A 106,465-nucleotide genomic window follows, 5' to 3' on the forward strand; every position below is an offset into this window, starting at 1 on the left:
ACAGGCTGCCCAGGGAGGTTGTGGAGTCTCCTTCCCTGGAGATATTCCCTGGATGCCTACCTGGGCAACCCACTCTAGGGAACGTGCTTTGGCCGGGGGGTTGGACCTGATGATCTCTTGAGGTCCATTCCAACCCCAACAATTCAGTGATTCTGTGATTCAGAATCACAGTCCCAGGCAATGCTGACTTTACCTGCAGCTCTCCTGGCCAAAGAGTGTTCACCTGCCCCAAAAAGCTCCACGGAGGCAGAGGAAGAGAAGGGTGTCCATGCCACTGTGAAGCCATCTGGTCCAGAGCTCCTTCATCCCCACCGTCAGGGTCTTTCTCCTGTGTTACAGCAAGGAAAAACTGAGCCAAATGCTCACTGCACCCAGCATGAAGGCACCAGAGGCCAAAGCGGCTCAGCTGCTGTATCACACTCAGGAGGGTTGAATGTGGATGTGGACTGAAGATAGTCACCCTCTAAAGACGGTTGCAATACTTCACCCACCCCTCATATTTTTCAGATGCTCTACCAGCACCTGGCTGTTTAGGGTCAGCAGCGGTGCTCAGATCCATGTACCAAGCCCTGCTCATTGCTTTGTACTTTTTGCAAGAGTCCTTCCAAAGTCCTCTCAAGCACCAACTTCCCTGTGGAGAGTTGTGCTCCAGTGTGAGCTGGGAGTGGGTATAACAAGATTAGTGTTGTCCTGAGCAGTTTGAGCTAATGGTTTACCAGCCTGGCCCCTGGTTCCCATCACTTTTGTTGTTTAATGCATGGATGTCCTGCACATCTCATTTCTTTTTAGCCTCAGTCTACAGAAATTTGCACCCATCTCCAGTGAGAGCCTTCACACCAATGCAGCACTGCATCCCCGGGTGTAGGTACAGCTATGGGGTGCTGCTATCAGGGCATCTTCACCCTGGGAAGAGCCCAAGCAGGAGGACCAGCTATCACAGATCCATGCTTCGGTCACTTTATCTTCATAGAATCATAGAAAAATTGATGTCGGAAAAGACCTCCAAGATTATCTGGTCCAACCTTCACCCTACCACCAATGTCATCCACTAACTCATGTCCTTATGCACCAGATCCAAACTTTCTTGGACACCCCCAGGAACAGTGACACCACCCACTTCCCTGGGCAACCTGTTCCAATGTCTGGCCACTCTTTCTGAGAAGAGACATCTCCTGATTGTTTTAATTGTTGAAGAGCAGTGTTCTTTGTTCAATTCCCTGTTTTAATTGTTGAAGAGTAGGGGTATGATATTTCCATTTTTCCACTCACCAGGGACATTGCCCAAATGACAGGACTTTTCAACTATGATGGAGAGAGGCTTGGCAACTACATCAGCCAGTTCCCTCAGGACCCCAGGACTCAAGTCATCAGGTCCTGTGGACTTGTACCTGTTTAGATTCATCAGGTGGTGTTGAACCTGTTCCTCACTTACAGTGGGTTGGACTTTGATGCCCCAGCCTCCATCTACGGGTTCAGAGAAATGAAAGACCTGGGAAGCCCATCTACCAGTGCAGACAGAGGCAAAAGTGGTGTTGAGTACCTCAGCCTTCTCCATGGCTGTCGTTACCAATTACTCAGATATAGAAACTCACTCCAAATAAAAGAAATTAGCCACCTATAATCGCTTACACACTACAATTTGCACTATTCAGACTATTTTTACAAACGTTAAAGGTGCATGGTGGCCCTCAGGGACTCCTCCTGTCACTCCAGTGCAGCAGCACGAAGGAAGCTGAGTCCTCTCTTGTGCTCTTCCTTGAGCCTCCGTGCAGAAGGGATGCCACCTCTCGCACAAGGGCTGTGGGATAGGAAAGAAGCACTCACACAGCCCCTGAGAATTGGCAACAGATTTCTTTATTGCCAGGACATCTTGCAGGTAAGCCTGTGAGATGTCCATGGTGTTTGGTTGCTCCAAGCTAATGCTTGGGATGGAGCCTGAGCAATGAGTAGGGAGCTGGCCAGGCACTCCTGTGATGCTGCTGGTGCTCTCGGATGGAAGAGAGCAACGACATGCTGCGGTAGTCCCAGGTCTGTTCTGGTGGAGATGGATCCACTTCCATTTGTTCCTCCACATCTTCTGGTGGATTCACCTCCATGGGCTCCACAATCCTTGGCAGAAGGATAAGCCAGTCTTTGCCTGGGACTGCCCAAACAGGATGCTTTCCATCCGGAATGTTTTCAGGCCAGGGTGCCGAACCAGGGGGTCGTCCAGTTCCACCCCGATGTCCCATGCCACTGTCAGCTTGATTTTCACGCATGGGTTCAATGCTGCCGTCTGTTTTATGGCCATGGCTGGGTCCCACGCTCCGTTCTGGACTATGCCTGTGCTCCCCACGGCTGTCTGCCTGATGCTCCTGATTTTGCCCCATGCCACCGTTGTGCCTATGGGAAGGCCCAGGCCCCCTGTCGCTGGATGTTAGAGGGGGCGGCCTGTTCCCCATGTCGTTGTGGTACCAGTGGTACCGCTGAAATGTGTCTGTGGGCTGCGCGCCAGAGGTCTCTCGAGCACTGGTGTGTCTTGTGCTGCCGGCGCTCTCCCTCCGCCCATGACACTTCTCCTTCTTGTTAGCTGCATTCCTTCTTGGTGCTTCTTTGGACGGCATTGCTGTCCTCGCACACCAGCAGGGCTGCTTCTCGCCTTGCTGCTTCTCGTCTCCTTCCTGCCACGTACGCTGGCTGCCAGAGGCCCTAGTCGCTGAGCGAGTGGTGGGCCAGCTGCAGGGGGGCTGTTTTATAGGGCCCGCAGCAAAGGCGGGGCAGTGGTGGCCACTGTGACCTTAGCAAGCCTCTGCGCTGCAGTGGCCCATGCGTGGCCAAAGGCGGCTGTGTTGGGAACGGCCTGGAAGATGCCCTCCCGTGGAAGAAGGAGGAGGGTTGGGGGGCTGAGGGCCCCTTTTCTGGGGCTGGCTCCCCCAGGCCATTTGGCTTGCCAGAGAGAAAGGCTGCCCCTTGACCACAGGGACTGCCCTGCACCTCCCATCCTGTGTCCTGGGTTTATTTTAACACTGTTTTTTAGGTAATTTTGTTCAATTCTTTACAGAGAAGAACAGAAGCAAGGTGCATCTTCAGCCCCAATTCCCATGTGTGCTTTGTGCTCTGAGTGAAGAATTTCTTCCTCACGTCACATCCAAGCTAAATGTCCCCTCCATTTGTTCAAAGCCATTATTCCTTGTCCCATGGCTACACTCCCTGATAGAGTCCCTCTCCAGCTTTCTTCTAGGCCACTTTTATGGGTTAGGTTAGGTGGCAAAACTGCAGGATGTTGCAAACTGCAGCCTGGTAAGACCTTGTTCCACATGTTCCACATGACGTTTTCCAGCTCAGGCTCTAGCCTCTGGTCTGTGTAACATAGGATCACAGAAACATTAAGGTTGGAAAAGAGCATATATGATACAGTGCCTCCTGGGAAATTATTATTTAATCTGGAAGTGATGGGTATTAGTGCAAGAATTGTGAGGAGCTAAAAATTTAGCTGAAAAAAAAACACAGACCATACTTAAGGGGAGCTATCGGGAGGGGAGTGGTGAGGTTTCACAACTCAACCTTGGAGCAGATCAAACTGGTCTTTTACTTAGTGACCTTTGCTGAGAAGGTAGGAATGAGGTCAAGAAATTACTGCTGATGCAGAAGTGGAAGGCAAGGGCAGCCCAGTGAAGGATCTGAAGAATTCAGTGACTTTGAGAACTAGAACACTGGAAATGTGATGAAATTCCCAAGTAAGGCTTCAGCTCAGGCATTTTTGAGCTCAGTATTAGAGTTTTTGCTATACTATAAAGATTGCGGCTGGAAGCAAGAAGAGGAAGAGAAATACTTGAATAGAGTTGTTGTATTGCAACTACTGTGATGTAACTGTGAAAACTCTGAGAGATATGAGGCAATAACAGATAAAGTGTTTCCAAAGGAGATATCTCATGTTAATATTGCTGCACAAGCTGGTGATCAAACCTCATCTGAAACACCGTGTACAGCTGCAGTTCAAAAAGGTGAGCAGAAATTGGAGCAAGTACAACAAAGGGGCATGAAGTCTGTTCTCCAGGAGGAGATGAAAAGCTTGACTCAGGAAGCCAGGCTGGTAAAGGAGTGATTGATCTTTATAAATTAAACAGCAGAGTAAACTTTAGGGAAGGAAAAGCTCTATAAAGAGCAATGCTTAGCACAAGAACAGAGCTGCACAGACAGCTGTGAGCAGCTTTGGTGGGGAGTTAGAAGAAGGTCCAGAACAGCAGGAGTCAAGTCATTATGATAGGACACACTGTTGCTTTCAAACACAACATCTATTAAAGGGATTATCCGAGGTGATTGCCAGAGAGAGAACATGAAGGACAACGCAAGCAGGAACCTCTTATTCTATAAATCACTGTGAAAAGTATATGCATTCACTCAAAAAAAGGCAAACTGAAGTTTTACCCTAACTCCAATCTCCAACTTTTCCACGAGGAATGACCAATTTTAAATGGATTTTTTGTTGTTGTTGATTAGCAAGAAAAACATTTGTTCTCCTTCTTGTGGATCCAATTCCAATGGTTGATGTATGTTGGGACCTAGAGATCAGCTTTAGAGGACTCCAAATGAAAGAGGCTTCCATTGGCTCTTGCAGGTTTTTAGCTGATTGCCTGCTTCAGTTGTTACATTAACGTTGCTGGCATATCACAAGAGATGCAAAACGGCCCGCAAAGGTGAGGCAGTGTGGCCCTGAGGTGCAGCGTGGTGCCTGGCCCCTGGAGCCCAGCAATTCTTCCTGGGTCACAGCCGTGTTCACATGGCTCTACCTCCAGCACAGCTGGTCCAGGGCTTATCTCTTCAGGCTTCTTGTTGCTCTCCAGAGAACATACCCTGGTCCGTAAAGACACACTGCATCAGCTGCTTCTCTTCCTTTCCCAAGCAAATCAGATGCCCTTCATGAAGGAACTTGCTATTTCTGTACCCAGATCCATGTCTCTCAGGAGAATGAGACATTAACTGCTATCGCTTAACCTGAAAATGTTCCTTCCTCTAATTAAGCAATAATTAATAGCCCCAAAGTACTGTGTGGATTCCCAAATTCTCAACTCTATACAATAAGTATCTAGTCTGTTTTCTGCTTTTCAGTTTCAATTAAAAAAGCTAATATTTCCTTCTAGTGTCCTTGTGCCCATGGTCACAGTACTCATCACAGTACTGTCACAGTACTCTTACTTGTTCCTCACATGAAACTATACCAAAAACAAAACAAAAAAAAAGCTCTTCCTCATTTATTTTCTTCTTTTTATCCTTTGTAAACAGCTCCATGCCTTGACTCAGGTAAGAACACTATTTTCAGAGGCATTGCAACCACAGTTGACATCCCCACCTGCAGCCCACTGCAAGCACCTTGCTCGATCATGCCTTTTTCCTGATCAGTCCCAGGGGTCTTCTGCTCAGGCCTCACAACACAGACAGAATTAAGGTGGCTTCTGTGTTGCATAGAAAATACTGTATTTAATCTATTTTTGTTTGTTTGTTTGTTTTGTTTTCTAATGATTCCTAACAATACAAGGCTTCTTACTGAGGGAACCTCACTCATTATTTCTGGGTGCCTGTGATGCATGGGCTGTATTTTGTTGCAATTCTAACAATTAGCTTCTGGCAGGCACAATTTGCGATGCCCTTAAGTGAGCATTCCTTCCTGGGTGGATATTTTACACCTTCAGGCAAGACAGAAGGAGGGGGAAGGCCAAGCACCTGATTTCACCTTTACCGCTGCCCTGACAAGTCTTCTACAGGAGCAAAAGGCCAGAGCCTCCTTCTCTCCTGATGTGTGTGAAACATCTCCTGTTGTCTCTCTGACTCTCTTCTCCATCCAGCCCAGGATCTCCAGTGCTACAAACACTCATGGAGCAACATCAGCTGCCAGCAGCAAAGCCTATTCCCCCCAGAGCAAGCATTTGTGAAGGTTTTTTTCCTGAACACCGCCACAGAGCTTAGGGCAGCTCCAGATCTGCTGAGAAAGACCCATTGGGAATAAACCAGAGGCATGAGCTACCACTCAGCCAGACAGCCCTGGGTGGAAACCAGAGATCCCTGGAGAGATACATTCTCTATACTTTTTTTTTTGTTGGTCCCTTTGAATGGCCATTACAAACCACAAACCACCCAGGGACAATGTGGCTGCACTTCAGCAGAGCCTCCCCATGACATTCTGCTCCTTGGAGAGCCAGCACTGAAACTGTTACTGCTTTACCGCTCTACAGGACTTGTCATGGGTGTTTCCAGCTGGTGACTTGGCTCCATGGGTTGCCAGAGCACTTGGTTTTCTCTGTAACCCCATTATTCTTTGTCTTGAGTGTGTCTACCTCAAGGCGATTTGAGGCAGGTCTATTCCTGGACACTCTTGCCCAAATGGGGAGGAAAATCTCCATTCATGGGGCTGGTGAGAACCCTGCGATGGGTTGATACAATCCACATGCTTCTGCTGAGCTGGTAAGCACAAATATGTTATTTTAGAAAATAGTGGTTATTAGCTTTTACCATGGAAAACTTACATTTGTGGGACTCTATTTTTACCGCTCCATGCCACCACTATTTCTACCACTAATTTATTGACTAGGCTAAGAAAAATGTTGTTCCATGAATTGTAACTGTTTTTATGCCAGCACCAAGTTCATCATGGCTCCAGCAGTCTCTTAATATGGAGCAACTGTGTCCTGTTTTAACTGGATATTGTCTATAAAACAGCACAGGCAGCTGAGCTGAGTAAACAGTTAAGGTGACTGGCTGGTCAATGGTTTTTAACGGAAACAAAAGGGCTCAGTTTGCTTGTGGTTTGTATGTGGGAAATTCTGAGAGTTCATCATATTTGCTAAAACCATTTCAGCGATGGCTGAAAACATCCCAGCAATGAGTGAGCTGTCATGGAAATGACACAAAATTCCAAAAGTTACCCAAAATTTTGGCTTGAATGATTATCCAGACTGAAAAGTTCATTATCTATTATTTTCTAATCTGTCATTTGAAAGCATTTCATTTATTATTCCCAGTCATGGAGCAGAAGCAGCCCCTGTGCAGTAGGTCTCCTACCCTCCCCAGCTCAGACCCTGCTCACAGGCATTCCCCAGCCTGGAAGCAAACTGGTAACTGCTATCAGAGATCAGGCAGTGTGAAGGCCTACTTGAAATATGCCCAACAGAAAACTGGAAATAAATCTTAATTGAAACTAAAGCTTGGCCTACTTTTTTTTTTTTTTTTTTTTTTTTTTTTTTTTCCCGAAGAAGTTGTTGATGCCATTCATGATGGGTTAGGATTTCAGTTATCCAGCTTCTCTCTTCTCAGACTTTGGTCTCTGGTTGTCTCCTTAGGTTCCTTGTGCAGGAAAGAGAAGACAGATGTACCCTCAGAGAGCTGTTGGTCCATCCTGACACAGGAACAAGTGGTCTGAATGACCAGCAGAAGGAGCTGCTCTCCCACAGTTGATTGTAAGGGCCTCTGGGCAGCCACTACACAAGACATCAGGCTGTCAGGCAGGGACATGCAGATGATGCTAATCCTTAACATTAGGACTATCTGGTACTCTTACTTTCTGCTTTGTAAAGGAAAGGACTTACGTATGATGTGGACACAGTCCATGCCTGCTGGGCCTAAGTCTGCATGTCCAGGAGGTGACTTATAGCCCACCACAACGTGACCCTACACATCTGTATTACCCCCCCCATGAGATGCCCATGGCTCAGGGTGTGTGTGCCCACCCTATAAGAACCCAAGCTGCAGACTGCAGCAACCACAAGGTCGCATTGCTCATGCTGTGGGACACATGGAGATGGCTGTGCCAGACACAGCGTGTTCAGCCCACACACGCTGCAGGGGGTGAGCTTAGCACCAGCAGCCAACATGGGACCTCAATGATTTTGGGTGAGTTTGGACTCCTGCAGGGGCTGGGCACTGCAGTGCATGTGCAGATTACATTCCCATGGCAGCCTGGCCGACCAACCTGCCTCCTTCCCCTCCCAAGGTTTCAAGTGGAGGTCAACACAGGTCTGATACACAGGGTGGGAAACAAGTTGTTGCTTCTTCATACCGATGTCCTCCAAGGAGATATGAGTTCTTTGCACAGGTTGGAAAGGACAATGTTGGGAGAAGGTGGTCAAGCATGTCACTGCTTTCCTACCCTACTGTTTTCAAGGCTTTGTACTACGTTCCCAAATGAAGTGACATTTCTCACGTACAGCATGAAGCTGCTGGCTTCTGTGCTGGATACAGCCTGTGGCCTCCTTCTGCCAGCTTCATAGACACTGTGGTGCAGTGAGAGCCTAAATGGGGAGCAAGCACCAACAGCCATGCTCAGCACAGCACTGTGCCAAGCTTTTTATCTTCAGGTTGCTCTTTTGTAGAGCATTAGATCAAATTCTCATGGACAATTAGAACTGGAAGAATATTAACAAAGGAGAAAATTATGCATTGAACATTTTGCTTGCAAAATTCACTGAATAAATTATTCAGATGTAATGTGGAAGAATAATGGAGGAAATAATTGAATAATGAAATATCATAAAATTAATGAACTATTCTATTAATAATTTTACATCTTGGCCCAATACAATAGAGTGGAAAACAACAAAACAAAACAAAAATAATAATCTGGGCATGTTTTCATGAAAGCAGAACAATGAGTCTGTTTATAAAACCATGTGCAGCATTGTCAGCAGTCATGAATTTATCATGACTCCTGTGATGTACAGTACTACTCTTAAAGCCCCTGCACTGAACATTGAGAGTCACAGACTTTCACCTCTGTGCTGACACTAAAAAATGACTATCTGTATTTGGGCCTGAAAATGCCCATATCCTTACATGAGACCTGGTGATTTTTAAGGCAATCTTCTGATCTTCAAAGTCAACCTGCCATATGATTTTGGATCACAGTGGTAAAACCTCAGGAAGGTATGAAACTGCCAGAGAAGCTGCTGACTGCCCCTGGGTGGCAAGTGTAGGGAAAATGCCCATGAACATTGTCAGAAGACAGTGAGCCCCATGGACATAATGGATTATTTCCAATTATATCAGAACGAGATCTTCTGGTCTATATTCAGCTCAGGAATCTATATTCTGTGTGGTCTTGTATACAATTAAATTTTGTAAGGAAAAAAAAATAAGGAAAAAAACTGAGGGAATATAGACAACAGCTCTTAGGAAGATGTTTCAGTTTACAGAATCACAGAATTATCTAGGTTGGAAGAGACCTCAAGATCATCTTTTCCAACCTCTGTCCTAACACTAACCAGTCCTCCGTTAAACCATATCCCTAAGCTCTACATCTAAACGTCTTTTAAAGACCTTCAGGGATGGTGACTCAACCACTTCCCTGGGCAGCCCCTTCCAATGCCTCACAACCCTCTCGGTAAATAAGTTTTTCCCTAATATCCGACCTAAACCTCCCCTGGTGCAGCCCATTCCCCCCCGTCCTGTCTCCAGGCACATGGGAGAACAGACCAATCCCCACCTCGCTACAGCCTCCTTTAATGTACCTATAGAGAGCAATAAGGTCGCCCCTGAGCCTCCTCTTCTCCAGGCTGAACAATCCCAGCTCCCTCAGCCGCTCCTCGTAGGACTTGTTCTCCAGGCCCCTCACCAGCTTCGTCGTCCTTCTCTGGACCCGCTCAAGCACCTCGATGTCCTTCTTGTAGCGAGGGGCCCAAAACTGAACACAGTACTCGAGGTGCGGCCTCACCAGAGCCGAGTACAGGGGGACGATCACTTCCCTAGCCCTGCTGGTCACACTGCTTCTTATACAAGCCAGGATGCTGTTGGCCTTCTTGGCCACCTGAGCACACTTCTGGTTCATAATCAACCAACTATCAACCAATACTCCCAGGTCCTTCTCCACCTGGCAGCTTTCCAACCACTCATCTCTCAGTCTGTAGCTCTGCTTGGGGTTGTTGTGCAGGACCCGGCACTTGGCCTTGTTGAACTTCATGCAGTTGACCTCAGCCCATCGGTGCAGCCTTTTCAGATCCTCCTGCAGAGCCTTCCTACCCTCGAGCAGATCAACACAAGCACCTACCTTGGTGCCATCTGCGAACTTACTGAGGGTGCACTCAATGCCATCATCCAGATCATCAATAAAGATATTAAAGAGGACTGGCCCCAGTACTGAGCCCTGGGGAACACCACCAGTGACTGGCCTTCAGCTGGATTTGACTCCATTCACCACAACTCTTTAGGCCCGGCTATCCAGCCAGTTTTTAACCCAATGAAACATACACCAGTCCAAGCCATGAGCAGCCAGTTTCTTGAGGAGAATGTTGTGGGGAATGGTGTCAAGGCCTTGCTGAAGTCAAGGTAGACCACATCCACAGCCTTTCCCTCATCCACCCAGCATGTCACTTTATCATAGAAGGAGATCAGGTTCATCAAGCAGGACCTGCCTTTCATAAACCAATGCAGACTGGGCCTGATTGCCTGCTTGCCCTGCAAGTGCTGCATGATGACTCTCAAGATAATCTGCTCCATGAGCTTCCCTGGTACTGAGGTCAAACTGACAGGCCTATAGTTCCCCGGGTCTACCCTCCGGCCCTTCTTGCAGATGGGCATCATGTTTGCTAGCCGCCAGTCAACTGGGACCTCCCCCAATAGCCAGGACTGCTGATAAATGATGGAAAGCAGCTTAGCCAGCTCCTCTGCCAGTTCTCTCAGTACCCTCGGGCCCCATCCAGCCCCATCGACTTGCGTACATCCAAGTGCTGTAGCAAGTCACCAACCATTTCCTGGTGGAATATGAAGGTCACATTCTGATCCCAATCTAGACTTAGCTGAGATGAAACTTCAGTAAGGCTCAGCGTCTTAGCACGGTGCTTCAGGACAGCTGGGGCAAATCTGATCGCTGAACTACCCATCCTCAGTGGGTCCTGGGCATCCACAGCTTTTTGTTTTGCCCCAAAATATATTGCAAAAGCTTCATTTCACATTGTTTACCACAGAGCATATAGGGTTCAGATAAATTTCCCTCTTCATGCAGCTCAAGGGTAGTCTTGCTGTAGGCCCACGTAGCAAGGCTTACGTTTCATTTCATTAGTTACCATAACTGATGAACCCGCAGAGGGTCAGTATGTTCTTTAGCAATTAACTGAGCTCCAGAGACTGTAATTTGTCTTGTTCGTGTTACAGCACCAAATGAATTTTGCTGTGTTTAATAATCATTCTAAAAGCAGATCACAGAGCCGGGAGGGAGGAGAGATCGTATCAATCATTTGTTTTCTAACTCTTTCAAGGAATTTCCTACTGTGTTTAATTTCTTGCTGGTAAGTCCTACACGAGCCTCAGGAAGGCAGGCACCGCTATTATTATTCATTTTTTAATCACCAGAGGAAACTATTTAGCTGTTCTAGAAAATTAACATGCTCCCAAATTCAGGAGGAGCCAACAATTGGGAAAATGCAATTTTCACGGACGCTGTCACATTAGTCTAAATGGTATAATTTAGGGCAGCTTCATTTAGGGATTTCTGAAGGAAATTTAGCTAAAGCCCTTGGAACATTGTTGCAGAGAATCACTTTTGGACTATGAGACTGGGCTATTAGCCCACTATGCAAATGAGGCGAAGAGAGAGAATTGGCTCACCCAGGCTTTCACATCCCTAATATCTCTAATCCCAGGCTGGGACCTGAGGTGGTGGCTACCTGGGTGAGAGCACAGGTTTTGCTTCTATGATTACTGCATCTGTCCTGTCTTGACTGGATGTGGAGAAGTATGGGAAGTAGCCAGAGAGAAAAAACAGCTCACAAAATAAAGAGCAGAGCAGAAGGGGGGGGAGGGACAGAGGAGAGGAGAGAAGAGGAGAGGAGAGGAGAGAAGAGGAGAGGACAGGACAGGACAGGACAGGACAGGACAGGACAGGACAGGAGAGACATTGTGTTTGCCCTGAAATCCAGCTCAGTTTGAAGGAATTGTCAAAAAACAGTGTAGACAAATCATCCATATTCTGTGGGAAAAAGATGCTTTTACCTCTTTCCACCTGAACTCATTCACTGGCACCATTCTGAGGTCAGCCTCCAAGGCTCAGAGGAAAATAGCTTCAGACAGATCCTCTCCAGGCAAAGCAGTTCCCTTCAGCCTGCCTGCCTTGGTCATACTTTTTAAAGCTTTCCCTTTCCATTAACTAGCAGCACTGCAGCACCTCAACTAGATGTTTTCTAAGAACAGCTTTCCAGGATGCTCGAGATTTAGCTCAGGGAGGAAATAATGCCCAGCCTATAAAAGCCTGGAAGCTGCAACTGCAAAGCACCTTGGAATTATCATGGAAAACAAACAAACAAACAACAACAACAACAACAACAACAAAACAGTAAGCTCCCAGAGCCCCTTGATGATGCCCATTAGTATTTGTCCTCTCCCATCAGGGAAGCCTTCCAATAAAAGCTGGGCTCTCCTTGGTAGGAGTTTGTCTTTCAGGAGAAACCTGGAGAAACCCTTCATCTGGTTTTCTGCTGTGACATCCTGCAGGTGGGACATTTCAGTTTCACTTAGTTCTCAATGACACCCCAGGGGAGACATTTCTCACCTGGTTTTCCTCTCAGGTGTCAAGTGTGCAAAATTTGAAATGAAGTGTCAGAAAGGAAGTTTCCATAACAATATTAAAATTTTACAGTTATTTGAAATGAATTAATCTGAACTATTTTTTAAGCATTGGAAAACGTTTATCAGCGATTATCTTTCCATCTTCTTTCTTGCCATTCCCATGGCAAAGACATCACCAGCTCGGCCTGTGTACATTGACCAAGAGGAAAACTTTACTGGAAGGCGTGGGAACCGGGTCTGGGGGCTTTTCTTGGGGGATGTGCACCAAGGTTAGGGCGATGGAGAGCGAGCTCCAGGTCTGCACTAGAGGGCACTCTTGCCATGCAAACGTTGTGTCGATGCTTTCCAGAAAGATTTAAGGTATTTCTAAGCCTGCAGTCGAACCGGAGTACAGAGGGAAGACAGACAGCTACTGCATGAGGAGGGGCTGCAATGGAGAAGCCTCTGTACACCCTCCTGCCTTCCACCCCCTGCTAAAATCTCTTTCTGGCACCACCACTGTTCTCATCGTCCTTGGAAAGGCAGCCCTGTCTTCAGGAGAGGTTTCAAACAGAGCTAGGAGTTTGCTATCTCCTGGTTTGCTACAAGCTCTTGGATCTGCTAGAGGGGGGGGGTACAGGGGCCAAGCAGGGATGATTGACCCCATGGTGTGCTTGTTCACTTATACCAGCAGGTTATCACTATGGGGTTGCCAGCAGTGTGCTGGGAGGAGATCACAGACATCCTATGATGCTGGTGTTGAGTGTGTGCTTCAAGCACAGCTGGGTCATGGTCCCCTCTCTCTTGCACTGAAGTAGAAGTTCCTCACAGTCTCCAGCAGGAACAGGCACCCCAACACTCTCTCCATGCCAGCAACCACCATTTCAACCCCATGACACTCAGTGCTTGCCACACACGTGGAGCCTAGTGTTGCCTCTGCTGCCAAAACCCAGTCCCACAGGGATCAGATTCCTCTGTGTAATGTTTACTTGCTGTCAGGGTTTAGTTCAGATGATATGAAATATGCATTGCAAATACACTCCCCATATCACATCTACTGTAAGGCACTACTGAGCTTTAGACAACAACTTTCCTGTCTGCAGTCAGTTTATTTATTAAGGTGACCGATCTGTCTGGGAGCCTGGTGCTGCTGCCTGAAAATTCTGCTTTAATCACCTCTGCCCTGCCCTTGCTTTAGGGATTGAATAATAAATCCTTGTGGTGCCTTAATAATGAAGAAAAAGAAGGATCACATTTTCGTTTCCCAAGGAGCTGAAAGCTGTGTTGACTGAATGGCTTCATTATTAAGTTTTCTCGCATTAACTTTTCTTGCATTAACTGGGCAAATGATCTTCAGCAAAGGAGCTGTGCTTATGCTGAGGATAGGTATGGGATTTGGTTCCTGTTTGGACAAGCAGCAGGGCGTTGGGTATGCATCAGGCAGACAGGTCTTTTCGGCAGACCAATATTTGCAGGTTCATATACTTACAGTCAAAACAGAGCCTGGATGGTGTGGGAAGGACTGGGTAAACATTGAGTTCATGTGCTCAGGTGCTTCTCCCTGCAGGGATTTTAGGACTGTTGTTGGTCTGTTATTCCCCTGTCTCTAAGCCCAAGCCTGACTGGATCCAAGGATCAACTGGAAGGTCCTTCCAGTCCTTAACATTGTGTGATTTTGTGATCAGCAACCCCTGCTGGAGCTGCAAACCACCCTTTCTGGGCTTTTGGAATAACTCCTTTCATTAAGACTGCTGCCAGTCTCATTTCCCATGGCTGATTTCTACACTTGGATGATAAGAAACCCATCTCTTCTGAGGACCTCTGCCCCATGCAGGCTGTGGAGATACGCATAGTGCCAAGCTGGCACAAACTGATCAGTGAGAGATTTAATATCAAAACCTGCTCAAAGAGGACAGAAAAAAAAGATTGTCTTAGCTGATAGTCCCAAGAATGTGAACATGTAGCTTTGCACGTGCATTGTTTCTCTCTGGTATAACAGTTCTTCTCTTCTGATAGTTATTTTTCCTTGCTAAAAGCTTAACCTTAAAACCTAGAGGTGTCTTCTGTCCATCCCTCAAACCCTGAATTCTCTATTTGCTGTCCTTTCAGGCCATGGGGGAAGAGCTCCAGGGGACCTTCCTCCATCCAGATAGGTGCCTGCTTCTGGTGTCTCAGTTACGGGACACAGATGTACAGGCTGAATGCTTACAGCACAAGCCAGCCTCCTGCCTGAACCACCTGACATTTCCTGGGATGTTTTGGAGTCTCCTTCAAGAAAGCAGAAGTTGGGATGGTAAAGATGAGATCAGAGTTGCAGAGATAATGCCACAAACATGAAGACTTCCTTTCCTACCCAGCCAGCTTGCAGACTGCTCACCCATGTTGGCCTCAGTTCTTGCTTGTGACCTCTGTATTCCCCACCATGTCCAAGGGGGATGAGTGGAGAAGAGGGGTTAGTCCCATCACACCCAAAGGATGCAGGCACCCTTCAGCAGACTGATGGTACAACACAGCCAACCCAACCTTTAGCCCCACGGCCAAAGGTTAAATCGTGCCGGGGGCAGTGTCTCTGACACCCAGCCTTGCCTGGTACTAAGAGAGCCTTGGGCACTTTTGACCAGGTGGGAAGGGGGAAATACTAAGGATTTTAGCTCTGTAGCAGAGTATCCAAGGGCTGCTCAGGATTCTGCTCCATGGAGCGTGCTCTCAGGCCAGGAGCAACATACAGAAGTGAAGGATTGCCCATTACAGAGGGCATGCAAGAGTGTCCTAAGAAAAGCAGAAGGGCCCCTGAACTTGGAGATTGTACAGTTTGTCAGAACATGGCCTAGACACACAGGTCCCCTTGGCTTGGCCAGCCCTTCACTGCTCCTAGCTGGCTGGCTCTGTCTTTTGCTACCAGATCTTCTTTCACAAGGAACTGTATGACATGGCTCCCACACAAGAAGCATCAGTGGTGCCCAGTGACAGGACAAGGGGCAGTGTGCACAAACACAAGAAGTTCTGTCTGAACACCAGGCAGCCCTTCTGTGCTGTGCAGGTGACAGGGCACTAGCACAGGTGAGGCCCAGAGAGATTGTGGAGTCCCCTCCTTGGAGATCTTCCCCAGCCATCTGAACATGGTGCTGGGCACCCTGCTCTGGGTGGCCCTGCTGGAGTCGGCCTTGGACCAGAGGTGTTTTCCAGCCTCAATCGGTCTGTGATTCTGTGATTAGTTTCCTGTTTAGTCACCTGGATAGGAGAAAGGAAGTTCTTGCAAAGCAGAAAAGCCCAGGACTCAGCCAAGGCAGGGCAGCAGGCCTTCCAGTCCCTGGCGCCAGGCCACCAAAGGCCTGCTGATGGCACCACTGCTATCTCAGTCAGCATGGAGAGCTCTGACATCTTCTGAATGGGGGCAGACAAGTGCAAGACAGTATTTCCTTCACAAAGGGTATCAGCACAAAGTGACAGGTCTGAGATCCAGCTGTATTTTAATGAGCTTGCCATGCCAATGACTGCTGTGTCTGGAGGGGACTGGCTCTGTCTCAGCAGCACAAGGGGCTCGTAGCTAGCTGGATCCTGCCCATCCAACAAGAAAAGGGGGAGCTTCCATCTCATCTGCATTTAATGAGCAAAGCACGCATATAGCTGCCATCCATGTCAGCCAGACCCCAGCTCTTGGAGCCTGGAGGGCTGGAAGAGCACAGCACCATTGGCTTTTCTAGACCCATTAAAGGGCAAACTGGATTCAGAATGTCTGTCTTTCTTCCTTTGAAGACTTATTTCATAAATGAGGGACAAAATAATAAAGGTCTGGAATGAAAATAAAGTACTGGACCACATGTAATTAAAATGGAATTATTTTAATTACTGCTCAAATAAGTAATTCTAATAGAGCAACACTGCTCTGTATGCAGTTAGAAAGTGACTGCCCTCCTCTGCCTCATTACATACAGCTCAGGGGCCAAAAGGTTTTAGGGTCTGCAGATCTGCCCCGAGACCACATTTCTTTGAGCACTGAAACCAATGCACTGCGATGACGCTGTGGGAGCCAGGTAGGGCTGCCCAAGAAGGCAAAGCACCCCAACAGCAACATGCCATCGGAGAGATGGGAGCCTGCACAGAGCCCTATTCCCAGTTGCAATCAGACAAGCTTCATCCCCAGTTGTGTGATGACAGCCTAGCTTACTTGTCTGGAGCTGCCTTCACCTGCTTTTCTGGGACCTGGCAGCAGCTTGCCACTCAGCACATACTGCTGTGATGTCCACAAGCTCCTTCTCAGAGCAAGGTTGGAGACAGAATTTGGAAGAAAATGGTGCACACTCTCACACACACTGTAACATTTGGGACCTGTACAAAGCCCCTGCCTCTAACTCAGATTTTGCATTCATGCTACTGCAGTTCCTAAGTCATCCCATAATAACATGCTGCAGAAAGGAAACATTTCTGTCCCATAACACAGTTAATAGACCCACTCTAGCAGGCAACTCAGCAGAAAAGCTTCTCTGTGGAAGCTGATATGGAAACCCAATGATATATTCCCTAAAGCTCCATCACCTTCCAGCTACACAACATTTAAGTGCACCCTATGAGCCCTTACAAGCCATGAGGAAGCAAAATGAAAAGCCTGACATACCAAGTCCACACACTGACTGTAAAGCATGTGACACTCTCTCCACCCTCCTCTGTCTCTGCAGAGAAGCCTTTATCTCATGCAGTCATCTGGAAGACCTTCTGGAAGGGCTCAACTGCAAGTGTAGGCCACATCTGACCTAAGCTCATCTTGCACAAGGCAACATATTGAATCTCAGCTGTTAGAATGATCAGCATTTCAGAGGTCATCTAAATAGAGATATTAAGACCCCTGCAATCCCATCACCTTGTCCTTTGAACAATAGGCAAACAACCCTAAGTACCTTGTAATTGGTTTAGACACCATCTGCTTCTTTACATGTGTGAAGAGTTATTGATTTCAGGTTAGTCCCAAGAGTGTTTATTTTGTAGCTGGCTCATTGTAAGCTTGGTCATTTGTGCTAAAATTACCCTGTCTATTCACTGGTGGCTGCACCCACAAAAAGAGAGATCACAGATCACCAGGCTCTTTCTGCTTTAGAGAACAACCTTTGCTCTTAGCTTGCCCTGGGTAACCCTACTCAGGTCAGAAGGACTGCAAGGGCACATCCCAGAGAGCAATATCTGATACTTGACTTTTCTCATGAAAAGTGCCTTGTCTCTTCCCCACAATTTAAGCCTGATGACTTTGAGCAAGATGCATTTCATTTGCTGCCATGCTTTGCTCATTAAATCCCCTAAAATACTTTATTTATTAACATATTTCTAAATGACTTTATTACTTAACTAAATTTATTTATTTACAAAGGATTGCAGAAGAGAAAGACAGATGCAGTGGTTCCTTACTAACAGTCACCCAAACCACAATGTGATATTGACAAAGAAAAAGCACTGGATTTTGGGCACTTTCAGCATGTTGCATAAACTTTGGACAAAGCAGCTAATGTATCTCTCAGAAAGACATTTCCCCAAACTCAAGGGCAGATATTCAGATGACTTAATTGTCCCCAGATGTTGCTTGTCCACATGAATACAAGCCAGACCCCCTCAAGCACAGATTTAATGGTGTGAACAGCACACATTAAGCCATGGAAAGTCTGGGGTGCTTCTTGCAACATGTTATCTTCTAATTGACAGGATTAACAATGGATTCAGTTGCAAACCACTGAACTCTGAGCAACCAATTAAACAAATAGAGTCAAAACAAACGCTCCCTTAGCTTCTTCATTCCTACCAGTCATTCAGGTGTGCTGAAATTTTTTGCTTATTTTGTTTTTAATAGGCTCATTAGAATGGTCCAAATATGAATAAAAGGAAACGTGCTGGTGGTTCTTTTTAATGTCCTGAAAGATAGTGAATGACAGACTTTCCAAGACACCCAGAGAGAGTTTTGCTCAGTATAGGACCAGAAATGAAGCTGTATACTGCCAGAAGGGTTGATAGGAAAGAGATTTCAGGGACTGTTTCCTGAGGGCACCCAGAAGACATCCTCTACATGACTCTGGTCATTCTGGATGAACATCAGTTTCCTGAACCCTACTTGTTCGCCTGTGAGTAGCTAGGACAGGTGGTATCTTCAGGAACTTCAATAATCCAGAGTGCAGATATTTGTTCAGGAATCAATTGTTCTACATCTGGTTGATATGGAGTAATAAGAGCATTACCCAAGGGCCCAGTGAATTATAACTTCAGCCACAGCAGCATGTGAGTCATGGACCCACTCTTTTCCATGAGTATTGAGTCAAGCTCACCAAGCACTACTTGCATATCCTTTCTGTTGCAGCTCTCTCCTACCTTGCAACAATATCAGCATTGCCCAGGCAGCAATCAACACATAACAATGAATGAATCCTGACCAATGCACAACAAAGGGTGCCTTGTCTGGTGGTCAGTATCATATTAACCACTTCCAGCCCCCCAGAAGGACATGGTGCAGTTTGTATCAAACAAATTCCTGTTGTCACATCCCACCCCCTTGGTCACTAAACTGTTCTCAGCTGCCCTCTCTGAACCAGACCTGAGCCAATGTGCTCAGGGCAACACCACTCTATTCCAACGAGATTCTTACAACACACAGTTTTAAGTACCCTCTTGAAATTACTTTAATTTTGCCAAATTGCCATGTGGTGTTGTTACAGTAACAGTCTAGAGAGTCTCCTGGAAATGAAACAGTATGAGAGATCCCCACTGTCAGGCAGCTGGAGGTGTGTGGGATCGCCCCTAACACAGTGTAAATCTCACAGCACATTACAGTGAGTAGCTTTGAATTAGACCATCTGTGCTGGTTTCCTGCTTTACATTGTGTTTTGTAGAGCAGCAATGTGAAGGTCACCAGTTCAAGTGGGAGACTTTGCCGTTGCCTTCAGCTTCACCTCTGCAGTTTTACAGGGAGAGTTATCCAGCCACAGGGCCAAGAGTTTCCTGCAGGACCCAGGGGCTGCACAGCTCCCCATCCCCTTGTTCTTATTTCTTACTGGCTTATATTTGCAAGAAAGCAGACAGTTTGCTGGATCCAGACAAAAGAGGTTTTATCATAAAACACTCCTTACTGACATTTAGTCTTTGCATTTGTTTTATTTTTTTTTCCCTACAGAGATGTGATGAGTATTTGAATTATCAGTGGTACGGTGCTTTCCAGTCTGAGCCTCAGCAAGCAGAGTTGTTGAAGAAGAGATGAATGGGGATGGAACACAGATGCTGCCAGGGACCAGCATGGAAGTCTCACCATGTTCCCAGTTTGTATGATTTACACTGATGGGTCTGATTTGTGACACAGTGGCAATATTTGCTTATTTTCTCACTGAAATACTGCGCTTTGCAGCCGTGAAGCAGTACAGCTTGTACATCTGCATCTGCTAAAGTAGTTACATCAGAACAGAAGTGTAAATCTGTATTTTTATGCACTTCCATTATTAACCTATCCTAGCAATTACTGCATGAAAGGCTGTGATATACTGCATCCCTTATCCCGAGGACAGGAAAATGCTATTATTTCTTCTGTTACGATTAACATGTAGATGAGCACCGAGATTTACTCAATAAACTAAAGTCATTTTTCTTCGGCAGCTAACAGGAGCGCTGGGGGATTTGTCATGGCTCAGAAATGGTTAAGTGCCTGTAGCTTAGCAACTCATCTGTAATTAAGGGCATCTGTCTATAAAACATCCTCCTCTATTATGGGCTGTTGTGCTGACAGGTGCTAATGGCTGCCATTAGCTGAGGTTTTGTTCCCAGACAATGACAGAGCTCGTTAGAGGCGGTGGCTCTGCCAAACTACCCCCCCACCTCCCCCGGGACCAGGGAGCCATCAGGCCCTTTGTGTGTTGGGCACCATCTGCCCAGAGTGGTGGCCCTGGGCTCACTGCAGGCCCTTAGCATGACAGGGTTTGGGGTGCCCTTGGACAGAGCTGCGGGTGCCCATGGAGAGAGCAGGGGGTGCCCACGGAGTGGGATGGAGCTGAGGGACCTGTTAAATGCAGATGGCTTGCAGAAGGTGCCAGCTAGAGCACAAACCCCTGTCCTTTTGGGGGGCTGGAAGTGGTTAATATGATACTAAGAAATATATATTTTTTTAAGTTTCGAAAGTGTTCTTGGCAATTCTTGGAAAGGCAGCGTTTGACCGGTGCTTGCTAATCTCTCTAGGCCTAACCGGCACTAACAGCTACATTAAGTTCTCCGAAAAAGTCAGATTTTTCTCTTTGCTAATCTGAAGTGGGTCAAGGGTAAAATTTCGGCCAGCTTTGTATTCCAAGGGGGACTCCAGAGAGAAGTTACAGCAGCCTGAGAGGGGCAGCTGCATTCCAGAAATGACTCTTGTTCTCTCAGCACGGGGAACAGAATGGGCACCCTTGCAGCAAGATGTTTATTCCAAACATCAGACAATTTTTGCAGAGCTTGAACTCTTACTCAATCCAGAAAACAAAAACAAAACAAAACAAAACAAAACAAAAAAAACCCTTTTGCAAGGGTACATTAAAGGAAACCAGCAACTTAAGGAAATGGTTGCATCTGGGCTCCTCACACACAGCACAAGTGAAGGAGAGCAAACCCATACGTCAAGGTTCATTTTAAGGCTAGGAGCAGCTCCGTGCCCATGTAATGTTGCATTAACTTTTTCAGCTTTCACTTAGCTAGCTTCATCTTCCCATTGTCAGAATAATTTAAAACAAAACAAAACAACAACAAAAACTCTTCCAGCTATGGCTCCAAGTGTAAGAGCAAAACGTGTTTTTTCTTCTCCATGCATCAGATCAAATATGCTGCTGAAAATTGATGGGTTTCTTATAATTGATTGTATATACAACTTACCAGCTTTTGATAGAATGATTACTGAGGTCTGTACATGCCATTTACAGAGTCCATTACATTTTCAAGCCTTTGTTTGCATGATGAGGTGGTCTCTCATCAACAGTATCACAAGATTGGAGCTGAAAGCTGGGCTCCAGTAGGCTCTTATTGTTGGTTTGCCAGAAAAATCAACGTGATGTAACAATTTCTTTTGCTGTAGACAAATAGCCCTGTAAATAATGTTACCAAAGCATGCTGTTACTTCAGGATGAATCTTTCCAGCTGTGGAAAACAAACATATGAGCATTGTTTTGTTGCTTTATTGCAAGAGATGCTGCCCATTACTGAGTTTTTGCCTTTACATAGCAGCAGGAGGTCACTGTCCTGTGATTCCCTTTATATGACTTTTTTAAAGAATATATTTTTGAAGATTGCTAAAATTATCCATGATCCATGCCAATAAGGTCTAATTTGTCATACACAAACATTTCCACTTTGTAGCAATTTCCCTGATCTCTGGGTAAAAGTAAAGAACACAGCGGAAGCTTTTATTTTCCATGAAAAGCAGAAGCATTCTAACTGCCGTGTTTTGCTTTTCATACTCTGCATCTCGTAGGTAAAACTAGGACAACTCCACAGCAATATCAGACAGTCTGGATCATAAAAAACCAGGCATGCAGACAGGAACCATCTAATAGGAGAAATAACCTGAAAGATTTTTTTTCCGGTGCTTGGAATCTGCAACAAGCATTGGGGATCTATCCTTAGACTGCTATTGCCAAAACAGTCAGGTAATATTTAATTTTGTTGCAGCTAAAAATATAAAGTTTAATTTAAAACAGTCAATATGGGTAACTGTGATGCACAATGCTCCCAGAGCAAATAGTAGCCAGTATGACAGGGTTGACCAGGGCAAAAATCAGTCATGAGAACTGGAGGAGCCAAGTGTATTAGATAAACATCTCTGCCAGAAGGGGGTTGCTGGCATAGAGAGAGAGTAAGAAATAAACATTTTAGCCCCAAATTGTGCAATTGTGTTAAGTTTCCAAACCCCACCCTGCTGAATTCCTCAACCATCACAGTTGCCACCATGTTACCATCTCCCACTAAATTATTTTTACCCTAATTTAATAGCTAACAATAGCTTGACAAGGTGGGCTGCATGTCAGAGCCCAAGCAACCAGTTGCACCAAGAGTGCTCCTAAGTATGTGTCAAATCCTGCCTGACAGCAGGAAGGCTTCTACATCTTGCTGCATGAAGGAGACAAAGGATCTATGCTAGAAGAGAAGTAGAGCTGAGCATTTGTGCTCACACATAGAATCACTGTATCGTGAGAATCCTGGAACGGTTTGGGTTGGAAGAGGCCTTAAAGCCTAAAGTTACAACCCCTGCCATGGGCAGGGACCCCTCCCACCAGCCCAGGCTGCCCCCAGCCCCATCCAGCCTGGCCTCGGGCACTGCCAGGGATGGGGCACCCACAGCTCCTCTGGGCAGCCTGGGACAGGGCCTCACCTCCCAGAGTAAATAAATTCCTCCTTATATCTAATCTAAATCTACTCTCTTTTAGTTTAAAGCCATTACTCCTTGTCCTATCACTACACTTCCCTCCCCAGCTTTCTGCAGTCCCCTTTAGGCACTGTCAGGCTGCTGTAAGGTCAGCCCGGAGCCTTCTCGTCTCCAGGCTGAACAACCCCAACTCCCTCAGCCTGTCCCCATAGCAGAGGTGCTCCAGCCCCTTGATCATCCTCGTGGCCTCCTCTGGACTCGCTCTAATAATTCCATGTCCCAGAGGTGAACACAGGGCTCCAGGCGGGGTCTCACAAGAGCAGAGCAGAGGAGGAAAATCACCTACCTCGCCCTGCTGGTCATGCTACTTTTAGTGCAGCCCAGCATACAGTTGTTTCTCTGGGCTGCAGGCACACGTTTCTGGCTCTAGTGGATCTTCTCATCAACCAACACCCCCAGGTCCTTCTCATTAGGGCTGCTTTCAATCCGTTCTCTGCCCAGCCTGTATTTGTGCTTGGCACAAATATAATCTATTAGTGCTGATTTTGAACTGAAGAAACATCTCCTGCAGAAACACTGGGGAAGAACTTTATATTTTTTGATAATCGAGTGCTTCTTGGAGTTGAAGCCAAACCGTAAGTGCAGCTTAGATTCAGGCAGTCCATCACACAGACAACAAAACACAAATCCAGAGACAGTTTCTCATTAACATAGCTCACACTGAACAAGAAAATCCAGCACTGATGCCTCCATTAATAGTCTTTTCATAATCACCCTGGACAATCCTTTCAGTAGGACTTGGCCAACGCACTGTGTGGAAGGGCTTAGGGGCCAGATATTTCAGATCCTTCGGACTCCACCAGCAGAAAATTCCTTTATCACCAAGCCTGCTGGCAGCAGTGGCTGTCTGCACAGCAGGAACTTACCAGACAGATTAACATTTATGTCTCTTTTAGCAATTACTGTTCCTTCTAGTATTCTTTACTTTCCACAGCAGCATTCCCATCAGAGGCCCTCAGAAGAACCCTTCCAGTAGTGCAGGAGACACAGAAATAAATAAGCCTTGCTTCAGTTCACACAGCCTGCGCAGTAAGGTAGGTGCTCACGTGTGCTTTGCTAATGATCCTAGCTGCACCACCACAGTACATCTCTTACCAAATGGTAGAGGATTATCACAGTTTTCCAACAAGCAGAAAGCTGGGATGGATTAACATTACTTGTCCAACAGGAGCAGAATCCGCTGAATGTATGAAAGAGGCAGATTTTCCCATAGGCCATGGAAAATAAGCTATTTGCAGGAGTGTTTGTGGTAAAAAAAAAAAAAAAAAGAAGCAGTTGCAAGTCTTGCATCCTCCAGACACTTCATCTGAGGATGTGGGTGTAATCCTGTGGGGAGCACTGCCCCAAGGTGAGCTGAAAACACCCTGCGTGGGCAGGCCTCAGCAGCCCCCCATCACCTGCTGGAGCTGGTGTAGAGCAGGAGCTGCACCATAGGAGGCTCCCAGACTGGTGGCAGAGATCACACAGGCACTGAATTAGGAAACAGCCCCAGCTGCTCGGGCACAGCACCAGCATGTCTGGTGCCTGTTGCTGATGGGGGCTGAAGCACAGGGGTGGCAGCAGCAGCACCTGCTGTGCCAGCAACCTACATGTAAGTCAGACAGCAGTGGTGACTGCTTTCCAGAACTGCTCGTGGCCCTGCAAAGGCCTAGCATCGAGGTGAAAATATCAAACTATCTCAGGGAACACTGATTTTGAGAAATGCAGTTGCAGTGGGAAAGCAATGAAGCAGCCTTTCCAACAGTACTACTCCAGCAAGCCTTTCTTGTTCACACCACTCCAGCACTTTTTATTACCAGAAGCATTTATTTCTCATCAAAGTGCTCGCAGCATCTGTACACATTTAAACCATATTATTGTTCAAAGCAGTGTCTGAAACAGCCTGTACCAAACTGTTTCCCCTATTTCCTTCTTCCAGCCAGTGCCTCTCATGGCTCAGCCATGTGTTCCCATGCTACGAGCCCAGCTGTTCTAGTAAACCGTGCTCCAAGCACATGTTCCTCCATGGGATGTTCAGAATTATTTTATTGGTGTTATGTCCTCACTGTATCCCTCAAAGGGTTGCTTTCGGCAGGGTTTGTACAAAGTTGTTTGATTGGCTTCAAGCTTCTTTGTGTGCTTACCCAATGCCAAGCTCAGGCACTGAACCCATGCCAGGTAATTCGTCATTTCTCCCTAGATGCTATAGACAGAGTCACGCTCTTAGCTTGTCGGATAAAGGCCTGAGAATTGCTTTTCAGCCCACCTAATGAGTGTCTGTGTTTTTCTATGCTTGGGAGGATGGACAGTCTTAATTTCCGATTTCTTTCAAAGAGAGCAATTTTCTTCCACAAAAAGACCAGGAATAATAGATACAATGTGGCTTTTTCTGAGTCACCCTTTAACCCTTTGTGCTGATGTTTTTCTGTATGCATCTTCCAACTAAAACCCTGGAACTCAGCATCCTCTTTCATTGCTGCTGTACATTTTCCCCTGTCATGAGACCTTTTGGTGCCTAAGGGCTTCATAGACCACCAGCATCTTCTTCTTGATTTCCCCCGGGGTTAACAGTCTCCATAACCACTGCCCTTAAATTTCAGGTACCCCAGACAGGGCTTTTCTACCCAGTTCTGCAGGACTTGCCTCTTTGACATGAAGGCACCAAGGCATGGTGCACAAGCAGCTCTGTGAGGAAGGAACTTGCTTTCTCCTCTGCCTGGGAATCATCCAAGTGACAGCCGAGTGTACAGCACTGTGGTGGAGGCTGGATGTGAGGTCTCCCAGCCAGCCTGGGACAGCTTATATTTACCACTTTTGCACTAGTATATGTGGGGATGATAGGGCTTCTTATTATCCAGTGTTTGATTGAATGCTACACACTAAGCTCTGTTTCACTCCCTTTGCTTCTTGTTATCTCCACATGTACTCCATTTTTGCCAGTATTTCATCCCCAGCTTGAAGCTTAGACTTTGAAAAGTGGCCAGTCACACACAGGCCATTCAAACCAGTCTGTTTCTTTGAACTGGCATCCTGAGGACTTACCAAGAGATGATCTTTTGCTTCATAAAGCAGCTGGGAAACAAGCAAACAACAATTGATCCATCTGCTGGATCCTCCCCTCCTGTGGCCTCTCCAAGGATAAGGAGTTGGGGTGAAGTGTTGCCTTGCTCACTGAAAGTGCACAGCCTGTGCTTGGTTTGTCTGAGCTGGGTAAAATGTAACCCCAAAAAAGCAACATCATGGTTCCTGGCTGAAATAGCTCCAGTTTGTGAAGGTGAATACTGGAGCTAGAGCTTACTGCTGACCAGGGAACCTAACAGCATCTCATTGATGCAAGGGCTCTGTAAAAAGCTACTCTACAGCACTAAATGGCTCCACTTTCACTTTTATTTATTTATTTATTTATTATGCTGGGGCAGACTTCAGCTGGATTTTTCCATGCAGCATGGTGGCCTGCACAGACTCGTGAAGGTGCAGACACCATCCAGCTCCCTTGCAAAACCCCTCCAACCAGCCCAGACACTGCCTTCAGCTTCCATTATCTGGACCCGACTTCTTTTACAGGTTTATCCCTCAGATGCTTAAAGATTTGCTACTGACTAGCTGAGCTTCAACACACTCATGTAACTTCAGTGCAACTTTCTTCTTGCCAGGCAGAAGAAGTCAGACACATCTACATTAGCTTGCCCTACCTTTGTGCTGTTGTTTCTACCCTTGGTATCACTGACTGACAGGGGCTTTGCTGCTGGGATTTGTATTTCAGGTCTGCATTCCCATCATCTCATTTGATTAAACACTACTTAATTACTCTGTTGATAATTTAAAGTCTATAAATCCCTCAGTTTTAATTGATTATCTCTGCTCATTTCCATGAGCACCTGGAAGTTCTGTTTTGCCTACAGCCAGAGAGGATGCAGTCTCTGCCCATGGATAAAGCAACAGCCAAATCACTGTTTTCTCCATTTATAATTGGAGAGATTGAAACTTTTCTGCACTGACTGACCACAGCTGCCTCACTACTTAAGTAGGACCTGGGCAAAGGATCCCTTCAGTTTGCTACCCAAAACCTCTACACCCAGGATAAAGGGTCCATGAAAGCACAAAACAGAAGGAGAGAAGCAGTTTAGGAGAAAAAACAAGATAGGAGAGAAGCCCCAAACTAAGTCATATAATAGCAAAAGCCCTAGATTGGCTAAGAGCCTTTCTTCTATGGGCTAAATGATCATCACATGCCTTTGGGGTACATATGGATAAGCAACACTGGCTTCAGATGCTGCAGTGCAGCTCTCCCAGCTCTGACCTTGCCTCTGAGCACATCCTCATGCAAACAGCTTCCCTTCCATGCCTTTGCTGTGTTATACATTTTAAAAATGAAAATTCAGGCTCGTGCATCAGGTTGCTGTCCTGCTTGGCCAGAGTTCTGCAGGTGGTTCGTGATCAGCCTCACTGCTCCCATGCTCCTGAGCTGTTTTGTAACTGTGGCACCTTGTGTAGCTTTGCAGCTCAGGCACTGTCTGCAATGGCTCAGCAAGCTGCATGCTGTTTGCTGTGCTTTGATTTATATTTCGGACCCTTTAATTAAGGGGCTGAAGGGATGCACCAACCTCCTGCAGATATCAGATATATGCAGACCTCAGCAGGTCCTGCAGTTTTTCTGAACTCACCTGAAATGATAACATCCTCCTCAAACATCCCCAAACATAGCTTCACTGTAGCAGCATATTCCTTGCTGCCTGTTTTGGGTGGACAGGATCAGTGACAGGTAAGGGGAGCAAATTTGGAGCCACAGAGAAAAAGGTCACGGTGGCCTTGAGAAAGATGCAAAAGAAAAGGCTTGGGAGACATGGAGATGTCCAGGGTAGGAGATAGTGAGTATCACGTGGGGGAACAGTAGGACAGGGACCAGCAGGGAGAGTAGGGGAGGAGGAACAGCAAGGCAGCTAATGAACATCACACAGCACAAGTGAGGCTTTAGCTGTTCTGTGAGAGGATTTTCAGACATAAGGAGGGAATAAAGGTTTAAAAAGTGGAATTCACACAGTTTGATTTCTCACCATGCAGGTCATCACATTTGTTTTCCATCTTCAGCTCTGGCCGGTGCTGCACAAATGAAGGTTTGTTTAAAGTCTGACTCACCCAAAGCACTCTGGTACGTCCGCATTGTCAAAAATCCATCACAGCAGAGCTGCAGAGGAAATTAAACCACTTGGAAAAATATAAAAAATGTTTGGTTACTATGGAACCTGGCTTTGAACTAACAGACACAAGGAAAATTGGAGGCAACAAGACTTGAGTCTGATGTTCATTTGGCCTCGTGCACTAAGTGTGGCTGCAGCCACAGGATCCGTTTGCCCAGAGCTGAGCACTGCTGTGCAGGGAGCAGCGTGCATTCAGCCAGCTGCAGCTCAGCCTCCCTTGTAAGGCTGCTGTCATGGCCATGCCTTAGCACAACCAGCCTCTTCAGGATGGTGCTTCCACTGCCTAGAATGACTTGATGTAGATATTATCCCCCTTTGATGGGAATTTCTTTTCTGATTTAATTGCCTTTGGTTTTAACAGAGAAAGCCATCATGTTGAATGACTGGCTGTAAAGCTGCAAAGCTGTAGCTTAGAGCACAGAACATGCGCATGGTCAGGATGCTGAGGGTAGGAGAAGGCAGAAAATGCATGCTGTATTTGCAAAATTCTTGGCTTTGAACATCCCCTTTCCCCCCAATCAAGCACCTGCTGGAGCTTCGTGATGGTGCATGATGCAAACATGCTGATCAGCAACGTGATGACCAGGACCCCAATGACTGACAGCCATCATGGTGCTGAATATCAGCAATGAGTCCAAAGCAAAGAATTCTCTAGCAAAAAGAAAAAAATAAAGCATTCACACATCCCAGCAGGCTGTGACTTCTGCACTGTGTTGCGACAAATGGAATAAATCCTGACTCCATAGAAGTAAGAGAAGAAAGAGGCACAAGATACCTGTTACCACTGCTGGGTGTGTGTGCTTTGGAGGACTCTCCAAAGAAATGACACATCCCAATGAAATATCATCCACTAAGCAGTTTTGTTGAGGAATCTCACTCCCTGGTTAAATCCAACCCAACCAGTCCTTTGTCAAAAAGTCCAGACAAGGGTTGGACAGAAGCACAGAGCTGTGCCATGCAAATGTAAACTAACAGAAAAACACTTCTTGTTGATGGCAACACTGAACTAGTGGCACCTGAGGCTCTTGATATCTAACAGGGAAATTAATGAGGGAGGAAAGGGAATGAAGGATGGGAGTGTTTTTTTTTTTGTTTGTTTGTTTGTTTGTTTGTTTTATATTCTGACTGCCTCAGTGAGGAATGAAACTACAGGAAGGAGGAAAACACTGAAAATTCAGATGCCAAAGAATAACTTAGAAATGTGAAAGTGCATACATCAGCCACAGTGCCTGAAGCATATCCTGGGCTCCAAAGAAAGCACTGACTTGTTTGAAGGGCAGAGAGGAGAAAAGCAAACACAGAGCCAATTTCCAAAGGAAAACAGCAGGATACGAAGAATCCCTCTTCTATACAGAGGATAGCCAATGTCACTCTGGTCTTCAAGAAGGGCAAGAAGGAGGATCCGGTAAACTACAGGCCAATCAGTCTCACCTCTGTCCCTGGAAAGGTTCTTTCAGCTTGTTCTGGATGCCATCTCCAAGCAATTGGAAGAGAAGAAGGTTATGAGGAGTAGTCAGCATGGATTCACCAAGGGGAAGTTGTGCTCGACCAACCTCATTGCCTTCTATGATGGCATCACCAGCTGGGTAGATGGTGGGAGAGCAGTGGATGTCATCTACCTTGACTTTAGCAAGGCTTTCAATACTGTCTCCCATGACATCCTGCTAACGACGATGGGAAAGTGTGGGATAGAGGAGTGGACAGTAAGGTGGGTTGAGAACTGGCTGACTGGCCACGCTCAGAGGGTGGCGCAGAGTCCAGCTGGAGACCTGTGACTAGCGGTGTTCCCCAGGGGTTGGTGCTGGGTCCAGTCTTGTGCAACGTCTTCACTGACGACCTTGATGAGGAAATAGTGTCCGGCCTCAGCAAGTACACCAATGATACAAAGCTGGGAGGAGTGGCTGACATGCCAGAAGGCTGTGCTGCCATTCAGCGAGACCTGGACGAGCTGCAGAGATGGGCAGGAAGAAACCAAATGAAGTTTACCAAGAGCAAGTGTAGAGTCCTGCACCTGGGAAGGAACAGCTACATCAGTACAGGCTGGGGGATGACCTGCTGGAGAGGAGCTCTGAGGAGAAGGACTTGGGGATCCTGGTGGATGACAGGTTGACCATGAGTCAGCAGTGTGCCATGGATCGTGGCATGCATTAAAAGGAGTGAGGCCAGCAGGTCAAGGGAGGTGATCCTCCCCCTCTGCTCTGTCCTGGTCAGGCCTCACCTGGAGTACTGTGTCCAGTTCTGGGCTCCCCGGTGCAAAAAAGACAGGGATCTCCTGGAAAGAGTCCAGCAGAGGGCCACGAAGATGATACGGGTCCTGGAGCATCTTCCCTATGAGGAAAGGCTGAGACACCTGGGCCTGTTCAGCCTGGAGAAAAGAAGACTGAGAGGGGATCTCATCAATGTGTATAAATACCTGAGGTGTGGGAGACAGAGGGATTTGCCCAACCTCTTTTCAGTGTTCTGTGGGGACAGGACAAGGGGCAATGGCCACAAAATGGAGCCCAGGAAGCTCCGCACCAACATGTGAAAGAACTTCTTCACAGTGAGGGTGACGAAGCACTGGAACAGGCTGCCCAGGGAGGTTGTGGAGTCTCCTTCCCTGGAGATATTCAAGGCCCATCTGGATGCCTACCTGGGCAGCCTGCTCTAAGGTACGTGCTTTGGCAGGGGGGTTGGACCCAATGATCTTTTGAGGTCCCTTCCAACCCCTTCAATTCAGTGATTCTGTGATTCTGTGATTCTGAGCCATTTGGAAAGAGATGAGAGAATCCTTGGAACAGCTCTTCCCAGCAAAGCAGGTTTCACTTATGCTCCAGAATGAACTGACAAAATTACTATATGAAATGTTTGGAAGGGAAAAAGCACAATAAGTTCAGAGGCTCTATAGCTCAGGGGTTAGAGCACTGGTCTAGTAAACCAGGGGTCGTGAGTTCAAATCTCACTGGAGCCTTGGGAGTGCATGTGCCTCCTGAAGATCCAACATGCTTTGTCTTTCTGCTTTTTCCTTAAACATTGCTCACATCATTTTCATCAGCATCTATTCAAGCCTAAGTAAAACACAAACATCATAGAGCACGTACACCAAATAACAAGCAGAGAGAAATAGCAATGGTCAGATCTAAACCCTTGAATGAATATACTCAAATGTTATTAAAGTACAAGAATTGGAGATAGGAAAAAAGTAATAATGTCATTTAAAGCCATATGAATCCCACAAACATTGCAAAGCTCATTGATGAGTGAATCTGGGATGGCTGCTGGATACTCAGTCAGCTCTGGTTCATCTCTGCATACTTCAGCACAACAATTAAATTATGTTTCCAGAGTTCAGTAATTACAGATTTGGCAAAGAAATAATAAATATCGTTTCTGGAGGAAGAGTAACAATGGTTATATGCAGAGGTTTTTGGAGAAGAGTGGGCTAGAACATTCCCATTTTTTATGGAAAAAGGAAAGGCTGGGAATTGAACTTATTTTTGCACCTTGAGTTCAATTAATTGCAGTTTAGATTTATGGGATTTCATACTCTACATTTAAACTTTCCCCATGTTTTTTTGCTCATTTTCAAGTAGGTTTTCTATTTTGTTCCATCAAAATGATCCAAAACATCAACGTAAAGGAACATTTCTGGATTTGAAAAGGGGATTTTCCATCCACGGGTGGGAAAAAAGAAACCTTATAGATCTGAAACATTTTTATCTTGTGGAGGTGGACATGGCTCCTGATGCCTTCCCTTCATTCTGTTTCCTTACAGCTCTGATTTCCCCAAGTAAAGAGCATGTTCCACTGCTGGTGGGATGATGCATTTTCTCCACATGAGACGTGACCTGCAGGAATTTCCTAGCTTCCCTCTGTATATATCACAGTGAGGCTAAAGAAACAAAAGCCAGCAGGGTTCCCATTAATCTGCAGCCTAATAAACTAGCACAAGTTATTGTTATTTTAACCGAAGATACTGGAAAATGGAAAGATGTGATAGTGTTTTACTGAAAGGGAATTTGTCCCTAGACTGTTGTGGCTATATGCCTGTTTACCCTGCCCCTCTTTCCAGCTTATCTCTTTATTTTGTTTTTATATGACACCACTGAGCAATATCCAACAAGATGTTTGTGGTTCAAGTTCATTTCTGCGATCGGACTCATGGTTTCAGCTTAGCTGAGGCTGATAATGATGGAAATGTTTCTTTGAAAAATTAATGTCTTTCATCTCTGCAAAGATGACAAATGTTCAGGATACATTTTGCTGAATCCTTAATCTACACTGTACTTAATATTAATGTAAAAACTCTTCTTCCAGAAACCCTGTTGCAACACATAACACCAAACATACTGATGCTATTTGTTAAAAATGCGCTTGATGTGATGATGGCTTTTAACAGCAGTCCTTGGACTGGTCCTAGCTAAATCCCTTCACATCAATCACCTGTCATCTCTTTTTCTGCTGAAGATAAAGCTTTTCAAAGATAGAGTTTGGCAGGAAGGGTGAAGATGCCAAAGACCTTTAGACCAAAATCTTGAAGCCCATGTAAATGTGGGAGGGAGGAAGACTAGCTTTTCATCTTCATCAACCTGTGAAATGGAAATGTTCACATGAGTTCAGTATTGCAGACAAGTTTGTGTGGCTTTGCCGCAAGGGTGTAGCAAGACTGGTCCCCGTATGTGTTTACTTGGGAAGAACTTCCACTCTTTAAACTCATGACCTTCTCTAATCCAGACCGAGACAGTCTTTCATTGCTTTGTTTGGAGAGGTTTAAATGCATCTTCCTGTATATCCTAGAAAACTTGGTTTTCATGTTTTCCTGAAAACTTCAGAATACCACTTCTATTAAAAATAAAACAAAATAAAGTATCTTAGATACTTTTCATTTCTCTGGCGTGTTTTTCATTCTTGGGTCTCCCTCCAAGGGTTGCATCAATCTGGACAGAGAAATCATTTATTCTAATATAAACAACATTGAACTTCGTGGCACAGCAGCCTGGATCATTGAGGTGCCCACAGCCCTTCCCTGAATCCATGGACCAGCTGTGTTTCTGTCTCAGCATGTGTGAGCACAGGAGTCAGCAATTCAGCCTATATGGTGAGGAAAAAGCCTGCCCTTACTGCTCTGGCTCAGTTATACACAGCCACACTTTCCATTTCCATTTATTTCCCCTTCAGGGCTGAAAAGTTCCCTGTTACCTCAGAGGAGTTCTTGGTGTTGAGCTTTCTTCAAAACAAAATCCCATGTCCTTCTTACCATTCCTCTTACATAAGTGTTCGTAAGTTAAGTAAATTCTAGTGAAGGCCATATATGTCTCAACTAAACTATTTCTTAAGCCATATGGGAAACAACTGACAAATCATTTAATCCAGAGAGGGAAACTTTGAGCAAGAGCCAGTGAAAATGTTCCCCTGTTTACAGAGTTTTTAGATTTAGAAATACAATTTAGGCTAATGTTGATTAAAATCTAACATACAAGCGTATCAAATGACAGCCTTATAGCCTCACCCCAGATGAAAAATAACTAATAAAATCAGCAGAGCTGCAGAATTCAGGGTGAGGAAAAATCACCCAAGGTTATCTCTTTTCCAGTTCTCCTATAATGAATGTGATCAGTCCCTTATTTAAAAGGAAAAGGAAAAGGAAAAGGAAAAGGAAAAGGAAAAGGAAAAGGAAAAGGAAAAGGAAAAGGAAAAGGAAAAGGAAAAGGAAAAGGAAAAGGAAAAGGAAAAGGAAAAGGAAAAGGAAAAAGAAAATAATGATTGTGGTTTTAACAATAGTCTTTAAAAGGAGGAGAGGAGAGGAGAGGAGAGGAGAGGAGAGGAGAGGAGAGGAGAGGAGAGGAGAGGAGAGGAGAGGAGAGGAGAGGAGAGGAGAGGAGAGGAGAGGAGAGGAGAGGAGAGGAGAGGAGAGGAGAGGAGAGGAGAGGAGAGGAGAGGAGAGGAGAGGAGAGGAGAGGAGAGGAAGGAAGGAAGGAAGGAAGGAAGGAAGGAAGGAAGGAAGGAAGGAAGGAAGGAAGGAAGGAAGGAAGGAAGGAAGGAAGGAAGGAAGGAAGGAAGGAAGGAAGGAAGGAAGGAAGGAAGGAAGGAAGAGAGAGAGAAAGTAATGTTTTGTTTGCATCCTAGAGAAATGGTAACGTTATTCGATGGCTCCTGCTTATCTGCACTAGCCTATGCTGTTAGCCTTCCAGTGCTGTTCTTCTCACTCCATCCCATGTCCCTGAGCTGCCCCTGTTTTTCCACAGACCCTGAACTATACATCTATATACAGTCAGATAAATTGCACAGTGAAATGCATTATCAGTGCAAGGAGGTGCTAACCGTCTTGCTCAGCTGGAGATATTTCTACTGTGGCCATTTCAGTGGGAGGAAACACACTTGCTGGTGTCCCAGTCCTTCTGCTGACATCTCTGGGAAAGCCAAACCGGCATTTGGGAGAAAATCAAATGTGAACCCTAAAAAAAAAAAAGATTCATACCATACAGCTAGTTAAAAATAAAGAATGAGAAATGCTGACAAGTTCATCCATGCTTTGCAGCAGCCATGCACAAAGGTAACTGCAGCATCCCAGCCTCTTACTGACTGTGGTGCTCACCCTCACAATTTCTGTACCTATCAAACAAATTAGACTAGGAGACCTTGTATTCTAAACTGCAGGTCCTGCAGTATTTGATTGTGTTTTTGCAGTATTTGATTATTGTTCTGGACTCTACCAGTGAGATACCATTGACCTGATCAGTGCAGGCTGAATATGAGGCTACCTTGTGTTCATCCCAGCACACTTATTACAATAGTCGATACCTCCATGAAAGACCTGGAAAAAAAAATAATTGTAGTTACAACAAATTTAACCAAGCTATAAAAAGCCAACCACATCCGCTTCCACCCAGGCACCTTGCCATGCAAATAAGTACTTCAAGGCAGACCGAGGACAGGAATAGGAGTCACACATTACTTGTATGAAGACACAGCAGAGAAACAGAGGGTCTGCCGTAGGTGAAGAGTTTTAAGGAGTTTGTTGTGTTGAGTCTTGTAACAGGAAGGCTGAAAGCAGACATGACTAGTTTGTATAAACACTGCAGGTGTAAACAACTAGAAGGAGAAAGAACTATTTGAATTAAATGATAACATTGGTATGAATGAACATATTAGGCTGGAATTCAAAAGGATATTTCTAGCAAGCAGAGGAGTAATATTTTCAAACAGACTCAGCAACAGGAGGAGCAAACACCCTGAGAGGTCAGAAGGAGCACCATCAAGTCCTGGAGGAGCTGGATAAAAAATCTGGACTCCATGAGCCAAGAGCTCCCATCCTGCACCCTGCTCATTGGTGACACAACCTTGTTTAAATTCAGCAGTGTGCTCAACTGAGCAAATACATGTGTGTGTCCATGTGTATTTTTATCAGTAACTTGTTTCTTCAAATGCTTCTGCCATTCCCAGAAGCACGAGGTAATGCATTTAAAGACTGTTTTCTCTTCCACCCTGGGAAGCTTGTGATGTACCTCTTGATTGCCTTGCATCCCACCTGCCAGTTAGGGAAACAGTTCAGTGAGCCTAGTTAGAGAGCTCAGTTGCTCTAATAATGGTCATCTATTTATAGCCTTTCATAATTTGTTTTATGACAAAAGGGTTTCTGCAAGATGCTCCTTGATTCTTGCAAGTTTGTAATGATTTTTCCCTACCTGTGTTATTGAAAGTAGCTTTTGTGCTCAGAAAAATGACTGTAATAAAGGCCATTTCATGCGCTCGGAGTAAATGATAGTGACTTTAATAGGTTTTTGATGAAAGCTTAGAATTTCTCTTTGTTTTCCTTCAGTTCTTTTCAATCTTCTGGGTCAGTTGAACCTGGCTCACACTAAAACTTGTTATGACAGAACAGGGATGGAGTAAAATGATCTGGATGCAGTACAGCCTTGCCCATTGCTAGCACACAGCTCAGTCCTCTGCCCAGAGCCTCTGGCTATGGCACATTGCAAAGAGCAGAAGGGCAAATTCTGCAGACCACACTGGCTGTGCTTAATTTCCTTATTCCATAGCTGTCTCTCACCAGATTTGACAATTTAACTATGCTTGTTAGACCAGCTATTAAATTTTGTTGGAACTGCTACAACTGGCCTGATGAAATACTCTGCAACATTTTCCTCCCAGAGAGCTCCATACTGTCATTAGCTGCCACTGCATTTCTGTTGTCTCTGTGGCCACTACTGCAGTACTGCATCATTTTTCCTCCAGCAGAAGATCTTCAGGCTTTCTACATTTTCTACAGCATTTTTAATCTTAAGAACTTTTCTCTCGGTTCAGCTGCAGCTCCAGGTGAAATCACTGGTGGTCTCGCCTTCATGGCTGCTGGGGGAGCATCAGAGTCTTCTGTTTTCTGTCTGTCCAGACTTGGACTTATCACAGCTCCCTTCTCTTTGGAGGCAAACCCGACGGGGAGAGCTCAGTCCTGCAGCCACAGCCATAACAGTGCTCTGTTCAAGACTGAGTGGGGCCTCATAAACAGCCAGCTGTGAAATTGGGTGAATCGGGCTTTGGGTTCACATTTCTGTGTTTGTCCTCTTCTTACCTGGTAAAAAGCAGCCCGCAGCTGTCTGGGTTTTCTTCACAGCTGAAGCTTTCAGTGGTTCTCTGATAGGCTCCAGCTTTGTTGTTCCTCCGTGGCCAGGCCTTGGCCCTGTGCCACCCCTCTGCCATTCCCCTTTCCTCGTTTCCTGGCCTTTGCTGTTTGCCTTCATGCTTTGACTCCACCTCTCTGTGCATTCCCACTCACTGTCCAGGCCTCCAGGAGAGCTGCAATTATGGGATGTTCCTAGTACCAGCCAGACCTTCCCCAGGCATCCTGGCCCCCAGATCTGGCTGGTGTTGGAAGGTGCACAGGACAGTGTCTGTCCCATCAGTGAGATGTGTCTGGGACCACCAGGAGGCATTAGTCCTCCACTGAGGGCACGCAGGTGCTGGGAAAGCCATGCAGGCCTGTTCTGCTCCAGAATTCTTCTTCCTGCTTGGCTATAGTGCCCAGCAATGCCTTCAAGATAACCGTGGTGGTAGAAAAGACGGAGCATTATCACCAGTGTCAAACTTTGTGTCTTGAAAAGTCGAACACAATTTGATCTGGCCTCTCTTCCATTAAATCAGCTCTGGGGTTTGCTCCCTTGCCATGAGAGGGCAGCACCCGGACTTTCTGGAATAGTTCCTGTGTATTGAGCTTCCAGCAGAGATGTACCAGGCTCCTTGAAAACACTCAGCAAACCTACAGGGAATATTTTTTCCTCAAGTTATGCAGATAATGGGTCTACACTAAACCCTTCACATAGCTTTCCTTCACAGTTGGACTGTTTGTTTTTTTTTATTATCAGTTTAACAAAAGGATCTCAAATTGCCAAGAAATTCTCCTACTTCCACTCAGGATGGAGGTGAATTGTGTTTTGTTTTGTTTTCTCAGCTGTTGTAACCAAAGCCTTTCAAGAATTTGTGGGGACCAGACAGGGATTATGAGTCTTAGCCTCCAGCCAGGCCTTTGGGTTTCCTTTACACCCACGGCTGTAATTCCTGAGCTCGTCAGCAGCACCAAACCTGCATGCACAATTAGGGAACCTGATGTTTGCTTTCTGTCATGAGTGAGTCTTGTGTTTCCTTTCTCAGGAAGGCAAAGCTGCCTGAGATGCACATTTGCTTTTATTTTACCTTGTTTCGTTCCTTCCCCCACTGAGGCGGTGGGAGCAGCAGGATCCAATTTGCAGAGGAACAGCGCAGTACTGAGTAGCTCAGCACACACTGGAGTGCAGAGAATGCTTTCATGGAACTGAACACAAACAAGCTGCTCTCTATATTTGGGTCACTCTGGCTGGAAACCAAAATAGCAATTTCGGCAGACACTATGCATCACATGGATGTCCATCTGAATGCTTCCAGGGGGTGGCACATTCACTTTTGAAGAAAACCATGTTCTAGGAGTTACTCTGTGTTTGTTTGTTTGTTTGTTTGTTTGTAGAGGTAATTTTCCTGGGAACCAGGCAAGAACTTCCTGATTCAAATACAAATGACTGTTTGCAGCTGTGACAATGCTGTCGGAAAGCACAATAATTTTATTGTCATTGATGTTCCACTGATAACATCAGCTAAGGATCCATCCCATGTTTTTTTCAGGGATCAGACCAGAATTTCATGTAAAGGCTGAGACCAGGTGAAGCTCATCACACATCTATAACATGTGAACGTGAGGGGTTGAGACGTTAAGGATTAGTTCCAATGAGTTCATTTTCCGTCATGAAATTCATAGACTGAGCATAAACCAAAGAAGATGAATATCCCCAAAGAGAACAGAATGAACCTTTTCAGATGGTTTCATTGGCAATGAACTTTTTTCACAATAACTGGTTGTCTCGGTTGATTTTGGAATGAGCAGTCAGAACTGAAACAAAGCTGTTGGGTTTTTCTGAGTGGGAACTGAAATGTTAGATTCTCTGCTGACTCGTGCTGGCCCCATAGTCAAATGTGATATTCCCCCTGGCATTTCAATGTGTTAATGAAGTCCAGAGACGACCTCAACTCTTGTTTTATATTTCACAAAACACTAATGGCAAATTCAGCCCCCTGGCCCCAGTCAACCAGATGGCCAAAATGTAGCCTTGGCTCTGTTTCAACACCTTTTATAGCCTCAGGGCAGAGCCTCAGCTGGCGCACACCATCACAACTTGAGACGCTCCAGCCATTTCCCTCAGCTGGAGATCTGCTTTTCCAAGTGTAAATATTGTATATTCTGAGTCTTTACCCCAAGGTAAATTTTATCCTCATTGCAGTCCTGAGCCCAGTCATGGACCTAGTCCAGAGCCTGGATGCTGTCCAGAGTCTTCTCCATGCTGGAATCATCCCTGATTCAAGTAACACCTTTTTCCGTGCTGGATACTGCCATGCCCCATAGGTCCATTGGTGCCATATACCATTAGACATGGTGCTGGTGTTGCGATTCCAAACTTGCAATCAAGTGGGAGCATGTTCCCATGGGAGCATCTGGTATAATTCAGGGAAAATTTTGCCTGCCTTAATGGACACTGTCACCTTTCCACAGGCACTGGGACAAGGGTATGCCCTTTCTGCAAGGTGAGCAGAATGAGCTCTGAAATTATGTATTCTGATGGCAGCAAATGGTTTATGTCCTTTCCTTCTGGCCTCACTAATTTAAGCTACACTGTTCTACAGCTTCTATTTTCTCTTGTACCACAGCTTTCCTCTGGGGCTTCTAACCACTTAGTTTCTTCAGAGATTCAGAAGTAGAGAATTAATCAGGCACTGAGGTAGTGACTCATATTAAAAGAAGGGAAGTACTAATTTTACACTGCTCCCCACCTAGAATACAAACAAGATCTCCTTGGGATCTCATGGGGGAAGATGTCAGTGTCAAATGCAAAATCAAAGGCAGAAGCATGGTTTTGGGTCCAGGATGTATTTGCTCAAAGCAAAGCAGGGGCAAACAGTGAAGGGGCAAATGACACTCAGCTGGCATCCCCCACTGGTTTTGCATGCTGGAGGCTTAGATCAAGAAAATCCTGTCTATTTCTCACCTGGACAGCCACTGGTCTTCCCCACTTCTGCAGACAGACCCACAGTTTAGCATTAAAACAGCCTGAGACTGAGGAAATACCAGGCAGTAAGTGACCCAGGAGAAGGACCCAAGGACAGATGTCAGCAGGGTGCAGTGTGTAAGCAGCCCCGCTGCAGAGACACAAGCACCATCCCCACACTCCTCCCGAACCCCTGCAAACAAGACCCTGGTGGCTGTGCTTCAAGCGAGGATGGCACCAAGACCTGGGTTCACACATGTGTTTAGGAGTTGAGGTACTGATTCAGAGACTTGTATCAAATGCCTGAGGCTGTAAAATCATGTAGGAGAGACTGGGAACAGGTTTTTTCCTGGTCTGCAACTCTTACAGCAGGTAAACAAGACTACAGCAAAGCTGTGCCCATAGCATGTGGGAGGCTTGGAGGTGAACCTGCAGCAAACAAGCCCAACTTTGGGGTTGATTCATGTTGAGCATCAAATGGGTAAAAGAAAAGATTTGTGAGCTGTAGATAGGAAAATAGTTGCCCGGTAACTTTGCAGTGCCCATAGGGTTTTCCTCTTTATTTCCCTGGAACATGGCTCCTGAGCACAATGTCCTCACAGAACCAGTTCAGCTGGAAATGGCTCACGTTTCTCTGCCGACCACAGATTGCTCACAGGCATTTAGGATTTCACTTACTCACCTTCAGTTCACCTCTGACACCACATTCCTTGCTCACTTGTAAAGCTGAGCTAAAAATGTCCAGGATCTCAGTGCTGGAAGGATCAGGCAGTGTCTTCATTGCATCCCTCAAGCTCCCTGTGCAATGCTGGGATTCTGGGGACACAGAGCACAACAGAGAGAAACCTAGCTCATCAGCTGCATGTTTCAACAACACAGGGTAAACACATAAGACAACTGCATGAAGTAAGGACAAAAAAAAAAAAAAAAAAAGTGTGTTTCACTGAATAAATATGAAGTTGTCCTGATTATGAGCATCCACTTGTGCCAGGATGCCTGTGGGAGCTGCAGTTGGTACCTCAGACAGCCATCAAGGCACAAAAGGCACAAAGCATGCAATACAAATGACCACTCTGAGGTCAACACCCAAACTGAAGGACAGTCAATGCTTCCTTTCCCAAACACTGTTCCTAATGCTATTTACACAGCTTAAATCCTGTTGCAGTGGTAAAGGGATGCCCCCAAGAGGCTCAGATGCTTTCAGAGGAAGCTCCACCTGCCTCATCTGTAGATGGTTAGGAGAGGTTCCCATCTGAAAATTCTGCACATGGCAGAGGGAACAGGGAAGAGCAGCCACTGTCAAATACAGCATGGGCATTACTGGCCCATGCCCCTGAGCACAGGGCAATGGAAACAATAAGAAATACTTAAAGTTTCTTCCCACACGTAGCAGCTTGCAGGAAGCTCAGGACATAGGTGAGGGCTGAGTAAGGAAGAGGTGCAGCAGGGCTAGGAAGGGGATGCAGAGGCCTGGGGGCAGTAGGAGAGGCAGTGTGGGCTTTGGGCATTATGACTGGTGGAAGTCATGAGTCAGGTAGCAGGAAGCCCCATTTCCTGGCATTACAGCCTGAAAATCCCCTTGTTGTCGTGTCCTGCTGCTCAGCTATTCAGGCTGATGCAGCCATCTGCTGCCCTTCCCCACATTGTAGTGGGTGGCTGATGGGAGATGTCACTGACCAGGAATTCCTCAGCCAGCAAGAAAATGACGTTAGGATTTCAGTTCTTTTGCATGCTGTTGTGCAGCTCCAAAGGCAGAATAATGAGTGGGAGAGAATTTGCCAGATGCATCCTGCAGATCAAGAGACGTGCCAAAGACAGATATGGGTGGCAGGACCCGGTCACTTGGAGTGCTCTGTAGTGGGAGCTCAGCAGGACCAGCACCCAGATGTCAGCTCAGAGGTGACCGATCCCAAGGCTTGGCCAGAGGAATGCCTGTGAGGTTGCTGTGTTGGATCCTTGAAGCTGTCCTGCTCCACCAGGCTAGCACTGAAGCCCTCCCGAGGTCCTTGCCTGCCATGGTCACTCAGTGGTGCTGTGATTTACTGAAGCAAATCCATGAGTGGCAAGGAGCTGCCCAGTGCCGTGTCCACAAGACAGGAGGTGTGTTGCAGTGACAGCACACTAGTGTCCAAATCCTGCTGGATTTACTCTCAGATTTCAGAGTACGTTCAAACAGCACTGAGGTATCGACCAAATCAGCCTACAAACCACCCATGTCTCACATTTTCCCTCTCACTTGGAATACTTTTCATAAAGGCACATTTCCTCTGATGGTGAGTGGTGATGGTAAGAGCAGGTCTCTTCTCCAACCCATCCTCCTCTGAGCTCAGAAGCCCCCACTCAGCCTTTACACATGCCCATAAGGCCCAACAGCATCTTCAGCAGTTCCTGCACACTCTTCCTCTGGGAGTTTGGCCATAACCTCTCCCATCTCCTCCTCCCCTGCATTTTTTTGGTACTTTTCCCTTCCTTTCTGCAGACTGGCTACAATGGAGAGCCCCAGGAGGCCAGCAGCCTTCCACCTGTGCTGACAGAAGGGCCCTGTGGCACCCTGCTCTGATTGCACCAGCAGCTCCTTTCCTCATCAGTGCTGTCAACAGCATTGACACATCAGAGGACAGGTGCCAGGAAAGCCCAGCTATCCCCACTGAGACACAACGAAATGCAACCAACAGCTGCAGGCAGGTCAAGGAGGGGATACCCCGTGATTCTAGGAGATCCCAGCCATGAATCAGTGCCAAACAAGATTAGTGTCAACTGAAATTTTAGCCGATTCCTGGGTACCCACAAAAGTTGCTTTGTTCCCTGCAGCTGGGGCCCAGCCCTACCCAACACGGCGGTGCTGGGCTTCCTGCCCCATCAGTGCTGGCATGCTGCTGACCCCCATCTGGGGGGGATGGAGGCTGGAGAACCTCTGCTGCCCATGGGGTAAAAGGAAGGAAGCGGTGGAAGAAAGGAGCTGCTCAGGGTGGTCTTCTCTGAAATGTGGTCAACTGATGAACAGGGATAACGAGGAGAGAGACAGGAACCACTGGCCACATGCACAACTCCTTTTCCAAGACTGCAGTAAACCACCAGAGGAAATTTTGATGCCTTTTGGGGCAGCAGTGTTAAGAAAGCCTTGAGTGGTTTTGTCAAGCGCTGCTGCAAGTACAGTTTTAGCAAGAGAAGGGCTTTGTCTGGGAAATTCCACAAGAGGAAAGGAAGCACAAAAAGAGCAAATGGATGTGGACCAGCTTTTCCTACTTGGACTCATTTGTTACAGAAGCATCAGAAATGCTGGAAGCTGGAAAGCTTCAAAAAGTAAAGGTTGCTGCCAAGGCTTATGTTTTCCTGCATTGTTTGAGCTTTTGTTTAAGTCCTGTCCTCCAAGAGTCACAGAATTACATAAGGTTCCTCATTTCTGCTAACTAAAAATATTCTCTTAATATAGAAAGAACCTTTCACAGAAAATATGACGTTAGCAGGAACCTGGAAACACAGAAAGTGGAAGGTGAAGAAAAAATCAAAACAATAGGATTTCTTCTCTCAAGAGGTGACACAGTACTAAAGCCAAAGTTATGATTGGGGGAATATGTCATGATTTTGAATCATGTCATTGTTGGCACAGTGAATACTAGCACTATTTGCAACTCCCCACACCACCCTTGAAGTCCAACCATCCAAACAAGATTTTTGTTGAGCATCATTTCTTTTTCTTCACGGCAGATGTCTTTTATCTTTAAAAATACCAATTTGAGAACTTTATCCCTCCATCATACTGGTGTTTTGCAAGTGTTGCTGTCTTCGAACAGGCTGATTCTCCCTGCGCTATGAACCTACACGATGAACATAAAAGCAGACAGTGCATGGCATACATCTGTTCCCAGCCCTCCCTTGGGGCTCACTTCATCTCTTTTGAGTTCTCCTTCAGGCTCCAAAAGCCCCAGGTTATAATGACCCTGAGTTATAATGACACTGAGGTGGGCTATGATCCCATCAAGGACCCAGTGTCACAAATGAGGTCTGCCATTTGTAATTCATTGAGTCCACCTGGCTCTGCTTGGGTCCTGTGAAACCCACACACGTGTCCCAGGCTGACTCTGCAGAGCTCAAACTGCTCCATCCACAGCCCTGTGCCGCCCCAGATCACAAGTTGCTGGACCACATGGTTCCCGTTAGCACTGAAAGGATGAGCAGCAGCACTCAGAGCCCTTCAAACCCCCACCAAGCTCTTACATGACTTCAAAAAAATTCCCTGCAGGCACTTCTCAAAAAAAAAAAAGAGAAGCAAATAGAGGGCAGCTGCAGCCAGGACAAGGCGTCCTGTGCTGAAAACAGGAGACTTGAGGAGAGTTGAGGAATATCAGGAGCGGTATCTGCCCATCTGACATTCCTAAGCTCAAGTGAAGCAAGCAGGGAAATAAGTGACATTCCTCAGAAAGGAACCATCTTTTCACCCCACTCGACACGTCTGTTTGCTTCTGTGCCCAGCTGGCAGCCAAGCCCTCAGTGGCACACAGCAGTGGTGCCATCCCTGCTCTGCTCCGCAGGGACCTTCAGGAGAGGGGATGGGGCAGCAGAGAGCTGCAGAGCCTGTGCAGGGTGGGGGGACACCCCCAGCCCCTCTCCCCCCACTCTGCTTGGGAGAGCTGGCGAGCACATGTGCCTTTCTGCACTGAAACGCCTCATCTTGCTCCCACGCCTGAGCACTGGAAAATGAGAATGAGGAGCTGAAGAACAGACTTTGGCAAAGCAGGAAAATGAAGCTCACATTAGAAACCACAATGCGCTAGAAAGCGGTCCCCCACCATGACTGTGAACATCAGCATAGCTGCATTAAATATTACCCTATGGTGTCTGTGGGTGGCATTCTACACACTCCTTTCTAACAGGAAACGAGAGCAAGCCAAAAGAAGTATACCTGCAGCGAAGAATATTATTTCAACAAATTGCTGAATGTCACCTTGTTTTTTCCTCAAAAAAATCGGGTCACCAGCAAATGACAATTCAAATTTTTTTTAACTTGTTTGGTAGGATTTCTTGCCAGTCTCTCCCCAGCTGTTATCCTGAAAGGATGCAGAATTAAAATCTGCTTGGGAGCCTCCAAGTCTCTTGTGGTCTATCACATCCCACCCGGGTGGCTTCCATGTGGGTGAGGACCAGCAGCACCCAAAAGCAGCCACTAACCCATCACAGCTGCTGGGGGCTTTGCTGCGGATGCACACCCACCCCAGCGGCTGGGAGCTGGTGGGAAGGAGTTTTTCCTTCCAAAGGTGCCATGATGCAAATGAACATGGCGGGAAGGTCATTAGTATGACCCCAAAGGGAGGCTGGTGACAGCTGTGACATTGGTATCTCTTGGTCAGACCGTAATTCAACAAAGTAGGTTCAACAAAGTAGGAGCCTAGAGGACTTTGAAGGGTGGACATAGTTTCTATTCCAGCAAAGCTGGCAGAAAATCAATGTAAAAAAATGACACATCTCACTTATACTTCTGGCCACACTGGTGCCCCCAGCCCACGGTGCCTGACCGGGGGTTGTTCCCATCCTGCTGAGCACTCCCCCACCACCCCAAAAAAGACTTCAGGAACAGGGTGCCCAGGTGAGCCAGGGAGGGACAGGAGGTGAGATGGATGCTTTTGGGAGATGAAAGAGGTTTTGCTGGTGGATTTGGGCACATCTCTGCAGAGGGCAGCCAAGACGAACTGCTAACAGACAGAGGGCCAACAGGAACCCTCAAGCAGTTACAGGTGCAGTGGCTATAAACAGCTCCAAAAACAGGTTCATTTGTGTACCAAAGACTTTTCAAAGACTTTTTTTATACAATATGATATCGTATGCTTAAAAACATATAAGGTACATTAAAATGCAATAATATGTGTTCAGAAGTGCCCATACAACATCCTAACTGGTGGTCTGGCTACCTCTACTGTCCCACTCAGCTGGAACCAGCTGATATAGTAGCTGAGCTTGAATATAATCAAAATTAGGACTGTTATTTGCTACAAACACTGTGATTCCTGATCAGAGGAGATATGAGGATTTGCATCAGCTTCTCGTACTCTCTGCAGCTGCATTTCCAGCTGATGCCACTGTTTTTGTGCTCACTGTGATGGTGGGAGAGCCCGGCCCATCTGCCAGCTCCTGCTGTTCAGCCTGTGGCACAGGAACACTCAAATCCCCGTGCTCAGGCAGAGGGATGCTGCTCCCCTACCCCGTCTGCAGCATTCGCCCAGCTGGTTGCTCTTTGCCCACATGATGCCAACTCCAAGGGTGGCAGAAGACTAGATGAAAGGAGGACCAGAAGATCTTCATCTCCATTCCCAGCTCCTGGCCGAGCATAGGGGCTCCTGGGAGGAGCCCCCTCCCCACCTCATCACCTATGGGCAGTGCTCCTCAGAGGGTCCCCAGCCAGGAGACATCTTCCCACCATGTGCATGGACCTGCCTATGGAAACCAAGAGAGATCTCCAAAACAAAGACACAATTTTATGCAAACTTAAAACAAATGGCTCAAAACCAGGAGCTGTTGGCTCTTAGTGTAGAGATATGAAATCCCTGATGCCTCCAGGCCAAAAGCAGTTTGGAGTTATGCTGGATGTAAGATTACAAATACAGATGATGTTTCGGTTGCAATCCATATTTTTGTTACATGAGGCACACAAAGTATAAGTGAAGCATGGTTTTGTTTATAATGTGTTGACACTTTCCCAGGTTTCCAGCCATTCAAAGCAAGTCAGGGGAAATATCTGATCATTTAAATCCATTTTCCATTCCAAGCCTAAGCCTTTATGAATAAAACTAACAATAGTGATTCAGAAATAACTCTCTTCCATATATAACTATAATTCTTCTGTGAGGAAAAAAAAGAAAAAAGCCCTCTTGATGTTCAGGCAGTGCTATTTTATTCAGTTGTGGTAAAAGTACAGAAGAGAAGGCTCAGGAGGCTGCTTATTACAGTGGATGTTGTTTTTTGTACTTTACAGGATGCATTTTCTATCAGAATTTGTAAAATATTAATCAAACAAACAGAAAACAGCACAGGAACTACAACTTGAAATGAAGGTGATTTCACAGCAACACTAAATCCATAATGGCACATTCCCCATCTTTTTTTCTGTCAACTGTGCCACGTAAATGCTTCATTTACAGGAGGTTTGCTTTTGTTTTGGTGTTTCTTGACATTTTATTGTCTCAGTTTCATTGAAATAAGAACAAAGGGAAGAAAGTCTCTGTGAATAACAATGTTAAGAAGCAATTAGCCAGTAGAAATCAAAATACATGATCATGCGATTAAAGTATGTGACAATTCTCATGCTCAAGAGGGATGAGCTACACTTCAGTAGACTATATTTACACCACTGTATTTCATATCCAGCTTGTCATGCTCATTGCACAGGCTGCAATTCCTACAGCACAAGGGAAATAGCAGCTAGGAAGCTGTCCGTATGGTGCCACTTCGCTGTCTCTCCCATACCTCGCCCCCCTGACTGTTTGCCCCAGAACCATCTCAAGCTGTCCAAAGGAGGGCCACCCACATTAGCTTGGTTTCCACCAGAAACCAGTGCTAAATGAGCACAGAGCCTGAGTTTTGTGCTTGCCTGCCTGTTAGTCCTCTCTAAATATTCCCTTTGAATCCATCGGCCATTTCAGCTGGATATGATGGGAGAAAATGAACTCAGAGTTTCTGGGTTTGGTCAGTCTTTATGACAATTAACAACTGATGAAGGAAGTAAATCCAAACTGATTCCCCCTCCAAAGCGATATCAGGGTTGCTCAGTGTCATGTGATGGGCAGCACATGCCTGGTTCCTATCTCTGGCTCCTGACACACATGATGTGAAGGTAGGCTGTGTCCAGGGAAGAATCTGGGGACACTGCCAAGAGACCCAGGGACACAAGCAGAGCCTGGGAGGGCTGCGATGAGGTTTTTAAGGAGAATGTGGAAAATAAAATATTAGGAGATGTGCAGAGCATGGCTTTTAGGCAAGATGAATTCCACCTCAGACAGATACATTCTGCTTCCACAAAGCACCTTAGTGAAAACTCTTTTCTCTTTTAAATTAAGAAACTTAATGTCCTGGTTTCAGTTAGCACAGAATTAATTTTCTTCCTAGTAGCTGGTGGAATGCTGTGTTTTGGCTTAGGATGAGAAGAGTGCTGATAACACCCCGATGCTTTAATTGTTGCAGAGCAGTGCTTATACTAAGCCAAGGACATCTCAGCCTTTTGCTCTGTCCTGCCAACGGGCAGGCTGGGGGTGCAGTAAGAGCTGGGAGGGGACAGACCCCGGACAGGTGACCCAAACTAGCCAAAGGGGTATTCCATACCATCTGACGTCATGCTAAACAATATATAGGGGTGGCTAGCCGGGGGAAGGGGGCCGGACTGCTCGGGGTTAGGCTGGGCATCGGTCAGCGAGTGGTGAGCAATTGCATTGTGCATCACTTGTTTGTACATATTATTATTATTTCCCTATTATCACCATATTATTATTATTGTTATTATTGTTATTATTATTTTGTTATTATTATTTTCCTGTCTTATTAAACTGTCTTTATCTCAACTCACGGGCTTCACTTTCCATTTCTCTCCCCCGTCCCAGAGAGGGAGGGGGGAGGGTGAGCGAACGGCTGCGTGGTGTTTAGCTGCCGGCCGGGTTAAACCTCGACACTTAAAGTGAGTGGTCTTATGATGTATTTGAAAGCCAACTCAGTCCCAGTCTAAAAAAATCCTTTAGGAAACAGGTTGCTTTCCGTGTCTTGCCCTAAAACGTGCCTTGTCATCTCCTAACAGCTCGCTGCAGGCAGGCAGGATGGGATACACTTAGAAATCACCCGAAGTGTTTATTCTTTCTTTTGCTGGACGATCAGGGCATGTGCCAATTTGCTTGCATCAAAGCCTGCCTGATGCCCTTTTGACATACAAAAATGTCTGATATAAGTAAAATTCACTAATAAGTACATTTTTCTCATCTGTTTTGACCAGTAGCAGTGGGGATCTATGTGAAAGGCATATGCAACTCTGCTAGAGAAATAACCAAACACTCAGATATAACACACAGAGAAAGCAGCCTTTACAAGCAATTTCCACTCTCATCACAATTGCTCTTTTCATGATTTCATCATCAGTTCCATTCTTCCAGACACAGAACTATAAAGGAAGACATCAAAAAATATATAACTAAACCATGGGCAGTCGCTGCACCCCAAGCCTGAGAGCCAGCAGGGCAGGGAGGGACACGGTGCCTGCGGGGTGGCACAGGTGACCAGGTGGGATGGTCATCCTGGTCAGAAGGAATGAAAAGAAGAGAAATCCAACAACAGCGGGTAAGGAAGGAAAACAGCTGGGTAGAGACAAGAAGTGAAAAGCAAAGGTGAATATACCAAAGCCTGTCCTTAAAGTTTATGGGAGCTGTAGCTGTGGGCAAGAGGTTTGCTCTGGCAGCTCATGGCCTGAATGATCTAATGGGTCTTTTCCAGCTGAGCCTTTCAGCCTCCACAAAGCTGCTGCAGTCACTTTACGTAATCCATTGGAACAAGAGGCATTCCAGAAATAGTTTTCCAAAAGAAAAGTACAGAGTTAGTGCAACTTTTTCTTAAATCAGTAGTGAAGGAGGGGTAGAATTTTCACAGGGGCCCCAGAGGGAGCATAGTTAGTATCACAGTGTTTTTATTGCCACATGAAGTTTTTTCTGGCTCTATTTATACTCTTAATTTGAAGTGGAGTACATTCCTGAGGAGAAAAAGACAAGAACATGTTTATTTTATGGAGAAAGCAATCTTCTTTTGCATTGCAAAAACTGTGCACTGGAACAGGATGGGATCATTTTTCTCCAACATTTTCTTGGTAGTCTTTAACATTTGATCCAGTCCCTTCACTGGTAGGGGATGTCCAGAGCAACATCCCTGAGGATTGAGAGAAAGAAAGCGGTGGCTCCTACCCTGCACTCCCTTGTACTGATGTTCTTTCCTTCCAGAGAGTTCAGATCCAGAGTGATGCTGTGCTATTCCCATCACAGACGCACAATCTCCCCAGGCCCAGACAGAACATTGCAGTAGCCTCACGACATTTTCTTTCCCCAACCCCCTCTGCTGTTTGAGAACACGCTTGTACATCACTAGCCAACAGCTCTTGGGGTGGGGGGAATCCTGCTTTTTATACAACTATTTAAAGATTTTTACATGAGTTTGAGAATTTGTTTAGCATCAGCCCAATGCTTACTGCAGTACAGGACACAGAAGGATCTCCAAAAACTCACTGAAGACAACACAAGGCAGATAAGGGTGAGAATGATCGTGTATGGCAGGATGGTGTGGGGTAGGAGGGCCTCATACCCTCCAGGACAGCACGGCCAAGGACAGGTCAATGAGAATCTGCCTTTAGCCTTCATTTTCCTAGTGACTGACTGAGGATGTGAGGCTGTATGCTGAGGACTAGTTCAGCACACTTCTCCAGCCTCCTTCCATGGCACCTTCACACAGCAGCTCCTCTGAAACATCCCCAGCCAAGGAATGATCACTCTGCTCTTGGAATTGTTCTCTGTCTCGTTCCCTAAGCATGTGCCATTGGTTATTGTGAGGGAGGGTACCCAGCTGGAAAAGAACTTGCTGTGGCTGCTTTTACCCCAGCCTATCCTGTTTTCCATCACGCATCAACTCTACAAAAGGAAGGATCAGTGATGCTATGAGAAGTGGCAATAAAATAGAATAATAATAATAAAATATATTTTTGATAATAAAATAATAATAAAATAAATAAACGTTGAGCAGTGGAAAGATCTCAATTCCTACGGACAGTACCTGAAATCTTCCCATTTGTATTATGAAGTCCCAGCCCTTTACAAAGCAGCAGAGACTGTTCTGGCCTCCCATCCAGCCCCAGGGTGCTAATCAGTCCCAGGTGTTGCCATTAGCAGAGATGCAGATGCAGCAGCTGTTGCCCACTCTGCTCATAAAAGCAGCAGCCTGGTAGGCTTTGGGACCATAGTGTCCTTCATCCTGTCCAGCTGTCCCCCCAGCTCCAACCCACAGGGATTGGGTGCAGCTTGCAAGCAGCACAGAACAAATCCCCCATGGCCTCAGTGCACTGGAGAGAGGTCAGGAACTACGGTTGCTCTGCCAGGTCCTGCAAAAGCTGTTGCTACAATTGAGTACCGTTAGCTGTTGACAGACCAGCTGGAAGGAGTCAGTTTTAAATGATGCTGGAAGATCCCCATGGCTGAGATCTCCATAGCCAAGGCACTGAGATCACTTCTTGATACTCACAAGCCGTGCACAGCCTTTGGCAGGGCTGGAGCAGCAGCACCTCCTGGGTTGCCTGATGCTCATGCTGCCTTTATAAGGCCTTGCAGGAGCAGGAGGACAGCACTCTGAACACCCGATGAGCCTTGCACCTCTGCTGATGGTATATACCCAAAATCATTCAAAATTCAGAGCTTTGCTTTGCTGCTGAGCCCTCACATGGCAAGGAATGGCCGAGGAGGTTGTGTTGCTGCCTGGAAACTTGCACCCAAGGCTTCAAGCCCTGGCTGGGCTCAGGGGGCTCAATGCAGCAGCAAGGAGCCTGCAGTGACCTCCTGCTCAATGCAGCAGACGCAGCCCTGCTTCCCAGCCCATCTCTACCTCAGAAAATAAAGGCCAGGGTTAAAGCGCCCTGTAAGACTCACCCTCTGACCAACTCTGATACATAGGGCTCTTGACCCACCTGAAAAATGTTGGAGCCTGTCTCCAATCTCAGTGAGTGGTGCAGATTTTTAATTTCTTGCTAACAGCTGGAGCTGGAGTTCCAAACATCTTTTTATTCCCTGCCCTAGAAATAACTACTAATTAAAGTATCATGGAGAGCTAGTGTTTGTTCCCACCAAGACAATTCTAACCCACAAATACTTTGCCAATGTTTTTCCATTTTAACAGTCCCAAAAACTGAGCAAGGGTCTTAATCTTGAAGCCATCTCAGGCCTGTGTCCTCATAATAAATCCTGAAGAGAATGACATGCCTGCATTAAAAACGTTTATTTCTCTGCAAGTTTGGTTGTGCATTTCATGCCTGGATGCAGGAGTGATAACGTAGCTCTATTTCTGTCCCATCAGCACAGCTGGATCCCCATTCCTTTCAACTGTAAATATCCGTTAAAAAGAACATCTGCGACATGGAAATCAAAACATTGTGGCCGTAAATAGCAGCAGGAGGGGAGGTTTGTTAGACTAACATGATTGTGTGGAAAACACTGGGAGTGAAAAAGAAACAAGGGGTTTAAAGGGAAGGTGAAAGATCAAGGAGGGTTAAGGTCAGGGAGTTTCAAAGGGTGGAGGTACACCTCTAAAAGGGCAGGGAGAATAAGAGCACTTACAGTGCAGTAGGTTGGGGTCTAGTAGAAATCCGGCTGTGATCACTCCTGTCCCAGGTGGTGCACGGGGTGGTGCTCACCTGGCTACCCCTCAGATCACTGACATCCCCTTGGGAAACACGCTCCTCCAGGAAATGTGCTGCTAAATACCAAAGAGTCTTTCAGGCCACAGAGGACTCCGCCAGTGCAAGGCTAATAACAGAAAAGGGCCTAAAGAAGTGGAAACAGTTTATAATTCTTATCAACCTCCTAACAGCATCCTTGTTGGCAACAGAGCCCAGCAAGAGAAGCCATCTGTTCCTAGAGCACACCAACAGCTTACAGTAAATTTCTTCTGGAGCCTGTGAACAGCAGCACACCTTATCTACAGCTAACCTGACCGTGCAGAGGTATTGTATGTTTCCCCATTCACTACTGAAATGTGTTCAAGGAGTGGCTTGCTCTGACAACCTGACAAATATTGGTGCTGAGCAGAGAGAGACCAAGAACGAAAGTGGGCAGATCCCCATATATCTGACCGGCTGTGCCTTTCCTGCTGCTCTGGCCCCACTCAGACACCAAGAAAATGATGATGCACACAGCACAAACTATGGCAGGAATGTGTAAACATAATTAATTATTGCTACAAAAAAAAAGTCAGCATATATATTCTGTTTTCAGAACATAAAAATATAGATTTCAACATTAGCATCTCAACTTTTGTGGAATGTAAATAGCTGAAAAGAATAAATCAAGTCCCAAAAGTTTTGCCCTCTGCAGAGTGCATTCTCCTCACCCCACTCCATCATTTCAGGAACTGACTCAGTATGTCAGAATGAAGATTCTGAGAAAGGGACTGAGATTTTTATCTTCATCTGGATTTCAGACAAAAATTACAGAATCACAGAATCATTGAGGTTGGAAAACACCTCCAAGATCACGTGGTCCAACCATCCACCTACCACCAATGTCACCCACTAAACCTTGTCCCCAAGCACCACGTCCAACCTTTCCTTCAGCATGCCCAGAGATAGTGACACCACCACCTTCCTGGGCAACCCGTCCCAATGCCTGACTGCTCTTTCTGAGAAGAAATGTCTCCTAATCTCCAACCTGAACCTCCCCTGGCACAACTTGAGACCATTATCTCCAGTCCTATCACTAGTTATCTGCAAGAAAAGGCTGACCCCCAGATCCCCACACCTTCCTTTCAGGTAGCTGTAAAGAGCAATGAGGTCTCCCCTGAGCCTCCTCTTCTCCAGACCAAACACCCCCAGTTCCCTCAGCCGCTCCTCACAGGACTTGTGCTCCAGGCCCTTCACCAGCTTCGTAGCCCTTCTCTGGACACGCTCCAGGGCCTCGATGTCCTTCTGGTAGTGAGGGGCCCAAAGCTGAACACAGCACTCGAGGTGTGGACCTCAGCAGAGCAGAGTGAAGAGGGACAATCACCTCCCTGGTCCTGCTGGCTGCACTATTCCTGATACAAGCCAGGATGCTGTTGGCTCATGCTCACAAGTCTGTGCAATAAGATGACTGTTTGCCTTCTTCAAACCTGATTATCATGGTGTTAGAGATAGGACTGGTACCCAAAACCTGAAGCCTGCACAGTAGACAGCATTTTGGTGTTGGAAATGTGGTTTTGGGTGCCCATGGAGATATCTGGACCTTTCTTTACAGATGTTTTTCTCAACCATTTCCACCTTGTTTCTTTGACTGAGAAAAGCCAGGCTTATACAAAGAGAAGATGCATGAATGTAAGACCCCACTGTATGACAAGAGCAGCAGAGGAGTGCACGCAGTTCCTGCAGGGCAGAGGTGGGCATTCGGGGAAAAAATACATCCAAGTCCCCAGCACAGAATAAACTTCTACCACTTGTCATCTTGGGCAAACTGCTGCTTTCAGATGGATTTAAACCTTCCCAAAAATTTCACAAAGAGCCAAGCACCTCGATATCATTAAGGATATGGGCCCTGGCCAGCAGCTCTAGCATGACCATTCTGTGTTTAAGTCTTCAGGTGGGTCTGGCCACCACCTGGTCCATCACACACACGGAGGGCAACCAAGCCAAGAGACCAGCCAAGCACCTCAAGCACTCATGTCCACATGCCATTTGGACAGCAATGCCAACAACAGAGACACTGGGATGTCTACTTTTCCTTTCTGAGCGTTAGAGGGGGAATGCATTGCTATTTGTTCTACATCATGAGCTGATGTGCAAAGAATTTCTCTATTCTACTGATGAAATCCCTGACTTTGACAATAGAAATTTGATAGTTCTCTACATCTCTAATTGTATCTCTCTTTCAATATGTTATTTTGATTTGTAGGTCAGCAACATGCTCAAGCCCAATATACCGAGTGTGCCTTCTTTGCAAATGTCTGGCAATCAGGGTGCAAATACCTTCAAGACTAACAGTCCTGGATATCAGCCCCACTGTGCCCAGGCCAGGCAGTATTGTAAATGGGAATTTTTGGATCAGCAATTTGCATTTCACTTCATGCAAACATTTAGATTTAGGAGAGCTCAGAGTAAATATTGGCTTTAACTTTCCACTGTTCAATATTTACTTCTTCTGTCAATAAAACCTGATGTTCATTTCAGCAGGAGGCTATGCTAGTTTGAACAACACAGACCTCTCTCAAACAGGTGCCTGCACGAATAGGAGGCAGAATGGTTGGTTCAGTAACATCTGCACTGCCCTCAGCAACCAGGCTGGCAAAGCAAGAAAGATGGTCATTTTCAGAGAAAACTCCCCCAAAACAAACTTGAACATGAGCTTTGATCAAAGCTGAGCAAAACACCAGCACCTCCTATCCCTGCTGAAAATCCAGCTGTGCTCCTCTGGTCTCCCCCAGCTGTACAAGCTGCTGCAGACCCAGACTGTGGCTGAACGAGGCAGAGGTGTCCCTTGGCAGTTCAAGAAAGGAGTCACCCTTCCCAGGATTGCTTGGTGACCTGCCTCCCTCAGAGATGAGTTTGTGTTGCCCTTGGTTGTGGTCTTGGTGCCAGCTTCTCTCTATGCCCAGGTGCTGTCACAGAAATGCCATTGATGAGGAAATCCTGAAGGTGTGCATCCTGCTCAGAGCAGCTGTCCCTTGCCAGCTCCAGACAAGGCCAGCATGGTTTATGCAGCCCCATCCTGAAGACCTGATCCAGCAGTGCACTGCTCCTTGCTTTGTGCCATGTGAGTGGCACTCTGCCACACAACAGCCGCATTGATCCCAGGAGCCAGTCCAAGCAGGTAGATGTTCCTGCTGTGGCCTTGGCTGTCCCCTGGCTGAGCTCTCTGACCAGGGCCAGAAGAATAATGCCCTAAATCCTGAAGGTCTGAGCTCACAAATCCCTTTGCCAAAACAGAAAACCTGTGGAGAGGCAGGAGTGCAATCTAAGAAGATGCTTGTGGAACGGCGTGCCTCTTCATCCACATTCGTGGCAGGTGCAGCAACAATCGGACGTGTAGTGGGGATGAGGCAATGGGTTCAAGTGCCAGCACACGTTTCTGTGCAGATTCAAACACCACTTCTGATAACTACACTCATGGTCTGCACTGCTTCACCAATAGGCTGCCACTATAAAAGGCCAACATTTAGGATCAAATATGTGACTCTAAGACATCACCATGGGCAATAAGATTGCTTACAAAAACAAAGGGTCGTTGGTTTTCCAATAGATGGGTTTTTCATACAGAGCCAGGAAGGATCTGACTCACAACCTCATTTATAATGCCAGCACTCTGCGCTGAAGCCTTGTAAAACAAACCAGTCCTCTCTGTGTCTACTAATAATAATTTTTCTTGAAGAGGCTTGTTACAGACGCAGGCAAGGGCTGCAGACTCCAACTGTGTTATTGTGTTATTTAATCAGTTCCCACAAGGAGCAGAGCACAGAAAGCAGCAAGGCAGAGGCAGAAGCTTGGACTGGTGCCAGCGCCAGAGGACTGGGGAGCTTCTCCAACAGCTCTGTGTGCCCCGTTCGGAGAAGGGGTGGCTCTCTGAAGGCCTCCACCAAGGGTTCAAAGCAACAGGAGTGCCGCTCCGTCACTACTTGACTAACACCAAGCAGTGTGGCAGCTGAATGTGGGGGATCACCAGGTCCAGTTGCACCCAAAAACAAGGGAAAATGAAATGTCACTGCTGCTCAGGGAGATAACCAGATGCTCCTTTAGCAAAGGGGGAATGATACCATGACTAATTGCTTCTTTCTCAGTAGGAAGCTGTAACTGTTCCTGGTCCTTGCCTGTGGTTTCTGTCTGAGACACTTCTCAGGCTCTGCTGTTCTTTCCTCTGGGTTCAGAGACCTGGCTGGCCCAAGGCTATGTGTTGTGGTCACAGTTCACCCCATCATATGAGCCACCTGCTCCCAATTTTTAGGCCTTGATATGATGACTTTCTCTCTCCCACTTAATCTCACATTTCTCTGTAAGGACTGTGCCTCCAACATCACTGCAGCATGGCACGCGTGCCGTGCCGTGCTTGGTGAGAAATGTGCTGGCATGTTTCGGGCCAGACCTTCAGTCCCTCTGGGTTATGGCCACTGTAATCCTGCAAAATCCCCAGGCTTTGCCTGGCGGGGCAAGTTCCCTTTGCTGCTTTGGGGAAGCACGTACCTGAAGCTGTTGACCATTTCTGCTTTGTACAGCTATCCTCAGAAGCTGCTTGACTTCCCTCACCACCACAGCACATCTTAATTCCCCCATGTAGCTGACATGCAGACCATCACACTGCTGTTTGGAAACAGGAGACAAAATAGGTCGCATGAAGGATAAACGCAGCTGGGACCAGAATAAAAGCACTCACACAGTGGGGTGGGGGGGGGGTGGGGGGGGAGGAAAGTGAGTGGGGGAAAAGTCACAAAGAAAGTTGAAGACTTGCAGCTGGGAAACACATGGGCAGTCAAGAAAATTAAGACAAAGAGAGATCAAAGCAAAACCCTGAATGTACTGTTGGTGCTGGGGGGTGGCAGCTGCAGAGATGCAGGTGATAGAAATCAAGGAACCAGGTCCCAACTCAAAGACATCACTGAACAGGATGAGGGGTGCATTAGCTGCCTTCCAATGCACCCGTTGAGTTATTCAGCTGCCCAAAATGCAGAGCTCCTGACTGGCACAATTCTGGCCAGATCATTACTGCTAGATGCTCATGTACTGAAGGTGGTAGCATCACTGCATGCATAATGCCCAGCTCTGCAGAAAATCAGTCTGTATGACAGCAGAGGCCGGACTGTGGAGCATTAATTTGCATCTATTTGAAATTTAAATTAAAGTTGAGGCAAGTTTTGTGAAAATCTTTCTTCTGCTCTGAAGAACATGAGCTATCTGAGCTCAAGAGGGAGGGCCAGAAGTGCCTTTTTTTTTTTTTTTTTTTTTAAGAGATGAGTTTCTTTGATCTCAAGCTGAGCATGCCAAACCTATGAACTACACTAACTCATCGGAGTTAGCAGCAAAGAACCTGAGCATCCTGTTCTCTTTTGTTTAGTTCCCACTACACAGGATAAGAGCAGAACAGAGCCCATCCTCCCTGCAATGCAATCCGTGCCGGTGGGGGCTCTCCTTTACAGATTTTCCTGCTGTAAGTGAACGTGCTGGTGTCTAGATATGTTTTTCTTGTTAAAATGCTGCTCTATTTAACTAACACAATAAGAAAGCCTACACCAGGTGTGGCTGATGAAAAGTGTAACGCTCTGCCAATTACAGCTAGGAGAGCCCCAGAACATTGCCCTGTATTGTGACCAGCAGTCACGTGTGGATCAGCTTGGCTGAGCCTGCTAACAGCAACCAACGCTGCCATCTTCCACCGCAGCAACTCCAGACAATCTTACCCCAGTGCAACAACCTGGGTGCTGGGTTCAACACCCAGGTCCTGCTGCCTCCTGCAAAGAAAAAGCTAGCCAGGACCAGGCAGCCCCAGGGCACCATCAAGGCCACCACCGGAGCTCCAGGGCAGCAGCAGCATGGTCACAGCAGGGGCAAGCTGGTGGCACACTTCCAAGGGGCACAACTCCAAAGCCTGCAGGCAGAGGATGGGGTAATCCTTGTGAAGCCAGAAAACAGGAGTTTTCGTGAGAGTAGTTGCATTAACAGGGATGCCTGGGTGCAGACCTGCTGACCTGTCTACCACATGGCCCCTCACACTGGTGCGATGCAGTGGGCACACTGCTGCAGCCCCAGGCCAGCCTGTCCAGAAACTGAATCTCCTGAAGGGCCACCTCTATTGTGAGCTGTTTGGGCAGCTTCCCAGTGGCTGAGGCTGCTAATTGTGCTTGTGTTTTAGTGAGCTTTGGGCTTTTTGAGGGTTTTGGACAGCTGTCTGATTGCCATGACTTGCAGAATGGTTCCCAGTGCAGGGAGAGCTTTGAAGCTGTGGGATTGCAGGAAGCTGCAGGAAGCAGATGGATTCAACTGACAAATTGAAGCTCGCTGAATTTTCTTTTAATTAACTTTTAATTGGCAAATTTGGGGCTCATGCATTTTTAGTATAATTAGTTGCTTAAATTAGCTTTTAACAGAGTTTTAAATTTAGAAGCATGCTTTTTATATCCCATGTCTGGTTTTACACTGTATCTGTGCTGTGTGTCTTTTAAGTGGACTGGTTTAACTATGGTGCCAATGGACAAGGAGATTTGGAAGCTACTACGGGGAACTGGGACAGGAAGAATCAGATGCACAATCCCACAGGGATTATCCCTACTCTTCCTTGTTGTGTGAGGTTTCCAGCCACTTTGCACTGTCAGAAATACAGGATCAAAGGAAGACCAGAATTTAAAAGACCCTGGGAAGTCATCTTCACACTCCCTGTCCCAGTGAACATGAGACTTGAGCAGACTGTCAAGGTCTACACAAGGGACACACAACCACGGAAGCCACTGCTGCAGGTTTGCAGAGCTGACAAGTCCCGTGTCACCACAAGACAGGAGATTGCAGCTGGAGCAGACAGGTGAGATGTCTCTGAGTGCAGTGTTTCTTGTTGAAGTCAAGGCATTGAGGGATTCTGATGTTGAAGGAAGTTCAGCTAGTGCAGCCTCAGATGTTTGCCTGGGGAAGAACAGCAGGACTGAACAAATCTTTCACCTCTCTGGGCTTGCTCCTCAGTAATTAATACCACCAGCAGCACATCTCTACCTCTCTTTCTGACCAGATCACTGCTAGAGGAAGCTTTTTTTTTCCCATCTGTCCATTCCAACTCCTGTAGAGAGGGGGAATTGAGAAGGTACCCTTGCCACAGGCCGGAAGACAGCAGAACACAATGCATTGCTGTCATCACCAGGGATCTTCATGGCATTTCTTGTGACCACAACTCCTTCTGTCAGACCTAAAAACCTATGTGCCTGCCCCAGACCTGTGCACCCCAATGAAGCTTTTCAAGTTGGTAAATGGGTCCCTGCCACCCCATTTAGTGGGGCAGGAGGAGACAGGCATGTAGAGAGAGAGAGATTCAGGCCACCTGGAAATGTTGCCCTTGGATGTGCTCTCCAAGGAGCCATGGGCTACTAAGTTCCTAAGCAAAGGTGCCTCCATAGTTTGGGATGGATTTGGGCCAAAGGATAGGAGGACGGGTGCCCCACAGCAGGGTGTACAAGGGTGGGTCAACAAGTCCCAGCGAAGGACAGAAACCTTTGAGTGTCCCAGCTGAAATCATTACTAAAGTAAACCCAGCACAAGGTGTCAAGAAAGTGACCATACATCCATGTTGCCCCTATTTCCCAGATTATACTCATATATATAAAGAAAGTAAATGCACTACCTGGCAGTTCCATACTGGTCTCAGTCCACCAGGGATATGCAGCAGCAAGGACAGAGCAGCACAGCCCATAGCGAGGGCTGCTGTAGTGTGCAAGCTCCTGTGTGCTTGGGCAGCAAGTCTGTGCTGAGAAGTTATCGGGGTGGTTATCAGGGCAGCTGAACAAAACCCATGCTGGGAAGGGCTGAATACAGTGCAAGTACAACAACACAGGCATGAGCATAGTGGGGGTAAGGCCAGTCTGAGCAAGGGCTGCAATATGTAAATCTTTTTCCTTAGGATGAGTAAACACTACATTTTTTTCCTTTTTGCTAAGTTCTATATAAATAGAGAAATATGTTGGGGAAGAATGACCTTTACCCAAACTGAACAAGAAAGGCATTGTTGGGTGTCTTTTCTTTCCTGGTAAAAAGGTCAAAAAATATTTTAAGAACTGCTGAAAGAATGGAAATGTGGGTAAGTGGAAATTCAAGTGGAGTAGGAAACAATAGTGTGGATTAAGTCATTCCCAGCAAGAACACAAGGACAGAAAATTGTCGGGAATTCAAGTGGTTTGCACCCCGTTTTTTTCTCCTGTTATGGCTGAAGGGATGACTGAGCTCAAGACTGGCATATCCTGGAGTGAACGAGCAGGTGGGGAAGCCACAGTAACCATGACACTGCCCCTGGGTGGCTCTTCCAGGCTAAAGCCCATCCCTGGGAGGTGGACGAGTCAGCAGAGCCCTCACCTTTGGGGAGCTTCTCCCCACTGGGCTGGGAACCTTGGGGACTTTCACCCCCCACTCTGTCAATGACTGCATGTTTAATGATGGCATATTAAATGGTTGCGCATTTTCAGTAGGCTCTGGTTATCATCTGTCTCCAGCACTCACTCAAGTATTTAGGTTCATGCACACTCAACAGAGAGAGTGCAACTATCCGGAAGCCTCCCACACAAACCTTTTGCCAGGGAAAAAGCTGGATTTACACAAAATAAAAATAATTAAAAAAAAAAAAAAAAAAGGAAAAAAAAAAAGAAAAAGAAACAGCAACTAATTCCTGGAAGAGGTCAGATTTCTGCAGAAATGGGGAATTTGGAGGAGAGGCAAAAGAGGAGACAGTTTTCCACTGATGCTGTGACCAAAGCAAAAAAGAGGTAGGTACTTTCACTGTGATTTTCTTCAGAAATTTCTACCAGCATTCCTGATGCCTTTCAAAAAGCATTTTGCTTTGCCTTGGGGATTGTGTGGCCATAGTTTCTCCAGCCAAACAGACCTAGGGACTACAGCTGGAATCAGCCAAAATTGCAGAGCAGAGCAATGAACTTTTTCCCCATCAAATCAGGGCATTCTCACTTTCCCTGTGCATGACAGCAAGGTATTATTCCCCCACTGTCTCCTCCCCACATAGATTTTGGTTGGAGACCCCACTACCCCACAGAGGTCCCATGCTGCTCCCCACCCTGCTCCAGAACAGCCCCAGCTCTTGTGCTCGGTTCATCCTCTCAATTTACTTGCCTGGGGGCTTTGTGACCTCCCAACTGTCCATCCATTCTCAGACCCCAATATTCAAGAATCCAGCTGTTCTTTTAATCTGCAGGAAGGGAAGTTTAAGATTCAGAGAGTCAGAGAGCAGATGGGCAGACTCTAGGATGAATGGAAACCATTGCCTGAGCAGAGATGAGAAATAACACATCCATACCACCGCAGAGCTTCATTGAGGGCAGTGATTTACCCAGTGGCAGGAAAGCGAGCAGGGGGCTGGAGAAAGCTGGAGCATGTGAGAAATCCTCCTTGTCAAGAGGGGGTGAGGAGAGCTCCAGTTGTTTTCAGGGAATCTCTGCACCTGGCCAACCTAATAAATCTGTCATGAATTCAGCAGCCGCCGACGGCCGTCACTGCAGAATGGCTCCTATCATGCTTTGTTGCACATCCTGCCTAGAGGAAATGTGCCCAAAAGTATTAAAGCATGCTTAACAAACTGATCACATCTTGAGCCTTTCAGCCCTGCAGCAAGTCAGCATCAAATACCTAAAGGGGTATTTTCTCAGAACACCAAAAGGGAATAAACTGACAAGTTAAAAGGCTAGGTTTATCAAATTGGGGTAAAGACTTCCCTGCTGCCTAGGTGATTTCAAATAAATTAGAAGCCCATCTGTTATGCTTGGTTCCAAGAAATTAATTACTTCCAAGGGTGATGATTTTTTTTACAATGAAGTAATTATCAAGCTAATCATAAAGACAAAGGTGGAAGCCTCAACAAGAGCAAATTGCCATAACTCCAGCCTGTAGCTGGGTGCTCCTGAGACTCCCCTGGGACTATTGGGCTCCAGGAGATTGATACGGTTTAATTAATTATGGTTACACCATGTATTGGCCATGCTAAGAAGCACATAGGAATGGGCTCAAGAGTTTTAACACGTACAATTTTGGAATTAGCACTGCATTTTGCCAGGAAGTTGGGAAGCTCTTGCTCTTTTGGCAAGAAAAAATGATTGTGTTGAGCACAGCATAGCTTGGTGGACATTTGGCCTTCAGGAAATGGTTTAGAAAGTGCCTTAAATGTTTTGGCAAAGCTGGTCTTAGCACTTCAGGACTTACTGAAAACCAAAAGGAATTAAGACATGCTTTTAAAAAACTATTTAATTGATAAAGATGTAAACAGCCACTTAAAGAGGCTTTTCAATGTAGAGCTCATGTTGGAAATAAACATAGACTTGGGGTCAGTTTAACTGAGAGAAATGCTCCCTTTGGTGCAGCAGTGAACATCAGTAAATAAGTATCTGTGTACAGGACAGGTTGAGCAGCCCCAATATAAAGTTTCATCTGAAAAGGGACACCAACCAGAGCTGCAAAAACACCAACTTTGGCAGAAAGCATGGACAGGAGGGCTATCTGTTCAGCCCTCTCGAGCCTCTGCCCATGGGATAGAAACCAGCCTCCTCCCTTTCCTAGTGTTATTGTCATGCAGATCTTCTCAGACCACACAGAAAGTGCCCATCCAGTTTTGCACCAACTCACAGATTCACCTGCTAAATATCTGCTGAGAAAAAGCACAGTACTGGCTCAGAAACCAGGTCTTCCTCCATTTCATTCTTCTTCTTTGCCTTGATGTCCATCCCAAGCTTAATCTCTTCTCCACAGTTACTCTAGAGAAAAGAGAAGACAAATAAAGACAAGCCTTGTATCTAGCCAACTAATTTCAGTATTTAAAACAAGAACAGCAGCAACAACAAAATTAATTACAGCAGCTGGTGAAAAAAATTACTATAGTATATCCAAAAACAGTGATGATTTAGTGATGAAAAAAAAGGGAACCCAGCTGACATCAAGGGTAAAAAAAAAAAAAAAAAAAAAAAAAACAGGCTTAAACTCTTCTGGAACACATATAAGCAGGAATATAGGGTCCCCAGCGACAGGGAGAAGGGCTTCCTTGCCCGCTTTCCAGAAAATTATGGAGGAAAGTATAATTTTCCTTAATGGGAAAAAGTGTTTCCAGGAAATTATGCAGGCAAACCTCTCAAACACACAATGCTCCTGTTCCCTCTGCATGTCTGCTTGAGCCACAGCTTTGCCCAGTGCTGCTGCAGCTGCCTTGAGTCAGGCAGTGGAAGAACAAGAAGAGGTTTCTGCAGCATCCATGCAATATTCCTGCCACTTCTAAAAATACCCAGCACTGTGGAGACGAGCTTTGGCTTCACACAATTGAATGTTTCAGTGTTGGCTCAAACTTTTTTTCTAAGCTACGTCATTGTTAAAGACACAGTGTTATTCATGTGGAGGCCAAAGGCTTTTTTCCCACATAGCAAAGTGCCAAAGAAGTGATGAATCAGGACTTTGGGGTGATTTATCTGTTTCAGCCACTCCTTAACTGTATTTTCTATTTCTAGCACCCACTGTCATTCAGGAAAATCTTGTAGGTATCAACAGCAACCATGACTCACTCCCTGGCTCTCCCAGCTGTTAGGAACAATTTTCACTGTGATGCAGATTTTGGCATACTGTCTTGCAACGAGTGGCTATCTGGGACTGGTACCATGACTGTGGAGAGGGAAAATGTTTGACATCATATGAGTCAACCTAACTGTTGTGGCCTTGTTTGTAGTCATTATTAACACGTCTATTTAGTTGGAGGTATTTTAATAACCTTGATGGTGATAATAGTTTTAATAATGGTTTTAGCTGTTAATAGCCCTGTTACATGCCTACATCTCCCATCCTCCAGGGAGTTTCTTCCTTTTATTCGTGAAGGCTGAGTGAAACCCAGACCCCTAGAAGCCAATAGCAAGCTTTCCTTTGAGGAGAACCAGTGTTTCAGGTCACAGATGTACTTTCGTCTCTGAGATGTTCCCTCCTGTATCTCACACATCTGTGTTAGGAAGGTTGATAGTCAGGTTTGGGAGAGTCAGCAAATGCACCAGAGATATCAAGAACAGCAGAGTAACCCCAGATCCACACTGGAAGGAAACTGCATGGCTGGAAAGCAAGAAGACATTTATCTAGTTATTATCTAGTTATTCCACTTCAAGGACACTTTCATCCTCATGCACTGCAAGGTGGTCAGGTGGCCCCGAATTCAGGTCAGATCTTTGTATGTGTCACTACTAACAAGTGTTGTGTCTGCAGCCCTCCTCTCTCCCCTCCACCCCACCCCACCCCCCCCCCAGCTCTGTAAAAAAGGCCCAGATGCATCTGAGGTTGGTACCCAGGAATCTGAGACATCTTCCTCTCCAAACAAAGGTACCATAGCCTGCTGCTCCTGACTTCATGAATTAAAAAGACCTAGCATCTCTTAGCCCTCATCACACCCAGAAGGTCACACTGGGGAGAGATGTGCTGCAGAGGACAGGTTCTGTCTCACACCTTCAAGACAGGTTTCTCACTGTCTTTTGGAAGATTCAGGCTTTGGGGAAAACAATCATAAATAGCTCGTTGTGTAGCTGAACTTCAGTGGAGCACAAAGTGCTTGAACCAGGAAGCTCTCATTTCAAACAGATCCTGGAAAAAAAAAAAAAAAAAAAAAAAAAAAAAAAAAAAAAAAAAAAAAAGGAGAGAGAGAGGCAAATTTAACCTGGCAGCAGCTCCCAGTTTGCAGAGTCAGAAAGTTGCAACATTGCAGAGATCATTGCTTTCCATGCTGGACACCTTCAGAGACTGTTTCTGATCCCACATTCACCATGTACAGACTCAGGCAGCCTTGCCCAGCACCTGCTCAGATTCATGCAGCTGAAGCCAAAAAGGGGCTGTGGGCTCCAAATTGCATCTCAGGGACTGTGGGCTCCAAATTGCATCGCAGGGACTGCTGGCTGGAGAATGAGGTCCATCTCTTGGTGCAGATGGGCTAGGCACAAGGGTCTGGATCTGGCCAGGGATGGTGCCTCAGCCCCATGGCTGGTCCTTCCTCCCTGCAGTCCTACACACACCCTACAGGAGCACTTGGGCAGATGTCATTGTACCTGCTGTCATGGCATGAGGGAGACAAAGGGTGCAATATCTTTGTCACTTTAACACTTTGTGTGGTTAAGACTGAGGGAACAGCCGCTTTCTGTAGCCACCCTGGTCTTGCTGGAATGTTTTTTCAGTAATGAAGGAAAAACACCTCTTTCTGCTACACTTGAACTAAATCCCCAATCTGCTGCTCTGTAGGGATGAGGCAGCATTCTGTGTATCTGTCATGGTAAATATCCAGCATGCACAGAGGGATAGATGGGGCCACTGGGAATGGAAGCAGGGCATGTTCCACTGCCCACCCACAGCCTGCAGTGCCTGTAAATAAATTGTAAAGTGGTCGGAATCAAAATAAGCAGTTCAGGTCTGCAAGAGACTTTTCTTGCCAACTCTGGCAACTTCTTGTGTTTTCTTTTGCTGTAGCTTCCAGCAAGACATGTCATCCTGAGCGTGGAAATGTGAACAGAGGGGTGACCTTGGGAATGCAACCAAAAATCTCCCAAGGCCTTATCCCACTTGGAGGCTCAGGTGGATCAAATTCTTCAGCAGGCATGCAACAATGCTGGAACAACAAAATTCAACAAATATGGTCAAGTTCAGTGTAAGACTGTTTAGACAGGCAGAGGGATTTTATCCCTTATTCTGTCGTATCTACTAGTTCAACAGCACCAGGACACTTTTGTGCTTCACTGACAGAAACACTGAAGACAAGAGACAGCAGCTATTGAAGCCTTGTCATATATCTTCTGTTTTGAATCAGCTGGCAAGCACATGCTGGTTTTGGATGTGTCTCTCACAGCCTTTTGGAGCTGACAGCGACTCTGATCTTCTGGGTCTCCATCCTGACCCACCTCTGTGAGCCAGGAGGTGACATTGTTCTTTTGTTCACTGCCTTTCCCATCCATATCTCTGTTTCCTACTGCTCAATTCCTGCTGTTTCCATGTTCCAGCCTGCTGATGGTTTCAGTCTGTCCCTTGGTTCAGCCTGTCCTTCATTTTCATAGTCTGAATGCAATGAGGAACTGCATGTAGCTGTGCTGGTATCTTGATAATTGCTGATTTGAGTGCCATCAACACATATCTTTGCCTTCTTCTGGTGCTTCTGCATACAGATGGTCCCACCATATTCTGTTCATGCCAGCTTTGTAGTTTTCAGTAGAAAAATAAATCTCTACGGACAAAGCTCAATTGGCACTTATTTGCAGACTCCTAGCAGAAGGCATTGGATGGCCAGAGATCTGGGATGAAAGAAGTGGGGAAGACCCTGACTCTGTGCCTGGCTGTCTGCTGTCTGTATGCACAGACATCCATGTCTGGGAAACTGTGATAGAGACCTTCTTTATTGCTCCTGACAGTGCTGAGAAAAAGGTGGCTGAGCAAGCTGTAAAGAGAAGTTGTCGCAGGGTCACAGCCATGATGGGCTTGGGGATGCTACATAGGGAGATTGCCAAACCTGCACTATTAAAACATTCAATTAATGGGTAACCTTGTGGTGTTCTCAGACCTCCTCTGAGGTCTTCTGTACAAAGCAGTATAACTATCCCTCAGAGAGAATGGATCAACACAGAGAAGTCCAGCACAGGCAGCAGAACCAGTCATGGAGAGAGCTGGGCAAGCAGAGACAGGCTCTGGAATGGAGCAGAAGGGCTCCTGCCAGCTCAGAGAAAGCCTCAGTGGGAGGATCTGGTTTCCATATGAATAAACAGTTGGCACTGAGCATGAAAGAGCTGTTAACGGGGCTTGGGGAGAGGCTGTGGGCACCGAGAGGGAGATCGTTGATGGGGAAGGTCAGATTTATGGCAATCAGAGCAGCCACCAGTATTCATGTGGTTGTGGGTTGCAGCTCTGGAAGCAGGACTTCCCCAGGCTCCCACGCTCCGCTCCATCCCAAGGGCTCGTCCTGGGGGACGGGTGCTGGCAGCCACGGCCACATGCAGACCCCAGCGAGGGTGACGGCACAAACCGGGCCCAGCAGGCAGTGGCACCAGGGAACAGGCCGAGGCTCGGAGCTGGCTGCAGGCCAGCTCCCTACTTTGCTTTCAATCACCACGGGACATCACAGGAGACACTTTCCACCTCTGAGACCAGCCTTCCTCCTATCAGAGGACCATGGGGCAGCTCATGGTTTCACCACAGGACTGGAAATCCCCAGAGTAACTGGGGGCTAACAGGTCCGCCAGCAGTGCCAGGTGGCTGTGGGCACCATGAGGCACATCCCACCAGCCTGCCCTGCTGCAGGGTCAGGCCTTGCTCTCTACGCTGATGAAAGGACAGAGGCTTTCCTGGAGACTGGTTGCACATAGCAGAGGAAAGGGCTGTTGCCTATGTGGCAGGGAAAGCAGCAGGAAAGTTGGAGGGCTGCCTGTGAGGGGAGGCCACAGGATGGGTTTGGAGGGCACAGTGCTTTCTGGAGAGACAGACTGGGATTTCTACACATAGAAATGCATCTTCCTGTGTGTATCTTTTTTTGCCCAGGCAAATACAATTTCGTGTACTAATGAGACAGCACAAAACAAGCAGAACAAAACAAACAACAATTCAAAACAGGAGAGTGCAGCTGACTTGGGTGATTCATTTATTCTTCTGATGGAAGCAAATTAGCAAGGTCCCACCAGCAGACAAGCTACTCAGGCTGCAGAGAGGCAACAGTCTCCCACTCAAATTAAACTGACTTGTCATATTAATTCCAGATATTATCTTGGCAGAAGTGGTGCTGCTGTACGCAGCTTGCAGCAGCCAAAAACACTTGTGGCACTGCTGGGATTTTTGAAGAAGCTGCTGTGCCAGCTTGGACCAAAGCTTCATCCTACTCAGTGCCTTGTGCCCAGCTCTGGCCCATAGCAGCTGTCCAGGACACTGCTCAGATCTGTGGCTCTGACCTCCAACAACACCTCCAACCCTTCCCCAGAGACACCACCAGTATCTCCACCACCTGATGGACTCTCACTGTTTCTGGGCAGCTGCTCACGGGTGGGCATGAAGAGGGCTCCCCTGCAATTATGTCTCTCCCTGCCCCTTGGCTATTTCTGCCTGCACAGTGGGACGATGCCTTCTCGCCCCCTCTCCAGGCCAGCTAGGTACATTGGCCCCATGCAGGCCAGGGAGGGGCTGCCAGGTCTAAATCCCATTGAGGGAGTGGGGCAATTTCTGCTGTATCATTGCAGAAACAGCCAGATTAAGACAGAAGCCAGTACTGAACGATAATTTTGTCCCTAAACACAGCGCAAACAGTCTTTTTATGAGTAAAGAATGTGTAAGTACCTGTCTTAGACCTATGGAGTCCCTTCTGAAAGGGTTTCCCAGGGTGCAGATGATGTGAATTGAGGCCATTTCGTCCTTTAAGAGCTGGGAAGAAACTCAGTGCAGGACAGTAGATGTTCTAGGAGATCCTCTGCTGAAGGGCATTGCCTTTCCACAATAGGATTCAGCCACCAGGTTGCCAATGACAAATCATCTCCAGGTGTCCACCTGGGTGCCTCAAGACCAATACCCACATCTACTCCTCACAGGTCCAGTTCTACTCTTAAATGGGAAAAGTCTCACTAATGCAGAGAACTGGCAGAAGACAAAGAACTCTTTCAAATTGTCATTGGGGCAGGAAAAAAAAAAAAAAAGGAGGTCACATCAGCCAGCTTGCCATCATAGTATCCCCTACAGCCCTTACCTGCTCACAACACACATATAATTAGTTCACTTGGTGGGAGCAGGAGGGATGGAGCAGGTCCCTGAGTGGATGGGGATGACTGATGTGTGTTCCCTGTGGAGCCTGGAGCCACGGTGAAGAGATGGATGGAGGAGAATGTGGAGGGGAAAGTGTCCTGATTGAAGAACTTATACAAAACTAGGTCACACCTCAAAACATTTTTCAAGGAGTTTTTGGGAGGAGTTTGACTTTGAAATTCCTTTATAAAAATAAGAAGTGTCCTACATAGGACTGACTAAAAACTGATACAAGCATCCCTTGGTAATGTATACAGCGGTAGTAAACTCCAGAATAGCATCAGTGTGGGAGTTGTGCCATCAGCAGAGAGCCAGCAGAGACCAGCTGCAACTGAGAAACAACTTCTCTAGAAAACTGCTGTGTTGGGTCAGTGTGAGGGGACAGTCTTCTGCCACCCTGTCAAGACAGCTGGGACAACTGCACAAAGAGCTGGGACATGTGGGGACATGAGTTAGAGATCTTCTGCCTAGCAGAGCTTTGGCCATGCTGGGGCACAGCTGAGGTTCAGAAGGAGAGGCAACTGCTGCCTGCCACCTACTCCTACAGCAAGACCAAACAGTCTGTGCTCAGGCTCTGCAGTGCCACAGATGTGGAGCACAGCATATCTAACCACCTTATTGCAAGGGAGGATGGCCAAGCATGGCTGGAAGGTTGTCTTGCCCCACCAGCCAAAGGAAGGTTGAGTGAAGGAGCTGGCCAAGGGCTGATGTCCATCCAGGCAGGATTATATAGAAAACAATCCAGTGCCTGCAGCTGGCAGCAGTGGGGTCAGCTGCTGCCCACAGCAGACCATCCTGGAAGAGCTTCTTGGAGGAGCATCCTCAGCTTGTCAAGAGCCTGTATGAGCACCATCACCAAGATGTGGGCCTGCCTTGTACTCAGGCACCAAGCCCAGCAGTGGGGCAGAAATTGCTTTGGCCTGGGGTCTGTACCCTCCCCTCTATTTATGTTGCCCTGGGGGAAATCCCCCACTTGACAGCACCGACTACAAGTTTCTGTCTCATCCTCCAAAAGCCTCTCTTCATTGTCCTGGACAGGACTTCTGGGCACTACATCTCCCAAAACTGTGTGTGAAACAGCCAAAGTGTAGAGGTGACAGAGGCTCTGTGAAGACAGATGATGTCCCTTACTTGGGAGGTTTAGGGAAAAAATAAATACATAGCAGCTCTCAAGCACACCTACTCTTCCTCACTACAATATGTCCTGCTATTTCTGTCCACAGCACAAACCTTCATGGCATGTGGAGGCCAGATCTCAGCTTTCTTTAGGTTGATACCACTTAGGAAGTAAATCTGTGCAGAGCATCGGTGCTGACCTTTGCAGAGCCTGTCTAATGCTGTGTATACTGCTGTGCTGCACTGATCCAACATTCACTGGGACCTTGCAAGCAACAGTGTGGGTGACAGTGCTGAACATTGCCTCATGTGCCTCTGTGCACAGTCCCCAGCTTCCCTGGGCCTGCCTACAGTTGTAGCATCAGCTCTTCCTTCCTGGCTCTTCCAGCATTGCCTTCTCACTGCAAATGTGCTGTGCGCCTCAGTGGTTGCCTGGTTTTCCCCAGGACTGATATCACATCTGCTCCTTGTCCTCTTGCTTCTCTCTAGGGCCACATACAAATACAGGGCAAATGCTCTATAATTTTCCAGATCCTGCATGAAGGTATTTGAGCTGTGTTCTCTGCTCAGCGCTGCAAAGTCTCAGCAGGCTTCTGCCAACATCCCACAGAACCTTGCCACTTTCATGCACCGTCATGTCACTGTGTCTCAATACAAGTTTCTCTGTAAAGGTCAGCAAAGGATCCTGAAGAAACTTCAGAGCCAGTGCTTTACCAAAAGTCAAAATCTATCTGCTGTGTTGTTAATTCCCACGACTTTTGTCTTTGTATGTAAATAAGTGGTTTATGTTTGCTAGTAGGATTTATTGCTGCTGTATTTGTCTCAGGGAGTGATCATTGTTGTATTGCCTCCCTAGTTCTCCTTTGGAAAAATGTTTAACTCCTGCAGAAGTCACCTGGTTTGTGTGAATGTGGTCCTGAAGCCCAGGGACAAGGACAGGACAGGATACCACACTTCTTCAGTCACAGATCACAGCAATGTTCCTGTCAGTCTGGCACAACTCCACCTGGGTCAGCAGTTCTGAGTGTAAGCCAGCTCAGCCAAAAGCCAAACTGGCTCCAGGTCCCTTGCAGGTGGCTGAATGCAGTGTTCAAGAGCCTAAATCCAGATGTCCTGGCTTGAAACATCTAAGGAGGATCTTTCATTCCTTCCTCCTTCCCAGTGGAAGGGAGGATGAGATTGAAGATGAAGCCAACCAAGGAACATGGAGATGAGCTCCTAGCATTTCAGCCACTCTTTCAAACTCAGGTTTGGGCTAAAGCTCAGATTCAGCTGAACGTTAGCTGGCTTCTCAGTGCAGAGCTGGGCATTGGGTGCTGGGTCTTCCAGCCCCATTTAGATACCTCAGGTTCCTTGGAACATGATTACTTCCATTGAAGCATACAAGTGCCGCAGCGCTGCTCCATGCCCCTTACCAGCACGTTCAGGAGCCTGCGGCTCCCAGCAAGTCACTGGGACAACCTCGTGACAGGCACTGGCTCACAGCCACATCACACAGAAAAAGGATGATTTTTTGGCTCTGCTGCAAGCAAAGGCAACATTCCTACCAGTTTTCATGGGGCCTTAATTCCCTCCAGCTCACAAGTGATGATCCCAGTGTTTTGGCCACAGCCATGTTAGTCCCACCATGGTGTGATACCAAAGGGCAGCACTGGTGCCCACAGAGACATCAGGCACAGGTCTCCAGCCTCTGCCCTCATGTGAGACCTGGGGCATGTCCAAAAGCCACGGCCATCCTGGCTGCCTGGTGTACCTGCCAGCCCCATGAGAACCAGCCCCTGGCCCACCTCCATCACCCTCAGTCCCCAGTGGCTGAAGTTGTGCTGTACCATACAAAAAAAAAAGCAAAAACTTACCCAAAAATCTCCTTCAACCCATTAGATGCTCTGGAAAGAAAACCAAAGGTTATGTTTTTAACCCAGTTTATTTTCATCACCTGCACTTCTGGTGATCTCAGACTTGAGATGAACATGCGTAAAGGACGGGGCAAGACTACACGCCATTGCACGGTACCCCCTCCTGCCTTGTACTTCTTATAAAATCCACCTGGAAAAATAATCCCGGAGGCTGTGCTGACAAATGACTAAGTCTTCCTGGTGCAGCAGTTTGCCCCTCCACTTTCCACGTGTGTTCTTTGGAAATCAAACAGAGAGAAACTCTTGGGGTGGCCAAAGAAAACATAGTCCTTTCTGGGCAAGTGCTCTGCTTATAAATAAACTGATGTATGGACAAATTACCAAGAAGCATAAATACAAACCCTGCCATCGGGCAGGCGTTTCCAGACTGCAGAGCCAACGAGGGGCTCTTTTGGCACTGTCAGATGTTATTGCTGCTGCTGGGTTGATTTACAGCAGCTCTTTGTGCATTGCTGGCTCCGGTGGGGGAGAGGCACTCACAAGGGACCGTCCTTCGCCATCCTTCATCCTCTGGATGCAAACCCAGCAGAGGAAACCCCAAATCTGCTCTTGTAGCCATGAGATAGATATATATATAATTACCATCATGATGTGATTTCTTCACTTAACAGCTGTTTATAAAGAATTTCTGAGGCTGTGAGGAGGAGCAGCCACAGTCTGCAAAACAGATCAGGACCAGGGCTACTTTCTGCCTCTCTGAGTGAGGGACAGGGATATTTTGGGAACTTTTAGCCTGGAAAGGCAGGAAGGGAGGAGTCAAGATGGAAACAGGGGGCCAGGTCTTCAGCAGACACAGAGCTCCAATAGAGGTAAGGGAGCCCTGCAGCATTTCTCCCCAGAATCTGTGAGCAGAGTCACTACCCCTGGGAAGCTAACGCTGTGCCCTGGAGAGCGGGGTACCCGTGGTGCAGAGGGTCTGGATCAGGCCCCGTGGGATGGGGCTGTTTGTAGGAAGGATGTGTCTGGAATAAGTATCGCTGTGACCTTCTCCAGCTGGAATGTGGGAGATTTACGGAGTAAACGGTTTTCCAGCCATGCGTGAAAGCCTGAGAGCAGCGTCTATACATTTCTGGGTAAAACAACAGGCAGGCAACTGGTCAGATCACAGCAGGAATTTCAGGTGTCCTCAGAGTCATCAGGGTAGAAAAACGTCTCGGAACATTTTTTTCGGGGGGGGGGGGGGGGGGGGGGGAGGAAAGAGTGTTTTGACTGACATTACCGCAGGAAAGGTCAGATTTAAATATATATATATATATATATATATAGAGAGAGAGAGAGAGAGAGAGAGAGAGTTAATATTCTTGATTGATCAAGGGTCTGGATCACCTCTCCTGCAAGGACAGGCTGATGAAGTTGGGGTTGTTCAGCCTGGAGAAGAGAAGGCTCTGGGGTGACCTTACAGTGGCCTGCCAGTGCCTAAAGGGGGCTACAGGAAAGCTGGGGAGGGACTCCATGTTGGGGGTACTGTGAAAGGACAAGGGGTAATGGCCTTAAACTAAATGAGGGGAGGTTTAGATTAAATATGAGGAAGAAATTCTTTACTCAGAGGGCAGTGAGGCCCTATCCCAGGCTGCCCAGAGGAGCTGTTGGTGACATCCCTGGCAGTGCCCAAAGCCAGGCTGGATGGGTCTGGGGGCAGCCTGGGCTGGTGGGAGGGGTCCCTGCCCATGGCAGGGGTTGGAACCAGATGTGTTTTAAGGTCCCTTCCAACCCAAACCATTCTGTGATTCTGTCATTGAAAATAACTGTGGGTTTTTGTTGTTGTTGTTGTTTTGGTTTGCTTTTTTTAATCCACTGAACATGGCTGCTGGTCACTGCCCTAGAGACAGCACTCCTAAGTCAAAACCTAAGTGTTTAGGGTACAGGAAAAAAAAAGTTTCTATTTTTTTTATCAATAACTTCTATTTCTTATACTGAGCCAAAGGCCCAGATTAGATCAAAAAGCTAGAAACATCCAGTAGATGCATTTCCGTGACTCAGTGGCCCAGCAGACATCTGAGATGCAGGAATACCCAAGCCTGAGCAGAACAGCAGCTGAAGCTCCTGCAGCATTACACAGCACAGGTGGAAGAGGGAGTTCCAGGCAGGATTACACAGAGGGGGTTCCATCGGTTCTTCATGCACAGCATGACCAAAAGCAGTGTTATTATGCACCTGGACCTGGCCAGGTGATGGTCTCGTGTACATGAGGCTTATACTGTGACTGACTACAATGGGAATTTTCAATCTGCATATTTGGGTCTTGAATGTAGCGTTGCATTTTCTGTGGGAATGGAGAAGAGATTGCACAAGGGTGAGTACAGACAGTGGTAGTAGACAAAAGGCATTTTGCAGTATGAGCAAAGGAAATTTCTCAGATGCTCATGGTGCACTGTCAAGTGTAAAAGAGGGTCATAAAAACAGTTCTGGTGTAATTGTTAAGAAGAAAAGCTCTTCAAACTTCCTTTTGTTGCTAAGATATAGCAAAACATAAAAATAAGCAAATGATCGCTGCAGAAGACACAGATGTGTACCACAGTGGTGCTCATAATCATTCACGGAGAAACTCAATTGTGACAGCAAATTAAATACAGTTGTTTTCCATGGCTACAATGCTACTTTGTGGTAGGACAAAAGCTTCATGTATTACCAATAATGTATTAGCAACTCTTTGGAGAAAATAATTCAAGACTTGGCTAAAATGTTCATACTTTTCTTTGTGGTTACTAAAGTCTTGAACCACGAAGATTTCAAAGCCTTTCAGATAGGTTTGCACTACTCAATTAAAAGGGTAATAATCTGCTGTCTGATTATTTTCAAGGATGAAACAGCACGAGGAATATTTGAAAATGTGAGAAGTATTTCAATCATAAGGTTTGAGTTCTGAGGATGATTCATCATTTTCCACTGAATTTTTGATTTTCAAAGCCACCAGTTTGTCCAGATTTTTTTTATTTTTTTAGAAGGCTGAATATTTGCTTCTCATTGCTCAACTCACATATGCAAAACATAGCAAAATATGGAGTGAATTCATTGTGTGATATTGAATGCTGAGTAATAAGTTTACAAGCTCCTTCCCCTATCAAAGGGCTTAAGAATTGCAGAGGGATTGGGATCTCTCTCATATTAAATACAAGGAAATGTTGAGGCAGCCCCTCATAAAATGGCTCTCTCTCATACGAAAGTTATCCCAACATGTTCCAGAGAAATAGCACAGCTGAGGTCTTTATATCCTTTAATACAATACAGATGGCCAGGGAGATGGAAAGCACTTCGTGATCAAGTGTTACGGGTTTGCAACGATAATTTTAAAATGCATAATAATATTTTTAAAGTGAGACTACATCAATCCTTTCATGCCAAAATTTAAGACATGCATTCACTGAAGTGTAAATTACAGCCAAGGACTGACAACAAATTCCTTGGCTGTAAGTGACGGCCCCTCTGAAAGAAATGTAACAACACTGCAGAGCAGAATAAGTAGCAAAGGCTTTTGTTTGGCTGTGTGCAGAAGCTTTCAAACACCTGGCTTCACAGTGATTTCAGCAAATTAAATTCACTTAACCTGATTCAGTCATCTTCCCCGAAACAAATGCTGACTTTTCTGGAAATCATAAACATCACCAAAGTGTTAAAGTTTGAGAACAGGTTTTTGGGACGCTTCTGTGTATCAGGAGTGAGTAAGCACATGTATGAGCACTCTTGAATTAGAGAAGGGTCTAATTAGGAAACTGAAAATCTATCTGTTCTGAATTTCTCTCTGTTCCACAAAATAACAGGGATCTCATGCCACCAATATGGATGTCAGCGTGTGCCCTGTATAAGCAGGTCTGGACTGCAACAACTTGCTAAATATCAATTCAGCTAGAGGAAACTTCTAGAGAACAAGTCTCATGAGGACCAGCTGAGGGAGCTTGGGTGTTTAGCTTGGAGTTAGAAGTCTCAGGACAGATCTTAATGTATTTTACAATAACCTTAAAGGAGGTTGTAGTGAGGTGGGGACCAGGCTCTTCGCCCAAGCACCAAATGATAAGACAAGGGGAAATGGCTTCAAGTTGCGCCAGGTGAGGTTTAGGTTGGATATTAGGGGAAATTTCTTTACTGAAAGGGTTGTGTGGCATTGGAATGGGCTTCCCAGGGAAGTGGCTGAGTCACTAGCCCTGGAGGTCTTCAAGAAACATGTAGAAGTAGAACTTAGTAGCAAGGTTTAGTGGTAGTCTTTAGTACTAGGTTAAGGGTTGGACTGTATGATATTAGAGGTCTTCTCCAACCTGAATGATTCAATGATTCTATGATGAGCCTTGAATTAACCTCATTTAGCCATATAAAGTATTTTATGGATGAATTAAAATAAAATAAATAAAATAAAATAAAATAAAATAAAATAAAATAAAATAAAATAAAATAAAATAAAATAAAATAAAATAAAATAAAATAAAATATTAGTGGAAACCTCATTGTCATCCTTTCTATAAACAATAATAATAAGCTCTTAAATAAGGCAGGGTTGGCAAGAAGACTCTCAAAGACGCCTGCACTCCCCAGAGACTACCTCCAGATACCTCCATTAGAGAAAGCCATAACCTCCCAAAAGCTTTTTTGACCCCAACACCATTTTGCAGTGGGAGCAATAATCCCAGTGGGATGAGCGGGACCCTAATGCCCTCCCCTTTTCCTGAGCAGCTGCCACCATCAGGGACAGCTGGGGCATGCTGGCTACATAAAGTGGAGACTCCATCACAGGAAAAAAAAAAAAAAAAAAAAAAAAGACAACCAAAAAGCTACACTTCAATTTGCAAATTATCCTGTTTGTGTTCCTGGGAGCTGTCAGCTTCAGGATAAAGCTCTGGCAGTGCCATTTTATGGAGCCAAATTTGCAGCTGCTGCCTGGTTTTGCATCATCTGCGGTGAACTTCCTGCACCAGGCACTGCAGCTCGATGGGGGTGTCCCACTGCCCGGCTCATGTTTTGGGGCTGATGGGCACAAATCAGAAACAAAGGCTGCTAGGAAAGCTGGTGCACAGGGCTCCATGCTCCTGTTTTCTGGAGTCACGGTGGGTAATTTAATAACAGTCGAGGCTGGAAGGGATCCAAGAGGCACAGTGAAGCGAGACAGTCTCCATTTGGCTTATTAACTTCTTTCTTCATCCCAATGAGTTTTTCCCAAGAAAAAATAAAAAATCCTCTCTTATGGACCAGCATGGGGTAAGCAGATTGGAGGGCAGGCCAAGACCCACATGTCATGTTTCTTTTTGCTCGGAGAAACCCAAGCACCAGTGCTGGGGTTCCTTGGCCTCATGCCCACAAGCACCAGCTGGTCCTAAGCTCTCCATAGGGACGTGTAGATCTGGCCCCTCTCCTGCCTGCCTTTGGGGAGGGGAAATCAAGTACTACCTAAATAAAGCAAATGCTAATGGGTTAAAAGGGCTTAAATAGATTGTTTTCCTTTGCTTTCTATTTTGGTGCTCTTTTCTTGGAGAAACCGAGGATGCAGCAGCCTGGAGGTCTCCAGCTGAGCAGCCTGCCCCCAGGTACTCAGACCTCATCTCATTAAAAGGGACCTGGGGAAAAGAAATAATAACTGCAGCAACCTAGATGGAGGATGTATGGAATCATGTAAAACACAGTGAAATAAACTTTGCTTAAATCACTTGCCCAACATTTCTGTAATTAGATACTGGGTATCCTCTGCTCAAAGATAAATTCCCGCAATGCCAAGCAAAACACTGATGTTCATGACATCAACACATGGGCATGAGCTGTCTGGGGATCTCTGGTATGCCCTATCGGCAGATATAAACTTTGTACAAGAGATGATGTTTAGTGGTTGTATTTTCTGGCTGTTTCTGGAAAGTAAATGCCATAATCCTCAACTCGGATATGACTGCTTCCAGCATAAACAAATCCAGGCAGGTTTTGGATTACGGGTCTAGAGTCTGAAAGTATCATCACAGAGGATGTTTATTTAACTGTTTCCAACTTTTTTTTTTATTCTTTGGTTTGTTTTCAGTATCTACATTCATCTGAAGCAATATAATACAGTCCAATTCACCATTTTTTAAATATTTTTTTTCAAGCTAAATGTCTGTCCCCTACCATTTCAGCATTTTTTGCTTCAGAAGTTGAGAAACAACCAACTTACTTAGAAATAACTAGTTTCCATTTAGGACACGACATTCTTCCAAGTTGTAATAAAGCCTAAGTAAGTATTCTATATACAGCAACCAGCACTGAGAGCATCTGTTATCTTTGGCACAGGTAGTCACACATTATAGCTGCTGCAACAATAGTCCACATCCATCCTCAGGCTGGAAACATTTTCTTAAATGTGTTTACACATACAGCATCTGACTTCAGTGTTTGGTTAGCTTCTCATCACTTAGGTGACGTTTCTCAGAGCGTGTAGGACAGTTGGATTCTATGAACTTGATTTCACATTGTACTGGCAGTTTCCCAGTGCTGTTGTGGGATTGCTGGTTGTGACGGCATATTGTCTTCTGACAGTATAGACTCCCCTGAGGATACACAGGGACAGACTCATCACTCTGACTGCAAACATATCACGTGCAGATGTCTCCATCTGAGCTACGCATCCAGGCTCCCCTTAAAAACAGTGAAGAGGAAACCAGCTCAATGCCATAAATTCAAGGTATAAGATGATGGAACAGAAATGATTGCAGGAGATATTTGGCTTCAGCTGGAGTCTTGTCTGTGGGCACTGGGTAAGATCAGTCCCATTTTGCCAGATGTGATGGCTCAAAAGCCCACGTGTGCTTACAGCCATTGACACTCTAGGTGTCCTTGCTCCAAGACTGGATGTTGCTGGACATAGCTGAGTCTGGTCTGGAGGAGGACATTGTGGGAAATGTAATGTGAGAAAAGAAGAGTGCGTTTTCCATACAGACTGGTTTACTTCTGGGTATTTTTGGCTCCTGAGATACATGGGATATTGGAGTCCTTTCCTGGCCATGCTGCATAGGGTAGCCTGGGATTCCCCATGGCTTCTTCTCTGTGGAGGGCCTGAGGACTCATCTCCAGGCCCCAGAGAAACCCATTGCATGGTACACATGCCAGCAAATAGGTAAAGCATCTCCTAGGTGACTCATCACACTTAACAGATAGAGTCACTCAGTGCATTTTCCTTCTGGCCCTTGTTGACAGTGGCTTCTCTTGTTGATGGGATGAAATTTTCCAGGTGGGAACAGTTTAGATAAGCACACAGTCCTGGAAGACACTTATGGTGGAGGTGAATCACTGCTGCCACTTCACAACACCCAGCCCTGAAGACCAAGGCAGACCATCAAGCGTACCATCAGCCACCCAGGGGAGGCCTCGAGAGAAGCACTTCAGCTCCCCTTGCTTTTCTCTGCTCCCCACTTGGGAGTAAATCCCCATACTACAGACCCCCTAGCCAGAAGACCCTGGAAATCAGAGCTGAGAGCCATCTTTGAAATACGTGTTTTTTCCACCCTCTTCCCCCAAGAAAAAAAAAAAGCAGCTTTCCCAAAATATCTACTACAAACCAAATGTCTGTTCAGATCTGCTTTCACTAACAAACCTACAGGGAGTGAAGCACCAGAATAGGGAACAAGTTAATTCAGTGCGTGCCCTCCTCAGCCCAGCATTACGGCAGCGGATAAGTGTATTTTTGTCCTCTTCCTCTGAGATATTTTTAGCTGCTCAAGTGACTTGTGGCAGTTCCCTGAGGCCAGAGTGATTCATACGGTTTGGAAGAAGGGCTGCAGAGACAGAGCTGGAGCTCTCTTTGGGAAGGGAGAGTCATCCCAATAAAATCAAGAGCTAGTTTCAAAGGCATACAGACTTTGAAAAATGGAGCGATATTTCCAGAATGAGTTTTTTTGGCTCTGGCTAAACTGGAGCTGTTGAATTTTCTGATTATTATATCATGGGGGGAGGGATTTATTTTGTCTGATGTTGGTGAAAGTGAGTGATTAATATCCCAGGCTGAGCACAGGCAGTGTGCAGTGCAAGACTGCACCATGGAAACTCCCCCTCTCCCCAGTCAAAAGCATCTTTTAACCCTGCTCTGGCCTTCATATGTCATTTTTGTCTTGCCTCCCTCCCCTGCAGTCCATCCATACAGATCAGTACTCCTCCTCCAGACCTATGACATGTCAGTACCTATATAGGGCTTGCAGAGGCTTTTTCAGGCTCTCCTTTGCAGAAAGTGGACTTTTCTAATATTTGTGAAGTTCAGATATCAAAGGGAGGTGGAGAACAGAACAGCTCTCCTGCTCCTCCAAATCTGTTTTCCCCTTTCCACAGGCACCCCCTAAGATCCTGTTCAAGAACTGCTTCCCTCTAGACTGATGAAATCCAAAGCAAGGCATTTCACATTAATCCATGGGAGATGAGATGAGGTTGGTTCAGAAGACAAGTCCTTCCTCTAGTTCTTCTTATTGCTGAACTTGGGAATGGGTAACTCCCCGGGTGGACATAGGCCTCCCATTGAGCCCCTGTGAGGTGAGGTGAGCTGAGTGTGGGCTGAAAGAGTATTCTGATGTTTTTCTGCTACCTGGAAGAACATTAGGAGAGAAGGTTGCCCACCCAGCATGTCATGGGAAGGGCAGTAGATAGCAAGCCTGTCCAGCAACTCATTGCAGGAGGGGGCAACTAATGGGACCACAATGAAGAACAGAAAATATCAGAGAGGGGAGCAGCAGTACAGGCAACAACCAGAACAAACTACCTTCAGCATCAGGAGTGCAGCTGACGAGTGCTGCAAGATCTAAGAGGGCCATGGGAAGAGGGCCTCCTGGCAGGAAGCATTTACAGAAGGTGGATAAGATCTTGAAGCCAAAAGGAAGATGAGAAAGCAAGGAAAGTAGACCCTTGGCCAGTGTTTGCTGTCTGGCATAAGGGTCAGAAAGTTTTGTCTTTGGGATGCTCCTTGGGGCTGAAGCAGAAGCCTGGCTTCCAGCTTCAGTTTTCAGTTTCCTTGGTCATGTGGATTCTGCTGGACTCCAAACCTCCCTCAGCAGCAGTGCTTTGTGGCCAGATAATTCCTGGCTGCTCTTGTATGTACATTGTTAGAGACTGTAAGTGACCCAGCTACACAGGGCAGTTCTTGATCAATGGGTCCTTCACGAGGTATTTTTGTGATGGACGGGAGCCAGCAAGATCATGTGCTCAGAAGTCAATTATCATCTTTTGCCGTCACAGGCTGGGACACGACAGTCAGGCTCCAGAAGTTATTTACAGCAAACCAACCAAGCCCTTTGGCAAAGCAGCTGGTGAACTCCACCACCAAAGGCTGAGTCCGGGATCTGTCTCCCCATGACCAGCACTGCAACAAAAAGAGCTTCTTTGAGCCTCGTCTTGCCTGGGAATCAGCCTGAGCCCACCCTTGCCATGCAGAGAAGAGGCAGGTCTACAGTGCCCATGCACTTGGTCTGCTCCTGCTGCCAGCCCACACCACTGACTGCTCGTCTCAGCCAAAAAAGGCAGGATGGGATGACAATAACATGGGGAGATAGTCCTGACTTCTGCAGCCAGAAGAAAAGGCTGGTACCTGACAAATTTAGCTGTCACCAAGGAAGGGCAGGCACTTGCTCTGTGTCTTTATGGCAAAGGTTGCTCCTCCACATATCAGGAACACATGGGAAAAAAAATATCTGCTTTTCAGGTTTTATCCCAGAATAGCAATGAGCAGTGAAAGGTGACCATAAACTAAGACAATATTGATCAAACCCTGGGGACGTGCCAAGCTCTGCAGAGGAGGCACATGGTGTTTAACCACGTGTTATTAGGCACACAAACATCTTCCAAGTGCAGCTGAGCCAGGACTTGAGAGTGAACCAGGCTGAGACCCTCCCCGAGGCCCAGGAGGAGCCACAAAGCAGGAAATGGAGCACATGAGAAATTTCAGCATAAAACCTCACCACAGAGCTGTTCTGGGAGCGAGTTTCCCACCGGAGAGTGTGGTCACACTGGAACCAAAACTTTTCATAAGAGCAGGCCAAAATGAAATGTCTGATTTCTAGTTTCATGTTTCTGCCAGGGCAGTTTCATTTGTAGTTTACAGGCTGTGCATTTCATTGATTTAAATTAATGGTTTAATAATAATGTCCTAATTCAAAAGTAATGCAGTATATTAAATTTGATGCTCTGGATAGATGCTAAACAGTCCTGTGATTATTTTAATGTTTATATTCTGACGTTAACAGAAAGAAATACCTCAGTGTTACAGAGTGAAAATCTGTTATCTGTTCTGGGGCAAATGCCAACATTTTGGGTTTGGGACTTATTTGCATTTTCTGCTGTACAGAAGAGAGTAACTGAGGTTGGAAGGGATCTCTGCAGGTCTCTAGTCCACCTCCCTGCTCCAAGCAGAGCTGTATACAAAGATGGATGAAGAAAACCCACAAAGATGGGATTTCCACATCTGCAGGACACTCTTCCAACCTCCTCCCTCCGGCAAGAGATCTCTGAGAGCAAGCAAAGGACACATTCAAGCACCAGAGATCTGCTGGGAATGAGAGGAAGAGCTCATTTCCTGAAACATCAGTGTCTTGTGCCAGCCTGGATGCTGCAGGAACATTCCCATGGGACAGCACATATGGCATAGAAGCTGTAGGACACTGACATCCCTTGGGGATTGTTGGAGCAAGGTGGGATACCCATAGTATCCAAAAGTGTTGGACACATCTGTCCAGGAGGTTGAATCGCTCCTTAATTGCCCTAATAAAGACCAAATGAAAACATCTCTTTGCCTTCCTCCACTCACAGGTGGTCTCAGGCCCCCCCAAAAAAAATATCTCTGCACAAGGATTGGATCCTGCACATTTCTCCAGGGAGCAGTGGGCAGAATTTCATGGTGATTTTTGGTGCTTATAGACCACTGAGATTTCTGAATCTGTAATTACCATCAAGTACCATCCAAGTATTGAGGGTATTTTTGAAGCCTGCTGCAGGAGGCATGAGAGCACTGTGAGTCAGGCCATCATCTCCAATCCAAAAGATTCAGGTGTCCAGTCTTGAAGAATTTATCTCTTCTGGTTTACACAGGGCTAGTCTGGTTCATCATCTATCTGCTGTTTCAGGGACAAGCTAATTAAAACAAAATACTCTGGCATGCACTCTTGCCCACAAGATTCCTCTACATAAAACAATGTACAATGTGCCTGGGTTTAATGCTTCAGGCTGAAAGACACAAAACAAGTCATGATGTTGCTACAGGTAAGCAATGTGCAGCATCAGAAAAATTGGCAGTTTAGATGCATTTTGAAGGGAAAGTAGCCAACTTTTATTTGTGCTCTTCATGCTCTTGCAGAAAGATGCAGTGAAAAAAGATTTCTTACATTTATTTTCATTCATTCATTATTTTCATTTATTTTCATTCATTGTGCCATGATTTTCCCTACTTTCCCCTGATAGTTGTTTCTAAAGAGAAAATGGGTTAAAATCAAAATCATATCTTGGCTTAAAACGAAACAATGAGATGGGGGACATGAATGTCTACTCCCCAGCTTTTCTGAACATCATGATTTAAGTAAGGCAACAAGAAGCTCAAGCCATGAACCAATATCCTGGAATAAATTGCAAAGAGGAGGAAGAGCAAGACAGGCTGCCAGCACTTGGAAAAGGCAGAAGATAGCAGAAATGGACCCAGAAATGCCACAGGCTGCCCACAATGGCTTGAGCACCCATCAGGGTGGTGGCCTCAGAGCTGCTGGCAGGGTGGGAGGACCATCCCCTCCTCTGGAAGACAGGCCAAGGCTGATCACAAACACCATTCAAGGATATCATGTCAAGATTTGGAGCAAACACTGCTTGGCACAGTCCACAAGCACAGATAGAGTGCTTGCAAGTAGGGCTAGAAGATCTGATTGAAAATCAACCTTTATTTTTGGCTGATGTTTACCCACAGTTATCATTTTTGGTCAGGTTCAGTTTCTTCCTGCTTCTCTGAGCTCCCAGATCTCAGATCCACCCCTTTGCCTCTGCTCCAGAGACATATGGGATTGTTTGGGGACATTTCACACCTCTTTTCTTTCTCCAAATCCCTCTTTCTCTTTTATCTCAGCCCCTAGATCTCAGTGAAGGAAAGAGGCTGAAACATGAAACAGTGGAAAAGAGGCAGAAATTTCACTAATGCAGTCCACAGCATGAGATGTGCCCAGGGAAGCAGAGCAGCATAAAATCTGCATTTATTGTTTAGAAGTAAATGCTGCCAGCAGGCTGAGACATCATCTTCCTAAATACAGTACAAAGTATTGATTGCATTCCCTGTGCATTCCCTACCTTTGCTCTTGCACCAAGCTCTGAGTTTAGAAAGCAGCAAGCATCTCACTCCCACTGCAGTCTGCAGTTAGCAGAAGCACCATGGCCAGGCCCTGCATCCTACTCTCCGGAATAAGAGATGCTCATCTTCAAGACACTTGTCTTCTCCTCCACAGCCCAATAATTTTGAGGAAATAATACCTGCAAAGAGCAGGGGTTGAATTTGTAGTCCTGGTGTGTCAAAGTCCTTTTCTTTCCACTGTAATGTAATTTATTGTGTTATATTATTGTTATATATTGTGTTGTTATTATCACCACTAAAATGTTTATATTATGAAAGCTAAGTAGTTTAGGTGCTTATTATCTCAGCTTTATCAGTAGTTGTTAGGCATGGTCCGGACCAGTCATCAGGAAAAAAATGGCAGAAGTGCCTATCTTGCTTGCGTAGAAAGCAGTCAGGGGCTATGTAAGAGGGGAATCATGACTTGCAACAATATAAAGTTTAGGAAAATCAACATACTACTGTTGAAATACATAAATGTTTAGAATATGTATATCAAATAAACCATGGAATTATAGATGTTCACTTTCAAAAGAAATAGAAAAGATTCCCACATCAAAAACAGTAATAATTCAGAATCATGGTAGGAAATATGCTGTGGATCATTAGTTAGCATCATGAAAAGCAGTGTAATTATATAAGAATTACAAGTAGTTTCGCTGAGAGAGATTGATTACTTACTTGCACCAAGAGGAAATGATTTCATAATTCCTCCTCTGGATGTTTCCCAGATTTTAAGGCATTATGGTTTTCATTTAGTTTTAATTGGCAGAGGAGCGGTAAGTGAGCAAAGATGTACGAAAGGGGCTTTCTCCATGCATTAGGAGTTCTGTGCTTGGAAAGTCAGCTCCAGGCACCGCCGAGAGCACCGAGCATTCATTGCTCGAGAGCTCCAAGCATTCATTGCTGAGCAACATCCCGGCAAGGCAGGCAGCCTGCTATGGCAGCTCCAAACCCGTATTACTCACATATCACCACTGGTGCCTTACAATATGCATCATTCATGTTCTTTTCTGGGGATTTCTTTTTTTTTAAACGGGGATTGAAGTATCCAGTGGAATCCTTGGCATTCATGCCTTCAAGCAATTTATGCCTCCATGTTTATGTGGAGAAAAAGGCACTGATGAGAGCACAAGCTGTGACATGGGAGCGTCAGCTTGATCCCTCATCAGAGATGCTGTTTCCAGTTTCATGATGGCAGAGGAAGATTTGCCCTCATGATACATGGGATGCAGGAAGAAAACATGAAATGCAGAACTATATTGCTGCTAAAAAGGTCTCCTTGCTTATAAAAGAAAGGATTGGAGTAAGGTACTGGGAAGTATGCAGTTTGACAAACACGCTGGAGTGGTACAAAATACCTAAAACTGGGATCCTTACAGGAACTGGCTGCTTTGGCATCACGTTCCATGCTCCTGGGACGCCTTGCCAGTCCCTATGGGACAACACCTTCAGAAGCAGGGTTTGGGAACTGGGCTTGATATTTGTCACCTCCTCCTGCCTGGGGCCTATATTCACCCAGTCCTCTGGCCACTGGGACATCCACAGGCCACATAGGTCACCCAGCATCACCTGTGCATTGCACAGGGTGCTCAGTTGGAAGCAGTGACATGGAACAAGAGGCTCCCTTCTCACTCCTGCACCTTTGAGCAGCCCCGTGAAATGTGCCCAGCTCCAGGCAGGATGAGGCCAAGCAGCAATAGGCTCTGTGCACCACAGCGGGGACCCATGGGGACAGCAGCAGCAGCCTCAGCCCCACCGCCACCCACTTGTTGCTTCCACCCACCTGCTCACACCTGAGCTGAAGGACTTCCAAAAGCCTTTCACAGAAGAAATCCAACATCCTGAGCAAGACCAAAACATCCATCTGCTCTGCTCAGCACCACAGTGCAGCTGATGCCCACCAAGAGCTCCCATGGAAGCAGGGGAGTTGCAAAGTGGAGGTGAGACAGGATATGTGCTTCTCTGCTCTGGCCTGCTGGGGCTACAGGAGAGGCTCAGTCCCTGTTTTTTGGGTCTGCTGTGCCCAGAGAGATGCAATGACTCACAGTCTAGCAGCCAGCTGGGAAATTACCATCATCACAAGCCAGGGTTGTGGTGTAAGCAAGCAAGCATCTGTTATTCCCAAGAGTCAAATAGGAGCAACACATTCACAAATGGTATAAAAGAGATAGCAGAAATTAAAGGAAAACAGGCTTGCCTCTACCAAGATGAGCCAAAGGTTTCTTTCATTCTCCTCTGGGCTGCTGTGCACCAGCACGTGGTCAGGGCTCCTGTGCAGACTTTCTGCTTTCACATTTGTGGATGCTGAGCAGGACCCAGGATTAAGATTGTTTGTTTGCCTTTATATAAAGACCTTTTTCTAAGATGAGTGAATAAAGACTTAGGAAATGTCTTCCCACACCCCCTAGGGATAACTTGTTTCCTTGATTAATTAGGAGATGTTTCAAGCACTGCTCCCTGTCTTCAGGCATCCAGCTATGCTTCACTAGACACATCAACAAGCTGGCTGGAAACATCCCTCTCCACCTGAGTGACCACATTCATGCTCTACTTCCAGCCTTTCCCCACCTTTCACACACAAAAATTGTAACTCAGCAACCACACTTTGTGCACTCGCACTGATAGGGCTAAACCTGAGAGCTCCTACAGCGTTGTCTGGAGGTTGGCCCTGAAAGCACTCGCTCGCTCTGGGGACCTGGGGTGACAGCTCTGACCCTTAGCCCCCCTCCGGCGGGTGCCATGGCACTGGTACTTCACTATTTCAGGGCAATGGCATTTCACTGTGCATCCAGTTATCCAGGACTGCAGGGCTCCCAGGGCCACCTCTTTCCCCAGCCCTGAGCAGGAGATGAATTAACCCTCTGGGAGCCCCTGAAACCAGCAGCATAGCATTAAAGGCTCCAGCCTCCTTTCCAATCCAGCCTCCTTTCCAATCCAAAGACGACATCCATCACTGTCCCTCCGTCCCCCCTCCCCCCATTGAATTCCTCAGGCTGTGCACATGCTGAGGGAAGAAATATTTCCTCTTGTGTGTTTTAAATTTATTGCCCATTAATTCCAGGAGAGCCCTTCTTCTCCTGTCCAAAGCAGGACGCACCAAGCCACCTCCAGACTCTGACCTGCCTCAGTAACAACTTCTCCAGCTTTCCCCATTGTCAAAGGACTCTGTATGGCAGCACCAGCCCAGCGACCTGGAGTGGGGGGGTCAAGTGCTTGGACTTGGTTACCAAGTTCTGTTTGAGACATGTTAGAGTACCTAAACAGCCATGACCCAGCCTGGGGCTCCTCCAGTCCTGATCTGAAGATGGAAGTCAGGTAGGAAAAGACAGGCCATCTCTGAAGGCACCAGATGCCAGTGTCCATGTGCATGAGCCACAAGCTGAGCCCCAGCTATATGGCAGGAAAGGAAGGAACATAGACCTTGGCCTGGACACAGCTCCCCAGATGATCATCGCCAAGATCTGTACCTAATGTAGGCAGACCAGATGTAGAGTGATCAGCAAGGAGCTGCTGAAGCCTCACTATGCAGAAGCCCAGCCTCTGCAGCCACTGATCCCTGCCGGCCTGGGGGCTGCAGGAGGAGCAGGCGATGTGGCATTCAGATCCCAGGGAAGACCCTGCCCTGTGAGGGCGGCCACCTCAGGCACAGGGAGCAGTGCCCGAGCTATTCGCCTTAACCGCGGGGTGTCTGATCTCCAGTAGCTCTATCGCCACCCCAGGTCTCACCCTGGACATTTTCCTTTCTGCAGAAGTGGCCTCTTGCCAGGGCCTCTGAGGAAGGAGCACATTACTCTGCTCCCCCAGGGACAGAGCAGGGGTGGTTTTTCTATCCCAGCCTTACTTCCCACCTGCTATTTTCCATCTCGTTGCACAGCTTCCTCCCCAGCCTGGTGTGAAGGTCAACTGGTGAGGTAGAAAGCAGCACAGAAACATTCACCAGGCAAAACACCCTGGTGCAGGGGCACCTCCAGGCACAAACATCCCCGGCTAAGGGCAAAACATGGCAAAAGCAGGCTGCCCCTATCCTGATGGCCACAGATCACCCCACAACTGACAGAAGATAGCTTAGTATGGCCTATTCTGGCCATCAACCCAACCAGGAACCTCCGGGCAGGAGACTGGCTAAAATCAGAGCCCTGGGGTGGGGATGAGCTGGGCTTCCCTCAGCTCACACCCAGCACCAGGTTCAGATCAGGGGACACTGGAGCTGGAATCTGGAGGAAAGACTGTCCCAGAGAAGCACCCCAGCCTCTGAGGGGAAACATCTACTCTTCTGGGGACAAGCAGCCATAAGACAGGTGCTGTGGGGCTGAGGTCTCATGGACCCCTGGGCTCAGACCCCTTGCACCAAGGCAACATCACCAGCCACATCCCTGAAAGCCATCAAGCCATTCGTCATCCCTTCCAGAGAAAAGCAAACCAACAAACAAAAAACTCCCTTCCCTCCAGAGCTAACCAGCCCTGGGCCCAACAAGGATATTTTTGTGGATTTTACTGGTAGGGTCAGGTCTGGGTTCAGCTGGAACTTGGACAACAGCGTGATGGTGCTGGGACCTGCTGAGCCGGTAGAGCACAATGACAGGATCTCTTTGTCTGCTGGAGCATTGCTGGAATCAAAGGATGTTTACCCAGCTTGTGGGGGATCACTTGATTGGAAAGTACATCCCCAGAGCTCCAGTCATGCTTGTCTGCCTGCCAGCTCCCCCCACCTCCTCCAGAGCCAGAGTCCTGACCACATCTAAGCCTCCCAGAATAGTGTAAGACTAAGCAGATTCATAAAGATAACAGCTCAGGCATTTTTTTTTTCCCCCTGCTCTTTTGTTCCTCTAGCCACTGTGGTGGACCCCAGCTTTCAGTGAAGTTGTCACACAGACATCTCATGGAAGGAGGTCACCACTGGAAGAGCAGTCACTCACCCAAAACTGTTCGTAGCAGGAGCAGGTTTACCAGCACACAGAAAATGTTGGGAGAAGTTGAATAGCACAGCTGGGGACTCGTGAGAAGTGGTCTCATGCTGCCACATGACCTATGTGAGAATCCAGGGTCAATCTGTTCCTCCAGCAAAGAGGCCAAGTCTACGTTAAATCACCTTGACCATGAGCCCATGCAGCCCAAACACCCACTGCTCCATTTCTGACTTGTAAATAAAAGTAAAACCTGCTTTTACCATCCTGTCTGTCTGCCTTTCTTGCTCCAAGGTGCACACTTTTCCAGCAAACATCTCTCCTGACACCGTTACTGAATGGAGATTGCAAGGAAAGGCCTGGTTGCTGCAATGTGTTGTTACTGCTGCAGGAGATTTTACATACGTCCTTCTGACTGCAATGGTCTGCTGTCGCAGCAATCAAAATGAATTGGAAAGCTCCACATAACAGAGTAAATTGGGCTGTATATCAGACAAAAGGTTAATGCATCTATGAGAAGACCATGCTTTGCAATTTAATAGCCCCTTTCATCTGCAGAGCTCAGAATACTTGAAAGTGTTTATAGATAAGCCTGTCACATCTCTCCAGAGGAGACTTAATTCTTTTTTAAGATTGGCCAACTGCACAGGAGAGAGTTGAGAAACTCAGCAGACATCTGAGCATGATGCTGGGAGCAGAGGCCTCTTCTCCTGCTGCTCCAGCCCCTGGAGCACAGCCAGTGCCCCATGTCACCTCATCGCCAGACTGGGGACTGACAAAAAGGGCATCTCCAAAGGACTTTCATGAGGACCACACAGCCTGGTTCCAGAAGGTATATTCCTTGCCTTAAAGTACGTTTATGGGATTTATGGGATATCCTTATCTCATGTTTTCTGCATGACCCATTCCCAGTGAACCAGCCTCCCTCGTGGAGCAGCACAGAAAACAAAACCACAGGGTACCCAAAAGTCTCCAGACAACCAAGGCCAGCAAGCACAGAGACAAGGTGATTTTGCCTGCTCTGAGCATGGCTGTGCTTCTATTTTCCAGGACACTGCCTGATTTGACAGAAATGCCTGAAAATAATTTTTAGCTGCCCCAGCGTTTAAGTGCACAAAAAGCCTGGGAGCTGCAGGGTCCCGTGGGAGGCAGCAGTGTGGGATGTCCTGTGCTGGGCCAGCCTTCTCCTGGCCGTGTCCCTGTGCCACCCGCAGCAGGCACCCAGATGCCTTTGGCTGCTCTCACTGCAGAGAAAATCTCCCAAATCATGGCCCAGGGGCTGCAGAAGACAGAGGTCCCTCCTGCCCTGCAGGACTCCAAAAGCAACCAGGGCGGGATGGTGCAGTCCCTGCTGGTAGAGGGGCTCAGGGAAATGCTGACTCTGTCCCCTAAGGACTTTGGGGTGTAGTTAGAATGGGAGAAGGGAGAAACTGCTGCTTTTCCCACCCCTGGGACCAGCCAGGGATCAAACCAGGACATGCATGTTGATTTGAAATCCCAAAAGCAAGCTGCAGAGACCTGACCTGACACCCTTCCACACCTCACACCAGCTGGTGGCCCAGGTCCCCAGCACGGTGTGCCATCACCAGAGGGCACCCCCAGCTCCTTTTGCCACTGCCCACACTGCTGCTGTAGAGCTGTGCTCAAGGAAACATCAGCAGGAAAGGCTGCAGATTCCAGCTCCCCCACCCACACATTGTGAGACCCTTGGTTTAGAGGGACTAAGAGAGCCCTGCCAGGCCTCACCAGTCAGGTCCAGGGTGCCCATACCCACCATGTGCAGCACTCAAGGAGCAGCAGAGAGGGGGTTTGCATTCTGCAGCCTCCAAAACAAACCAGCACCCCTCACCAAACTTGGCTGTTGGGCCCTTCCCGCATTTCAGGCACTTTTGCCTCCCACCACAGGTTGCTATAAGACATCCCAAGGGGCAAGCATCCAGATGTGGCCCCAGCTCTGGGCAAGGAGCAAGGTCTGGCTTAGCCAGGAAAGAGGCTCCAAAGGGCTCTCCAAACCCACAACCACCCCTGAAGGAAGCATGGGATGGCTGAGCCCCTCCAGAGGGGCTGGACATCCCCTCAAGAAAAAGACTAGGCAGTGATGGGTGGGTGGGCTCCTACCCACCCGTGTCCACAGCTCTGCCCTCTCCCAGCTGGCCAGAGGCAGCACCAGCAGATGGGAACATTGCTGGGGACAGCAACCGGTGGAGAGGAAACAGCCTCCCATCCCAGCAGCCTTTCCTGCCCTTCCCAGAATAGCTCTGTTGTTCTGCAGCCCCTTCTCTGCTTAGTCAACTGAGCTCCCATTAGCTCCTTTTCTGCAGCCTCGTTAGTGCAGGGGATAAATGGACTGATTGTTTCCCCTTTGCCTTGAATGAAGGGGTATTTTGTTTATTAAGAAGTTATGCTGTTAATAAGGATCTTCTCATAGCCAAAAATAACCAAGGCCACAATTGTTTCCTCCCTGCCTCCTTATCTGTGCTGGAGGACTCACAAGGAGAACTGCAGCCAGAGCATATGCAGCTCCTTGCTAAAAATATACCTTTGAGCAAGGAAAAAAAAATAAAAAAAATGAGACATCGCAAGAGTAGCAAAGGGCATTAGCAAAGTTCTCAGACATGCAGTATCGAAAGACCATGTTTCAAGAGCATCTCCAGATATTTGCTATTTATATGTCAGGTCCAGGGTGGTGTGTCTTTGGGGGAGAAGACCCTCTGCTCAGAAGGACAGTCTCACCCCCCACAGCAGGCAGCACATTTTGGCTCCCCCAAGGACAGTAACTTCAGGTTTCCCATGCAGAGCCCTGCCTTCATCTGCCTCTGGGTGGGTCCTGGTGTTTTGGGGAATGCTCAGCTCTCCCTGCAGAGATGGAGAACAGCCCAACCAAACCTAGCTGTGTGGCAGTAACAGCCTCCAGCCAAGCAGTCACCAGCTGCTCTGGTTCAGTTGGCCAGTGCACTCAGACAAAGCATCTGTGCCTCCCAAACAGCCCAAGTATCTTTTCTGCTGCTTGGATGCAGGATGGACCTTGGGAGACCAAACTGGCTGTGCAGGACACACAGCCACCCTCCTTGTAACCACCTCCTCCATCTGCCACAGTGCTCAGACCTTGGGGTCCTCACCACTCCCCAGAGAACCTCCAAGCATAAAGTCCAACATCTAACCACAGGAGGGCCTTCAGCCCTCCCAGTACCAATGCAGGGAGCCAGCCCTGCTCCATACCCAGTGCTAGGGAGACCAAGGAACCAGGTCAGCATTAGCCATGTCCAAGAATGTCTCAGAGGTTCCTTTCAATACCTCTCCAGTTTAAGGAGATGCACACCACAACTGTGTGAACCTACAAACAGTGCCCACTACAACTCTGGCCTCACATCAACAACTCGTAACTCTCCCTCTTTCCCCAAGAGTTCCTTTACACTGTTTAGCTGCATGTAATTAAAGGTCATCACTTCACATGGCCAGAAGCCTCTGAATTGCTCCAAACCCTGTTGTGGTGGGCAGAGGTTGCCCCAGTTCATGGTGCTAGTGCTGCTCTGACGTGGCCAGACCCCAAGACTGAGGTGCAAACCCTTCACGGTGACCTGGGAGACCAAGGGTGAAACTCCCTTCCCCAGGCCAGTGTCCTGGGCCCTCTTCTGCAGGAACAGGCTCTCACCAACCCTCCATGTCCCACAGCCACCCATCATGGCCAGCTTCAGCCCCTCTGGGCAGCCCTGGCTCCAGGAACATCTCCCATGGGCATGCAGCTGGGGCTTTACTGCAGGAGCATTGCACGGGCCAGGCTGGGGGAAACTGTATCGAAGTACACGGCAGCTTTGGAACCACCTTGTGTTCCTTTTCCAAGAGTCTGATTTTTGGTTTCTGGCCCAAGCACTGCTCATTTTTCTACAGCAATGAAGATAAATGGCGATAAATCTTCCACACTCATTTCACAGAGCCAAGAGTGATCTCAGCCCTGAAGCATTTCAGTATCCTGCAGTCTGCGCTACACCCTAAGGCCCTGATCCAGCAAACAGCATACAGGGGTCCGTAGCCTCAAACACATAAGCACCTCCTTTAAGGAGGTGAGCAGTCCCTCTGAACTCAATGGTACCTCTGTGCTCAAGAGTTTTGCTGGATCAGCTCCTAAATAAGCAGTCTGCATGAACGAGAAAGTGCCGCCGGCACCAAAGCCCCATGCACCACTCCTGCAGGACCACTCGCAGGGACCCAGGTGTTCTCTCTGTGGCTGCCACCAGCAGCAGGGTGGGACCCAGCCTGCACAGCCTCCCGCGTGGAGGCCTGCTTGGTCAGCAGGTCAAGGCACCTACCATCTCCTCACTTGCCCCTTTGGCAAACACGTGAGGGATTTGGGATGAGTGTGACTCCCTGCCCTCTTCTAACAAGACCTCTTTCCCACCAAGCAGCCCATCCTCTGGGGATGTAAAGGCCTTTCTCAGATCAATGAGCAGGTATTAGGGGTGGAAGCCACATTTTCCAGGCAGCAACGGGCCCAGCTGCTTGATAGTTTTCAACCACCAGTATTTTTCCAGCACCTTTCAATGCTACCACAGCACAGGGGGTGGTGCAAGACCCTGATGTGTCCAGCTTGTCCTGCCTGCCCTGGCCTCTCTCTTCTGCATCTGGCAGCAGGAGGAATTGTCCTGCCATTCCCAGCCTGGAGATCTCCTGGCACTCAGCACGTCTTGTCCTGTCATCATGGCCATCGCAGTGCTCTGTGCCAGTTGTCTGCCCCATGAAACCCAACAGAAAGCACAGAGCAATCAGCTGGGCTGTGAAACAGAGCTGAATGCAGCAAGGGCGTCCTGAAGTTGCTCCATTTTAAGGAAATTGAGGCAGTTTGCTGGGCTGAACAGAATTACACAGGGCCATCACACTGATATGGCACACAGAGGGGGCCAGAGCTGGAAACGGGGTTATTGATCTGCAGCTGATGGCAGGCAGCCAGCTCTGCTCAGATATAGCCTGGTTTCTCGCCTTGTTCAGGTGAGCAGGCTCACTCCCCTGAAGAGGATGCAAATGCTGGTTTTGGTCACAAAATGGTGGGGGAAGCACTGCTTCTCTGCAGTTTCCAAATTCTAATCAAACCTAAAGCCAGAAGATGATGCTCTTCACTGGAGATGGTACTCCAGACATAGAGGCATTTCTGCTGGCCAGGGTGGGCAACACAAACCCACCAGGTAGCGGCCCCTTCCCCTTGTAGAGGGACAGCGTATGCATCTCAATCTGCAGTTTCAGGTCTCCTAATGCCCTTCCCCTCCTTGCTTCTCCTGGGTGAGCAGGATCCGCACGTTGCTTAACCCACAAGTCCGTGCCCTGCTGTGAGGTGCAGGGTCTGCTGTGCCACAGCCTTGCTCCCCATCATTATTTTGGTCTGTTCAGCGTAAGTGCAGGGTGGTCCTTGCTAGATGACTTGACCTTGCATAGTACCCATGAAAAACAACTGTTTCTAACGTCCTGGGGCAGGCTTTGTCAGGGCTCCTATCAGAAAATGAGGTTAGAAATTCCTGAGCTCCCAGAGCTGGTGCCAGGTCACAGCTCTTATCTCCAGCAGTCTCTGAGGAAGGAGGGAACATCCAGTGTGTTCAGGGGAAATGTAGAATTAAATGTCCTGGCTGGTTCCCGTGAATCCTTATAGGTTGGGATGAAGCCCAAAGAAATTGAGGGATTTTTTTTTTTTTTAACTCCCCCGAGTTTCTGGTGTTAAAAATTCATAATCACTCCTTTCCAGTGGTTCTCTGGTTCCAGCTTACACACAGGCTCACATCACAGACAAGTACCTCTTTGAGATGCAGCTATTAGAATATTTCCACCCTTGCAAAGTATCTGAGGAATCTTCCTCTGAAAGCAGCTGCGGATAGCACGTCCATTCCTCCCTCCGCAGCCCCTGCAGTACGTCCCACTTGCTGCCCGTGCAGGTTGGTGTTGCTGAGGACTTTTACTTCCACCAGAAATGTTGCTCTTCGAAGGCCATCAAAGGGAGACTGTGCCCCAGGGAACTGGCCTGGCCACACAGCACGTGTTTCTGGAGCAGCCCCAGAGATGGGACAGTGCAGGCAGGACGTGCAGCTCAGTGCTCCTCCTGCTCAGCGTGCACCATGGACACAGCCATCTTGCAGGGATTTTTCTCCCCATCCCAACAGGGGTTACACACCCCTGCTTGCTGTGCAAGCCAGGAACCAGCTCCATCTCCCAGGGTATCCACTGAAGTTCTGAGACAGCCCAGAGCTGTGGGACCACTGGTGAGGTCTCCACTGGCACAAGATTAACAATGCTTTACAGAGCCAGTCCCACCCTGGCATCCCAATTGTGGACAAGCCTCAGCAGCAGCTGGCCTTAGCAGCTCATGGTATGCGCTTTAAATCACTTCCACATTATTGGGAACTGCAATGGTGAAGGAACGAGGCTGTCCCTGCTCTGCAGACACAGGACACACAGACAAGGGACCAATCTCTGCATGTGCACAATGGCCTGTGCTGCTTGCAGGCTCTTTTTGAGAACTTAACTGCAGGGAACTTCCCCCACAAAGCCCAGACGCAAACAGACTTGCAGTGCCACTTCCCAGTCATCTTCTTTGCACAAGCATCAGAGGATGCTCTTGAGCCTTGTGCTGGCCTCTTGCCCAGTCGTGACTCCCATTTCATGCCCAGCTGGAGCTTAGCTGCAGAGCTCAAGGCTATTTCTTTTGGAAACTGCTGCAAATGCAGCATCAAGGTCCTGAGGAAGGACTGATGAGGAAGTCCAGATGGCTGCTACAAGATGCTGAGCCAACTGCATGTAAGGTCTGTGCAGCAGCCCTGCAGTGATCAGCTTTTGGGCCAGGCCGTCCAAGACCAGCACTGTCCTGCTCCCTTTGCCTAGGCAGAGATGAGTTCAGCCTTTTTTCAGTAAGCTCACTTTCCAGAGCCTGTGCTAACCTTTGTGGCAGATGGAAAACCCGACACTCATGCCATTTGCTGGCTCCCCTCTGAAGGGGACCCTGCAGAGCAACCTTTAGGTACTGACCCCCTGGGAACAGAGGATGAACACTTGCAGCCACAGACAGGCAACACCCTCAGCTGCTTTAGAAACACTCAAACACAAACCTTAGGCTTTAAAACTTGCCCTCAGCAAGAGAAAATTATGTGTTGTAGTCTTCACCCTGCAGAAACACCCTGGAAGCCTCCAGCCTAGTTTGTACTTGAAGAAAAAAAAAAAAAAAAAAAAAAAAAAAAAGCACCAAGATATTTGCAGCAGAGACTGCTACAGGGCAAGAAGTCCACAGACTGAAGAAAAGAGCATGAGGCAGCAGCAGATGGTGGCAAGAGCAGGCCATCACCGGAGGTGGGCTCAGGTCTCACTCATGCTGGTGGGTCCAAGTAGGATTGCCCTGAAAGGAAACCTGCACAGCAGCTTACAGCATCACCACAGCCTGCTGCTCTGCTGCAGCTCAGACATGGTCCTCTGGGACCACATTGCTCTCCCCTGGGTCATGCTGTGCAGATTCCAGCAGCATTCCTCACAGACTTGTCAGGGTTATCTAGGCCCAGGACCACTGACCTTGGGCCCAGCCCCTAAACTGCTTTCTTGCTAAGCAGCTACTGCATCACCCCTGGCCTCCACCTTGTCATTTTAAGGTAAAACAGCACCCAATCAGTGCTTTCCATTGAAGCCTGGTCAGGTGCTGACCTCCAATATGATTCACCTGGAAGCACTGTTTACTTGGGCAGGCCATGACAGGAAAAGTGGGGACAGCTTTAAGCTGAAAGAGGGGATTTAGATTAGCTGTGCCCCATCCCTGGAGGTGTTTAAGGCCAGGCTGGATGAGGCCATGGGCAACCTGATCTGGTGGGAGGTGTCCCTGCCATGGCAGGGGGGTTGGAAGTAGATGGGCATTAAGGTCCTTTCCAACCTGAGCCATTCTGTGATTTTGCAATTCCACAATTCTGAGATTCTGTGATTATATGATTCTGTGATTATATCATATTCTGTGATTCTGTCCATGTCCCATCTGGGAGCCTGGTGCAGGTCCTTGCCCCCAGCCCTGGTAGGTGCCCATCCTGCAGGCACCCAAGCCTTTTGTCTCTCTGAGCCTGACTGGCATGAACAAAGACCTAAATGCTGAGTGCAGGAAAGCCAAGGGACATGGGTTTTCATTTCCCTGCTGTGAGGGGCTTGCTCAGCAGCAGCAGTGCAGGGAAGCTTTCCCAAGGCTCTGCTAGCAGAGGCAGGGACACAGCTCTTCTGTCCTGCTGAGTGGTCCTGACCCAGGGAGAATTAGGAACTCTGTCATATGGTCAGTGGAGATAAGTGCCTCCAAGTCATGCTGGGGTAAACTGGGGGTGCTGGCCAGACACACTCAGGGCTGGATTAGGTCCAGGAGTGCTACAAGTGTCTGCCAGCACCCTCTCCCTCAGCCTTCTTCTGTCCTACCAGCCTACGCTGGACATCAAAAGGGATGTTCTAGGAAAATCCCATTGCTCCTGCAAGGAAAGACAGCAGGCTGCCCTGACTGCTCACTGTCTTCATGGGTGGGATGAGGAGGCTGTGGCCTGTCCATCACACAAACACATGCCCTGGTAGATATTCTAAACTCCTCTCTTCACACCATGCCCTGGAAACACTTGCAGGACCGCCCAGGCTGGCCCAGGCAATACCAGCACAGATCAGCATTATCCTCCTGGGATGTGCAAATGTAGCCAGCCCTCCTTCTTGGAGGGGCCTTGGTTGGGCAGAGGCTTCTTTGGGGTCTGCTTTCTCCAGCTCTGATACCCAGGAGAGCCCTGGGTGGTCTGCAAGTCCGACCTGTCTAGCAGAGGAGCTCAGAGCCCATCCCTGGGAGGCAGCTTGCACACACTCCACATGCAGAGGAGCTGCTCGAGGACAGGGAGGAGCTGAAGGACAGGTCCGACTTTCTCAGCATCCTCACATGCCCCTCAGAGGGTATGTGCACAAAACACACCCTGTCCTGCCCATCACAACCCCCACAGCTGCAGGAGAGGGGACCTTGCCCTCCTTCACACAGGCTGTTTGCTGTGACCCAAGGGGCAAGTTCCCCCCAGCCACAAGATCCTGGCCCATGCTATAGAAATCCTATTTCTGAACCATTTTGGCCACGGTTTCTGCGATGTCCTCCTTAGCTGAATCACCAAACCCCACGAACCTGGGCATGCCGTGCCACTCCTGACTCACCCCACAGTGCCACTGCCTGGGACATAACAGAGCTGCCACTCCCTTCCCATCCCAGCACTGGGCGATAGCAGCTATGCCTCACAGCAATATAAAACTGGACCTTTTTCCACTTTTGGAGGAATCCTGCCACAGACCAGCCACCCCAAGGGCAGGGTCAAAGGATGGGAAGGGTTAGGGCAGTTAGTGAGCTCACCTTCCATCGTGCGCAGGAGGTGCCTCGTCACCCTGGGGACAGGAGCACTGGAGGCAAGCACGGGTAAAGCCCTTTACTCTCACATTCCTGGCTAATACCCCGTTCTGTTGTTTTTCCCCACCCACGCACCAGCCGGTTGTGTAGCTATTGCAAGAGCAGAAGAGCTCATGGCTTGCAAAAATGAGAGTGTGTGTGAAATGAAAATAGTCCCGTGGCAGGAGCTGGGCTGGAAGGCAGGAGCAGAGCAGCCAGGGAAATGACTAAAACAGAAGCTCAGTCAATTTCTAAGAAACAACATTGCAACAAACTGGATGCAGTCCCAAACTGGAGACTGCTCCCAGGAGGACCACGAGCACTTCAGAAGGCTTGGGGCATGAATGGAGGGGTAGGGGAGCTGTGTCCTCACGCTGGCAGGGGACAGAGCCACCCAGATCTCCTCCCCATGGCCACCCAGGCAAGCACCCCCAGAGGGGGTCAGCTGTGCTAAACACAGCTGGTTCTCCTGCCTTTTGTTGAGAAACATTACTGGCAGAGAAGTGGAGTCCGCAGGGTTGCTCCTGTGGCTCCTCAGCCCCAAATGAGCAGCGAGCCCTCTGGCCCCTGGCCATGTGCCCTGTTCTCCCAAAGACCTTGGCCAGAAGACAGGAAAAGACATGGGTGGCCTGCCCAAAACCTGCCGGGGAAGGATGTGTGCTCAGCGCCTTGGTGCTGGTTGTGATGAGACATCTGGGTCAGACCAACCCAGGCTCAGAATTTCCAAACTCATCCTGCCACTGCCGTGATGCTGTTTGGGGCTGCAGGACCCTCTGGGGGGTGAGGAGGGGACAGAAAAGGACCAGGGACCAGGGAGAGGGGCCAGGGAGCACAGAGCTGCTGCAGCTGGCAAGGGCTGGTGTTCAGCTCCTTCAGGGTGAGGACTCACAAAACACAAAGGTGTCCTTGCATGGGATGGTTGGGACAAAGTCTTGTGTCTCCACTCCACTTCCCAGTACTTTTGGTGTTTCCCTAGTGCCTGGAGGAGGTACATCCATTCCTGCCCACGTGCCGGCTTCCCAGTTACATGGGTCAGCAGAAAGTATTGGAAAAGGTGACCCACAGACTCTCAAATTAAAATGAAGCCAGCCTCTGCAGCAAACTCAGCAATTTGATGCTCTGGGGAGCAGTGCCCCTGCCTTTGGAAGGTCTTGAGACAACAACACTCGACCCCGACCCCTCTGGCCACAGACTGTTCTCCTAATCTTGCTCCCCATGGAGCTGCCCTCCCAGCTGGCTGCAGGATAGGGATGGGACAAGCTGAGCTGAGGGGTGAGCACTGATAAACTGCTGGGACAGGCAGCAGAGAGGTGGAGAAGCGCCGGCACACCACGATTGATGTGAGCCTGCGCTGCTGATAGCAGCAGGGTCCTGTTGCAAAAGCCCTGGCAGAGCTCTCTCATTTCAAAGGAAATCCAAGCCATGCCTGGCAGCCACTGTGGCCCCGAACCAAGGCATCGTCCCCAGAGAGGCTGTTCTTGAATCTGTATTTTTGGAGGATTTTTGTGGTATATTTCATAATATGTTCAGAGTGGTCCCCATAAAACAGATCTGTGGCTGTGCAAGAGCAGGCAGTGAGGCCAGGCAGGAGGGGAGGATATCCCTGGTTCAGTGCCTGGGGCTCTCACACTTGCTGCCACCATGGGACAAGGCCACCACATCGTGAGAAAGGCCCTGAAAGCCCCTGAGGTGCTGCAGGCAGCTGCAGGCAGGGCTCCCCATGGACTTGGAGTGGCACTCAGGTGAGACAGCAAGCAGAAGAGAGCCCTGCTCATGCAGCACATCTCCAGAAGAAAGGCTGCAGACCTGAGCCACCACAAAAGAGCATCTCCAAAGAGGGTCCATGCAAGGTAGAAGGGTACTTTTGCCATCCATCAGGACAACTCTCCCTTTCCTTTCCTTTCCTTTCCTTTCCTTTCCTTTCCTTTCCTTTCCTTTCCTTTCCTTTCCTTTCCTTTCCTTTCCTTTCCTTTCCTTTCCTTTCCTTTCCTTTCCTTTCCTTTCCTTTCCTTTCCTTTCCTTTCCTTTCCTTTCCTTTCCTTTCCTTTCCTTTCCTTTCCTTTCCTTTCCTTTCCTTTCCCCTCCACTGTCAGGGAGGTTTCTTGACACCTCCACTGAGGTTTCATGATACCTCCACTGAGGATGGGACCTCCGGGGCCACCTGCTTTGGTTCTGCCCTCACTGCAACACCCACAGAGGGGTGCAGGGATGGGCTTGCAGGTGTCCTGGGGGGCACCAATGCCCCAGCTCCAGTGCCCAGGATAACTCCAGAGCTCCTGCTGGCTCCTGATCCGTGGTGGTCAACAGAGAGTGTCAGAGGCCACCAGGAGATGCCGAGGTTCCTGCTCTGAATCAGTGTCTGGAGAGCTGTTGTCCAGAGAGACAGCAGGAGATTAGGAAAAGATTTGTGAAAAGGGATGTAAAAAGCTATTTAAGGTATTTCCAACATGGAGTGCCATGACTGTTCATTTTCCTGACCTGGAACATCCAGATCTTCATCTCTCCCATCTCCAAATTAGTCTGGGCATTGTTTAACCCCAGCTTAACCAGGGGCTGTATGAACACTTGCTGTGATTGGTGGGATGAGCAAACAGCAAACACCCCCATCCCCAGAACAGCCCAGGATGTGCATCGGCCGTCCCCGTGTTGCATCCAATTCATGCCAGCCACAGAGATGTGAGCAGGACTGCTCCTGCAGAGCTTTGCAACCCCGAGCAGGGTCTGCAGCGCATCAGGCTGATGAGATGCAAATGAGTGCATCTCCAAGGGCTTTATTTCCATGAACAACTGCAGTTATTTTAGGAGCGCAGCACAATGGGGAGTGCATTTGCAGGGCCAGTCTGATCCAGGAAGAAAACAGATATGTTTTTTCTTTTTTTTTTTTTTTTTTAATAAAACACCCACCACTGTAGCTAGATTGGAAAAATGTTGTGTTTTGTTTTTCTGTTTTCCTTTAAGCTGCCATTCTTCTGACACTCTGGAGCACTCTAAGGTTTTCCAGAAAATGAAGAGCAGCCGCCAGAGCTAAAAGTGGCGAAGGCGCCGAACGTTTCCAGAAGCCACAGCTGGAAAGAACCGAGCACAGCTTCCAGCCCGGGAAACACGTCCCTCACCTGGCCTGGCACCGTGGAGGCTGCACTGTGCAGACATGGGGGAAGGGGAAGATTTTTTCCTGTACTTGTGCTCGGGGAGCTGACACATGCATCGGTGACTCTGCACAGCTGCAGGCAGGCGGCACCGCGGGAGGCTGGCTGCGGAGCAGAGCAGATGGGGCCCAGGCAGCAGAGGGCTTCAAAGCTGGGGTGCTTGGGGATGATCAGCCTCAGACCAGATGAAGAAGGACCTCTGGGGCCTTCCTGTCTGGCCCAGACAATTTTTGCTTTTCCTGAACTCCACCTGAAATTTGGCTATGATTTTTGTGCAAAGACAAACTGTGCAGCCAAAAAGTTGGTGGCACAGTTTCAGCAGCATCCCCATCCCACCCAGCACCCAGAGAATGTCCACCAGATGCAAAGCCACATAAGGAGGCTTTGCCAGCATGACATGTCCCAGGATTTGCCAGCTTTTACTTTTATTGTCTTTTTTTTTTTTTTTTTTTTTTTTTTTTTTACTTTTATTGATTGGAGGCTGGGAGCCTGTATGTGTGGTCAAAGATGGAGAATGAGGTGGGCAGGAGAACCAGCAGGTTCAAGCTGGTTCACTCTTCAAGCAGTGACCCTAAAACTGCTCCTCAGCCTCTGCGCTGCATGGAGGACAGAGCTGGATTGCCTCCTGCAAGATCTGTCTGTAAGCACACTTCAAAGCCCCCATACATCCTGAAAGCACACACAGGACCTAGAACAACATCCAGATTTGAACCCCCTGGTTTGACACCCAGCCGGTGGGAAGCACACTCAGCTCGGTGCTGAGCGCTACTGGGAAATAACTTCCCCGACACGCGGACACCTGGCAGCAGATGGGTGCTGGTACAGCAGAACCTGCTATGCTCACTGCCAGAGTCAATTCCTGGGCTGTAATGAAGCTGCAGTAATGAGTATGTCTATAATTCTCATCTAATTAATGCTGTGCCAGTGCTTCAGTGACTACTACTTTATGGCTTAGTGATAAAAGTTGACACTACGTTGAAGCGTGACTTGCAAGGGCTCCCATTCTGCTTCCTTCCTTTCTATTTATCTTGGAAAAGGAAAGATTGTCTGAATTAACTTATCAGGCTTCCCACCTGTAACAACCTTTTGGTTTCCTGAAAAATAATCTAGTTAATTAAGTCAGTTGTTTGTGTTCAAATGACAGATTAAATGAAATATGTTGGGTAATAGCTGCAAGAGCCCTCCAGGATTCCCATCCCGTGTCTGGTTCCTGCACAGGTATCAGAACGCTGCTCAGGTGTTATCTGGTCAGCACATCTGTGGGGCCAAAAATATTTTTAAAATTAGTACTGGAAAACAGGGTAATCTGGGGATTGAAATTTTGTTGTCTTATCATTTATGGAAATGAGTTTGCCCTGCTAAGGGACGGGGAAGAAACCTGTGCTCCGTGTCATCATCCTACAGCCCAGCCCAGGCCCTCACCAGGCTGATCTTTGGCACCCAGCTCCCATTTTTTACCCAGAACAAAACAGATTCAGAGCTGGTCAGATGGCAAAAGGAAGGAGTTCTTGCCTCAACTCAGTCCCATGAGGATCTTGGCCTTTTGCATCTCCATCCCACATCTCCTGTGTGCTCATGTCCTGGAAGACATTGCCCACATTCACCAGGGAAGTGAGGGGCCGACTCGGTGTGCCAGGGGAACACATCCCCGGGGGTCTCCAGCCCAACCCCTCACCAACACTCAGTCAGGTCAGGGATGAACTTGTCTGGCCAAGTCTTGACCACAGCCAACAATGGAGACCCCTGCATCTCTGGAGACCAGCTTTTCTGCTGTTTCAGTGTTGTAGTGGAAATATTTTTCATGATTTTTCAGACCTGAGGGTCTGAAAGTTGTTACACATTGTGACTTGCCTCTTGTTTTGTCACCTGGTGCTACCAAGGAAATTTCGGGTCCATCACCTTTGTAATGGTCCTTCCCCAGGCAGCAGGGTGCTGCCAGGTGCCCCCTTTGCCTCCTTGTCACCCAACTGGAGCAGCCCAGCTTCCTCCATCCCTCCGCACAGGTCCTGTGCCCAGGTCCATATCCACCTCGGTAGCCTCTGCAGGAACTTCTCCAATTCTCCACCTCCCTCTTGAGCCGCTTGCAGGGGACAGGCCACAAAATCAGACACACCAGTCCAAACACCCGGGGACACGCATGGGAGATACATCAAAGAACAGCCCAGTGTTTGTTCTGCTTTGCCAGCCAGCCTGTGCCACGTGAGCCTGTTTGCTGCAGAACTGGGCCAGGAGGTTGGTCTGGTGCTCGGTGACCGGTCACTGCCATCGCCGGTCCCATGAGCAGGAGCTTTCACTCATTTGTCTTTGCCTAGAAGTGCTGCAAGGCATCGGGGAGACCAGGGCTGCTGCACCAATAAACTGACGCACAGCCTGTGTGGAACTTTCCATTAGAAACACGTGCACGCTTCTAAAATAATTACCCTATTAGTTCAGGAAGGGACAAGAAATGACTTACACATGGCTCCTGTGCAAACACTCCGTCCCTGGTCCCCACCTGCTCCCGCTTGGCTCTTTCCCCTCTCCCACCTTCCTCTTCCTCTGCCCAAGAATGAAGGCAGGAAAGGGGCAGGGGGGGAGTGTGGGGGGTGTGTGCTGGGTTCTTCCACAGTGGGGATCCCGTTTTCCACCTCCAGCTCTGCCCACACTCCCTGCACAGCTCCCCAGATGGCAGCAGGGGATGCTGGTGGTGGGTCACCCTGTGGAGAAGGTCCTGCTTGTCCTCCCCACCACACATCCTTGCAGAGCACTCAGCCACAAAGGGAAGCATCCTTCATCCTTCATCTTCCCCTCCTGCCTTCCGCAGCGCCTCCGGGCAAACTGAGAGTCGGCATTGTTGGCCTTCCTCCCCACGCACCAGGGAATGTGTGAGCTGGATGGTCTGAGTAAAAATGACCTAATGCAGAGAAGAATCAGAAAATGAGCAATGAGAGGGTCATAACAATGCTTCCCGAATGAGTTAGCAGCACCCAGGGGACCCTCACCGCCGCTGGATTTCCTGTCCTGGCAGCAGTCCAGCTGGGCTTACTTTATTTCCTTGACGGACAGCATCTGAGTCTGTTTTTATTTTCACTTCAGGAGTGTGATATTTTCTCCTTTTTTTTGCTCCCCTGGATTTTTGCAGGAGCAGCACTGTGAGCACCAGCCCCAGAGCTTGGTGACACTTGTCCTTCCAGCCCCAGATCCAAGCATGCGCCTGGAGGTTGCTCTTTGCTGCTCCCCTGGGCAGGATGAAGCCCCAGGCAGGGCAACGCTGAGCCTCCCAGGGTCACAGCTGGGAAGGGCACAAACTCCCCTGCATGCCCCGGCCCTGATGCTCCCCTGCAGCCCCCAGCCCCAGCAATCCCAGGGGAAGCAAAAAGTCCCCAGATAAACCCAGAGACCCCCTGTGCAGCCCCACCGTGCAGGCAATCTTAGTCTGGGTGCTCCTGCAGCAGGTCACCCAACACCTTCTGGGGAGCTCAGCCACCCAGAAAAGAGTTTGGTGTGCTCCCGACCACCTAAATAACTTGCTGAGCATGGCTAAGTGGCTCACACAGAAAGCCGGCTGTTTCACCGGGGCAGGGGAATTCTTGTGTCTGCAGTTTCAGTATCTAGCTGTTGAGTTGTGTTTAGTCTATGGCTATAAAGTAGCCTTGTTTCTATTCTGAGAATATTTGTCTAATCAGGGGTCCAAGGAATTATTTTGCTCAGTAGAAAGCTATGTTTGTTTGGATAAGTTTATGCTCCAGGATGGGTGCCTTGGAGAAGCCCAAGAAAGTCTGTGTGGTGCTGGAGTGTCTTGGGACACGGTGCACACCTGTAAAAAAAAAAGGCGAATTCTTCACTAATTGTGCAGAAATGAGAGAAAGGCTTTATGCTCATCGCTGCTGGCAGCTCTGACGTGATGCTGAACCTGAGTGCACATAGCACTGCCCGTCCCCACGTGCTGCGGCTGCTCCTTTGCACGCAGACGAGGAGCTGACCACGGCTGGCCCCGCTGTTGTGGGATGGCCACGCTGCTGATTACCTTCTCCCAACAAACCTTCATCCACACCATGCTCAGCCACTTAAAATATTTCAATTTTCTATTTTCAGAGCTTCATTTGATTCTGTAAATCACAGACGACGCCAACACTTCTCCGGCTGCTTCAGCTGATGAAGCTCTGGTCTGAGGGACACGTGAAGCCCTGGTGAACCTGACTGAGCAGCCTCCCAAGCCCTTTTGGTTCACCCCAGCCTCCTCACCACTGAGAGTGTGGGAAAACCATGGTGCCAAACCCACGGCTTCAGGACATTTTTACCAGCAGTCTACACCTTTATCACCTTTAGTGTCACTGCATTTTTTGAACCAGCCCTTCAGCACTTCCGGATCATTTTTCCCATTTTCCCCTTTGAAGTATTTCCTCGGGGCCCTTTGCCCCCTGGCTGCCGTCCCCTTGGTGAGCTTCATCCCACGAGCACGCCGAGGGCTCCCGTGCCTGGCGGACTTTACCCTGTGTGCACACAGCAAACAGAGCCGAGCTGTGACTACCAGCAGCTGCGCAACCACAGAGTTGTAGCCCCAGGATAAATCCCTGCTATCTGCCGAGATAAGGCCCGCTCCAGCATCCCTCCTTTTTGGCAGGCAGAGATTTCCCACTGGGGATTTGCCTGTGGCAGCGGTTTTTTACAGCACCCAGGGTGCTGCCACACATCTTGGGCAAAGGTAATGGCTTTTTCTGTGTGAAAGGCCACTCGTCCCACCCCAGCTCTACCCCCAGCCAGGTGACCCCACAAGAACAACCCCATCCATAACCCAATGTCCCACATCCATTTCCCACCCAGGTGTTACAAGTTTCTTATGCCCTTCACGCCAGAACATGAAGTCTCGGAGAAGACGGGGCAGCTCATCTGCTTTGTGACAC

The 106,465-nt window shown here is 47.5% G+C and overlaps 2 long non-coding RNA genes and 1 other non-coding gene across 3 annotated transcripts; 2 read left to right on the forward strand and 1 right to left on the reverse strand.

The window, feature by feature from the left end:
- Positions 1-30,963: 30,963 nt before the first annotated feature.
- TRNAT-AGU (transfer RNA threonine (anticodon AGU)) lies at positions 30,964-31,036 on the forward strand. Its single transcript has one exon. It is a non-coding gene; the product is annotated as a tRNA-Thr (tRNA).
- Positions 31,037-34,116: 3,080 nt separating this feature from the next.
- On the reverse strand, positions 34,117-98,579 carry LOC139999022 (uncharacterized). The gene is made up of 3 exons (XR_011803999.1): positions 98,404-98,579; positions 62,682-62,801; positions 34,117-40,445 (listed from the first exon to the last, which is right to left on the reverse strand). It is a non-coding gene; the product is annotated as an uncharacterized lncRNA (long non-coding RNA).
- On the forward strand, positions 71,596-82,595 carry LOC119713096 (uncharacterized). The gene is made up of 2 exons (XR_011803997.1): positions 71,596-72,661; positions 78,336-82,595. It is a non-coding gene; the product is annotated as an uncharacterized lncRNA (long non-coding RNA).
- Positions 98,580-106,465: the final 7,886 nt, after the last annotated feature.

The sequence above is a fragment of the Anas platyrhynchos genome, chromosome 18, assembly GCF_047663525.1.
Source record: "Anas platyrhynchos isolate ZD024472 breed Pekin duck chromosome 18, IASCAAS_PekinDuck_T2T, whole genome shotgun sequence".
Lineage (NCBI taxonomy): Eukaryota > Metazoa > Chordata > Aves > Anseriformes > Anatidae > Anas > Anas platyrhynchos.